At 29.7% G+C, this 127,608-nt stretch overlaps 3 protein-coding genes across 6 annotated transcripts; 1 reads left to right on the forward strand and 2 right to left on the reverse strand.

The window, feature by feature from the left end:
- Positions 1-496: 496 nt before the first annotated feature.
- brk (transcriptional repressor brinker) lies at positions 497-4,412 on the reverse strand. Its single transcript, XM_075371418.1, has one exon. It carries the CDS (start codon positions 3,941-3,943, stop codon positions 2,816-2,818), a length of 1,128 nt encoding a protein of 375 aa, XP_075227533.1. The 5' UTR covers positions 3,944-4,412; the 3' UTR covers positions 497-2,815.
- A 51,700-nt stretch (positions 4,413-56,112) lies between these two features.
- On the reverse strand, positions 56,113-84,300 carry LOC142328075 (facilitated trehalose transporter Tret1-like). Of its 3 annotated transcripts, none has more exons than XM_075371555.1 (3): positions 84,074-84,300; positions 62,401-62,521; positions 56,113-60,746 (listed from the first exon to the last, which is right to left on the reverse strand). In XM_075371555.1, the coding sequence occupies exons 2-3, from the start codon at positions 62,453-62,455 to the stop codon at positions 59,371-59,373; spliced, it is 1,431 nt and encodes a 476-aa protein (XP_075227670.1). In that variant the 5' UTR covers positions 62,456-62,521; positions 84,074-84,300; the 3' UTR covers positions 56,113-59,370. The 3 variants fall into 3 exon arrangements, with proteins under 3 accessions (XP_075227670.1, XP_075227668.1, XP_075227671.1); XM_075371553.1 differs by lacking the exon at positions 84,074-84,300 and adding an exon at positions 82,044-82,249; XM_075371556.1 differs by lacking the exon at positions 84,074-84,300 and adding an exon at positions 74,492-74,981.
- LOC142328076 (torsin-like protein) lies at positions 83,739-121,690 on the forward strand. 2 transcript variants are annotated; one of them, XM_075371558.1, is made up of 6 exons: positions 83,739-83,891; positions 100,508-100,770; positions 103,728-103,879; positions 108,940-109,085; positions 115,085-115,235; positions 116,618-121,690. In XM_075371558.1, the coding sequence occupies exons 1-6, from the start codon at positions 83,870-83,872 to the stop codon at positions 116,778-116,780; spliced, it is 897 nt and encodes a 298-aa protein (XP_075227673.1). In that variant the 5' UTR covers positions 83,739-83,869; the 3' UTR covers positions 116,781-121,690. The 2 variants fall into 2 exon arrangements, with proteins under 2 accessions (XP_075227673.1, XP_075227672.1); XM_075371557.1 differs by lacking the exon at positions 83,739-83,891 and adding an exon at positions 96,490-96,824 and having other exon boundaries at positions 116,618-121,689.
- The last annotated feature ends 5,918 nt before the right edge of the window (positions 121,691-127,608 follow it).

Below are 127,608 nucleotides of genomic sequence, written 5' to 3' on the forward strand. Positions count from 1 at the left end.
CATTTTTATTTATAAATGTTGGGTAGTTGAATTTAAAGAACAAGAAAATCTTATGGGTTTAGTTTATTAAACAAGCAAAAATTTGTTTAAATCAAAGTTATAAATATATATTCCACTTAAATTAGAACTATCAGTCAATTTGCTAATCAAGATGTACATATCATTTTATAAACAGCTTATTCAGTAATTAAAATAACCATTATTATTATTAAATTCGTAAGTACACTAAAAATAAAGTTAGTAGTAAATTAAAAAAAAAAGTATAATATTAAAAATGTCTACATGACATTTCATTATTTGATGTTAAATAATAAAAATTGAACTATAATTTTTTAAGAAAATTACATATAAATATTGTTTTTTTTTAATAAGAAAATAATAGAATAAACAGAACCACAGTATGAAACAGTACATAAATCACAATAGTTTAATGTTATAGCATATAACAAAAAAAACTTTTCCATTTCAGTAAAAATATCACTAAATATTAGAAAAATATATAATTTGGCACGAATAATGCTAAAAAGAATTTATGTTCTAATACTTGTGATAAAATATTAATTGACTCTTATAAATTATTTAATTAACTACAAGTTATCTACCTTTATTAACTATGTAGGCTACATGTGATTTTTTAGTATTTTTAAATACATAGGCTTATAAGGCAGATATATTAAATGAATTTAAAGCACTGTAATATAAAAATTAAGGCACTTCCTGCAGTTTTAATAAAAAAAACTTTTTAAGAATATTATTTTATTTAAATATTTTGTTAATTACTCTTTCATCAACTGTGTGAAAATTCAACACTAATAACAGTTTACATTAAATTGCAACTTTAATACATGAAAAAAGTCAATTTTTACATATGTGCAATTAGTTAATTCAATTTTTCTGTACTTTTTATTAGTAGGTCTACGTCAATTGTTCTCCTGTTGAAATCAATATATTTTTAAACTTTAATAGTTTAAAGTTTCAGTAATTTTTTTTAATAAGCTAATGATTTTACAATTTAAAAAATAATATGACAATGAGTTTTATTAGAAAAAAATCAAACAGTAACTGTTGTTATTTATGTAAATGAAATGTTTAAAAATGATGTTATATAGCATAAATAACAATAAAAATAATTGTAAAAAAATTAATTCTTCATCCAGAATCAAATTAAATTTTGAACTCTAAATGGTGGTATATATGTTAACAGAATTATGGCAACTATAAAAAATTTTAAGAGTAAAAATAATGAAATTATTACAATATAATTACAAGAAAAATTAATTTTACTAGATTCAAGCAAATTTAAAAACTGATTTTTGTTTTTAATAAATGGCATTTACTATTTTTACAGTTTACTAATTTGTGTTAGACCCAATGTACAAAGTAACCAAAGCGTTGGTTAAGTTTTATAATTAGTGAAATGTTCAAAAATTAATAAGAGCATAAAAGATTTTCATTCTATTAAAGATATTTGTTTAAAATATAAAACATTTTAACTATGTTTAGTTATCTGTGCTTCAAGGGGAAGTGCTGAAATTCTGTCATTGAACAAATATGGCCTCACTACACTTGAAGGGTTTAAATTATCAGGTAGTAAAATCAAATTCTTTACAAGTCTCATTTTAGTAAACCAGATATGAATTTAAAGTTACAAAAACATGCCCAACAATTAAAAATGATACTTCAAACAGCATTCTTTTATTTGTATAGATTAATGCAGTACAAATGCTGCATTCAGGTATGGTATGTCTTTGAAAAGAACACCTGAAACAAAAGTGTGCGAGGCCTACAACATTCTTTCCAATTAGTCATAAATATCATGGCCATTACTGTGTACAACAACTAAACGTAGTCTCAAGTGTAACCTTCCACAAAATAATAACTGAACAGCAATCTAACCTAACTAAACTCTAAAGCTCATATTGTTAGACAATATTGAAGTAAAATGTAAATTTAATCATTAGAATTGTTAACTGTTTGATAGCAAAAATTAAAGATGCAATTAAAAAATAGTAGATTATACAAAATCAATATTCAATTACGGAAAATTAGAAGAACAGTACTGTATAAAAATATTACTTTGAATTAATTTTACCACCTGAATTTTTAAATTTGATTAAAATGAATTTTGGTTGCTAGTTTTATTTATTTACTATTAGTAACAGTACGCCTCTAAAATGGAAGACAGAAAAAATTAATAAAATCTAGAAACATTTCTATTTTGTTATTCATTATCACTTAAAATACTAAAAATACACATTAAAAAATTCATGTGGTCATCAAATTACAAACTATAAAAATATAACTATTTCAAAAAACATGTACAACAATTTTTGTAAGAAATAACATCTTAATTAGGCACCCAAAATCACATAGACATTTTAAAGTTTCCGTTTTATTACTTTCCATTTATTTAATATTCTATTCAAAGAATGTTTTATGATAAGATACGTTTTACTAAGTAAATGACAAGTGTACATAACCATTTGTGCAAATTGCACATTAACATTCCACAATAGTAAAACAGACAAAAATTTTCATAAAATTATCAAAATAAAGAGCATTCAAAATTGTAAGTTATATGATACAAAACATTCAAAAAGTAATAACAAAGCAAGTAATTTATAATGAAGTTTATATCTCAATTAGGTTAGTATTGATTTTTCTCTATGTATAACAAAATACTGCATAACATTGCTTTTGTAAATCTGTTAAACAAATTTACAATTTAGCATTCTGAAAATTCTATTTAACACATATAACTAATAATTTTATATACCGCCTTTTTGAATACAATAATATTACATAATAAAACTTTTCATCTGTACAAACTATATACCTTTATTTCATTGGTTGAAGGTGGATGTAACAAGGTCTGATGCCTGAAACACTTTAAATCTTGCTCATGTTGGGGACGTTCCACTGCCGGTAGGTAAACAGGATGCGGGTAGGGCCATGGGGGCGGCGGCGAATCATACGTTGGCACAAAACACCACTGAGGACGATAATATAAATCCATAGAACAACACGTTGCCGTCGTCATTACTTCATGCACAACTGTACTTTGAAGAGGTGGTGGTGGTGGCGGTGTTTGAAGTGAAGGCGGCGGCGTGTAGTTGCAAGGCGGAGGCGGCGTGTAATTACAAACTGGAAGTGGCGGTGTATAATTTATAGTTGGAGGCGGCGGAGAGTTATCATTAAGTTTCCTTTTTTTACAGGATAAGTCAAGACATTCTCCTCTCAACAAGGGTTCTTGCTGTAACCATTTTTGAATCTGACGACGGTTAATTCCAAATTTCCGGGCTGTTGCTCTTTGATTTCCAGTACACGTTTGGTCATTATAAAAGGCGTCTAGAACTCCCAGTTTGAATTCCGTAGAGAAGAACCGTCTTTTACTTAAAGCAGCACAGGTGAAATCTAACGCTTGATCAGTCTGCCCGTACGTTGACGTCGAACTGCTGTTGTCATCATCAAAATCTTCCTCCGAGGATGAATTTCCATCTACATTAATTTCTACGTCGGATTCTTCACGAGGAGAACTGCTAGGCTCTGGAATTGGGGCCGGATCGGCCTGTACTAGGCAACCCGTGCGACAAGGCTCTTCGACGTCGCGCTGTCTGGGAGAGCTAAGGTTCAAGGCCGTCGACTCGCTAGCTGCTGTATCCTCCACGGTTGAACGTAAATGCGATTCCATTTGTAACCACTTTTGAATTTGTCTTCTGTGGATACCATATTTTCTGGCTGTTGCCCTCTGATTACCCTTACAGTCGGAATCGTGTCTGTACGAATCAAGAACTTGAAGTTTAAACTGAGGTGAGAATATTCGTCGAGATCCCATCACTTTTCCTTCCGATTTAATCGGTTTTTTACCGTCCACGGTAATTCTTTTTACTGAAGAGGGCGGCGAGGTGTCTTCCCCCCATTCTTGGTTCACACCGTGAGCCATACCACCATCAGATATGTTGCACAATTTAACACACAACACCACTGACTACACTATGTGAGATGCCGTTCTGGGTAGCTCTGTCCTACACTTCCCCTACTCACTCCCCACTACTGGCTGCTAGCGGGAAACATCACGCCACCGTAACAGACGAAATGGCGTCAAGCTGTCTCGTTAAAACCTACTGCCTACCCACAGTACAAGTTGTGCAGCTAACCGCGAACATTTCATACGTTTATCGTTATAAATCCTGTTCTACACTATCTCATTAAAATCAAAACAAGTGTTCGTGCACTTTTTGACCGCTGGGATTTCTTAGAAAGAAAACTCGTAGGTGGCAGTAGCAGCAAACGAGTTTTAGACGCGACGCTGTCACATTTCTACACGTTCACTTACAAAATGTATTTATATTTAACGGTATAACGATCTGACTGGAAATTTTTATCACTTAACACTAATATATAACTTTAGGTAGCAGTTCGTGATTTAATCGACATCCAATCGCGTTATAATCAGAGTTAAAATTCGTCTTTTCTGGCCTTGAAAATATGGCAACATCGTCGTCCGACATGTGCCAATGCAAGCCAGACAGGGTGACGCCAAGCCTGCCTCTTTCCCCACCACCATACCGTTGCCTCTGCCTTTTTCATGTTCACGCTTCTCTCCCCTCGCTCAACGTATCTTTCTCTTTATCATTCTAATTCTGTTTCTCTCTCTCATCTATCTTTCTCATATCCTCACATAGCCCCTCTTTATCTTCCACTCATTCTTTCTTTGTCAACCCCCACCATCTTTCTTTCTATCTCCTGTTTCAGTTGTTCCAGATGCCATGCTGTGTGTATGTTCTTAATGAAAGAACATCATACGTTGTCCACGGAGGTTTTTGACTCCCACGGAATTCCTTCATACTTTTAGTAATGCTCGCACGCACAATGTTCTAACAGTTATTAAATTCGCTGATTACTAGTTATTTAATAAAAAATCTAGTTCTCTCTATAAAATTTATTTTATTAACTCAATTCGTGGCATTTGCTTTCTCCTTTCTCGGCTCATTAAATTATTACGAAATATTTTTGCTATATTTGCCTACGCGCGTAATCGCACGCAAACAATGTCTAATACGATTCAGATTAATTCCATGTACTTGGGTAAACAGAAATGATCAAACGATAAAGTCATGAAATGCAAGTAAAATAATATGCTGCGCATAATTACTACGTACACACAAATACAAGTTTTATTATTTTGAAAAACTTATTTATTTCATTGTCTGTATGTGATGATTTGTAAAAACCTGATTTTTCCTCACTTTTGCACATGGATAAGTAAAATAATCGATCAAAAATATTAAATATCAATTTTATAATATTCTGATATATTTTTCTCTTCATCATTACATTATAGGACGTTTAATAAATTCTTTAGCGTTATTCACTGAAATATACGATGGGTTCCATCCGATTTCACGTCATGATTAAAAAGAAATCACTTTATAGGGAAAGAAAATTAATTAACTAAAGTTAATAAATGCGTTAAGAATCTTATCACGCATCGCTTCAATCAGTTAAAAAATTAAATTAGAATAACTCTTGTTTTATAAAATATCAGCAAACAACCTGTTTGTTTATACGAAAATTATAAAGGATTTTAAGAAACCTTCCCCATTTTTTCATACAGGTTCTTTGTTTGAATATGAATAATAAATTGGTATCCAAATTGTTAAGTATTTACTATTAACAATATGAAATGAGCGTATTTTCGCAGACAAAACTGCACTGTATCGGTTGATTAATGTTCTTATGATGTATAAAAAACTATTAGTTTTTGAGAGCTATCATACATAATACAATAACTGCTACCTCGAACTTAATACGGAACATTTTATTGCATTAAAAGTGTAAAATTTTATTGTATACAATGAAAAATGGTATTTAGAATTTTCTAATATAAATAAATTTTGACTGATACGAAATGATTAAAATCGATCTGATAAGACTAAAGAAATATAAGTCTTAAAATATGATTTTCATAGTTTTCAAATATTTTACGTAAATAATTTGTTCGTTCACAAACTGTGGTTTCCGTAATGTTCAGTAAAACGTTCACAAACTAGTTCGGATGAGAACCTGAAAGTGATTTAGGGATGATAAAATCGTATAAATTATTTTAAAAAATAAAATAAAAAATTTCAGGTACAGTTGTTGAATTACTACAGTATATATATATATTTTAATTTAAGTAAAAAAATCTGATATGGACACCACATTCCTTGTACGCCTATTAAATTACATACACATTTTTTGCTGCACTTCATTTAAACTTATTTCATTTGAAAGTTAGATACGATCCTCCAATCCTTTAATAAAATGGACAGTTACGCAATTGCATTGAGGTGGACACTACATTGCATTACACTTTTTTGTAGTGTCTGTATCAGCATTTTATATTAGTTTATATATTAATTTTGTTTCACGCTGCTCAAGTAGTTATGTGATGTAAGTGAGAACGTGTCGGATCCGTAACCAAACACATCGGTTCGAATCCGACTTCATGTACATATGTTTTTTTAACTTTTTTTTAAAATTTAAATATATTGATTTATTAATAATTATTAACCTCTGTAAAAAAATTTGAATTAAAATGAAAAGTACATAAAATTTTATTTCACTAATTACTTCTGATTTTTTTACTTCCTTTTACGAAGTAAAGAAAATATTATGATCGCGAAAAATATCGGATTTCAACGGAAATATCCATTTTGACCATCCCTTAATCCATTTTGACTAGTTTCGACGCGATGTCTGTACGTATGTGCGTATGTATCTAGCATAACTCAAAAACTATTAGCCGTAGGATGTTAAAATTTTTGACTTTGGACTGCTCTAACATAGTTGTACACCTCCCCTTTTGATTGCAATCGACTGGACCAAAAGTATCCAAAAAGCACAAAATCCAAAAAAATTGGATTTTGGACTTTTTATTAACTACAGTAATAAGCCCTCATTGAGAGTTTTTCAACGTTGTATCATAATAATTGGTATTTATTTTCATTGGTTCCAAAGTTATTGCCAAAAAAGAATTTTAATTAATAAAATATTTGGATCTTACAAGGGGAAGAAGGCACATCGGTTCGATCCGACTTCATATATATATATATATTTTTTTAACTTTTTTTTTTTTTAATATGAGTATAATCATTTATTAATAATTATTAAGGACCGCCTTTCGAGAGACAATTTTATGGACACCAATCACAGATAATAATAGAAGACGCCTGAACTCTCAACAAAATATTCCTGTAACATTTGTACTGTATTCGATGCCACCCAAATTCTGTAGCATTATAGCTTTGCATACACCCTTACATAGAACACGCATGGTTCTGAAATTAAGCCCCCCAATCAGGGTGAACTATTCTTCGAACACCGAAGAAAGCAGAACAAACCGTTTTGGCAGCATATTAAAAGTGCTTCTTGAATCGAAAATTCTCATCAAGAATAACATCTAGTTACTTTTCAGCGGGACATATTGACAGAAACTAAATAATAAATGTACAATTAATTATTTGTTTATTAGTTGCATATGCGATTTCGTTTGCAATTTCATCGTTTCAGAGTGATGCTTTTTTAAATGTAGTCGGAAGACAAATTTTATTTCAACCCCTAAAACGATTGTCGTGCGATTGTAAAGAAATCTAAATTTCATGGGAATTATTTTTGAGAACTGGATAGCCTGCCAAATAAAAAAAATATTTAAAAAAATCATATGCCCATTCATAAAAAAGGTTTTGTATAATGAACAAGCGCTTTAATTTTTATCCTTATGAAAGTTTTTTTAAAGTATAAAATAGCGAAAAAATGGTTTAAACCCATTATTTTCTTAGAAAAGTGCACAGGTTGAGATTTTAATCTGTTGGGCGATTAAAAAAAATTGTAAATTGTGTGTGGTTATAATTAATTTTATTCTTAAAAATCTTTTTCCATTGAATACAAAATAAAAAAAAGCTGACAAAAATTGTAATACTTTCCTGGTATTGGTTATTTATTTTTATATGGATGGAAACATAATGATACATGAAAAAAATTTACGTAAGACTTCTTTTTTGGGATGAGGGTAATTTATAATAAAATTGTACCGTAAAATTATCATTATAATATGTTTAAATAAATCAAAAAAAGTTTTAAAAACCGGTAATTGTTTAACCTTTTTCTGCTCACCACCTCCAAAATCACCTTTCAAAATTTTTTTCTACGTTTACTAAGTTAAATAGAAGAAATTAAAAAGAAATTCATTGAAAAATCTGCAACCAATAAAATTTTATCTAAGATTTCTTTTTTTGGGGTGGGGAATAATTATGATGAAATTTTAATGTAATATTATTATAAGTTTAAATTAAAAAAATTAATTCAAAAAACTGATATTTTTAAACTTTGATTGGCTCCCACAATATTTCCCTCAAAGTATTTATTTTTGGAGGTCATTTATACTATTAATATACCTAGGAAGACATAAAAAAAATTGTTAAAAGATATGCAATAAATCAATTTTTTTCGATTTTTGGGAAAGGAGGAATTTTGGGGGGAATATTAGAAAAAAAAAGAAAATTGGTAAGATGAGCATGTACTGAGCTTAATATAAAGTGGGGTTATGTTTGCAAAATTTTGACAAATTTGACCCCAAAAACTTTCTACCCCACCCTTGGAGATATTGAACCCAAATTTTATCAAAAAATTGCCCCATATATATATGAATCTGTATACAAAATTTCATTAAAATCGGTTTATCCAGACGAAAGTTATTAAGTATCAAACATACGTACTTACGAACTTAAGCCTTCCGCGATTTTTTTATTTTACGGTCCCTGGTTCATAAAACTTCGAAAAATGAAAAAAAAAACCAAACCCCATTTTTTAACTGATTTTCATACTTTCCTTCTTGTAGCATAGCTCTAGGGCTGTGATGCCAAGAAAGTAAAAAGGGAATAAACATTTTTCATCAAGAAAGGGATGACAATCCAGAAGAATATTTATAAAGATCTTTTAGATAAAAGTTGTTAAAAATTTTATGAACTTTATTCCACCATATTTTTTTATACAGGACTCAAATATGGTCTTTTACGTAGACCATATAATTTTTTGTTAAAAAAAGGATTGGAAAACTTACTACGTAATCATCAGAGAACTTTTACAGGAAAATAGAAAACAAATAACCTAAATCTGTTGTATTTGGTAAAGCGTAACCCGTAATTACATATTTAAATTACAAGGAAAATATTGTATTAAATGTGAAAACTTCCTTCTTTTACTTTCTTGACATCATAGCCCTAGAGCTATACTGCAAAAAGGAAAGTATGGTAATCAATCAAAAAATGGGGAATGGTTTTGACTTGGTGTTGGCGTATTTGACGCTTAGTAACTTTTGACTGGATAAACCGATTTTGTTGAAATTTTGTGCAGAGACTCGTGTATATGGGGCAATTTGTTGATAAAAGTTTGGTGTCACTATCTCCAAGGGGTGGAGTAGATAATTTCTTTTGGGGTAAATTTTCTTAATATTTTGCAAATATAACCCTACTTTATGTTAAGCTCAGTATATACGTACACATGCTTATCTTATCATTAAAACAAATTTGACCCCTTTCCCAAAAATCGAAAAATGTTATCTTCTTATTTAATGCATATTTGTTTACAGATTTTATTTTATGTCTTTCTAGGCATATTAGTATTGTATAAGACCCCAAAAAACTACTTTGGGGGTTGGAAGAGCCAATCAAAGTAAACATTTTAGATTTTTGAGTGTCAAAATTTTTTTGGTTTATTAAAATGTTTAATATTATTAAAAGTTTAAATAATAGACTTTTATTAATAATATTATAATAAAATTTCATCATAAATCACCCTCCACCCAAAAAAGAAATCTTAGATAACTTTTTATTAGTGGATTTTTTTGTTATTTTCTTCCATTTTTTTATTCTTCTTCTCCCCGGACCGGATCCTGCAGTTAAGTATTACACAGCCCAGGGGAGTGTCCTTTACTCTAACCGGCCTCCACGTCTCGGCCCGCCGGTCGGATCTTACTTTGCGCCCGCCTCAAACCTCCAGAGTAGGATCCACCAGACCCGGCTGTGCGATTCCTGGGTCCCCAATCCGAGAGCCGGGTCTTTATGCCAATGCCTCTAACGGGGACACCCCGAGTGGGGAATCCCCGCCGGGACTCGGTATTCTCGTTCGGGGGTGCGAGAGTCCCCGTGCCTCATCGTTACCGCCCACTTGTGAAAGCATGTGCGAACGGCATCTCCGCAGAGGGCTGTCCCTTATCCTCGAGCCCCCAGATCCTTCTTCTGAAGAACCCTCGCCATGAACCCTGCAATGTTATCAAAATTCTTGGGGCTTTCTTCCATTTACCATAGTAAATGTAAAAAATCAAAAATATTTCTTGGAAGATGATTTTGGAGGTGGTGGAGCAGAAAAAAATTAAAAATTAAAAAATTAATAATAGATTAAAAATCTTTTTAATCTATTAAACATATAATGATAACTTTGCAATAAAACTTCATCATAAATATCCCCACCTCAAAATAATAAAATTTAGGTAATCTTTTTCACGTATAATTATTTTTCCACCATATAAGAATAAAAATAACCAAAGTCAGGAAAGTATTAAATATTTCTTATCGGCCTTTTAGTTTTAAATCGGCCTAAAAATAGATTTATCGGTAAAACATAGTGTTTAATTTTATAAAATATACGGGTGTTTCATTTTAATCCTTCCAGATGATTTTCTCTGAACTACGCACAATACAAAAAAGTTACCAAAACAAAAGTTACTCGGACTGGAGGAGGAGATCTCATGGTGACCTTATATTTGACCTTGACTGTTATTTCAATGTTAACCCGATTTTTTTCGAATGGAATGATCTATCTTTGACCACACTAATGAAAAGAGTGGACAATTTTACATCCGAATATGTGGTCAACATATGCCGTTGGAACTTTTTGAAGGTCATACTGCTAACCATCAGAGATAGTAATGTTATGGGTGCTGAATTCTTTTCGCTGTCTTCGAAATCCAGCAAATTGTGTTAATCGTATACCGTAATGATTAACTCTTAAAACAATTAACAAGAAGTTGAAAAAAGTAAAACAATCATAAAAGGTCACGGCTAAATTGGAATATGTCGACGTAATTTCGCTCTTTCGATTGGCGCAATCGAAAAAGGTAATTCCGTTTGAAAACCCTCGATGACCTTGGATCGAAATCCAAAGGGGATCTCAAAGTCACGGTCAAGATCACCGTTGGATGTTCCTCCATTTATCTGTATAACTTTTGTAAAGTCATGTTTATGCTCTTTCCATATTTTTGCGAGATAAATGCCCTGGAACATGAATATTGCGTTATACGACCTTCAAACACATCTAACCCGTTTAATTCTGTCACTCGTGTAGCATTGTCTCTATTGGTTAGCCGTATCATTTTCAAAAACGTTCCAAGGTTATATGTGTGGCCATATATTTCGACGTAAAATTTTCCGCTCCTTTCATTGGTGGGGTTAAAAATAGGTCATCCCGTTTGAAAAAAGCATATTAACTTAGAAATAAGGTCAAGATCAAATCGGGATCAAGGTCGCCATAGGATGTCCCGCTTTAGTCCGAGTAACTTTTGTTTGTATTGTGTGTAGAGAATATCGCCTGCGGGGATCAAAATGAAACACCGATATACGTATGTATTAACCAAATGGTTGTCTACATTATTGGCAGGCCTCTTTCACGTTGTTTGTCTCCATTCTCTTTTACTCTTAATTAAACTTTTATGATCTTTTACTTTTAAATCTTCATTTCCTTTTAGACAATCCTTCTCCTCTCATGATATATTCCAGATAGTAAGCTTTACTATTCTGAGTTGTTCTGACTGCGCTTCTACTATTGTTAATTGTCCCATTATTTCTTAATTTTTACTTTGTCTAATCTTCTCTAATTTTCTCAATGCTCACATTTCAAATGTCTCTAATTTTTCTTTTTCTTGGGGCTCCATGTTTCATTAGTACACACATACTCGTTCACACACAAAGATAGATAGATAGATACAGAGAGAGAGATAGATACAGAGAGAGAGAGAGCGTGAGAGAGAGAGAGAGAGAGAGAGAGAGAGTGAGAGAGAGAGAGAGAAAAGAAATGAGGGAGAAAGGGGAGGGATAATATTAAATTTATTATACATTACAATAAATTTTACAAGCATCTGAAGGAAGTATCAACTTTTATCTAATGGTGAAGAAAATTTGAGTTATTACTGTTATTTCTAGCAAAATTATCCGTTAAGCATAGATTCATTATTATTGTCCTGCATAGGATTTACTTTTGAATAAATAATGGTTTCATTAAAAAACAGGAGCTAATGTAAGCGTTATTGTTAATGTAAAAGAACTTACTTTTACATATTTTGTTCTAATTTGTCATTAAAAATTAATAGTTTTACGTAATATCTTTGCCGATGTGTTTGTAATTTAAAAATTCATTTCATTATAACGGTAGAAAAACAAGGGTGATCATATTTTATTTCTCAGTTATTATTCTATTAACATATTCTCCAATTTAATTAAATTATAAAATTCCTTCTTCACAAAACAGAAGTTAAACAAAAAAAATTATACCTTTGTGGCTACTTTTTAACTTGTGTACGATTATTTTTTTATTTTATATTCGTTTGAAACGCGCAAAAAAATATAATATTCTTTAATTGCCTATTATTAATATTTTCCCAGTATCTTCATTCATTCATTCTTCATTCATTAGGCGATTTTCGAGCAGCAGTCTTCCAGTTATCGGTCATTGTTAGAATGATTACTTTTTATACAAAAAACTGGTATTATCGTTTTTAAAAATCAAATACGAAAATCGGAAATTATAGTAATTAGTCATTAATATTACACGGGACGTGAAGTGAAAATTGAAAAAAAAATTCTATAAAAAGTTAAAATTCATTAAATTCCTATAAAATTCTATAAATTCTGTATTTATCATTTCCATTAACAGACGAGAAATATTTTATCACTTTTATTTATAAATATTAATTCCGAGCATGACGTAATAACAATTTTTTTTTTATTTTTTATTTTGTAAACTTTCTTAACCAACTTATAAAAAAATTTTAGTTTTTTAATTTTTTTAAATAATCATACCTGAATGAAATATATATTAAGAAAAGGACGATTATTTGAGAACCTTTGGCGTATAATGACCTAAAATTTAGAACAACGAGAAAAAAATGAGTTATTAGACGATTAATGGATCTTATGTTTAGAATTCTTTTTATGTTTCATATAAATTTTACATTTTATGTAATCATATAATCAATCATACAGTTCAAAAAAGCTGGCAAAATATTGCATGACTTCTCGATTACACTGATAAACATAATTTTTGTTTTCTAACATGCGATACGTGATTTTAATCTGTTTTTTGATGCTGAAAACGAATATGAACTCAGAATCTTTCTATCCCCCACCATTTTTGAAATTTTTTTAATTTTAATTAAAGGATTTTTTTCATTTTCAACGTATAGTTAGCATTTTAAGTTCCTATATTGTATTTTGTTAGCTCATTTTTTATTGTTTAACTTTGTTAAAGTAATTTGTAAGTTATAAATAATCAATACTAGACAAAGATTTAAATCATATCATAGTCACATATTATGACATATCTAATACTGAAGAGTGAGCCTTCATGGACAAGATTAATCATGTCAGTGCAAGTCAAAACATGTAGCTGAAAACACAGCTGTGTTGTTTGTATTAAGCACTGGATTTAGGAACTAATTTTGTTCCGTCTTACTGCTGTCTTTAAATTAAGGAATTTTGAAAAAAAAACAATTCAAGAAACAGTATCACTTAGAGAAACATTAAATTATTTTTTGTCCATCAGTTCTATTAGTAATAAAAATTAAGAGTTGAAACAAAAAATCAGGATGTATATTTTTTAGAGGTGGGGACAGAATTTTAAGAAACGCTTTTCTTAAAAAAATATTATCATCTAAAGGTTAAGCTTAACAAATATTCTTAAGTAAATTTTCTATAAATTTAACACCTTTAATAAAGACTGAAATAAGAAAAATAAAATCTTCAAAAACCTTTTCTGCATTTTAGATCCATGGTCTATAATTTAAACAAAATTATAGATATTTCTGGTATCTTTATACAAAGTGTTCCACGAAGAAACTGAGAAAATTTAAGGATATGTTCTTCTGGCGAAAATAATGAAAATAGTACATATTTTCATTAAAATAATGAAAATTTGTTGGAAACAAATCATTTCCAGCCTAAGTTGGAAATGATTTGTTTTCGAGTTACGGCTAGCGAAAGTTTTCAGCTTTTCTAATAAAAAGAAGTCCTACTGTAATCATTGAGTCCCAAATTAAGGAATAAAATTGGTGGTTTCTTATGTAATTTGAGCTTGGAAAGTAGGATAAAATAAGTTCCAGAACTTAGTAGTTTTTAAGATATCCGACGTAAATCACAGAATTCTGTGTCGAAAAATAAGTTTTTTTTAGGTTTATGATAAAATAGGCTTTTAAATTACTAATAAATGAGGAAGATTTATTATTAACAAAACTTGTAGCGAATTTAATTATGAAAAAACTAATGTAAATAGAACAAAAAGTAAATAAAAACGTTTAAAAATCGCTTTTCTATTGAAGTTTAAAAAAAACTTGTGTTTCGACACAGAATTTTGTTTTACGTCGGATATCATAAAAACTATTTGAGTTACACTTCTGGAACCTGTTTTATCCTATTTCCCACCTCAAATTACATAAGAAACCACCAATTTTAAAACGTAATTTGTGGTCCCAAAAATGACAGTAGGGCTTCTTTTTATTAGAATAACTAAAATCCGGGCGAAATCTTTTGCTAGCTGTAACTCGAAAACAATGCGTTTCCAGACTTATGTTTATTGAATTTTTTTTCACCAGTAAAACATGTTCTGAAAGTTTCTCGTTTGTGGGACACCTGTATTTGAAGTATAAACTTTAATATAAAATTTTGAAAAATATTTAAACCGAAAGAACATTTGAGCAAAATAACGGGAAATATATATTTCAATTTTAAGAGGTGGGGGTTGATTTTTTGAAAGATTTTTTTTGTAAGTATTATTTATATATGCATTGTAGGCTACAAATTAGCTTTAATAAAGTTTTGTCAAAAACGTCCATAAAGAAAATCGAAATTGATTTTCTCGCGATAAATTCTCCCTCATTAACGAATTTTGAAAAAAAAATAGTTAATATGATCAATCTCCCATAAATAGAAATATTTAAGTCAAATTTGAAGAAAATCGGTTCGGTCAGTTCTGAGATATAAGACCAAATGTAATGCGACACACATACATATAAGTATACATATTTTTTGGTCTAGAATCCAGATGAACTAGTTGGACACTAAAACGTAAAGAATTACAAAAAAAACTTTATACTTCTACTTTTGACAACATCACCATACTTTCTCCTTTAATATAACTCTTCTAACTATTTTCGTCGAGAAGATGAAAATTACTAATGAATGAAATTAAATAAGTACACGGAAAAATTGTCGGAAAATTAATTAAATTAGTTCTACATGCTTTAACTTTATTATTAAATCAGATTTTAAGCTTGAGAAAATATATATAATGCGACCAGCGCATTCGTAATTACATGAAAATTTTACTATTTTATAAATTGTCTGCTATAAATTATGTATGATGAAATATTAAAAAATATTGTAAAATAAATTTTGTAATACTTAAGAAAGTATGATCAATTTTAAATGATTCATAATTTTAATACTGCAGCATTATTTTAAACAAAACCTAATATAGTTTAAATTATACACTTAAGTTATTTATGCAACTTTTATTTATTAAGTGTGTGGTTAATATAATACCTACTTACTCCGTAGTAGACAGTTTTATAACTCTTTTATGACCTTCGCGTAGATTTATGTTATCGAAAAAACAAATAAACATCTAAAATAAAAATTAAGTATAGTATTTAGTTACTTATTCACTGTTTGAAAATATTCTTATTGAACACGAGTTGCAAATACAAATTTTCCATTTGTTATAGTTATTTCAAAGTTAATTAGAAATATATCTTATCATTAAATAACCATGTTAAGAAACAATAATTAAATTTCTAAATAATGAACCATTTACCACAATACGGTAAAAATGTATATTATTCAATTTACATTCTGTTTAAATAGCTTTTTGCAGCAATTATTTTTCTTTAGTAACAAAATTTGTGTTGATAAGATACTGAATTTTGTGTTCCAGTTTTAAACATTTTTAATAAAAAAAATCTATTTAATTTTTTTAATTTCGCTCAAGTTTATGCAAGTTCTACATTATTTTTAAACAAAAAAGGGCATTGCTCGTATTTAGCCTCACTCTAATTAGATTCGAAAAATAATCATAAAATTTCTTGGTCTGAATACGTTTGCCAGTTTTTGATCTTCATTACAGTTGAACACGACGTTGTAAAAAATAGTATAATTAATACAAGTTAATTTTATTTAAGTATCAAATTACGTATATATGTTATTCCCGATTTATAACTTATTCTGATTGTATCAGGATTTCTTGCGTAATCTATTCAATTTATCAGGTATTAATAAAATTTTCTGTAGAATTTTAAAATATTTAATTATTATATTTTTTCATTTAAGTTTTATTACGTTAATTAATTTTTTAATACTTAATTCTGTAAAAATAAAATTTCATTTCTTATATTATTACTTTAATTTATTATTTAAAATAGGAATACAACAAATTTTATCTCCTAAAGCATAATAATCAATATTTATTAACAGTATATAAAGAATTAATTATTGTCTATCTGTTAAGAACCACCATCAAACAGTTTCAGGCGACCTGACAAAAGTCTTGCCTAAATGTACCATTATAATTTTTCAAGAATAACAAGGATCAAATGCCACGCTTCCTGTTAATTTCTTTACCATCCGAATGTATTGTTTGTTGCACATAAAAATGTCAAGTCCAAAGAACCGGCATGTATGTTCGCATAATTTCTGAATCATTTAATCTTGGGTTAAATTCCCGGAAAGATTTGTCGTTTTTTTCACGCATATCTTATCATCCGCATTAAAATATGTTAAAAATCATTACGAAAGCAATATTAAAGAGCAGTAATTAAAGAGAAATGTAAAAAAATCATTTTTTGCCAGCTTTTCTCTGAAATTAAACACTAAAATGAAATTTAAAAAACTAACTTCAAAAAATCGCTCTAAAATATGAAAAAAAAAACTTATGTTCTTATAATTTTTACATCTTGAAGGCATCAAATTAAAAAAGAAACACAACTACGAGCAATTTGTACGTTTAGATAATGTGTCATTAATGGTTAAAGGCGACAACTTGGTGCAAAACATTCCTGGAAATGGTTCAGCTATTCCCAGGAATAATAAGTATTCCACGCCAGGCTTACATTGGAAAATGAGGAGTGAAATGACTTCTTATTGCATTTTTCACTGAGCTGATTATATTTTCAAATATTTGCATGCCAAGCTTAATAAAGTGCAGGTGATATTTTTCCTAGCAAAATTGAGCATTGATATATTTTTTTTATCTTCTTTATTGAACCAAATAATTGTATTGTCGCATATCAGACTAATAAACCCATAGAAATACAGATGATAATTATTTCTGTTAGTGACATTTTTATTTTCTTCAATACAGAGACTGGTTTTAGGGTGAACAATTTCTGAGAAAGTTATTCAGATTGGTATCGCTTGTACTGCAGATGCTTTATATGCGTTCTTACCTGTATTAAAGATTGGCAGAGATAGTGTAAAACTAAAAATTATTATACCCCATTTAATAGTAAAACAACTTACAAACCCGTGACTTCAAAATTTGAAGAAAACAAATTGTTTTTTCCCCCTACATATTTTTTAAATATTTATTTTACATGTTTTAATTTTATTTTTATTTGAAAATACGTTTAATTAAGTATACAAAACATGCCTTCGATGTGAAAAATAAATCGTTCACAAGAAATGTTAAGACGAGAAACCTGCGTCACGGTAAAATAAAAGAAATTAATTTTTATTGAACATTTTATAATTAACTTTCTTGAATGTTTTTAGTGACAATACTATTGATTATCAGAATGTTATCAAATAGCGGTACCTTTTCGGAAATTTCACAGCCAGAAAGAATAGTTATAATTATTTGTATATATAAAACATTAATTAGACGAGGTTAGCGAGTTCCCACATCAGCTGATTTGGAAGTCAAGAGTTCCAGCGTTCAAGTCCTAGTAAAGGCAGTTACTTTTATACGGATATGAATACTAGATCGTGGATACCGGTGTTCTTTAGTGGTTGAGTTTCAATTAACCACATATCTCAGGAATGGTCGACTGAGACTGTAGAAGACTATACTTCATTTACACTTATACATATCATCCTCATTTATTCTCTGAAGTAATACCTGAACGTTAATTCCCGAAGGCTAAACAGGAAAAGAAAAGGTTATGTTAATATACGTACGACTTGTCAGTACACGGAATCGCACGTGTATTGTACGTGTTGATATGTATCAAGATATCCTAACCCAGATTTAGGTATAGGCAAACTAGGAATTTGCCCAGAGCGGCAGATTTGGGGGTGAGAAATATTTTTAGAAAAAAAATAACCTATAAATACAAATTAAATACAAATACAAAAAAAATTATAAAACATGAACGTGTCGTACATTTTCAACACGCTGCAGGTACTTAAGAAGTTAGGCGACCCTTCAATGTGTTAAATGGAAGCACATGGGGCGGAATGCATCAATCACCATAATGGCGGCCTCTGTGGTGCGAGTGGTAGCGTCTCAGCTTTTCATCCGGAGGTCTCGGGTTCGAATCCCAGTCAGGCATGTCATTTTCACACGCTAAAAAAATTTGTCATTTATCTCATCCTCTGAAGTAATACCTAACGGTGGTCCCGAAGGTTAAAACACAAAAAAATCACCGTAATAAATATCTTGAATTTTTTTGTAATATATATAATTTAAAAGAGATGCCTGAGATCTTTAATCATTGCAAGGACTTGGAACATTTTTTAACCGATGGAGGGTCATCTGATACAAATCTAATAGACCTTTTAGATGAGTTGTCATTTTGTGCATATTAATAGAAAAAACCATTTCCTCAAGGGAACAGTTAAAATTCATTTCATCATTTAATTTCGGACCGAATATTAATACTGCCCTTAGAATTATACTAAATTTGGCACTGTCCGTTACAAATGGTGAAAAACATTTTTCTAAACTAAAGATAATTAAAAACTATTTGAGATCGGTAGTGACTCAAGATAGGATTGGCTATACTGTAACTATCAAACATGAGGGTTATTTTTTAAAGAAATTTATATATAAGAAATATATAATATTTTTTATAAGAAATTTTTTAGAAAAAAAGTCAGGTGAAAATTTTTTAATATTCAATTAAAAAATTTTTATTATTATTATTAATTGTACATTTTTTAAAACCAATTTATTTTCTTTCTTATTTTTGTTATATATATAATTATGTATATTGTCTATTGTACTTATTTAAATGAAGATTTTAAATTTGTTTTGAATTTTTTGGTTTTTGTTTTTTATATATTTTTAAATAATGTTTTTACTTTTTAAAAATACCTACAAAAAATCGCTGTCGAAAGTTATGTTTCAAAATATGATGTAAAAGAGTGGCGAAAATAATTTTTGCCCAGGGTAGCGAAAAAGCTGGATCGGGGCCTGATCCCAACCAAACATAATCTACGCTAAACGTTAAATTTACAAGTTATAAATAACCAAATAATAAGCTAAAGTATAATGATTTGTGAAAAAAAAATTTGAAAAATTTTGACTGTGAAAGTTTGAAAAAATACTCAGACAGCAAACCATTATGCTACAATATCCAGTGTTAATATGCTGCAATAATAAACAATTTTAATGGAAAAAATGTCAAACTGTGTACTTATACATTGTAATTTTTCATCTAAAAAAATCCTCTACTTAAACTATTCGGAAAAATATAACAGCTATCACAGTAATTTTTTCGGCAAAATAAAATTTATTGGTCCATTTGATAAAGAACAACATGTGAACATAGATTAAGAAAAATTAATACAAATATATATTCGGGTGTAATTGAGATCTGCATTTTTTGAAAAAAAAATCTGAGAAAACTTTGTAAAACTGTCGATTCTTTCAGCTTTTAAATATTTTTTACCCGGCTTTGTGATACCCGGCTTTAACGAGCGTTTTATTCGTTTGTTTGTTCAATTGTAATTCCAGAACAGCTGCAATTAATTTCATGAAATAGGCGCACCAGACGTTTAGTTTCTAAAAAGCTGAATGACGCAATATTCAGCATTTTATATCACCTGATATCATCTATGAACATTAATTAAAATATTAACATAATCAAAAAATTAATTAAAATGACTGTACATAAAAATTTAAAGAAATTATATTTTCAGTTTATTATATATTTTGTATAACTATTAACATATGTAAACAAAATACACCACAAATTAATTTTTACTGCCGAATACGGTTAAAATAAATATATTTTCTTGGTATCATAAAAAACAATCAATAAAACACACTTTCAAAATATACAAAACATAAATAGTGATAAATATTCCTCAATCACAACATTTCAAATCACCTTTCTCTCTTTATCTGTTTAGCCTCCGGAACCACCGTTATTACTTCAGAGGATGATGTGTATGAATGTAATTGAAGAGTAGTCTTGAACAGTCTCAGGTCGACCATTGCTGAGATGTGTGGTTAATTAAAACCCAACCACCCAAGAACACCGCTTTCCACGATCTAGTATTCAAAATCCGTATAAAAGTAATTGCCTTTACTAGGATTTGAGCGTTAGAACTCTCGACTTCGAAAATCAGCTGATTTGCGATGAAGACTTCACCACTAAACCGGCCCGGTGGGGTATCTCAAATCATCTTTACTCACATGAAATATCTTTTTTTAATAGTACAGTCCAAAGATTACAATAAAAAGCCCACATCACCTGAATATCAAGTGAATTAAGTCTACACTACGAAATTCACCATGGCTATAACAGCATTCTCAACTTTTACAGAAAATAGAGAAAAAATAAAAATAAACATAAAACGTATTACACTTAAAAGATTTCAAATTAACTTAGATAAAAACACAGAAAATAATCACAATTTAAAAAAAATTGGACTTTTTTTTACACCTTTTACAACCTTCAACACAACAAACAAAGCAAAACAAAACATTACACGCAATAAGAAAACAAACCCTACGCCCTGGAATATATAAACTAAATTATTCCTAAAGCACAGAGTTCCATACCGATCAAACGGGACGGATTTTTAAAGATACAATGGACTCTTAATCCTTAAAAAAGTACATACAATCAATATTTTCCAATCATTTCATTGATTTAAGTCCATCTACGCTGATATTCTGAATTTACAGAAAAAAGAATCACATTTAAACAATTGAATTTTTTTAATGTTTTTTATAAATACAAAAACATATAACTACATACTAAATAGAGACAATTCAAATAACTCTCTTCTTTCGACCACAATCTATATATGTGTTTGCCTATCAATGGCGGCTCGCGTATGGGCACTGTGGAACTGCAGCACCCCATATTTTTACTTGATATTATCGATAACATTTAATATAATGAGTCCTTTTTTCTTGAATTCTTTCTTTATACTTGTACAATATATAATCAGTAGCCATCCTCCAGTTTATGAAAAAGATACAAAATCTTTTATGGAACTGTGCGCTTCACAGTTTCAGCGGCGTGGTGTTTGGCTGTTGTGCGTACGCGAGGCTGCGAGGGAGAGAGAGCACTGTCGCTCCCGCAGTGCCGACCCTGGCGTGCTGGTGGAAGGGATTTTTTTTTTACTCCGCGTGTGTTTGGAACGTTCCTTGTTCGTTCCCTTTTCTAGTTTAGTCGGTGGAAGGAATATGAAAGCGGTTTAGTTGTTTTTTCAGTAATGATCAGAAGATGATGGAAAGCAAGGGCTCTTTGATTGACAAATCTGTTCAAAAACACGCTGAAAGGGCAAAAGAGAAGGTAATTAGTAAAAACTAATCATGCATTTGTTTCTGTGTACATAGAAATTTAAATTAAGCACCGTTGGACTACAGTGTTTTTAAGTGAACATTTTTATTAAGTTATTATCTAATAATACTAAAAAATATTATCTGTATTGACATTTTATTATTTATTCGGTAACCCGAATACGGGTTTTAAGCACAATATACTTAAAAACCGTGCACTATATTCTTGAATGTGATAAAGTGTAGAATTAGATTATTATCCTGCTTCTAGCTATTCTATTTGATTCATTTTCTCGGTTCTTTTATTTTACAGAAAACTTTAATCATGGCCTTGAAAAAGCCCAGAAAAACATTTTCTGGAGTAGCATCCTCACTAATTTTAGCTACGAGCCGCCACTGCTGCTTATTTGAAAAAATAACCTTCCAGCAGCAGTGCCAATCAAATGATGCCAGTATAAAAACAGCAAAACCAGTCAATAAAAGAGATAAAGACGCCATTTTAAAGTAAGTTTATCTTTTGGTAAAACGAAATTTTGGTTAATTTCTCGTTGTAAATGTTTATATTTTAAAAATATAATTATTACAATATTGACAAAAATAATTAAAATTAATTTGAGGAACAAATGTGATTATACGTGAAGAGATTATAAAATGCAAAAGAAAAAATGACTAGATATTATAAAAGTAGAATAAATAAATATGTTTCAAATAATAATTTTGTAAAAATTTCTTTTAAAGATTTTCGTTGTATTATTTATTAATTCTTCTTATTGCTTTATAGTATGAATTAACAAGGGTTATAAATAATCAGTAAAATAAAAAAATATATATAAGGTAAAAACTAAAATATTAAGTGAATACAATAAAAAAAAAAATCATATATATATATATTTTTTTCTTTTTTTTCTTTTCGTAATAAAAATCTCTTCGCATCTTTCATAGTAAATATTATTTAATTTATTCTTTTGTAAAATAAAATAATACATTTCGATCGACAATATAAATTGTTCAAGTACGCGAATGTTTTTGTAAATCTATTTAACATTAAATTAAATCTTATTTATTCTTCAACTGATTTGAACATTGTGACGTAATAAAACATTTTCCAATAGTTCGTCAAACATTATCGAATGACTAAGAGCTTGAGTAATGCGTGCGTACACTCGCGTTCTGGGGTTAGAGTTGGTGTTGTCAATTCACTGTTTAAACAAACGCTGTAGCATAAACAACATGCGTATAGTCAGTCGCCTTCTGCTAGTGGAAGTGAGTTTATTTTTCGTTATGACAGGACTGTACCTTTCTGAATTCATATCGTTTACATGAAGTTAGAACTAAGAAAAAAAAATTACTTTTTTAATTTTAGAGAAATGTAATGGTAAATTGTGTACTTCTCCGTTGTCAAGAAAAACTTTTGTTTAATCTAGTAGTAGTAGTAGTACTGATGTTTTTAATTTTCTAGTTTTATTAATATTTGTTTTTGTAAATAACACAGTGACATAGTGAGTCACTGTACATGTGTTCGAACACGTCCGTATTGCGCGCTTCATATAAGTCCGTATCTAGCCGGTTATTAATCATCAGTTACAACTCGTCCAGCTTATTTTTGTTCTGTGTTTGTTACTTTTCTTTTCTTTTTCTGTTTAGCCTGCGGGAATTACCGTTCAAGTATTAAAAAGGATGAGTAAGGATGATATGTATGAGTGTAGATGAAATGTAGTCTTGTACAGTCTCAGTTCGACCGTTCCTGAGATATGTGGTTAATTGAAATTCACCCCACCAACAAACACCGGTATCCTCGATCTAATATTCAGATCCGTATAAAATAACTGTCTTTACTAGGACTTGAACGTTAGAACTCTCGACTTCCAAATCAGCTGATTTGGGAAGACGCGTTCACTACTAGATCAACCCGGTGGGTTTTGTTATTTTTTACTAGTGAAATTCAACTAAACGTTGAATTTAATTTGTAATTTAATTTTACAAAATGATGCTGGCTTGTTTTTTCCGGGAGTGCAACATTGTACACAATCCGTATAGATGTGAACCGGGGCACGACATGATTTTACGAATGGGTGCGCGGGACCGGTGGACATGTTACAAGGAGCGGTACATAAAATTTAAACCGTTACGCCGGAATACATTTCGGGCGGTTCTAAATGACCATTTCGGAAAATAGTATTCTTCATTTTTGAGCAAAGGCCAAGTTTTGTGAACACAAATTAGAATCGATCGCAGCACTTTTGTGGCCAGAAATAACCAGATGTGTGAGGTATGTGCTCACGATATCATTAACCACTTGGTGGTAATCGACGGACCCAATATGAGAGTTGAAGTTGACGATAGTACGTTCACACGATAAAAACATAATGTTGGCAGTATACTGCCGAGAAAATAAGGAATGGTTTTTGTCATGATACCAAACAGAAGACGCAATCTTTAATAACAAATTACACAAAAGTGGAATCGACAATTATTTCGGACGAATGGGGGTGGGCATAAGTTGGAGTTACAAACCTGCCGGGAAACTATGTCCACCAGTTAATCAATCGTAAAATTTTGTAGAGCACTAACGGGAGTCCTTACATAAACTAGAAAGTACATGAGAATTAGCGAAAAATCGTAACAAAAAGCGGTGTGGTACAGAGGCATGATAGATTCGCATCTTGGAGAGTTCGTGTGGCGTCACTCTCGTATAGATCGCCATTTATTTCAGAAAATTCTCGCCGACGTTGTCGCTTACTAGGCTTTTGAGTAAAAGGCAAATCAATATTTAAAATGATACAATAAGTAAAATAAGGTTCAACAAAAAATAATCATTTCAAACACCTTAACTCGCACATTAACAATAGCAAATTTTTTTTAAAGTTGATTAAAAAATAGTAATTTAATTCACAAAATTTTCAATAACATGCAGATCATTATTCTACGGGCCGTGATTTAAGGTTAACCGGTTGAAAACTGACATTGTTTGTTGATGCGTAACGGAAGAGTATCGTAAATTGGATTTTGTCACTCTTATTTACTGATTTGTGTATATTTATAACTGTAAAATGTATATTAAAGCCGATTTGATGGTCATTTCGGTGTTCAGATCTGGGGAACGTTGACTAAAACTCAAACATTGGAATACTTTAAATTTTCGAAGTTCTGCTGTTCATCAGCTACAAATGTACAAAATAATACATGTCGTAGAAAATAATACCCCAAATTAAATGTTACTGAAATTCAGCAAGAGATATCGATAAAGACTTCATGATCATTTAAATTATCGGGAAAAAATTATTTATTAGGATGTAATCCTACCATTAATTACTAACAGTCTAAAGCGAATATATTAGATTTTAAGTCCATATTTAGCAATTAATATAATTTTATTATAATTATTATCCCACACTTTCACAGCTTTTGCTTTTGCCGGTGACATTCCTTAAACTCGGAGTAATTTATACCAACGAGATTAGGTTTGCTATTGTTGACTAAGCGCCTTCCGGGCAACATGGCAGGTAACCCACCGGGTTGGTCTAGTGGTGAACGCGTCTTCCCAAATCAGCTGATTTGGAAGTCCAGAGTTCCAGCGTTCAAGTCCTAGTAAAGCCAGCTATTTTTACACGGACTTGAATACTAGATCGTGGATACCGGTGTTCTTTGGTGGTTGGGTTTCAATTAACCACACATCTCAGGTGTGATCGAACTGAGAATGTACAAGACTACACTTCATTCACACTCATACATATCATTCTCATTCATCCTCTGAAGTATTATCTAAACGGTAGTTACCGGAGGCTAAACAGGAAACAGAAAGGGCAACATGGCAGGTATCAATTATCACACTCCTTTGCATTAGCACGTGAGTCTTCCACTGGATCTTCAGTTTTTCAAGACTGTTGTGCAAAGTAGATGGTATTATTCCCTCCGCAGATATAATTATCGGAATTATATAAACTTCTTTTTGATTCCACATTTCTTTAATTTCAAAAGCAAGATCTGTATATTTCTGCAGCTCCTCATTGCTTTTTGTGTTGATGTTGTTATTTGATGGGATGGCTGCGTCTATTATGTAAGTTACTTTTTCCATTTTATCAACTACTATTATATCTGGCTTATTACAGTTGATGGGTTTTGCTGTTACAATTCCCTGGTTTCAGAAAATTTTTGTCCAAAAAGGAGGCTGGCTTATAAGTATAGTAGGAGGGCCCTTTTTGAAACTCTAACTTGTATCTATCGCAGAGTTCTATGTGTACAATTTTTGCCACGTTGTTGTGCCTCCTGGTGTACTCCGTCGGAGCTAGAATCGGACAGCCAGTGATTATATGGTCTATTGTGTCGCATACATAGCCTACATTTGTTTTTGATATTCTCTTTAAGAATAAATCTCTTAAAATTTCTTGTTGCTACTACTTGATCCTGTATGCTACATATAAACCCCTCCGTCTCAGAATATAACTTTCCTTGCACAAGCCAATTATTTGAAGCTGCTTTGTCGACTCCTTTCTGCTCTACACGGTGCCTATATCTCCCATGCAGCTCTTTTCTTCTCCAATCTAGAATTTTATCGGCATCGCTCTCTTTCTTGTGTTCTACGCTGTTAGTCCTGTTGGCTAGGCTTAATGTCGTATAGTTTTGGTCTGCCGCTACGATGGTTTGATAGAAGGGGTGTTGTCTGCTATGGAAGTAATCCCTTAAGTTTTCGTTCTGGCCGTAGCATAGATTTTAAATATCGAGTACTTCTCTTCCACCTTCCTTTCTCGGAAGCGTGATTCTTTCTTTTGAGGAGTGGATGTGGTGAGACTTCTTGGTAGAATATTTTTCTCGTGAGTCTGTTCAACTCGTCTAACTCTGCTTACTGTATTTTATTATCCCTAACGCATACGTGAGTACTGGTACTGTATATATGTTCACTGCCTTCACTTTATTTCCCCCATTAAGTTCCATTAATTAAAATTAATTTTTATCTCTTTTCATACGTTTTCTTAAGTTTTTCTTTAACGGTTTTGTGCTCCAATTTTATAGTCATCCTAGGTACTTATACATGTCCTCTTCTTTCATTGCTTATATGCTAACCTGGGCCTGCAGTTCGTAATTCTGCGCCTGGTGGAACTTTACCGTCACAATTGCATTTACTTATTCCTAGTTCCATTTTAATGTGTTCGCTGAACATTTCGACAAGTTTGAGTAGTTGCTGTAGCTGATGTTCAGTCCCTCCATAAATCTTTAAATCGTCCAGATAGAATAGGTGTGCCAGTTTTTAATCTGCTGCTCGCGATTTTATATTGTAGCCGTATCTTACCTCCTTTAGCATGCTTGAGAGCGGGTTGATAGCCATACAGAACCAAAGTGGGCTCAGGGCGTCCCCTTGAAATATTCCTCTACTTACATTTATGGGTCCTGTTTGTATTTTTCTTGTTCCACTGTTTGCGATTAGTATCGTGCTCCAAGCACTCATTGCATGCCTCAAGAAGCTGATCGTCTTTTCATCAACTTGATAGGTTTCTAAGATCTTCGTCATCATTATCATTGTTATTATTGTTATTTATTATTATATAAATTTGTTTGTATTGTGCATACATTTGAATAGATGTTGCTTAAATATATTTGTAAATTTGAGTGTATATTGCAAGTTATAAGATAACTAGCTTCTGTTCTGTATAAATTACAGTTTCTTTCTCTTACGTAACCATTAAGTTAAGCACTGTTGGATTTTTCATTATTCATTTTGTTCATGTTATTAATGTTATTCGTAACGTAAAATTGATAATTTGTAATTTTGTTTTTTTTAAAAAAAAGATCCCTCTGGTGGTTATAATAATTTTTTTCAAAATAACTCCTATAGAAAATGTTCTTAAATAAAAAATTAAACAGACGTATAGATAATTTAAAAATTCTTTCTGTTTCTTTGTCAACGCCATTACTTATTACTTTATTGCTATATAGTTATAATGAATAATAGACAAAAAATAAAAAATAGAACACACATTCTCGCATTCCAGACAACATTGTCTCAGATACGAGATAACAGTAACTGCAACATCGTTTCCTGCATCCTTTTCTAGTTTTTATCGAGGCTTAGGTTTCTCGCCTTTTCTTTTTTGATGCTTTTTTTGAACCAATTTCTTTTCATATGGAAAAGTTCTTTTGTTGCAAGCGATCATGTATTTTAATTAGAAATAAAACTAAAAAAGTTTAAATAATCTTAAAAAAATTTTAAACATCTCGAAAACTCACTCAAAAATATTACTGAATTTTGCTTCAAATTTAAAGTTTTTCAAGCCGGCGTTAGATTAAAGAATAATATACTTAAAAATAAAAACTATGCTACTATAAGTTTATCGTGGTGTTACGTATCTGCCGGGAAACTATGTCCACCAAACAATCATTCATAAAAGTTTGTAGATCCTCAAATGGTGTTTTTTGTAATATTGATGGTTGGACAGGTTTTATATTTTTAATTTACAATTACTCTAAATTGCTTTTTAATATGGGGCTGGCTACAAAAGGCATAATTTAATAAAAGAATTAAAATAATATTACAAGTAATATTTTCTCTTTTACATGCTAATGCGTATTTTGTAGTTAATTTATTACTAACTAAATATAAATAATCCAAGATTATTTGGTTTATTAATGAAAAATCACGAGTAAATTAACCAAAAAAAGAGGTTTTATTCAAATAAAAATAGCTGTTTTTTACTTCCTTGTACGAAGTAAAGGAAGTAAAAAAAATAAATTTCGGTTTTCAGATTTCAACGGAAATATCCATTTTGACCATCGTTGAATCTATTTTGACTAGTCTCGGCGTGACATCTGTACGTACGTATGTCTGTATCTCGTATAACTCAAAAACGATTAACCGTTGGATGTTGAATTTAGTAATACAATAATAAGGGACTTTACTCTATCCTAATATTTCAGGTAAGATAGTTGAATTAATAATTATATAAATACGAGTATTTGATGCTAATAAAAACTAATATTTTAGCAATTGTGTTACTGTCCACTTTTTTAAAGAATTGGAGGATCGTATCTTACTTTCAAATAAAATAAGATTAAATAGATTGCAGCAAAAAATGTGTATATGTAATTTAATAGGCGTACAAGGAAGTCATGTGGTTTCCACATCAGATATTTTGTTATTGTTAAGTTTATCTGATTTAAAGTAAGTAAAAATTAAAATTTTAAAGTACAATTTAAATCCTGTAAAATGCGTAATTAATTTAATCTTTAATAATTTACATTTTATAAAACTTCCATTTTTTATTCCTATTGAAAAAATTTGAAGTAATATACCTATATTTTTTTAAAATTCCATCTATTTGTGTCAAGGGAAAATTATCTACCAAATATTAACTTTGTATGACATTGAGAAATATCCTTTTTTGTGAGAATAAAGGACACAGGAACTTGGCAGTTTTTTAAATGTATAAATATAATTTCAATATACATTGTATGATAAAAAAATTTAGTTTTTTAACTTTAAAAAAATCCACAGTTGTGATATTTTATTTCGTAGTTAATTATTTTTTTATAATTTTTTTTTTATATTTGATTAAATATTTAGCATCAGTATAACGAGTGGAATATTGTAACTGTTACCAGAAAATAGTCAGTGATTTATTACTTATAGTCTACAAAAGCAAAGCGTTATTTCGTCATTTTTATATTACTTTCTTCTGCACAATTAATCCCCACATCGCCTGGGTGCGCAGAGGCTGTGGGCACTCCGCCCGTGTACTCGATGGCGGCCTTCGGTAAGTAGTGTGAAAGACTTGTGTGCTTGATGTGTGTGATGCGTGTTTGTTGATCTGTTGTGGTGTGATGTGTGTGATTCTTGTTTTTCTTGCTCAGTGCATGATTGGTGTGTGACTGTGTGTAAGGGCGTATCACCCCCCCTTCTTAATGAATTGCTTCTTTAAGATGTTCCAGGAAGGGTGGCGGGCAGGGGTGGAAGTTTAGGTTTAAGAATAATAAAAAAAAGAATATTTTTCCCCTTTTCTTCAGTTTTAGAAAATAAATTCAGTAATTAAAAAAATAATAAGAAATTGTAAAGAGATTGGAAAATAAAATTACATCACACTCAATCTTTTGAAGCGAGCAGTTAAGCGTTCAACTCATAGGTATAGATTTAACGTGACTAGTATATAATTGAAGCGAAAGCTTTTGTTACAGTATTATATTGGGTTAAAAAGATTAGATTTAAAAATAGAAATTATATTCTTATGTCATTTTATAATAGGAAATAAGATTTTATCGATCGTTTTCATAACTACATTCGAATGAGTAAAAATGCCGTTAGTAAACTAACCTGTTGTAACAGTTGTGAAGCCTATTTATAACAACAGGGTATAAATAACTGACATAGTTTATCGGTTCAAAACAGATTAGCAGTTTAATTGTTATATCTTGAAAGGAGGAAGAGTTATGAAAATTTCAACTGTAATCTTTAAATGATAGTTCGATTTTAACTATATTTGATTCATAGTAATATTGATTTTGTTAGGGAAATAAATATTTGATAATGTATAATAATAAACGAAACTGGATATTTTTATAGAATGGGAACAAACGGAAAAAAAAATACTCTTGGATGCCGAAACAGACCGGTTAACCTAACTCTTACTCTCGGAAGATAAATTAATAAAACCTAGTCTACTTTACTGTTATTTCCATCTCTTTTTATTCATATACAATTAATTTACAATTTACAAAATTATATATTAAGTTCAATAAAATGTCGTATACTTAGTTATAATTACACTGAAAACACATTTTTTGTTTCCTGTAATAACATTTAATGCATGAAGCTAATCTGTTTTTTGATACTGAAAAAGAATGTAAAGCCAGAGGTTTTCCATCGTTTTTGAAAAATTCCTAAATTAAAATTTTAAAGATAGTTGAACATAAATTACTTTGTGTGCTCAGTATATATTTTTAGCTCTATTAAATTAGTTCAAACAACTTAAGTCATTATATGAACTTATCAAAAATTTAAGCTGAACTTTCAGCCTCAAAATTGCAAGGTTGGAGTTTAGTTTAAAAAAATATAAAACTCTCGGACTATCAAAGCCGATAGAAGATTTTTCTCAATGCTTTTCTAAAGAAAATTACTTTGTTTACTGTAAAATACTGATGAGCCTATGTTACAATTACGGCGAGTTCATGAACCGAGTAGTAACGCTTTGCTTTTTCATTGATTCTTTCAAATATTGTTTAAAAGCAGTTCTGTTTTGCAATAATCGTAAACATTCTTCTGTAACGATCTGTTATAGAATTAATTCGAAAGAAACGTATGATATTATGAAACTGTTGTTGAAAAAGTAAATTATAAAAATACCGTATTTATTCGAGTATCCCCCGCCACCGAATAAGCCCCGCACCTCGATTTTCCGGACCGAAAATCTAAAAAAAAAATCGAGTATATAACGGTATTTTGAAGTGCAACAGATATGATAAAAAAAAATACGAAAATATTCAGAAAATAAAGCATTTAATTCGTTCATTTAAATTACAATATTAATATTACATTAATAATTAATTACCGTATCTACTAGTTTAGTTCAGATTCAGTAGGCCAGTAAAACGAAAAGAAAGTATTATGCTGAAAAGGATCATTTCAATACACTTTTTAATATGGGATTTTATTTTTAATTAATCACTGTTACTGTCAATGTCTGTAGAAGAGTTACCGGTAGTCTCCACGTCGCTCTGCCAAAGGTGGTCGTCTTCACTACCATCAAGTTCATTAGATATTCCGCATTTTTTAAAACTTTTCCTTACTAATTCCGTGGAAATACCTTCCCAAGCATCTTTTATCCAAACACAAATCTGGTTAAAATCTGGGCGTTTGATTCTTCCTGTAGGCGTGAGAAAGAAATTTTCATCGGCCATCCATTTACTGCACAGTTGTTTTAATGCAGATTTGAACGGTTTATTAATGCAAACATCTAGTGGTTGCAATAGAGATGTCAATCCGCCTGGAATTATTACTTGATCTATCATATCCTTTTTTAAAATGTCTTTCACTTTATCAGTCGTATGCCCCCGATAACTATCCATTACTAGCATACCGGTATTTTTTTTGTTAAGTAAATCTCCTGATCGCTTTTGCCATACACAGCTGATCCAATCTAAAATTAAGGTTTCGTTCATCCAGCCTGACTCCTGTGCTCTGATAATAACTCCATTTACCTGTACGGTAGGAAGAGTTTTTCTTTTAAAAGCAATGTACGGAGGTAATTTTGATCCATCAGAAGTAATGCAAAGCATAACACTACACCTTTATTTTTCATTACCACCAGTGCGAATCGTAACACTTTTTTCACCTTTTTTGTTTACGGTTTTGTCAAATGGCATTTCAAAATATACGGGGGTTTGATCAGCGTTTTCTATTTGAGAAGGCAAATAGCCTTTATCTTTTCAAAGATTTATTATGTATTTAAGAAAATGTAATATTTTTTGTTCATAAGCGTCTGGAATTCGTTGAGAAATGGTAGTCTTTAAAACCAAATTTACTGTTAAAAATTACAGTTAAAATTTAAAAAAAACTGGAAATTAGACTACTGTAAAATATAAAATAGATAAAAATTACTTAGATAATAATTCTGTTAGTAGTAACAGAAATACAATAAATTATATGAAAAATTATTATTTCAAAGTTGGCAATAAAATAACAGCTGATCAACAATCCGCAATATTGTATGTGCTTAAATCATTCTATATCGTTGTAAGGTACATTAAGCATATCGGGTACTGTGAACTGAGCTGTCATTGACGAAGGTTTTCTGTGAATTTTAGTTTGAACGTGATCGGTTTGCCATTGAAGCAATGCCGTACTTATTTACAACAAAGGAATTCGCTGATATGGTATTTATTTTGGATGTGTGTAACGGTAATGTTACAGCTGATGCAGTAGAATATGAAATACCTTTTTCAAATCGCAGGATTCCAGATCCCAAAACAATTGGCGTGACTTTTCGCAGTCTTCGGGAAACAAGTTTACTACCTAGTATTCGTATCAGCTACGAACGATCTGTCCAACACGACACTGTTATTCGTGAAATTATTATCGATGTAGTTTTACTCGTCAGTACACGATGTCTTTCTAAGCGGATCGGAGTTTTGAATTTGATAATTTGGACTACATTTAAAAAAAACAATTTTATCTTTATCATAAACAGCCAGTTTAACATCTACACCCAGGAGACGGTCTGCTTCGCTTGGAGTTTTGGAACTGGTGGAATATAAATCGACAACTCTAAAAGTATGTTTCGTTTACCGATTTCTCTCGAGATGGCATCAACAACTTATGCAGTGAGCATACATGGGCAGAAGTAAATCCTCATGAAACGGTGGAAAGCAATTTACAACACCGATTTAGTGTCAACGTATGGTGCGGCCTTCTTCCTAATTAGCTATTTGGACCGTTCATATGACTTGACCGCTTAAATGCTGAGGTCTACTTGCACTTTCTTCAAGAAGAATTACCGCAGCTGCTTGAAGATGTCTCTCTACCGCTGGGACGCAAAATATACATCCAGCACGATGGCGCACCTCCCAATTTCTCTTGTGCCGCTACCACTTCACCTAAATCATCATTTCCCTGAGAAAGGGATCGGTCATGGAGGTCTACATTCCTGGCCACCAAGATCACTTGATCTAACACCTTTACATTTTTGTGTCTGGGGATAGATAAAAAATATTGTATAGAAAACAAAAATACATTCTCGTAAGGAATTAATTGCCCACATTATGGATGCGGCTGAGCAACCTAGGAGAGCCCTGAAGTAAAAAACTCTGAACTAAAAAGAGCGATAAAAGCAGTACAGAAACGTGTCAGGAAATGTGTTGAAAATGGCGGGCTCATTTTTTAACTTTTATTATAAACTGGTACGTATGTACCAGTTTTATTATACTGGTATTATTATTTACTGGTATTATTAACTTTTATTATAAACTGGTACGTAACGTTTATTATAAACTGGCACTAAACCCTTTGGTTTAGTGCATTGTTTCTAAATAAAATTCGAAATTTTTAACTTTTTTTTTTAATTCTATTTATCTTTACATCATTTTGTTCAGAATTAAAGTCTCAAAGTTTTGTTTATAAGTTTAATGTGTTTTATTTAAAAAAGTTATTGTTCATTGAACATAAAAAAACAGGGGTTTTTACATCAATTTATTAGTTTTCACCCCAGATTTCTTAAAAGCTACTGCTCATATGGTTCTGGGACCTATTCTATTTGATTTTTCAGGTCAAAACTATAAGAAATCACTAATTCTTTCCCTTAATTAAGGTTCTAAAAATTTCAATACGATCTCATTTCACCGGGATAGCTGAAATCGGAGCGAAATCTCTAACTCTAATCCAAACTAATATTTCATTCGCAAACGAAACATTTTAGGATATATGTTTATATGAATTTTTCCATAATTTTCACGAGTAGAATAAGTTATGTATTTCTTCGGAGAACTTCGTGATACACTCCTTATGTAAGTCGACAAGACCACGTAAAATTAGACTACTTAACAATTTATTTAGGTATACCATTTGGCACGTGAGAATGAGGCTAACTGGCATAATATGTTCCGCACTTGCCTCGCGCCAAATGGATGCTACTTGTAAGATAAGGCGCCAGCATATTATTTTCTTGTAAAAGTTAATTCTTTATCAATCGTACTATCAAGAAACAGATAAACACTTTCTTTCGTATTTAATTATTTTAAATACCATATTTTATTTAATAATAAAATTACCATTTTTTTTTAAATTTTAATGAAAAAACAATTCTGACGGAAATAGTTATCAATTAAAAACTGGTTGATTACTGGAAAACTTTGGTCGTACATATTGCGGGAACGCAATGAGATATATATAGATATATATCTCATACATACATAGCAAATTATCAATGAAATGATTATAAAATATAATGTAATACAATGAAGGGCGCCCCACGCTTTTATTATTCGTGATAAAAATTTAAAGGAATTTTGTTAATAAATTCATTCAATATGCAATTATTATAATTAAATCCAAGTGAGAGTTGTAATAAATACATTTTCACATAAAAGTACATTCACTACCGTGAATAGAAAACAAATTTCTAGATCATCATCTTCATCTATCTATATATATAAAAATGTTAAATTCGTTTGTGTACGGCTTCAAAAACTCAAAATGTTCTGCACCGATTGAGCTCAAATTTTAGCACGATATATAACCCGCATCAAAGATTGTTTTCATCTAATTTTAATAAATCTATCTATCTATTTTTAATTTGTACATTTTTAATTTGGAAATGTAAACAAAGGAAAACTAATCAGATCAATGCAAGATGGTCGCTGTCAAACACAACGACCAAATTTCTTTGAATTATATTTAACAGCTAAAACATCTGTATTTTATTAAAAAAAAAAAAAAAACACAATAAAAAAAATTTTAGCACGATATATAACCCGCATCAAAGATTGTTTTCACCTATTTTTAATAAATCTATCTATCTATTTTAAATTTGTACAGTTTTTTTAATAAATAAGAGGCTAATAAATCAGATGGAAATGAAAACAAAGGAAAATCAGATCAATGCAAGATGGCCGCTGTCAAACACAACGACCAATCACAAAGAGCCCGTATGGCCGTTGCCAATGTAAACAAAATCACAACTGATTAAGTAACAAATTTCTTTGAATTATATTTAACAGCTAAAACATCTGTATTTTATTAAAAAAAAAAAAACAAAAAAAAAACACCAAAACAAAAAGAAAAGCCACCAAGAAGGATGACTTACAGTAAATAAATTAAAACACCCAACTTTCTTATAGCCCAGATAGACTTAAGACTATGCAAACAAAAAAAGTCGAAATAACCAAATACACAGAAAATAATATCCTTACATAATGACCAAAAAATCCTTTGTTAGGTTATTTTTTTTACATATATATGACCAAACAATAGTTTTTTGGTCATTTAGCGTTCTTTGCTATATAAAAGCAAAGAACAAAATTCACAAATAGTAACACTGAAACCACACAACTAAGTATTCGTTTTTTTTTGTTTTTTTCTAACCTCCGAAAGCACCGTTATGCATTGCTTCAGGTGATGATATGAATGATTTATAGCGTATGAAAATGCCATGCCTGACCGGGATTCCAACTCGGAACCACCGGATTAAAGTCCGAGACTTTACCACTCGCGCCACGGAGGCCGGCAAACGTATTCGTTAAGAGCTGAATAAAAACACGACTTACCAATATGGCGTTGTGTGTCAAACCAATTTTGTACGGACTATAATTACTTTTAATACGCGAAACCCTTTGCAATGATTGAACATTAACTTAAACCTCTTCAAAAATTATTCCTTTAGAACTAAGCCACATTTTGATATCATTGTTTTTCTATAAAACGGCTGGAATTCTTTTCGTTTAATGATAAGAAGCGTTGACGAAGACAATAACCGAATTCTCTTCCAAAGGACATAATACACCGCTAAACTATTTCTAAATAATTCAAATTCGTGTAATTTATTTACGAATCGCGTTTTTATCAAAATTTCACCTTTTTCTCAATTGACCTGCGGGGTTTTGTTTTCTTTGGCGACCGTAATTCATTAGTAGATTCATACTCGAGAATCACGTTGTACACTGAAGCAGCACAACTTCTACTTACGTTAGCAGTTTATTAACATCTGAAATCAACGCCGTTTGATTATTCTGTAATTTGTAAGCACTACTCTGCTTTTGTAAGCATTTAAAATGATGTGTTTTTTCGCACGACTTAAGGGCTTTTTTCGCAGCCCACAAATCTTTATATATAAAAAAATTAAGTTCGTTTGTGTACGGTTCAAAAACTCAAAATGTTCTACACCGATTGAGCTCAAATTTATCACGATGTATAACCCGCATCAAAGATTGTTTTTATCTATTTTTCGCATCAGTCACATACCCGCGACCGCGAGAAAACAGTTTTTTAACGGTCAGCTGTGTACCAGTGACCGCGCCATCTGCCGGAAGCGAGGGGAACACTCGTCATACTGGCTAACGACAACCGCAGTCACATGTGAAACAATACCTGTTCCCAAATACATTGTTTATTAACAAAAAAAAAAAAAAAAAAAAAGTATCCGCTTGCATCTGATTCAGATTATTATACAATCTGAATTAAATATTCACTTTAATCGAGGTACTTTTGTGTGATCGTGTTGTGATTGAGCTGCGCCTTTCACCAAGCTCTGAATTTATTAGAAACCGACCAACAGTGGGATATATGTATTAATGACGCGTGCAACACTGCACATCCAAACCAAATTCGGGCATTATTCGCAATTATATTGACCGCTTGCTTCCCTTCATCTCCCACAGAGTTATGGGAAAGATATCGATCGCATATGGCTGAGGATATTTTGCATAGAGTACGCCTAGAAAATACTAATATGACCATGGAATTTACAGAAGGCATTTACAACGAAGCATTGATAAATATTGAAGACAAGTGCTTAGCTATTGCAAATAAAGTTCTTAGTAAATTGGGAATGCCAGCACCCACCCGAGCTGCGATTGCTTCATTTGATGTGGATTTACGAGTGAACAGAGTTACAACATTGGTGATCTTCAGTCATATCTCCAATCAAACATTCCCAAATTAACGCGTGAAAGGCGCAGAAAGGCATTTATGATCGCATAATGCAAATGATAAATGACGGAGTTGGGGGGGACCTTCTTCTTGGATGCGCCAGGAGGAACTGGGAAAACATTCCTCATTAGATTGATTCTAGCAACGGTTCGATCAAAAAATGACAATTATTCTGTTGCGGAATATTAATCAGCCAAAACTCTGCAACGGCACGCGACTTGCAGTTAAGAAATTGATGAATAACGTAGTGGAAGCAACGATTTTAACGGGGCCTTTCAAAGGTGAAGATGTCCTCATTCCTCGAATACCCATAATCCCGACCGATACACCATTTTAATTTAAAAGATTGCAATTCCCAATTCGATTGGCATTTGCAATCACAATCAATAAAGCTCAAGGTCAATCTTTAGAATTGTGTGGTTTAGATTTAGATGCGGATTGCTTCTCACATGGGCAACTGTATGTTGCGTGTTCCCGAGTCGGCAAACCAGATAGCCTTTATATCTACGCAGACAGTGGAAAAACAAAAAATATTGTACATCCACAAGTATAGCAAAATTAAACTTCTATGAAACGTATGCTTTGTTTTATTTCTCATTTCTCATCCATGCAACCACAATGTGCCACAGCGAAGCGTGGCGGGTAGAGCTAGTTATCAATATAAAATGTTATTTTTTGAATTTAATCACTGTTTATTATAAAACATTTATTCTTGATTTAATATGAAAGTGAAATTATTTTTCTTTTTTTAGTGCATCTTTAAATACATTTGTAATGGAAAATTTTTCCAAACAATTTGTACTTATAATTCAATAATTTCCAAGTAGTGAATTTCGGTACTTTTTTGTATTTTTAATTCCTTGTACGAAGTAAAGGAAGTATTGTGATAGCGAAAAATTTCGGTTTTCAGATTTCAACGGAAATATCCATTTTGACACACCTAAATTTATTTTGGCTAGTTTCGGCGTGACGTATATATCTACGAACGTATGTGCGTATGTATCTCGCACAACTCAAAGATTAGCGGTAGAATCCTGAAATTTTGGGTTTGAGACTGTTGTAACATATAGTTGTTCACCTTCCCTTTTGATGCAATTGACTGGACCAAAAGTGTCTAAAAATGCCCAAAATCCAAAAAAATTTGGATTTTAGACTTTTCTTAACTGTAGTAATAAAGCCCTCATTGGGAGATTTCAACGATACATCATAAGTGGTACTTATTTTCATTGGTTCCAGGGTTATAGCCAAATAAAATCTTTTTTTTTAACTTTTTTTTTAAATTTAAATATATTTATTAATAATTATTAACCTCTGATTGTAAAAACATGTCTATATGTAATTTAATAAGTGTACAAGGAAGTCATGTGGTGTCCACATTCAATTTTTTAGTTAAATAAGTCTATTTAATTTATTTATTTTAAACGTCAAAGTTATCGATAAAGGTACAACTGTTAATTATTATTGCACGCGACAATTGAATCCCTTTCTTAATAAAAACTTGTACTGATGGAAATATTGATGTGTGGGAGTAATTACTGATAAATCTATCAATAGTTTATTTAACTGCTTCACTTTGCTCCAGAATAAAAAAAAAGTGTATTTTATTAAACACTATTAATTGATTATTGTTTTGTATATAAGTATCAATAATATTGTCACCTAATTTAAAAAATACAAATAATATTAGCGATGATGATCTTTTGCAATTTTTTTTTTTAGATATTTGCAATTTTACTGTATTTGTTTTTATGTTATACGATGTTTTTAATTATTTAAAACGTTTATTAGTAGAAAACCTTGCGATTCTGATAGACGAAAGAAAATTTTATAGTTAATTGAAATTAAAATATATAGCCTACAATAAAAGGTCATTCACTGCTCCAAGTTAGAATTGCGTTAATGATATTAATCAGGCAGTACCTTCCGATTCCCTTTAAAATGATTACCGTAACTAAATTCCATGAAGAAACCGTAGCGATCAAGTGAACTGATGAAGGAGGAAATGGATGGCAATAAACACTTCCGAAATCGAATTATCCCAGCTTTTCAACAAAATTTCTAAATCAAAATTTTTAAAGGAATATGTGTATTTTTTGATCATCTGAATTTTATTAGTGCCAACATCGTATTTGAATTTACAAAAATTGGGAAAGAGTTTACAGTTAGAGAAACTTTAACAGTTTAATTGTAATTGTTCTACTTCGTGTTTCAATCTTAGATTAGATTTATGTTTACTGAAAAAGAACTATAAATCTAATGATTTAATAATGTATATATATATATATATATATATATATATATATATATATATATATATATATGTGTGTGTGTGTGTGTGTGTGCGTATTTAAAACTTTAAGAACAGGTTATTCAGAAAAACAAAAAAATAGAAACTTCAGAAATCAGATAAATAAAAAAATAGCTACTTTTAATGTAGTAAAATTAACATAAAATAATAAGGAACTAATTAGGGCCCAATGAAACACTAGAAAAGTATTTGTTTTGGCATTTAATTTAAGAACGTGAATAATTTCGAGTACCAGATAAGGGTGTTTTATTCTATTAATTATTGAAGGGTAAAAAAATAGTTTTTTTGTGAATAACTCAAAAACTATACATCTTAGGTAATCCACGTATTTTTAATTTCCCGTCTACTGCTATAGCAGAGCTATTATCTATACAAGGGAAAGTATTGTAATCGGTCCAATTTGGACATATATGGCTTTCTCGGAATTCGACGTTTCGTCACCTAAGGAACCCAAAAATCCGGATGGAAATTTTCCGGATGTTCGTATGTACGCGCGCGCGCGTGTGTGTTCGGTGTCGCACTATAAATCACCTTATATCTTCAGAACTACTCGACCGATTTTCATCAAACTTGGTCAGATTACTTCTATATATATGGGTCATTAATACCATTCAATTTTCAACTTAAAAGGTCAAGTAGGTCAGGCTGTACAGCTAGATCACCCCCACTATCTCGAGATTTCGCCTAATTAAGGTTCTATTTTTCTCAGGCACATTTGTTAACAATTAAAAAATAGTAATATTCCCAAAAAGCTTTGCAAAATCGCACCCTCACCCCAAAAAATACTCTAACTAAACTACTGGCAAGCGAGTATACTGCGTCATTAGTACCTTCTCTCACCACAAGCAGCGCTTGTGTAGCACTGACGTACAGCTGCTGTAGTCGACTGCTATGTTGTAACGTCACAGGTGAGCGGTAGAATTAAATAAATGAATAATATTTAAAGGGTAAAACTGTATTTAAAGTAGCCGCTAGTACTGTCACATCCGCGCCAATGAAATACGGTATGCGCGCGCGCGCTTTAGTTAGAATCATTAAATTAAATAAATAAAAAATATTATATTTAAATAAAATTATAAATATTTTAAATTGTATGTGTAAGCCATGCATCAGAAAAAAGCCGCGTGACGGGAAATTCCTACAACTGTTGTCAGTTTTTTTTTCAAAATTACTACTTAAGAGGCAATATTTCTTTCTTTCCTTTTCATTCCTTTTATGCAGTTACGCGTCGAGTTGGATAATACTTCATAAGGCTATAGCTAGATTAAATTTCATCAAAGAGAATCTCTTTAGGAAAGGTTTTATCAGAAATTTGATCTAATTTTAAAAAAAATTACGTAAGTTATTTCTGACACTATGCTTTTTCTTCAGTTCTAAAATTACATTAAAAAATCATTTTGATCGTAATTCCTTGTTAAAAGTTATTTTTACTGTACTAGTAAATTCGTTTGCTTTCTTAGACCTTAACTAACCGTTTAGTATACTTCATTAAACATTTCTGTTAAAAGTCAATAATACTACAACTTTAAAAAAAAACAAAAAAAACACAGTAGATGAAAAAGATTACTTCACAAGATATTTGGGTTTGATGAATAACAGTACTGTACCTTTCCGGTTGACCCAATTTCCATATTTTTTAAGCCTTTAAATTCCTTTAAAATAGTTAAGTTTTATCTTTTAAAATTTATTTTTTAAAAATAATAACAATTAATTAATTATAAATTTAAAATAACAAACCCGATTTAAAAAAGTTGACAACACAGCTGTTGGACTTTCCCATCACGCGGCTAAAAAAACCCGCGTTTCGGGAAAGTCCTATAACTCTGAGTTGTTTATGATGCACGGTTTACAAACACATACACATCCAACTTAATTTAAAACATTCATCATTTTATTTAAATATTAATATTTTTTCGTTTATTTAATTCATTAATTCTAACTAAAGCGGGCGCGCATACCGTATTTAATTCGCACGGGTGTGGCGGTACTAGCGGGGACGGTCGGTACTAAATAAATTTATGTAATTTCGCAACTTACTTAGAACAAATTTCGCTTGTACGGTTTTCAGACATGTATAGCCGCGAGGCTTAACGCACCAGGTTACGAGTCAACTGGGAGATCGAGTTCGAGATCCATCCAGACCCAGTTACTTCTTTACACTTTAAATATTATTAATTTATTTATTTCTACTACTCACCTGTGACGTCACAACATAGTAGACGTAGTAGTAAACATAGAGTAGTTTAGAGTGTCTTTTTGGAGTGACGGTATGATTTTGCAAAAACGTGAAATATTGTTATTTTTTATTCGTTAACAAATGTGACTAAGAAAAATATGACCTTAATTAGGTGAAATCTCGAGATACTGAGGGTGACCTTGCTCTACAACCTCACCCCTTAAACCTTTTAAGTAGAAAATTTAATGGAATCAATGCTCCATATTTAGAAGTAATCTGACCAAGTTTGGTTAAAATCGGTCCAGCAGTCCTGGAAATAAAAGGTGATTTAGAGACTAACACCGAACACACGTATATACGAACATTAACATCTGGAAAATTTCCATCCGAATTTTTGGGTTCCTTAGGTGTGAAAACATCATGATCCGGTGAAAACCGCATATGTCCAAATTGGATCGATTACAATACTTTCCCTTCTAGATCTGTAGCTCTGATATAGCGCTTTCTAGACGGGAAAGTAATAATAATAAAAAAATATAATAACTATTCAATTCTTCTTTAAATTTTTATTTTTCATTATTTTCTGAGTTGGTTTTAGAATAAAAAACCTACCTGTAATTTATTAGCCTTTCACTTTGTGTCGAATTAAAAAAAGTATTTTTATTAAATCAAAGTCGTAAATCAGATTTCGAAGTCGAGAGTTCTCTGGTTCAAATCCTAATAAAGACAGTTGTTTTATTCGGATTTGAATAATAGATCGTGGGTACAGGTATTCTTTGGTGGTTAGGTTTCAATAAACCACACGTGTCAGGACTGGTCGGCCTCTCTGTATTTTTCTGTTTAGCCTCCGGAACTACCGTAAGGTATTACTTCAGCGAATGAATGAGGATGATACGCGTGGGTGTGAATGAGATGTAGTCTTTTACAGTCTCAGGTCAACCACTCCTGAGAAGTATGGTTAATTGAAACCCAACCACCTAAGAACACCGGTATCCACGATCTAGTATTCAAATCCGTATAAAAGTAACAGCCTTTACTCGGATTTGAACGACTTCGAAATCAGCTGAAGTAGAATTGGTTGGCCTGAGTTTGTCAAGACCACAAGTTTACCGGTACAATTTACATTACACCAATAATGATTTTAATTGTTTTGCTAATGATTTTAATTGTTAACCAGATTATAAACAGAAATATTAAATAAACAAAAAAGTAAACATTTGAAGAAAAAATAAAGAAAAATATTTTTATTTTATAACAATTTTTTTTACAGAAATGGTTTTTCAGAGTAATATTTGACAATTTTTTATCCCTCTTCTTTCTCGCTAGTACATTTTACATTTCTTATTGGATTTTTTAATAAATTTTTCCATTATTCTTTTTTTACTTCCTTGTACGAAATAAAGGAAGAATTATGATCGGGAAAAATTTCGGTTTTCAGATTTCAACGGAAATATCTATTTTGACCATCCCTGAATCCATTTTGGCTATTTTGACTTTCGGCGTAAAGTCTGTATGTTATGCGCGATACGTACGTACGTACATACATACATACGTACGTATCTCGCATAACTCAAAAAAGATTAGCCGCAGGATTTCGAAATTTTGAATTTAGGACTTTTGTAACATCTAGTTATGCACCTCCCCTTTTGATTGCAATCGACTGAACCAAAAGTGGGGAAAAAAGTCCGAAATCCAAAAAAATGTGTATTTTGGACTTTTTCTTAACTGCAATAATAAGCCCTCATTAAGAGCTTTCAGCGATATTATCATAAGTGATACTTATTTTCATTGGTTCTAGAGTTATAGCCAAATAAAATTTTAATTAATGAAATATTTGAGTGTTACAAGGCATATCGGTTGGAATCGGACTTAAATTTCCTTTTTTTTACTTTTTTTAATTTAAATGGATTGATTTATTAATATTTATTAACCTCTGATTGTAAAAAAAAAGGTTTTACGATAAATAATAATTCAATAATAATAAAAAATATCATAAGTTATTAATGAAATAAAATTTTGTTCTCTTTAAAAAAGTATGTATATGTAATAGGCGTACAAGTAAATCATCTGGTGTTCACATCAGATTTGGTGAACATCTGATTATTCGTTTTTGTTTTCATTTTGTTGATGGTTACATCATAATAATTTAAAAAACATAGTATTACATAGATATAAGACATATATTTATTTAAAGAATAATAAAGGGACTTTTACTCTATCCTAATATTTCAGGTAAGATTGTTGAATTAGTAATTGTACAAATATATTAAGTTAATAACTAATATTTTAGTAATTGTGTAACTGTCCACTTCATTAAAATATTGGGGGATCGTATCTCACTTTCAAATGAAATAAATTTAAATGAAGTGCAGCAAAAAAATGTGTATATGCAATTTAATAGGCGCATAAGGAAGTCATATGGTGTCCACAACAGATTTTTTGTTTTGGAACTTCGTAGAAAACCCTCCTTTCTGAAAATTCATTTATTTTTTTTCTTGATTAATTTCCGATTTTATAAGTCTGATATTCTAACTTTATTTAAGTCTTTCTTAACTTTATCGCAATATATGTTTTTAATTTTTATTTTCAGATTAAAAAGGAGGATTTTCTTGGGATTTTGCTATCATTCATCCTTAAAATATGGCCCATGAAATCAATTTTATATAATCTTTTAACTTATTTTACATAAATTTTTAATATTAAAATGTGGGTAGAATTATAAAAAAATTACCAGAATTAAAACAAAAGAGGAAATTTTCATAAAAGTAAGAAAAGAATGTAAATAAAAAATAATGTGAATATTAGTTATCAAACGCAAATAAAAAGGCACTCTGGAATGAGGAAATATACATTATTTTTTAATTTATCAAAGATTTAAATTTATTTCAATAATTTTCTTGAATTTTAAAAGTACCTTAGTATACTATCATCAAACTGTTATGTAATTACACTAAAGTGATCCATTATTAATAAAAAGTGAGACCAAAAAAAAATTCTATAGAAAATAAATATTAAAAAATTATCAAAATTGGTCAGTTTGATAAGAAGTGAGGGGGGCTTATTGGATATATGACCACCACTTTTAGCTCGTTCGTTATTTTCCCGACCGTTTCGGTTTGCTTTATTTTATATTTTTTATGTTTTAATAGCATTGAATTAATTTTTTTTTAAATTCTTTTGTGGTGACAGAAGTACAGGGTGGCGATCGATAAGTTGACAAATTTATAAAGTCGATTATAAATAAAAGTTTTTTACCTGGTGTTTCATATTGTGCATGCGTAATACAGGTATTAAGCATTCTTTTTTGAAATACCGGTAGATGACGCCTAATTTTTGTATTCGCTTCTGATTTCGCAACATCAGTTATTGTTGAACTATGGCCGATCACGAACGTTGGTCTAATTCACACCTCGCTTGTGTTAACCGCGCATAAGTTTTGGTTTTTTATGTTAAATCAAAAAGTGTTACAGAGATTCATTAACAATTTCGAGTTCATTTTAACATTCGATTGGCTCCAGTAATAAACACCATTATCCGTTTATACCGTAAATTTGAGGAAGAAAGCAGCTTAAAAGAAGAGAAACGACCTAAAGCAGCTTCCGTTTGTTCTCCGGAAAATATCGAAGCGCTTCAAGTTGCCATGCAAAGTAGTCGAGGAAAGTCTACACGGTGAGCTTCACGAGAAATGGGAATATCTCGTCGTACAGTATAAAGAATGTTACACAGTGATCTCAAGTTGTTTCCTTACAAATCCTGCATAAGATTGGCCTAAGAACGAGGGGGGTGGTGGTGTGACGACCGGAACATCATTAGGCGGGTGTCTTCCCCTTCGAGGTTGGGATATCCTGCATAAGATGTCCGGACGAGGCCTACAGCGAAGGCAAACGCTGAGTTAATAAATCACCGATGTAAATGTCTACCGAGGCATTTACATTGGTTGGATCCCAACGAGACCAGGCTTATTACTAAGCCCATCAGGACTTGGAATGGGGGGGGGGGGAGGAGGTGGTGTGGCGACCGGAATCGTCAAAAGGCGAGTGTCTTCCTCTACGGGGGTTGGGATGTTCTGCATAAGTCTCCGATTAAACCACTAATGGCTAGAGGAACGGAGGGGTTGGTGTGTAGCAACCAGACATGTCACATGGCGGGTGTTCTCTCCCACGGGAGGGAATTGAGATGTCCTATGTAAGTGCCCTGGCTTATTACTGTGAGATGGAAAAAGTTGGTGGGCAAAAGACGACTCCCGATAAACCCATCAGGGCTATGACTTGTGGGGGGAGGGCGACCGGAGTTGTCACAAGGAGGGTGTGTTTCCCTACTGGGTTGTTGGGGTGTCCTGTATAAGTTAACACAACCTAACAAGCAAAAAAAAAATTGGATTTTTCATCAGTTGGTCGGACGGGAAAGATGATATTCTTTCGAGAAAGATGATATTCTAAACCAAGTGTTCAACACTTGGTTTTCGGACGAAGCCTATTTTCAAATCGGTGGACTATTAACAAACAAAATGTCCGCTTCTGGGTGACAGCAGTATTACAAATCGTGCATGAAAAACAACAAACTTTGCCTAAAGTAACTGTTTGGGTAGGTTTATCCAGTCACGGGTTGATAGGGTCAAGGCTTTTTGACGATACAGTTAATTCTCAACGCTATTTGGATACATTAAGAAATGATTTTTTACCTGAACTGCTTGCGACTGAGTTGCCTATTATTACGCAATGGTTTATGCAAGATGGTGCAAACCCTCACTCCCTTAATGTTGTGTTTGATTTTTTATATTCATTTTTTGATAGTCGCGTAATTTCAAATCGCTGTCTGGGCCGCCAAAATGGAGGTTTCTTTTGGCTACGTTTGAACCCAAATTTAAATACTAGTGACTTTTTAATACTGATATTTAAAAGAGAAACTTTTACCATTTAAGACCTGCAAATATTATGGAATTGCGTGCGCGAATAATTCAGTTGTGTGAAGAGATTCAAGAGGACTTGTTTCGCAGTCATCAGAAACGTACACACTCACCTTGAAGGAGTTGTTAGGCGTAACAACAGCCATATTGAATGTGTTTTGCAGTACAAGAACGTTCCACACACTCTGTATTTGATATGTAAAGTCTTAATCATATTAAATTTAAAAATAAATACGTAATCCAAAATTCAAATGTCAAGTTATTGTGCGCCACAATCTTGGAAAGATTTAATTTTATAAGTTCTACAGGAGATCTAAATTTGAGATAATTTCTACTAAGAAATTATTTAAGTTTGGTATGATTTCAAACTAAATTGGTTTTCTTTAATAAATTAACTTTTTTGTCCATTTTCTTAATAATTCTCAAATACTTTCATTTTAATTTACTGGCGTATATCCTTTTTAATGTAGCTAATCTAGCTATATTAAAAGTGCAGTGATTATGTCAAAATTGGGATATCGGCTTTTTTCAAATCTTTGCGTTTTAGGGTCCAACTAGTTCATCTAGATCAAAAAAACATATGTATGGACGTAGGTATGTATGTCGCATTGCTTCTGGCCTTATATCTCAGAATTGACCGAACTGATTTTCTTAAAATGTGGTTCAAATATTTGCTTATATGTGAGACAAATGATCATTATTCATTTTTTTTCAGAATTCGTCAAAGAGATGGGGATATTGTAAAAAATCAATCGCAATTTCAATGCATATATAAGTAACCCAGAAAAATATTTTTCAAAAAATTAACCCTCCCCATCTCTTAAAATTGGAATATATGTTTTTTTTGTTCTTTTGCTCTATTTCCCTTCGGTTTAAATATTTTTCAAACACGTTTTGAGAGTTTATACTTCATATGTAAGTTTATGAAGAAATGTCTACAATTTTGTTTAAATTATAGACCCCTGGGCTAAAATGCAGAAATGTTTTTTGAAAATTTTCTTTTTCTTATTTTACCAAGTGTTAGATTTAGAGAAAATTAACTTAAGCAAATCTGTTAAACTTAATCTATATAAGAATACGTAAAAAAATATGTTTCGTAAAATTTATTCCCCATTTCTAAAAGTGTCTCAAAAGTCGTTTGACCGAGAAATACAATATTTCAAAAGCTGAAAACAATATTTATGCTATTAATCAACAATAAATTTTTTATACATAGTAAAATTTATTATACATTTAGCTTTTACTTTCACTGTTTTCAAATACGATCCACAGTACTGCGACAATATCCAACTCAGCAGATCTTTTACGAATAGATTTCTCGGTCAAGCGATTTTTGGAACACCTTATGTATTTTTTTCTCTCTAACTATTTAACATTTTTTAAATATTTTTCTTCCATCACTTAAAGGGTTATTAAAATTAAAGTAGTTTTGGAACCTATATTTTATTGATGCTTAAATCTTGTTTTGGTAACCATGACTTGATCGGCGTAGTCGGAAATGTTATTAATATTTTTAAATAATTTTTTTTTATTTACTAAGAGTACATATTATGCTAATCCTGTATATTCACCACTTCCTTCAATATATGAAGGTAAATTTTCAGCCTAATAGGATACTGAAAAATTACCGGATACGTAATTACCCGCTTCCCTCTTGAATCTATCACTAACTCATACCATTTGTACTTCTAATCTTTTTTACAAGATCAGTAATAATTTTATTTAATATTAAAAATAATATTAATGTAGCATTTATCGATATAGTTGCCTAGTTTTTCATTTTACGTCAGTTCTTTAAATAACTTTAATAATTCATATATTTTCTATGAATATAGTTCCAGTAAAATATTACGTACAATTATGATAAGAAAAATCTTTACTTATAGTAGTGCACAAAGTATTAAAATACTTAATGCATTGAGTAGATAACAAAACTTAACTAAATGGAAACAAACAAATTAAATGGAAACTTATTTTCATTAATTCAACAGTCTACAAAAAAAAAATATTCATATATAAATAAACTTAGGCCTTTAGCGTTTATATGCTAAATTATTATATTCTGTATTCTTTGCGATAACTTGTCGCAAAACAGATACGTTACCGCCCTATTCAGTTTTGTATTACCACCTGTGGGTTTTTACATATAAGTTAAGTCTGGATAACCTTGAAATGTCTTTGTAATTAGTTACGCTATTTATAATAATGTTGTGTAACCTTTCAGTTGTTTTTTTTTTATTGTTGATATTTCATTATTATAACATATTATTTTTAATACAATAAAAAAAGATGTATTCAACATTTTTCATTAATTCGTAATCAAATAATAAATAGAATTATTTAAAATTTTTAAATCGTATAATGTTTTACACGACAATAAGAAGAAAAAACTAAACCGTAGAGGTTATAATTATCAGTTCTGAATATGCCAACAAGCTTTTTCTTAGAAATGAGTTACACATTGTACTGTATTTCTCTAAAACATTATGGCGAGATGCCATTCGACGTCTTTCTATCCATCCATTCTTTGTTACTTCTTCTTCTCCCATAGCAACCCATATTAACTCCTCCAATTTGGCATGTCTATTGTGGGAGGGCAAATGTCAAACGGGACGGAAATAGATTCAGTAAATTGATTGGTTGTGCCGATTGTAATTGTAATTTTAATTATAATTTATGCTGGTTTGTGTTTGTGTGTGTGTGTGTGTGTGTGTGTGTGTGTGTGTGTGTGTGTATTTTATATTAATATGAACTATTAATTATGTTTATTACTTTAATTTAGGCCTATATTGTGAAGAAAAAATGTATTGTTTCAAAAAAATGATTCGTGCACTTTTTAGGAACATATTTTCAGTATCGCTGATAAATACGCTCTCCTTTCAAATATTATAATCATCCACCTTAATGATTAATTTAATTTTATGATTGTTTTTAACGGACAAAAGGAGGAATTTTTCAATTCGATCCGTATTTATATCAAATTACTAATTGATAAAATGCTCCGATTTCGGTGACTTTTAATTTTTTTAAAAGAAGTTGCATAAGTGGTTTATATAGTAAACCACTGCAGTAACTTTTCTTACTACGGTATGTGTCTATATAGTAAGTTTTCTTCAGATAACTCAAGAGAGGTATTTTTTAAACAATAAATTAAAAGGCTTAACTTATAGGTTTGTATTCTTAATTACTAATTTCTTTAACTGATAAATTAAAAAATTATAGAACGGTCGTGTTTGCGGTAAATATCATACAACCAACATGGAGATATTTTGAATTTTTTGGTGTTTCAGGAAGTTAATTTTTTTTTTTATTTGAAAATATTTTTGTTAACATTATTACTTAATAATGGATTTCTACAGCGTATTGATTGATCACATTGATGCCATTTTTACATCGAATAATTTTTGTTCCAAATTTCAAGAAAATTCGTTGGAAAAAAAATTGTATTGAGGACATGACATTACTAAAAAAGTAAACCCGAAATCACGGAGGAAGATTATATTTCTGTCGTTTGGCTGGATTCCTTTTTATTTTTATGTCTTTTTGTTATCTTGTTTTTGGCTTTTTTCATGCGGGTTGCGTAGATTTGAAAGTATACTTTAATTTCAAATAAAAAACCGATTTAAAAAATACTTCTTCAAGCCTTCTTTAAATTTCGATTTCATGAAGACTGCACCAAAAGAAAAGTAATTCTACATTCCCACGCACAAGTTGAAGCTTGCTTTCTATTCAAAAAAAGAATCTCCATACAAATTGAGATATAATACTTAAACAACAGATAAATATTAAAAATTAAAAAACACGACTGCCAAAAAAAAACATTGTTCTTTCATTTTGGATAATTAAAGAACGTGCGAGTGACAATTCTGTATATAGTATAATTTATTTAACATATATATATATATATAGAGAGAGAGAGAGAGAGAGAGCCCATGATACTTCCGATAACTTAAGGATTCCAACGCGGGTTCGTACATTTAAATCGGTTCAGCCGTTGAGCTGCTACGCTGGAACAAACGTACATACACCCTGAGTACATTATTCTCCATTTGGGCAGCCGTGTCAAAAAGAATAAGTTAATCAATCATACATAAGTCGTTAGTAATTTTTTGTGAACTCAAAAAGTTAAAATTTTAATGGAAATTGAATAGTATTTGTTATTTTTAGTAAGTTTTTAAAAGTAGTTTTATTAATTATTTTTTTAAATACGGTTTCAAAGAAAAAATTATTTTTTTACTAAACACTAAACAGAAAATAATTACTTATTTATTCGAACATTTTATATTTAACATCAGTTTTTAGTTTACAAAAAAAGAAACTTAGAAATTCTGCCAAACCCCTGAGGAAAAAATGGGGAAACTTGATATAAAATGGGAAAAACAAAAACGTCTTCTTTTGAGTTATATTTTTAAATCTAAAATGTGTAGTTTTTAAAATTATATCGACTTCGTACGGGAATATTTCGTTTCGAAAAGAAACATACATGAAAACAGAAGAAAAGTAAATTTTTATTAAAAAAATTAAATAAATAATTTTTACTATTTTTGGGTGTTTGTAAAACATCGACGAGTCCTGCTCAAAAATTTCAAAAAGTATTTTTGACAAGTTGTTGAGAATTAAATTAATTCTTATTTTTTTCTGTTAAGTTTTGATAGAATACAAAATAAACACAAAAAATGAAGAAATTATGACAAATGACAAATAATCATGAACTCTGATGGTTTATTCATTAGTAGAATTTTATTTATTTATTTTTAGTGGTCTTAAGAATAAAAAATATATAAAAACTAATGTCCATTTACATGAACTAGGCAATATAACTATTTAAGATATTATGCTACTTAGATTTACAAAAAGGAACTTAATTTTACTTCCATTGTCATTTTTAATAAATTAACTAACTGTTTTGACCAATTTATTTTAAATTAATTAATATATATAAATTTTTTTACATACTCATATAACATACACAAGTAATACTCACTGATATATTTAATTAATCCTTAATAATTAACTTATTTTGTACAGATTTTATCTTTCCATTCAGATTTTGCTTAAAATTATGCCATATTCTTATTGGTTTTGTATATTTTTTACTATTTTAAAATTATTTTTATATTTTGTGTTGCTGTTGTGATCAGGGTTTTTCTACTGCTGCCCTTGATCCTTCCAAGCAATTGCTGGGATAGTTCATTTTTTATGCATGAAGTAGCAGATCTACCCATTCTTGATGTGATCTATATAATATGTAAAATTATTTGTCACTCTGGATAAAATACGTATTTATAGTTATTTATTTAAATATATTTCATTATAATGCAGAGATTATTTTTCATCATCTTAAATCATTTGTAACAAAATTTCAGTTTCTTTTTTTACTAGTAATAGGTAAATAATAACAATTAAACATTTATTTTTAGTTATATATTGTGTTGTTTCAAAACGTTCCATTGATAGTTCAGGTCTTTTACTATTTCAATCGAAGTAGATACTAACTGAACTTTGATGATCAAGGTATACTGATAATACAGTGATTAATTCTAAATGAAAGTAAACAATTTTGATGATTATAATTAAAAATATTACTGTTGAAAGAAAATTATTTACTAAAATTTTGGAGATGATTTGTAAAACTGCTTATTAGATTTATTTAAATGAAACACTTTCACAACAATATCAGACGCAGTAAAACCTACAACAGAAATTTTTAGTTCACACCAAGGTACAAAATCAACTACCCCTGGTATCTGATTACTTGTCATTACCAACTTGCTATCAATATTTTCATTGAATGAAAAAAAACATTTTAAGAAATTTTGTTTAGACTTACCATTACTAAATGATTAAAAAAAAATCAGATTTTTTTAATCATAAGGCACACACACACACACACACACACACACACACACACACACACACACACACACACACACACACACACACACACAGAGAGAGAGAGAGAGAGAGAGAGAGAGAGAGAGAGAGAGAGAGAGAGAGAGAGAGAGAGAGAGAGAGAGAGAGAGAGAGAGAGAGAGAGAGAGACAGAGAGAGAGAATATTCTATTTGTAAGGCACTCAACTTTTATTTTTAATCTTGTGAGTAATATTATCTGGATCTGAATTAAACTTGAAATATTTAAAAAATATAATTTAATGTTTGTTATCCCTGCAGCCATTACTGATCTAGACAATCCTATCACAAAAAATTGTAAGGATTCTTATTTCTCATTTGAGATAAATTTTTCATTTGCGCTTTCTATAAATATATAGAATTAATTATATCATGGCAACCACTTACACCTGCTGCTGAATGGTGGAATCAGAGAGATGATACTTTACATCAATGAATTTGGTAATTCATTAAAAAATAAACCTTTTTTTAAAATGTTATGTTTTTTAAAATTGAATTATGTTATAAATAAATGTATAAATCTTTTATTGTTATCAATATATAGTGATACATCATCTATATCGTGTCAGGAATAGGTATGCAACTCCATATATAAAAAAAAGAGACTACCCGAGTATTTGCTTGGATACTTCAAGGGAAACCATGGTAAAACCTTGACCAGAACACCATCATAGAATAAATAGTTAATTATAAGATAAAAGATAGGTGTTTTATAGTCCTTATTAAGTATTTAGGATAAGCACACATGAAATAATGTTAAGATAAATACATTAAGATACTAAATACAAAAAATAACTATAAGTAATTCACAATTCAGAAAGGCTATGAAAACTATTTGAGCACATATTTATGGATATGTTGAGCAAATGCAGAAATTTTTTTTTAGTTAGTATTATTTAAAACCCCATAGACAGTATAATATTGTTTCTGTAAAAAAAAATCTTTAAATTTTATTTTAAATAAATTCATAGGAAGGTTTTTAAGTTGTTCAGTAATTTATATGATCATTTTTTTTTGTATCTATGTAGAATATCATTATCAGTGTTGGGGTGAATTAAGGATTTATTCTATGAGGTGATCAACAAGTAGGGGGGCGTAGCTTTAAATATATAAAAAGTATGCATAAAATATTCCACAACAATACAGAATCAATATATTTTTGAGATATACAAATACATAAAATCATACAAGAATGATATACAAAATCAACATACATTGTTGAGATCAAATATAGTTTTTTTGAGCATTTCCTAATTACATGTCTTCCTAAGTAAAAAAAAAAAAAAAAAACCACCAACATTAACTAAGCTGATGCTAGAAATGAAATCAGTAGTTAGTCATTTAAAATATCCATAAACAAGTAACTGAAGTGTTATGCCATGAATTTTTTCAAGAATCATTGAATATCATGACAAAACATAATAAAGCATGAAAACGATAAAAAATGATTAAATCTCACTTTCAAATAAGATGGAAATTATTTTTCTAGATGTTATTGAGTCCAGATCCTCTTTTTTGGAATTACTAGAATCTTCAGTTATCCATGAACAATAACTTGAAAATTATTTATATATAACAATTTTAAAATCATTATTAGAAAATAATTTTTTTTGTTATAAAAAATAAATAGCTTTATACAGTTTTGACTGCTGATTATCACAGATCATCAGAATTACAAGTATAGTTATAATTTTTATTAGATTTTTAAAAATTAAATTGGTATGATGATTCAGTAATAAAAAAATAATTTATTATTTTTCATAAAATCTCCGCTGCTAATAAAAAACGATGCTTATAAACAATTATTCTTCTTTTACTTAAATAATACCTTAACCCTTTTAAAAAAAAGTTATACCATACAGCAATACAACACCCAAATGAACAAAGACCTTTAGAAGTTACTTAGTTTTTGGCCCACTTCTTGTAACTCATTAGTGAACATTATCTAGAATGACACTGCCAATTACATAGATAATAAATAAATATGTGATAAATGTGTATTATGATTTTGTTTTGTTTGTATACTTATTTTTCTAGGGATTAGGAGAAATTGACCAGTTACCACTCTTGACCACTACCTACTAAAAGGAATGTGGCTTGCAAAAAATGCCATACATAATCAGGATTAAAACCTAAATATTCAATCTATGATATGCTTATTTACTTAATAATCAAGTTGTTTTTTTATCAGATTTAATGAATTATTGTCATTACATTATTAAAGTGTATTATTTTGTGCTGTGTAAAATTTTTAGTCACAGTTAATGTTTTTGTTGAAAGATCCTAGGTACTGGGTCATAATCCTTTTTTAAGAAGAATGCAAATAACAGCACTCCTACCAGTAAACCATTGAAGAACTACAGATCTCCAAAAGACCTCCAAAAGATGCTTTGGAAAAATTATTTATTTTTGTGTAATTTAAAAATGAATCATTTTTTGATTTTACTCTTTATTATTTCCTTGTACAAAGTGCAAGAAAGTATTGTAATTGCAAAAAATTTCAGTCTTCAGATTTCAAAGGAAATATCCATTTTGACCATCCCTGAATCCATTTTGACTAGTTTCAGTGTGACATCTATATGTACGTATGTATCTCGCCCAACTAAAAAACAATTAGCCGTAAAATGTTGAAATTTTGGATTTAGGACTGCTGTAACATCTAGCTGTGCACCTCCTCTTTTGATTGCAATTGACTGGACCAAAATTGTTCAAAAAAGCCCAAAATCCAAAAAAATTGGATTTTGGACTTTTTCTTAACTGCAGTAATAAGCCCTCATTAAGAGCTTTTCAACAATATATCATAAGTGGTAATTATTTTCATTGGGTTATAGCCTAATAAAATGTTCATGAAATATTTGGATCTTACAAGGGGAAGGCACATTGGTTTGAAAGCAACTTCATTTCCTATCTTTTTTTAATTTAAATTATTGATTTATTAATAATTATTAATCTCTGATTGTAAAAAAAATTACAATAAATAATTATTCAATAATAACAATAAAAAAAGTATGAAAAAAATCTAATAAAAAATATATGTAATTTAATAGCATGCAAGGAATATGGTATCCACATCAGATTTTTTTTGTATTATATATGGAAACAAGTACTACAAAAAATAAAAATAATATTTTTCCTTTTTTGTTAGCAAAGAACATTTAAAATTGCATTGTATGAAATAAAAACAAAATATCTTTTTACATTTTGTGATGTTAATTTTTTATTAATACAGAATATTTCTATTATATATAAATAGATTTAACATTTTTTTCGTAAATTTAGTTTATCATTACTGGTGTATGACTGTTTTATTGTACATTCTTAAATATATAAATATATATAAACTTCATACATTTTAACTAAATCTCATACAGTATAACTTAAAAAGATATTTTCTTTTTCGAGTTATTTGATATCACATTTACTTAACATGCTATATAATGTCTTAATGCTTGCTTTCTATTAGTAATTGCAGTGTTTGCATTAAATAGTACTTATTGGCTTTTGATTGAATTATATGATTTTGACACAAAATGGTTTTATCAAATAAAAAAAAAGGTTTGTTAATTTTGTCAATAAAATATTTATATAAAAATAGAGTACTCCACTTACCAACAATTATGATTACTGATTATCCAAGTGCTTTTGGATTATTTCTCCATCATCAGGGATTACTGATTAATTATGAATTTTATGAATTATGAATTTTATGCATAACAGTTGTAAACATCTTATTGATGAGACATTTTTCTTTTAACGTTGACTTATTTTAACTACTGACAATCAACTGTTATAATAATTTTAAATTTTATTTTCATTTTAATTCCTATTTATAAAAATTTATATGCACAACTAGTATAAAATTCATAATTAATCAATAATCCCTGATGATGGAGGAATAATCTGAAAGCACTTGGTTAGTCAATACTTACAATTGTTGGTAAGTAGATACTCTATTTTTATATAAATTGTATAATACCAACGTTGCCAGTTGTTAAGAAAATTGAAAATTGAACATAAACAATAAATATTTTTAAAAAGCAGATGGTATAGAATTCTCAAAAATTTTGAAACTGGGGATTATAATTTTACTATAATACAGCTTGTATAAGATAGGAAAGGCATACTGCACGAATCCATTGAAGAATGATTCGTTTTTTCATAGATGTTCTTTATACAAGTTTTTTTTTTTAATATACTTATGTCTTAGCCCTGTTTAAAGACTGTACAGTAAACCTAAATATAATTTGTAGGTTGGTTGGAAATAAGCAACATTACTGTTTTAACAAAAATGTAACAATTTATTATCAATTCATTTATATGCAGGTATAAAAACTGCAAGTCTTACTTTAATAAAAAATAAAATCATCTTTAGTGGAAGAATTATTTTAAAGAATTGCTTAATTCTCTGTATCAGAGAGAGAGAAAAATATTATTATTTAAAGTTTAGAAAGCTCAATTGATCTACAGGATGGGAATGGATTATTGGATTGGCGATCCAATATATGGCGATAGCCATTGATTTTAGTATGATTATGAGAGGTAGAGTAAATCATTAACAACTTGAAAGATAGCACCCATGAAAAATGGAGTCCATGCAGAAGTCTGAGTCTATGAGGGATGGAATTAAGTAATAAGCATCTCTCTGACTATGGAGCTATAAGGTTGAGTTTTTTACCAGAGGGTGGAAAGGAAGTTATCATATACAAAACTTTACATAGATACCTTCAATTGAATTCTGCATTCAGTTTTATCAAAATTAATTCAGAAATAATTAAAACTACATAGTCTGTGAATAATAAGAGAATATCAGGTGGGCTTTTTAAGATACTTCATTGTGAATCAAATAGTTGAATAGGTGGCTGAAAGGATAATGAGTATTACAAATTTTCAAATCCCATTTTTTTTACACAAACTGGTTTATTTTAACAGCTCTATCTGTTGACATGATTGTCTAATTCACTACTAATTAGATGTAGTAAAAAGTAATTCACAACTGATTTTTTAAAAGATGTGGACTTTTAAAAGACTCTAAACATCTTTCAATCTTATCTCTTCTCTTTCAGTCAGAACTCTTTTTCTTTCAATCTGAACTTGTAGTGTGCATTTGAGGAATTTATTTCAAGCAGATTAAAAAACTTTAAAAATCACTTTGGTTAAAATTGATTCCAGATGATCCTAAAATATAAGTTAGAAACAGCAATAATGCTTTAAAGCCATGGATTTATTATTGCATATTTCCAAACAATATGATTATAATGAAATTTCATAATTGTTCTCAAACTTTTTTTACAAAGTGTAAAAGGATTTCTTTATTATGTTACAATACCTAACATGTGAAGATCTTCAATCTTTTATGAGGCTTGCTTCAATTTTCAGTTTTTCAGATTTTTAAAGATTAGAAATAGAAGTATAAGTTTTTAAAAGTATTTTCAAGTTTTACAATTTTAAACCTAATATGTTTTTAATTTCATGGGCAGATTTTTTTCTCATTTGACCTTAGAAGTTAAAATTGAATTATTTTTTTGTGAAGGAAAGATGCATGGTGGAATAGGACAGAATTTTTGAAAGAGTGGTGCAAGGGTTGGTGTAATTGGAGATCCTTTATAGATTTCATGTACAGAGCATAGGACAATGATAAGTTGCAATTATTTCTGTTCATCTCTTCCTTTTCATGATTGAATAATATAATTGTTTGTATTATTTTACCTATTTAATGAAGTAATTAATTATTTATGAAGTATATTTTAGAAACACTTCAGAACAAATTCATGGAATCACCCCCAACAATTAGATACAGATTCGTTAACAAATATGAGATTAACTGATTCCTTATATATTTTTAAAATCTAGCTATTTTATATTAATAGATATAGAAAGAACTGCATTATTTGTAAATTATGTATAACCATTTCATTTTAAAAAGGGTATATGCTTTGTTAACTTTATTTTTTATCTTTACACTTTTATATTTAAACAGTCTTAAGTATTATTTTATTTTTTCAAGTGCTATAGTTTCTTTACATTTCAGTCTCATTACGTTCCATTTAATTATAATAATGTATATAATTGTCCTTATAAATTTTATAAAATCTTATTTAATTCTTTGCATTTTCTAACTATTTGTGCTAGGAAATTTATAATATTTACAAACATTAGGTTACAGTTGTTCTAATATTAAATTCTATTATAAAAATTAACTTTATATTAGTACCTACTGATGTTAACATTGTTATGAGTTTTATTAATCTACTTGTACATTCTCAACTTTTAAAGAAATCATGATCGTCTGTTCACAATCATTTTTTCTAACGATTTACAAAATTGATTTATAATACTTAGTCTATTTTGCAATTCTACATATAAATGTAATCACAGAAATAATTGTTTGAGTTCAAGCAAATTTTTTCCTATACTCTTGTGATTTCAAGATTTTTTGTTTTATCTTTGTTAGATTTTTTATGAAAAAACTCATTTATTTCAAGAAATGTTTTTCCTTTTGTTTCTGGTACATATACATAAGTTATAATAGCTCCTAACAGACAATTTGCTGAAAATATAAAAAAGTTTGCATACACATCAATTAAATCAATAATAATCTGATAAAACCGGAGAGAAAGAAATGAAATAATAACTAAATTATATGCTGTTAAGATATTCCCTATTGCACGCAAATGAGTTGGAAATAATTCAGATTGCAATGTTTGAGTTACTGGTCCAAGACCAATTCCAAAAAACATTGTAAACATATTAAGTGCTAATGCTGGAAACCATCTTATTGAATGTGTATCAATGATAATACTTCCAGTCGCTTTACACCAGTAAATAAATCCTAATGCAAAATTGCAGATACCTGTACCGATGCAGGAAAGCAATAATAATGGACGTCTCCCAAAGTAATCAATACTTAAGGTTGCAATACATATCGTAATAAGTGTTATACTACTATATACCATCATTATTACTTTTGGTGACACTTTTTCCCAATCGGCTTTTCGTAAAATTTCATTAATATATGCAGAATAAGTTATTGTACCACTTAATAATCTGATCGTAGATAATACTTGTACTGTTAATATTATTCTAAAATCAGTTTTTGATAAATTAATCAGATCTGATAGTTTTGTTTTATTACTCGTATCTTTGGTTACACTGTCTTTAATGTTCTGCATTTCTGTGGCAATATCTGTTATGGTACTTTTACCACGTAACAACATCAAACTTTTATTTGCATCTTCTTCTCGCTTTTTTATTACAAAGTATGTAGGTGTTTCAGGTTGTATTAAAAAGAAAAATATAAAAACTGCTGTTGTTAAACAAAGATTGACAATAACACTATTTTTATAAGATAAATAAGAACCTATAACATATTGATATAAGAAACCTGTATACCACATTGTTTGTAAAAGTGATGTTATACCACCGCGTACATTTACTGCTGCAATTTCTCCTAAATAAATTGGAACAATTGTAAATAGAACTCCAACACTAAAACCATGTAGAAGTCTGACAACATATAAAGAGTATACATCTCTTGTCATTAGAATCAATACCCATCCAGCGATCATCGGTGGTCCTGCAATTAGAATTCCTGGTTTTCGACCACAAAGATTAGCTATAAACCCTGCCAGAGGCGGAGAAAACAGCGAACCGAGTTCAATTAAGGATATCATCCATGAAAGTTGTGTTGAGTCCATCGGTATTATTGCATCCGGTCCAGTAAGAAGAGGTAAGACTGGACTTACCCATGCAAAACATGCTCCACTTACCATCACAGTTAGTCCAACTGTGAACATAGAAACATCTACTGTAAAACATGAGTTATTGAAATTTTCTTTCCTCTATTTTTATAGTAACACCAGTTGTTAGGTGTTAATTACTTGTTAAATAGGGTAGGACATACTTGTTTTTTTATAGAATTGCTATGGTATTATTTCAATTTGGTGATTTGAGAAAAATTCTTTACTATTATAGCATCTGTTATTGTATTTCATCAATATTAACATCTTATGTAATTATATTTCAGAATGTTAATCTTTGATTGTTCCATTGAGATATAGTAGAACATTCTTGGATTGTAACAGGCATAACAGGGTATACCTGTGGTGGTAGGGGGGTTTTGTCTTTTTTCAACCTTTGGATGGTTAATAGATTTACTAGACAATTCCAGTGAGAAAGTTATCATCCTGCTCATATTTTAACAAAAAAGTGCCTGACCCGTCAGCTACTAGAAGGAATAAGCATGGTGCCACAGGTAAAGCTAGAGCAGCAACTAATACTATTCCTACAATTCTTGTCTGAAAAAGAATTGATGAATGATATGGAGAGATGAGTCCAGTTTGGACACATCCTTCCATATCTGTCACTTACCATATCATTTGTAAATACAAGGAACACTTGCAGCATAACACACAACATTAGACTACAATTCTCATAGAAACAGGGCTACAAAGATGTAACAAATAAACACTTGCAAGTGGAACAAGAAAACTTTAATTTAGTGCCTAAAATGCATCTACTGAACACAACATGAAATTATTGTTATTTTACAGAAGAGATATAAAAATATCTCATTATACAGTATTTGAACCACATCTTCATATATTGAATCCATTGCTTTCCAAATTAGATTTATTACAAAGGAAGTATTTTTATTTTGAAAGTTTTTTCTATTTCTTGATTCTCATCAATCTTTCATATAAGAATAATACTTTATTGATGCTTTAGTCAATTTTAATTAAAGAATTTGAAAGCAAGACAAAAAAATATGAACAATTTCAGTAAAATTATTAAATTAAGTTGCTTAATCATTAAATAAAGATGATGACTATGTTAACGAACAGAGGAGGTACTAATTATATTACATATGTATGTATTACATGTTGTGTTTACAATACCTCATACTAAAGTATACATCACACATTTCATAATACATAATACATCATTCATATTGTTTGATTAGATACATATTTATATGTTATTTAACAATAAATAAACATATCAGGAACAGATTTTTCAAGCAAGTAGTTTTTACAAGGTAGTGAACTGAACAACTCATAGCAACCTTTTGGAACTAGGCACTAGTTAGTCAAGGTATAAATATTTTTACATGAATGTAAAATATAAATTGTGAATACTTTAACAATGATTAGAAACATGTATTTTTTCTTTATGGTTAGTCTTAAGAAGATATTGTAATTTTAATATTAATCTTAAGATTCATAAATATTTCTTATATTTAAAAATAAGTGATTTTTTCTCTTGGTTTCATTATATACTATAATCAAATATGCATAAAACATCTACTTGAATATACATCTGCTTGTCATTTAGATACGTAATGAAATGTATCTAAATACGTGACGTAAAATTATATAAAATTAATTATAACGGCTTTGTTTAAAATTAAAATTGTTAAAATTAAATTAATAACGACTTACCTGAAAATGCAGAAATGTATTGATTTTGTAAACAACTAAATATATTTATTAACATTCTATTATTTTGTTAATGTTATTTTCCTTTAAATAAATACAGGTTTGTTATTTTATCTTTTACTATCTGTAAATGAAAAATAGAAAATATGTTAGAAAAAAATACATTTCAGTAAGTAAATGAATTAACTGTTAATTTTCATATTTCTAAATCCATTAATTTATCCAAGATTAATTGCACTATCTGTTACTTAACATTTTCATTCCAGGTTAATTTTTCATCATCTCACTGAATTTATTGTTGGTGCGATTACAAAATTTTTACCATATTTATATGTAGATTACTTTTTTTAATACACAAAAAAGCTTATGACATGCTAGGAGATAGGGTTTTAAGTGTTTGGCATGTCAGAGCAGATATAGAGATTGATTCAGGAGGAAAGGGAAATAATTTAGGAATTGATTCTAGAGCTTAAAATTAGGAAAATATTCATGCAAACATATGTCAAAAAACACTTTGTTATCGAGTTATGGCTAGCGAAACATTTTGCCCAGATTTCAGTTCCCCCAATTTAATGAGGTCATACTGAAAATTTTAAGGCGTTATATAAGAGATAAACTTGATGGATTCTTATGTTTTTTAACTATAAAAATCAAATAAAACAAGTCTCAGAACTAAGGAGTGTAAGCAGGCTTTGTAATGTAAATAATGCAAGTTAAGGCTAACAGGTGTTTCATAACACATAACCTCATCTGGCGTGTTGCGGTTGAGCATGATGTGGGTTTCCTGGCTGTTGTGGAGCCTAACAGAAGAAGGGTGGCTACGCACTCGTGGGTTGTTGATCGATCCGGGGATGCTGCAATAACGAATGTTTCGAGCCAGTATGCTATCTCCTGGGTATCAAGAGCTGATGGATATGTATCGGTGGATCTTACCGATTGCACTTTTATATCTGGTTATGCTTCACCTAATTCCAGTGATTAACGGTATCAAGCTTTTCTTGGTGATCTGGAGGATTGTATCCGACGTGCAAAAAGCCCAGTTATATTATCCGGTGATTTTAACAAGAGGATACGTTCTGGCAGCATTGTTCTCACACTTGGGCTTGTTATTCATAATGAGTGCTTTTTACCTACTTATGTTGGTATGGGGCGTGGGTCAGTTGTGCAACCTCCGAGCAGATAGCACCTAGGATTCAAGACTGGAAGCTTTTTTCTGATGAAATCGCAAGTGACCATCTAGCGATTATTTTCGAGTTCAAACTGAATTGCCTGGACGTATGGTGTGTCCTCAGCATTGGAAACCGAATGAACTCCAGGCCGCCCGTGTTGTCGATAGGACTGCTGCAAAGTTTCGAACGAACAACCCAATTACACCTGAAAGCCTATCGGAAGCTGTTATTGAAGAATGTCGACGTGGTGGGACGCTAAATGGTTCTTGTAGACAACAAGTATATTGGTGGTCCAGTGACATTGCCGAGAAACGGACCGCTGCGTTTGCGTCCAGGAGGAGATTACAGAGGGCTAATAGACGTACTGGCCGGATAGTCGAGCAACTCCTTCAGGATTACCGGCATGCAAGAGCTGCTTTAAATGCGGCCATAAAGGAGGCCAAAGCGAAGGCCTGGCTAAAGCTGCTGGCTGTCCTCGACGTTAATCCGTGGGGTGGGGCATATAAAATTGTTATGAGCAGGTTTGGGAAACCCATTGCACCACTAAGTATAGATGTCGTTCTCCGTACAATATCCGAGCTTTTTCCAGTCGTTGAGTCGCCTTGGAGACAAGATTCGTGTGGTCCGTACTCACCGATTCACCATCGTTGAGATACGAGGAGCCGCTTCGCGGCTACATCCAGATTAGAACCCGGACCCGGACATGGTCCTGGGGTCCATTATTAAGACGCTTGTCTCAAGGCATCCTTGGATAGTCCTTGACGCGTTAAACTGTGCGCTACAAGCTTGCTGTTTCCCTGCACAATGGAAAGAGATGCTGCTGGTCTTAATCCCTAAGAAAGCTGTAACGGAAGATGGTAGCGTTGCCTATCGTCCTATTTCACTGTTAAACACTTGCTGCTCGCTGCTCTAATGGGTTGCTAATAGTAATTGCTTACTAATATAAAGATCCAACCGGCAGCTCGACCTGTCATGCCGGACATACTGCCAATAGGTGGGAAGGGCTGTTAGAATAGAAAGGACACCCCTTACGCTGTTCTATGCTTAATTGCGGGTCCGGCGTAGGGGAGTAAGGAAAAAAAGATCTCAGAACTGTATCACCCGTAGTTTTCATAATATCCAACGTAAAACAGAAAAATTCGGTGACGAAAAACACGTTTTTCAGATATAAGTACAATAACTTTGTTAAATAGTTAAAAAAGTGAAATTCCGTTTTGAATTCCTTGTGTTTTGAAAAATGCCGCGTGACGAGTGAAGAATATGCAGATATGATTTTTGTGTACTGCTTTAATTACCATTTAATTCCGTTCTACTATTTTTGGACGAAGCTACTTTTTCCCCTAAAGGGATAAACTATACCGGGATTCACATTGATGGTCTGAAGAAAACCCATATGCTATAGATGAATAAAATTTCCAGCAACTATTTTCAGTGAACGTTTGGTACCGGTTTGGTTTCGTTTGTTGCAACAAACGAAACCTTTCTCACTACAACAACGTGCCACGAGGAGAAAACTATCTGACATTTTTAAACAATGAATTTCTTACAATGCTTAAAAATTTATCATTGGCGTAACGAATTGAAATGTCTACTATCTGCTTGTTAGAGCACCAATACATTTCTCAAATGAAGTAAGGCAATTCTTAGATGAAAGATTTACTGGTAAATATATTGGACGTAGAGTGCCAGTAAATAGGCCACTTAGAACACCGGACCTTACATCCTTATATTACTGTTTATGGGGATGCAAGATAAACAAAGTAGACACAGGCAATGAACTGATTGCTTGCATTCTCAATGCTGGTGCCTTCATCAAGGGACGCGAGAAGGTATAATCATTAGGTTAGTTAAAATGTAAGGAAGTTGAAAAGTACATCGAAGTCGGTGATTGAATTTTCGAACATTTATTGTAAATTAATACAGTATAAATCACAGTGAGTATTTTTTAAAGTAAATTAAAAGTATTTTAATTTTTCATAGGTCTAAATTACTAAAAACTACTGTTTTTAATTTTTTTTAATTCTTAACATTTTTTGGTTAAGTTTTGTTCTGTTCTATTCTGTTTTTAATAATATTGTTATAAACTCTCTACAAGTTCTGGTAAAAAATTTACGCATTTATTTGTCATTTAACAAAGTTATTCTACTTCAAACCTAAAAAAAATTCGGTGTTTTTCGTCACCGAATTTTTCTAGCTACGGGAGAGATAGTTCTAGGAACAGTTCGTTCTTCAAAAAACATTAAAAATCATCAAGTTTATCCATTATGTAACGCCTTAAAGATTCCAGTATGAACTCAGTTCACTGGGGAACTAAAATCCAGGTGAAATTTTTCGCAAGCAGTAACTCGATTACAAAGCGTTTTCGGACATATGTTTGTCTGAACGTTATTCGTTATTTCAAGCTCTATAATCAGTCCCAAAATTATTTCCCTTTCCTCCTGAATCACAAAAAAGCTAAGCATGCTACTAAGTGTGTAATTCAGTTATGTTTTTTCTATTTACTCGTAAATAAGTAAAATTGAAAAATAACATTTTACAAAAAAATGCACGAAAAATCAATAACAATTATTACATTCTTACAACTTTCAACACAAGTACATTCAAAATTTCAAGAAGGATTTAGTAATTTAAAAATTTCTTTTATGAGTATTTATTATAAAAAAAAAAAATAATAAATAAAGTAATCAATAAATAAAGTAATCAATAAAAATATGTTAAACTCAGAATTATATATAATTTAGTTTATTATATGAGTGTGTCTGTGTGTGCATATTTTTTCATTATTTGTTTGTATGTATATGTTGAGTACCGCACACAAAAACTACCACAATCGATTCACAAATACAGGTGGCTAAAGTAACCTGAATTAAGATGCAAAAGTAACATAGTAATCATCAAGAATAACAAGAATCTCATGTCAGGTTTATTAATCCTACTGGATAATCTGGGTTGAATATATACTGCTGTACATTAGAATGCCAACTCACAGTATACTCACCAAAATGAAGATGCTCAAGCCCTACAAATGACACCACTTTGGCAAACTGTTTACTCAAGAACTGTCTGTTAAGTGAACTTCATTTGTTGCAGATAAAACAACTATATTTGGTTCACTTGTACTAGAAATACTTTACATGTATTATATTTAACAAAAGACATAATATGAACTGGGACTGGAAGTGCAAAGCAGTAAATTAATGTACCCCTTCCTCTTGAGAAACATATGCTTTCAGACATAGTTGATATGAAAATTTTGAAAATATGTAATAGTAATTATAATAAACAGAATTATTTATTAATTATTTATTAATTATTATAAACAGAATTATAATTCTGTACTCTTGAATAAATATACAATAAAAATAATATTATAAATTAACAAATAAGGTTTGAAAAGAATGATCAGCCGGTGAGAAATTATTAGTTTAATCACTTACCATTTTTATTTTTAAACAAGTTGTAATTTTTGTAAATATAAAATTTTTTTTTAATTTTTGTTTAAAAATAAATAAAAAATTGTAATCTTACTTTGTGTAAGTTATCTTTCAATGGGGAATATTAGATCCTTTTTATTTAAATTGATTTTTGAAAGTTTTAATTATTCATGTATAACTTTTAAACAAGCATATTAATATGAGACTTCAGCTAAAATATTCCAGATTAGGGTCATTAAGTTGTTGAAAATAATGTACTGGAAAATAATAATTTCTGTGATTCATTAATGAAATATTTTTACAAGAAAAAGATGTACTACAAATTAGGACACATGACAAAAAAAAAAATGAAGAATATTTTCAGCAGTGTTCATTTGATGCTCCACCAATGATGCTCATTTAATGCCTTCTATGTTGTCAAGGCATTTATTTATAATTACTGATTAATTATTAACTGATTAATGATACTGATTAATAATTGGCCTACAAACAATTAAAAGATTTTATTAAACAATACCTTAACATTCTTTAGAATTATTAACACAATATTTATATTTTTTTATTTAAACAGTGATTTTTTAAAACTGATATTGTAAAAATCTGATTCTAAGGGTAAGGTAAGGTCAGACTCATAATCTACGATGATTAAAGTAAATATAAGTTTTCATATTGATGTTTTTGTGAATATTTTTTTTTGTTTTCTGTACAGCTAGGAAAAAGCTCTGCCAGCTGCTGCCAGGCTCGCTTTGATGTCAGTGCGGGGTTCTCACCCACTAAAAAACCTCCCCCTCTAGTGACCCAGGGGCTGGAATCAGTCCTTATGGCATGTACTCAGTCCCCGCGTGATCACTCGGACTCTATTCTATCCGATTCAAAATTACCCTGTGGCGTCCCCTGGGGGCAATTGTTGGACAGCAACTCCGAGGAGCCCCTGTGTCTCCATGGTTCCTCTCTGCCCAACTTCTGACATCTCCAATAAGCTCGTATGTCCATCTTCCCTTGGGTGTCATTTGCCACCTTCCGTTCCACTCCGTGTACAGCTCATTGTGAGTATATTAAATTCATTTTTAAAATATGATATTTGTAACAAAAATATTTTCGTATGACTGCAACACATTTTGTTAGACAGATTTAAAATTTGTTTAAATGATTGATTTTGCTTGTTTACTCCAACTAGTCACTCCAGTTTGGGGAATACTGATGAGGAATTTTATTTTTCTCTTTGTTTAAGTAACTTTACTTACTTTGTGGTTGTTTAAAGATTCAAAATTTGTTTCTGAAAAAAATAATTTATTTTCAAAATTTTTCAAATGTTTTAATCTTAAAAAATCAATAGGAACAAAAATCAGATAATATTTAAGTATTTATGGCATTTAAAACATTTTCATGGTGGTGAGTATTTTAGAATTTAATTACATTTTTATTAAATTAAAAAACTGAATTGAAAACACTGTGAAATAGAGTTCATTGTCTTTAAATAAATGACATTATTTGGATTGCAATACTATAAGATGAGAATGAAAACACAACAGTAAACACAGAATTACTCTACTATATTTATACTTATCTTTGGACACACTATTGTATAATTCAAGGTAATTGTTATTAATACAGTTTATGGTAGTAATTAATATATCTCTGTCATATAGAATGTATATCTTAAACATGCAGTGTTTAAATGTTTATATGTATATTAAAGAACAAATCTAAAGTATATACATCTTAGATTGCTCATCTTTGAGAGGTGGATATCATCCATTAAGTATGTGCAGTTGGATCTCATGAAAGAGAAATTCAACATTCTCTGAATAGTACAATATATACTTTAATACTTAAAGAAATAATCCCCTTGTTCTTTATCTCATACTCTTAATTTTTAATAAGTATTTTGTAAAGTACCGGTATTATATTATGCAAGTAAAATTTAATTACATCACCTAGCAATTAAATGATTATACGAATAACACAAGTGTTTTGTTATTATTATTTCAGATATAATTATACAGACTTAATGAGAAAGATGAGGTGAATGAATTTATAGATGAAGTATTGCCTCACTAGAAATCAAATCTAAGTTAGCTGTTCAATCCAGTATGCTAATGAGCATACCAGCTGACTAACCAATGACTGGTGTGGCTCAAGTGCTGAAAAATATAAAACTATATGGATGATGTTGAATGAAAATATCATTTAAGTTATTTTAATGTAGTTTAATTTTTTTATTATTGAAATTGTTTGCAACTTATTTTAATTTTTATATTTTTTTCTATATTCTTGCCCATATTGACTGCTAGAAGGAAAAATCTCAACTTTTGGAAATTACAACTGTACCAAATCATATAAAAGATGTTTATTACAAAAAATACTTTAAAATGTTTGCAGTTGTCTTTATGACCATCCTCATTGGGGAAGATGACTGAAAATATCTTTAAATAAGTCTTTTAAAAAAAATTTACTAAGAAGCAACTTGGTTTGGTGTTTCATTACAAAAGTTTAAATTTGAAATTAACTTTTATCATATTTTTTTTAATGAACATTCTATGAATAAATTACACTACTTACATAAACAACAATTCAAAGAAAACAATTTGTAAATTTAAAATATCTGAGTATGATATAACTTTCAGAATAATTAACAAAACAACTGTGCAAATCATGAATGACCCCTGGAATATATAAGCTGAACCATTCTAACTATTCAGTGTTCTGTGTTGATAAATAAAACATAATTTACATAACTTCAATGAAACAATGACAATTTTAAAGGCCTTCAATATATGATCGATATTTCCTGTACATCTCTTGGATGGGAATCACAATTCCATGGAATAATGACAGTCTTGATATGCGACACATATGCTAAGAAAGGACCACGACTTAAAATGTTTAAACATTTGAAGAAGGAGAAACAGTGAATTAAATGAACACTCACTACTTTTAAACTACATTCCACACATTTTGGTCATATTCTAAATACACGTTTACCTAACTCAAAAACTAACAGTAGTAATATCAGCTGAAACCAGGGAAAGAACAGGAGATGATGGCAAGAAGTATTGAAAGCTAATGGCATTCATTTAAAAAACTGCATATTTAGAAATTAATTTGAGCTTATGACTTAAACATATTATGATTATATTTAATTAACTTTTTTTAGATTTTATAAAATATATTCATTTGTCCAAATCCATTCAAAACTTTAATTCCTTACGTTGGGGTTTTTGCATCAAAACAATTTTTTACATAAGGGCTTTCTTAAATACATAAAGAAGTATTTTTAAATGTAATTGAAATGGGTTCAGGCATAGTTGAAAAAGTATTTTTCTCATTTTAAAGTAAACATAATTCATTATTGTTACTAATAAAATTGTTTATTCCTTTGCAATAAAAAATAATTTTTAAATAATAGAGTTACTTTTAAAAAACATTAAGAAGTTTAAAAAAAATTTTTTAACTTAGCAGAATTAACATACTCTTTTATAATAACTTAAATACAGACAATTCCTGAGGAAACATTGCTTTAAAAACAAAGTTTATGTTATAAAAATAATAACTTTTCATTTATTTATCATATTACACAGTTTTTTAATTATCTTTTTTTTTGTAAATATAACTGTTTAATTGAAGGTGTGTCTTATCTTTAAGGTAAAATTGAAAGGACATTTATGTATTTGTGTAATTGTATTATTTATTATCTATGATTGCAAATGTTTCTAATTGAGGTTCTTTCCCAACATCATTTATTTATTTATGTTACAAATAATAAGGAAATAATTAATATTTTAATTTTTTTATCTTATCTATTAAATTTATAAGAATGAAAAAGAAATGATTTAATTTAACAATATCATGTGTTTTCAAGGGTGGAACCTCCAGAGGTCATTGTTGGGTATGTGCTGATCTGAAAACTAAAATGGGTATTTTCCTCATGCAATGTTTATAAACACATTAGTTTTCTGCAGATATTCAAACAGTTTTTATTAAATTCATACAATTTATTAGGAAACCTAATCATAATTCAATCAACAACATAAAATATATTAACTATTTATAAGAGCTATTCTTTGTAGGCCTTCCATGGGTCTAAGTAACATAAATTTGTCCTGTATTTGGTGTGCTGATTGCTCTCTGGTATTATATGTTTCAATTGTGCCGTTTTATTAAAGTAAAATTGATTTTATAAAGATGTTAAGTGATTTCTCAAGGTTGTTCAGTCCTTGAACAACTGAACAATTAACTGAGTTCTCATCTCAGACTTGTACAAAATGTAGGCAACACTGTGTTAGGTATGATTTAGTAAGGACCACATTATTTTGAAATAAGAATAAACAATTAATACTCATTACTAACGGCTGTAATTTGGGTTTTCAATTTAATATGACTGTAGCTCAATTCATCAAAATAAACACAAAATTCTAAGTTTTTTTTTATAAAACAAGAAACATTTCCTACTATATATAATAGTTTATCTTTTAATTATTTTATTATTGAAATAGCCTTAATAATTAATTTTGTTTTGTTTATTTATTTTGCAATCTTTTACTAAGTGTTATTAATTTTTTGCTCTCTTGCTTTTTTCTTTTTCTAAAAAATACTTATTACAGATATTTTTGTAAGTAATGTTTTTACGTAATAAAATTTAATAGGGTAAATATTCTAAGGATATTTACCCAGTTACAGAATTCACTCAATAATGCAATTAAGTTCATATATGTATATACTAGTTGATCCGGCAATTCTTCGCCATTGATAGATTTGAGTATATATGGATTAAATGAACACAAAAGAAATTTTGATAAAACATTATAAAAACTGAACGTTATGGAACTTCGCAAAATTTAACCTTTCCCTTTTCCCATCTTCCCTTTATCCCTATTTCTCTTTTCCATTTTTCGCAAAAAATATTTCTTTTCACATAACTAATATATATTCTGAATGTGAGCCAAATCGAACCATAAATACAATTTTCCGAAATATCTCGATCCCAGCTCCACCTAGCGGATCCAGACTAAACCTTCGCGGACGGGCGCACAGCAACTCACCCGGTTTAGGAAGGCATAAGAGACATACAGACAGAAAAAAATTCATTTTTATATATATATATATATATATATATATATATATATATATATATAGATATGACAAGTTTATTATCACATGTCACATTACTTATTGAAATCCTTAAATTCAAGAAAAATCTCATAGATTTGGTTAATTACAATTTTATTTATTTTTTTTTGAGTTTCAGTGTATTCTTTATGTTTAAATTCACTAATTAAATGAAGTACACATTTGTTTTATTGACACCTACAAACTTGCAGATTTATTCACTACATTATTATCCTGAGATAATTTTTTTAAATAAAAAAATTTCTAATAATTTCTTATTCACCAATTTTTTATTATTTTTTTTTGGAAAATAGTAGATTTAGATATAATAAATAATATAAAAGGCTTTTGAAAATGTTATTCTCCTACGAAAAATATTTTATTTTTTTAAAAATTAATGTCAACAGACATTCATTTCTAAATTAGTTCAGTACAAAAAAAATTAAATCATTCATTATTTTAAAAATTCTTCATAAAAAAAACATGTTTGTTAATCAGCTTGTTAATGAGCTATAGCAAGATAAAAAATTTCATTATTTAGAAGAGCATATGTTTTATATGATTTGGACAATGATGTTTCATGTCTACGCGCGCGCTTGTGTTTACATGTACACGTACGTGTCGGTATAATAATAATGTGAGTATAAACAGTCAAAATATAAAACAAAATAAAGTGACAGTGAGAGGATTATTAATATATAGGATGTCTATCCAGAAAGTAATGATAATAAAAAAATTGTCTCCTTTCGGGATTAGCCATCACAGATCATCAAAGCTAGGATCTTAGGCACACAAAAGGCCCATTCTCAGTACTGTTTTGGGCTTCACTGTATTACTTCTTTGCATAAAGTAAAGAAAGTATTGTGATCACGAAAAATTTCGGTTTCCAGATTTCAACGGAAATATTCATTTTCACCATCCCTGAATCCATTTTGATTAATTTCGGTGTGACGTCTGTGCGTACGTATGGATCTCGCATAACTCAAAAACTATTAGCCGCAGTATGTTGAAATTTTGGATTTAGGATTGTTGTCTCATCTAGTTGTCCACCTCCCCTTTTGATTGCAATCGACTGAACTAAAAGTGTCCACAAAATTCAAAAATGTCTGGATTTTTGCTTTTAGCTTTTCAACGATATATCACTAGTGGTATTTATCTTCATTGGTTCTAGAGTTATACCCAAATAAAAGTTTAATTAATGAAATATTTGGGTCTTACAAGGGAAGACACATCGGTTCGAATCAGACTTCATCTCCTTTCTTTTTTTTTTTAATTTAAATATATTGATTTATTAATAATTATTATCCCGTGATTGTAAAAACAATTTACAATAAATAATTATTCAATCAATAATAATAATAACAATAAAAAAAATGCGAAAAAATCAGTAGTACTTTTAAAAATATGTATACGCAATTTAATAGACATTATTGCATATGTATATATTTGGTGAAACATCTGATTATTTAATATTAATTGAAAATTATAATTTAGAATCGTACTATTTTTGGTTTTCTAGTTTAATCTCTGTTTAATTTTATTTAATTATTCTGGAATTTCTGCTTAATTTCATCCACATTAAAATTAACTACAGAATGACTTAAAAATATACCCTTACAAAACCAACATATACACCGAGTCATACATGACCGATCTTTAATAAATTGCCAAAAATTCTTGTCTTTTAGTTCATTACTCCTCTGATATTGTCGGACAATGTTCTCCCTAAGTCGGAATAATGAGTTGATAATTATTTCGTTTATTTGTTTCCAATCATTTAATCGTTCTTTGGTTTGGTATAATTCATCTGATCTTAATTTGTGTACACGTTCTCCAGTTTTCAAATTTTCTCTCTCTTTATATTCATCATCCTCTCTTAATCTTTTTATTTTTTCCTTGGTTTTAACGTTTTCTTCCTCTTTATATTTATTATCTTTTCTTAATCTTTTTATTCTTCCTTTGTTTGCAACATTTTCTTCCTTTTTATAATTTTTTTTTTTTTAATTTAAAAGTATTGATTTATTAATATATTGAGGTATAAATACCTATGATTGTAAAAAAAAAATTACAATAAATAATAATTCAATAATAACAATAAAAAAATGAAAAAATCAAAAGTTATTAGTGAAATAACATTTTATGTATTTTTAAAAATGTGTACATGTAATTTAATAGCGTACAAGGAAGTCATGTGCTGTCCCCATCAGATTTTTTATACTAATGTTTATTCCAATCAATAAAAAAATTCACATCATACATTTTTAAATTATTTTTAGTCTTGTATAAAAAAATAAATAAATTCATAACCGAATAAAACAATAGACAAATATTTAGCTAACTTATTTTTAAATACTTAAAACAAAAAAAATATATAATTATTACCTTGAAATGTAGGTATTTCTTATTTTTCTGTGTTTCTAATAGCTCGACAATCCGTTTTTCAGTAGAACTTTTACACTTAACGGTATAATGTATTTCATTATGAATTTTGTAACTAGCACTAGCATAATACAAGTAACAAAAGTAAAAAATTACAAAGTTACCGAATATATAGCACTTCACTCGTCACTGCATGTTTTCGTCTTTTTCTGACGATTCTGATGAACTCTCGCTTCCCAAATTGATGATGACACGTTCAATTCGTTGTTCTAGAGGTTCTTGCAGCTTGCGATGCTCATCTTCGTTTTTTTAACTTGTTCGCAACATTTTATCCAGTCCTCGACTGAGAATTCTGCGAACTTTTTATGACAAATTTCCGTTGTTGCAGCTGTCGTAAATTGTACATTTTCGGCTACGAACCCGGTCTTCACTCGTGCCCATGTCAACCTGATGGGATTCAAATCGGGATGACATGGGAGTAGGCGTATATCAGGGAACCCGCCTTCTTTCAATATCTTATCTACCTTATATGTTTTCAGATGATCTTTATTTTTTTTAATTGTCTCATAAAACTGAACTTTTGTCAAATTTTCATGGACTGGTAAGCTGTTATTCCAGCCAGTCAATGATTGATTTTTTTTTTTGATGCTGAATTCGGTGCTCGGCTTTCTTCAGCATTGTGATAAGAAGCATTATCTAAAATAACGACACTATTTACGGGCAAATTAGGCATTAATTTTTCTCTTATCCACTATAAAAACATGTTGCAGTTCATCTGAGAATGATAATCACCTGAGGAAGATTTGGCTTTCAATACTATCAAGCAGTTGGGAATGAATCCCATTTCACCACCGGCGTGGATAATTATTATTCTTTCTCCTTTTGAAATTGGCACAGCAAAATACTCAGGCGCATTTGAATGTTGCCAACATTTCTGTTGACAATGAAAACTTAATATATAGGTCTCATCGACGTAGACGATTGGTCTTCTTTCAACTCGATATTCTTCAACTTTATTCAAATACACAAACCGTTTGTACCGAATATAATGTTTTTTCAATAAAAATTGGTCTGTTATTTCTGATTCTCTTCCGTTTGAAGTCCATGATTAACAAAAGTGTCCGTAAGCTACTCTTTTGCCCATTAAATATCAGTTTTTAGTTTTGCAGTAAGTTTCCTTATAAAAGGCAGGCAGCCCTCGGTGAAGTAAAATTTTAACAATTTACGTCGTATAACATTTCGTTCAAAACTGTCCGGGTTTGTCACTTCCTTTTTGGGTTTTATTTCTTTTCGAGGAGAACTGGATTTTTTCCGAAGATATTTCACTAGTAATTCGATAAACTGTTCTTTTTGAGACTTCTGTGGCACACAATATATTATACAACTTTTTCGGGGTCACTAACAAACATTCCAGCTGCAGCTTTTTCTGTCATGTAATTAAAAACGTTGTGTATAATTTCTTTCCCTTGGCGGTGAATGTCTTTTCCACGCAAGTTATACATAATATGCAAAGTAATAAAATCAATCCACTACCATAAGAAAAGAGCCGACAAGAATTTACTTAATTTAACGCGAATAAATTACTTTAAAAATTTCACTTAAAGATTACTTTCAGGAATTGAAACTCAAAGAACGCTATAATCAGACAGTAACCTAACTCTTCGGATACACACAATTAACTGGACAAGTTTTAATACATATCAAGTCTCTGATGGTTGGTACTAGACTGACCAACCACATTAGAAAAATTCATTAAATAAGAGTAACAAAAAAAAGTTAGAATTTATTTAAAGAGATTTAGATTTTAAAGAGAAACCTGAGTCTTAACATAACTGCCCGCCAAAAATCATATGATTCATGTTATTTGTTGTAATAATTTAATTTATAATAAAAAATAATATATATATAATATGCAACTGGAAATACAGTATAAATTAGAACGGAATCATTTACAAAACCAAGTTAGTCTCTGAATGAATCAGAAATGGTTTGTATAAATAGAGATTGAGTGTTGCATTTGAATGTTTAGAATGACACATTGTTCGGTTATTACTTGCACAAACTTGAATAAAGAAATTTTTCTTATGTATGACTCATTGCCTAGGCTAGCGTACGGTTGTTCGCCACTCCCAGAACAAAAGACGAGAGCGCAGCATAAACGGTAGACATTAATCTTGTTCTTGTTCGGGTTGGATATTATATACAGTTATAAAATTATAAATAATTATACTTTGGTTTAAACACTAATCAGTAACAGCCGATCAGTCTGCATAATATTTCATAACATATCTATTTCAGTATCTAATAAAGAAATAAAGTATTAATTTAATAATATATAAACTCAGGATTAAGCAAGTAACTAATAAATATAAGACGTGAATTTTTTATTGATTGAAATAACCAATAGTCGTACCATATGTATACTGTTTTTAATCGAATAGTACTATAAACCCGTGCTCGTTAGACAGCAAGATATACAGCTATGCTGTTCATCAGATATGTGCCAATTCGGCTTAGACAAGCTATAATTAGTTATTGAGTAGACAGCCAACACCCTTCACTGCTTACTTTATCGGTGTATTGCTTTACTTTTATTTGGGTGTACTTCAGAAGTACACTACACTGTCTAATGATGGTTGAGCAAAAATACACATATGAAAAATCTAATTACCTTCACCATATATTTTACATTAGGTTAATGAACATGTATTATATGTGTAATGTAAAATAATTATGAAAATGGTATTTTTAGATCCCAAGGAGAGCAGCTTGCTTTGAAAATTGATTTTGAAGGTAAATTTACCTTCTAATGACGGTCTTTTCATAGAACGTTGTACCCTTTCAAATATCCCAGCTTGATTGTGGCAACAAGGGTTGACACCGCTTTTCTTTATTATCAACAGATCTTAAATATACTAAGTCTTTCTTCTAAACCCTTCCTAAAAATAAAGATCAAAAGAACGAGCTGGCCGTAATATGACCTTCTCTCTAATCATCTTTCACTGTATTTAATGTTCAGCAACTCCATCACATGCAACATTAATTGTAATAATCTCCATTAAGTATAACTCATAACTATTTTCTAATGTGCAGAGATACATTTTCCAAGAGATATGGAAGAAAATTTGATAGGAAATCTTTATATTCATTACCAATTAGTCAATCAGATAGAAGCATGAGGACCTACGAGACAGTCACTTATAATTCCATTTGTACATTAACTTTCAATTTTATGCTGTTGACCATTTTGTAGCTTTCCCATTTGGCCCATTGATGTCAATTGTGGGAATTAAATAATATGCCTTCTTGCTAAAAACTGCTTCATCAGTGAAAATAAATGATATTATTATAAAGTCAGATTTGCAGTTTGCAGGATGTAGAACAGGTAAAACTGAACTTGAACTGTGACGACAGCAGATGTAAGATGTTCCACACATTGTAAAAGTTAAGGCTAGAATAATTGCTAATGGAATATTCTTCATATAGTCATATAATTCTTCAGATAACTAACTTCTAACATTATCTTAAACCCAGACATTATCTTGATTGACACATTCTAAGATATTTTCTTCTACTTGAGGTGTTTGAATTGCTTTCTGCCTTCCTTGAAGATCAGCAGTAAATTTACCTTAAAAAGTCAGAATGAATTAGCAAGACACAAAAATGGGCAGTCTGATTATGTCGGCTTGGTATCAGTGAAAAACAATATTATTCATTTGTATCAAACTAGACATTATTTTGGGTTATGCAGTCTAGCAGTAATAGTAAACCTATGGCTTACCAACAAAGAATTGTATTATACTTAAGTTTCTATTTTTAATAAATTATCTAATAATCTAAAAGATATTTTGAACAAATTATTAAAAATTCAATTTAAAAAGATTACTCTGTTATTGAGTTTTTAAATAACAAATTATAAAAATCTGAATTCTCTAAATACTTGTGTATTTAAACATGTACTGAAATATTCAACAATTAACGCTTTTAAACTCTTTATTTTAATATTTACCAATTTTATTTATTTTAATTTTTTAATTATTTTAAGTGGCATTGCAACTTATATTTTTAAATATATCAGTATAGTTTATAATTATTTATCTTTTTAAATTATATTATTTGTGTTTTACAATGTACTATTGTGATCGATTTCCCTTGATTCTTTCAGGCAAGTACTGGATCAGTTCCTTTATGCTATCCTTGGAACAAAGAACTTATCATATATGTAATGATTATAATGTATTATGTTATAATCTGAATAAAAGTACATTTAATTTTTAAAAAAAAGTTAATTAGTTGTAAGGGAGAAGTTATTTTTAGCAGTTGTATTTCTGTGCTCCAAGAAAAATTTACAAAAAAGCAATAAGAAACTAGGTGAGAATAAAAAATTAACTTTTAGTAAATAAATTAGGTAATATTACAAATAATACAAATAATTTTGACAAAAATTATTATCTGATTTTTTTCTTCTTTATTATTTGAATACTGTATCGTTGATTTAAACCTTAACGTAATGAAAAATACTGTAAATAAATTCCCGGTAACTCCAACCTGCAAAGTTTAAGAAATAAGTTATGCAAACTCCCTTCAAAGGATGATGATTAGTTAATTCCATGATACCGATGCTCTGGACATCTAGAAATGTTAAAATTTATTTTTTTTATTTTCCCAAATATAGCGAAAAACAACTGTAAGAAATCAAATGTAAATTTTAGAAATGTTGAACTTTTAAAAACAATTCAATATACAGTCATAAATCGAAATAACCAAAGAAGTAATTTTCTGAAAAGGAGTAAAAATGGCTAATTTTTTTGAAGAAATACTAAAAATTAAGGGCTATCAAAAAATTAAGAATTTTACATTTTAAATTGAATAGGTAACTTGCGAGATGGATTTAAATTTAAAATAAATTTTAACAATATTTTTAAAGATTAAAAAAAATATTTTTTGTTAACACAGACGTTTGGATTGGTTTGAAGGTCTATCGATGTAGAAAATATAGATGCAAAAAACTCCCATTATTTCCTTTTTTGAAGCAAGATGTAGTTAAAAAAATAGTAGTCTGTCTAAAAAATTTGATGAAAATCGATCGACGGGATTCAGAGTTATGAGTATGACCACATACAGGCCAACATATGCGAGTACGTACGTACAAACGTCCGTCTGACAAGAATACATTATTTTGGCTGGGAGTATAGCTATAAAAAAAGTTTTTGCACATTATTTGCAATAAATTTAATTCTATTATTTTTTTTGGTAAAATTTTTTTTAGTTCTTATAAGGCACAAAATTTAAAAGAGGGAAATTTTTTTAGACCTTTTTTTTTTTACTGATCTATACACTCCCGTTATAGCTACAGCCGGGAAAGTAAAATAAACAAATTTTAACATTTTTAGACGTCCAGAGCACCGAAAAAATGGAATTATCCCTTGAAGGGACTCTGCATAACTTATTTCTTAAACTTTCCAAATTGGAGTTACCGGGAATTTATTTACGATATTTTTTTAATCATATTATGTTGATTATGTTAAGGTTTAAATCAACTATGTAGTATTCAAATAATGAAGAAGGAGAAAAAGAACAGAAAATAATTTTTGTCGAAATTATTTGTATTATTTTCGTGGCTCGTAATAGTACCAAATACTTCAAGTTAATTTTTTATAGCTCACCAAATTTCTTATTGATTTTAACGAATTAATAAATTTTTCTTGGCGCACAGAAATCCGACTGCTAAAAATAAAGGTTGTACGCCCTTCTCCCTTACAACTAAATTAACCTGTTTTTTTGTTTTAAATTAAATGAACCTTTACTCAGATTATAACATAATACATTATAATCATCACATAAGTGATATGTTCGTTGTCCCACAGAAACGTATAGGAACTGCTCCAATACTTGTCTGGAAGAATCAAGAGAAATCGATCACAAAAAAAAAATTGCGCGTTATAAAATACAAATAATATAATTTAAAGAGATAAATAATTATAAACTATACTGATATATTTAAATAATAATTTTAAAAATTAATAGAGTTACAACATCACATAAGATAATTAAAAAAATTAAAATAAATTATATTGGTAAACATTAAAATAAAGAGTTTAAAAGCGTTAATTGTTGAATATTTCAGTACGTGTTTAAGAACACATAAAACAAGTATTTAGAAAATTCAGATTTTTATAATTTGCTATTTAAAAACTCAATAACAAGGTAACTTTTTTAATTAAATTTTTAATAAATTGGTCAGAATATCTTTTAGATCGTTAGTTAATTTATTAAAAATAGTATATAATACTATTAAGTATATAATACGGATAAGAATATAATACGGTTCTTCGTTGGTAAGCCGTAGGCTTACTATTACTACTACATTGCATAACGCAAAATAATGTCTGGTTTGATACAAATGAATATACGGATATTCATTAACCGTGGCATTGATACCAAACCTATATATGATCATACTGCCCATTTTTGTGTCTTGCTAATTCATTCTAATTTTTTAAATTAGCTTTAATATGTAGTATTATATTTTAGATGGTGATACACATAAGTATAACCAAACATTTAATAATGGTGTCAAGTTTAGACATTGACTAAGTAGTTTCAAAATGAAATGGTACGGTTTAATCTCGTTACTAACGAAGATTAATTTGTTAATCTCACGAAAATTAATCATTTATCGAAAATTTGTCGTTAATCTCACGAAATATCATTTATCGGATTATTATCCATAAAATTAACGATGGTACGTCTACCTTAGAAGCATATTATAACTATTTTATCTTTATTTAAATTTTAATATCTAAAATCTACTATATGAAAGATTTGTTTGAACAGTTATCGGAGAATTTTCTACTCTATTTAAGAAGTTATCTTCTTATATAACTCCAGCTATATTACTTTCGAAGAGAGTAACGATGAATACTATGATTGATTAGAAAAATCGTTTATCCATACTCAGAAAAAAGGATGAACGGACTTTAAACTATTCTTCTATTTCTTTATTTATTAAGTAATTATAGAATAAAAGCTTTTTTTTTTAAATAACTGTTACTTTTAATTTACGCTTAAGAACTCAAATTTGACAAAAGTTTTCTTTAAAGATTGTTTCTGCTCTTATTTGTTGTATATGCTGTTTAATATATATATTTGTCTTGATAATCAATTATTATTTATTTTGATGAGATTAAATTGCTATAATTTAACGATGCACAGCCTGCAGACATACTGATCTTTCCTAATATTCCTCATAGTTATACACTAACCAGTTATTCACTAAAGAAAAATCTCTGGGAATTATCTTACAAAAAGAAAAGTGTAACAGAATAATCAAAGAATATTATGTTAAATAAAAATAAAAATAAATTAAACAGAATTATAAATCCTAGACGATGGCATTAATACGTACAATAGAGCCATTAAAATGACCCTTTTGAAAGATATGTGGTTCTATGTCAGCAGAAAAATTTAACGCATGTCACTATCACTGATGAAAAATAATATAGTTTTTCTGTACTAATTATATTAAAATACCATAATAAAAACGTTCACTTACAAAGCAATAACCGAAGGCATTACGTCACATATTAAAAGCTACGTCCAAAGTATATTTTAATTTGAACTACAGTTAATTTAATACAGTTAATAAATAATAATCGAAAACTATTTTATTCTGCTCCTGTACACTGATTAATTCGACAGTTCGTGCTTAAGGAAACTACAGAAACCAATTGCTGCAGACAACTGGTGTGAATAAAATATTTTACACCTATACTATCATTCATATCGTACAGTACACAAACATAAAAAAAAACCAGCATACGCACCTTATGTAATATATTAATTTTTTCTTAGTTACTTAAAACATTTATATCACGTTAGAGATTACAAAATGTTAAATGTAATTTTAAGTCTTTTACTATTATCAGTAAACTGATAGGCCATAATATTTGTAAAACCTGTAGTCATTAATTGGAGTGTGATGATACTAAAATGATATAAAAAGCATTTGTTGAACATGAGGTGATTTAATAACTCTCTTTTTGCAAAATAATATTACTGTTTTAACAGTTGATCTTAATAAGTGTCCCAAACCTAATGCACGTGTTCCACGAAATTATGAAAATTTATTCGTGTTTTAGGACTGATCGTTATTGTTATTATTTGTAAATAACAAATGAAAGATAATTTATTATGACGCTTTTGATAATGAAATATTAAATTGTAACAGGAAAAACAGTATACAAAAAAAAATATTTCTTGAGTTAACAATTTTAATATGCTGTAAATTTAAATATTTTTTAGTCTATTAATTTTATTTTAAGGTAAAAATTATAAAAAAAGAATTTTATCCGAGCGCTAAGATGCCGCTTTAGCTTGATTAAGAACGAGGCATCTCAAACTCAGATATTTTTTTTAACGTTTACCTTTTTACTTTCTTGTACGAAGTAAAGGAAGTACTGTGATCGCGAAAAATTCGGTTTTTAGATTTCAACGGAAATATCCATTTTTACCTTCCCTAAATCCATTTTGACTAGTTTCGGCGTGACGTCTGTACGTACGTACGTTTCTCGCATAACTCAAAAAAAGATTAGCCGTAGAATGTTGAAATTTTGGATTTAGGACTGTTGTAACATCTAGTTATGCACCTCCCCTTTTGGCTGCAATCGACTGAACTAAAAGTGTCCAAAAAAGCCCAGAAGTCAAACAAATTTGATTTTGGACTTTTTCTTAACTGCGGTAATAAGCTCTCATTGAGAGCTTTTCAACGATATACTGTAAGTGGTACTTATTTTCATCGGTTCCAGAGTTATAGTCAAATGAAACTTTAATTAATTAAATATTTGGATCTTACAAAATGTTAATAATAATATCAATAATAATGCCCAAAATATTTTTAAAACGGAACATTACAGTCACTAAATATAAACTTAGAGTATTACTTGTATTATTTATATGAATGTAATATTCAATCGAGTGTTTATGATACTTGTTTTTAGTTGATATTCCGCGTATCTGATAGAAGTCCTGTTTTTAATAAAGTTCTATAATAAAAAACTATTCTTTTTCAAAAAACGTAACCGGCTCTCAAATTCAGTAGGTGATGTTATTTATTAAGTAAAGATCATTTTTTTGACCTTCAAAACGGGTATAGATGTTTTTTTTTGTTTTTTATTATTCTTTTAAGGATTAATTAATTATTTATACATTTTTACTCCTCTGTATATAAGATAGCAATTATTGTGAGTGTATTTTAATAATATTAATCTTTTTGTAAATGAATAATTCACCACATAAGTTTTGAAGTTTGTGGATGGAAATATAGAATGAAAATTTTGTGATTGGAATTCAAACTCAGGACCTTCTGGATGAAAGGCCAAGATGATACCACTCCACCACACAGGTTGGTAATGCTTATGTTAATAATAATAATAATAATAATAATAATATTTTTTTCTTTACAGTTAAATTTATAATCATTATTCTTAGTTTTACTAAATTTACTGGTAATATATTAAAAGTTTTCTTTAAAATAATAATTTATAGATTATAAATAGACATATTATTAATGTAGATTGTATTTACCTTCAAGTTTTCTTTTACAGAAATTATAGATTCTGATATAAACAGATAACTGATACTAAAATCATTACTTCTTTAAATTAATTTTGTTGTTAATACAGAAAGAAAAAAGTACATATGCTATATATCAATACTGATCACTCACTCACTTTAATATACCAGTTCTTTAAGTTCCATATGATATGAGTTCGTATCGAGAAATTTTATGACAAGAAATAATACATGTACAACTGTTTAATAAAAGACAATCGTTTAACCTCTTAAAGTGGTTAATGCATACTGTTCATTTATTTTAAAGTTACATTTAAATCAAACTTTTTTTTTATCTGTCCTTCATTTACTTTATAATTTTTGCTGTTATACGTATATTCTATCTCTATGAGCTATTATATTTAAGTATAGCATTATTTTTAAATATAATAAACTATTTTTCACAATGTTATTATTACAAATGATGAATTATTTAAAAAAAAAAGTAAATAACAAATGTTATTATCATTGAGTATTTTATAAACATTATTTATCTACAAAATGGTGGAATTTATTGTTTATTTCATGGTTAAAACAAAAAAATATCAATCATGTTAAACGTAATATTATGTCTTGAAAATTAGTTTGATTTAAATATGAAATATTAGATTATCATATAATTTTTAAAAAAATGTGTCTGCTTTAATTACATTACAAACTTTTATCATAAAAATCAGTGGTAATGATATTTTATAATCATCTCTTTTATATTCTTAGAAATGTTTTTTATATTTTTTTTATTAAAATACTAGAAGAAAAGTACCTTAGCTATCAAAATTTTAATAAAATCCAGTGTGACGTAACTTAATTTTAAAATAATTGAAATCTTTTTTCATTTCATATATTATTCATGTATTTTTGAATAAGAGAAAAATACATTTAAAAATTTTGAAAATTTTAAACATTTATTTCGGCTGACTTAAAAGTAAAAGTATATACAGTATCACATTTTGTTAATTCATCTATTGTCCACCCACAATTTTTTTTTTATTTATGTTTCACAATTAAGTAGTGTTAAATATGAAAATTGATATAAAATTTTTATTGGGTTCATTTGGATTAAAGATACATATTACAACATATACACAACATATCATATTGTACATGCTATTCCTTGTGAATGGTGCATGAACTGAATTTTATAACGTACAGGAGTTCCCATCCACAAGTTCATAAACCATCTATCTGGATGCAGATACTTTCAAATTCTTCTGATAAGTTAACATAATGTTAATATTAGGCCTGTAGTTATAATTTTATGTTATTGTAAGACATGCATTAGTTGCAGCTAGGTTATACCTTTTATTTTGTATATTTTTTGAATTTCGGTAACCTGATTATTTGATAATGTGATTGGAAAAATGAGATTTAAAAAATAAATAAATTACAATTTATCTAATAAAGCGTAATTTTAATACAATCTTATCCATAAATTATTTATTTATACTTTCTCCCTTAATTAAAGGTTTTTGTCTGATTACATTTATCCTTTTTTTTTTAATGATGAGAAATTGATTTTTGTTGCTTGAAAAAATGCCAAGCCTGACTGGGATTAAAAACCAGAGCCCGATGAATGTAAGAGACACAACCACTCTACATAGAAAGTGGTTATAATAACAATAATTATGCCCTGAACTAGATACACGGGTGATGGCATAATTTTAGAGTATGAAGCAGTTCCGTGGATGGAAAAGAAGAGGAAAAAGGGTTGGCCAAACCCCGAAATTAACTGTCGAATATAAACGAGTCGATTCTTCAACGGAACATCAGTGGATGTTTGTCAAACATCCTTGTGCTCCAACGCTTATTACATACATATTGTGGACCCAATTTGTATATGTGTGGAAGAAACATATGCATCGAGATGTAAATTTCAGCATAAGAAGATATAATATTTATCCACGAGATCAACTGCAAAATATAGGAGTTAGGGATGGAGTAGCCATATTAGCATAGAGCTATCACCAAAGCGGTTTAAACAAAAACAAATGTGTAAGTGGTAGCAATCAGAATAAAGCGTTCGCTGCAGATCACTATCTGCAGCATATACTTGCCTAATTTTGATTGGAAGGAAGATTACATAACATGACTAATTACTCAGATTCCCCCATCCATACTATTAATGGGTGACTTTATTGCACACAATCCTATTTGGAGAGTCGGATCAAATTGATCCCCCGCGAAGAGAGTTGGAAAAGTTCCTTATGAATTATAATTTTCTTATATTAAACAACGGCTCAGGAACTTATTTTAATGACAGAGATTGATCGACGGCCTGTATAGATTTATAATTTATAAGTGCATTGATAACACTGAAGTACGCTTTAGAAGCTTTAGATCTCTATGGAAGTGGCCACTTTCCGGTGCATTCACTGATGTCTCAACGAAAATATATCTCATCCCCAAAAGAAGGTTTGTTTGATAAGGCAGATTGGACGAGTTTCACTGCTGATACAAAACTCCTTGAAATAACTGGAATTATCGAAAATGGTGTTGACGATATAACTAATGTTATATTTGACTCGGCATCAAGGTATACTCCACAATATCCGGGAAACTCAAGAAGTCATCCCTTCCGTGGTGGAATGATGAAATTAGTGAAGCGATAAAAGGAAGAAAAAACGTTTAATGCTTTCAAGAAACATCCAACATCGGAAAATTTAATTGCCTGTAAAAAAACACAGGGTGTATGAAAAAGACTTATGATAGATTAAAAAAAACCATTCTGGGAACAATACATGTCATCTATTAGCAGAAATTCGTCTGCATCCTCGCCGTAGGATCTCAGTTGATATACACATATGCTCTCTTACACACAAGCTGTTTAAAACAATAAACTCACTGTGTAATTTTTGTATAGTTCATAGCGTAATAATTGACGCATATCTTAGAATAAAATAATCTAATCTAAATAACATAATTATCATCTTTGTAATAATAATTTTCAAGATTTATTTTTGTACTGACCTAAAATAATTGTAGAATTAAATATTTTTGTATAGTTTTGGTTATACTTTAATAATTATAATACCACTGTAGGATTACAAAAAATATACACAATCATTTTTTTCATGTCGTGAATAACAAATCAACGTCCTGGAAAGCAGTTACGATAAGAGAACATTAATCAATCTTTATTTCTTATAAGTCTATTCTAAAAGTAATTCGAATAAAATAAGAAGTATAAATAACTTATAAATTGGTAAATTACTGACCTTACCAAAGCAAAGCAAGCTATGAATTCTACTGATGTACAAATGGCACTGTATATTAAAAAAGTAAACATACTTCTAACTTGACCACAAAATTTCGTAAAATATACAAATTTAATTTATTTTACGACCTAAAAATAAAAAAAGTAAGTTACTCTGAAACTTGTTGGGTTCACTGTCTTCATCGTCACGGAGATTTATAATAAAATGATTCATTATTTCTTCTCGCAGCCCTTCTTTGACGAAATCGTCTTCCTGAAGTTTTTCAGCATGACTAACGCACATAACCCAGTCGTCAGTGGTTACACGTTCAATGGCATCATTTAGCAACACTTTAACGTCTTTTATTTTAAAATTATTGTTTCAATCAGCAAGATCTCTCTTAAGAGAGGGAGGTTCAATTCCGAGCCACTTAAGAATACAGAATACTCGAGCTATAGGGTCGTCAACATAATATGACGTTTAGCCCGGAGAAGACCACGATGATGCTCCTGAAAGCATCCTCAAAGGCCGTTTGGAAGTGAGGCGGCGAGTCCACGTATCGATGTCAGGCCAACGTATTAGATATATCAGGTTCAAAAGTACCTCGGGGTTCTTGATGAGAAATTGCAGTTTAAGAAGCACCTTCTATACAAGGCGGGGAAGGCCTGTAATGCCTTCTTCGGAATTCAACCCCAATCCTCATTGGGGGTCTTCATTTTATGACTATGAGTATCTTGTATAAGGGCGTCTGCGAGGCAATTATGCTATAAGCGGCGCCTCTTTGGGTGGATAGGCTAAAATATAAAAGTTAACTGGTCATATTATTAACGGCTCAACGCCTAATATTGTTAACGGTAATGGGTGGTTACTGCAGTATTTAACGGGAGACAGTCTTGTTGATTGCAGGCGTGAAACCGGTAGACTTGATTGCGTCTGAGAAGTAGCAACAGTATGTTGCTAAGAAGTCCGGTGAATTGACGTCGGATAAAGTTCGAGAAATTGAACAACATGGCAATGTCTTATGGCAGGCTAGATGGGATGAGACAGGTGGGCCGTTATACGCATGATCTCTCTGCAAATGTTGTTGGTTTGTGGGACGCCTCTTGGGTGCACCCTAATAAATATGTGATGCAATTTCTTTCCGGTTCATGGTGCTTTTAGGGACAGACTGCAGAAATTCGGCCTGGTAGATTGTGGGATGTGTCTTCAGTGTGGACAATTGGACATCTACCATGTCCTTTATGAATGCTTCAAGTACAAGTTAATGCGTACAGAGACCAGCGGTCAGCTTAATCTTATCGGGTCGGCGTTGGATCTCCGTGTAAACTGGAGGAGCCGGGCCGAATGGGCAATAGTGGAGAGTTTTATAGTGTACTTAGCAAAGGAAAGGATTGCTGAGGGGATCTAAGGCTCTGCTTGGATTTCTCTTTTATTCTATTTTTGCTGATGTTTTGTTTTATAAATTATGTTTTTGTTCTTTGTTTTGTTTCAATGTTACTGTTTCGTTATTGTTCCGCGTAATATTTTTATGTTTCTTGTTGCGTATTGAACTCACTTTTACCGTCTACGGGTAGGTAGTTCAATTCCTTTGTTTAGTTAGGTATTTTCAGTCTTGCTTAAGACTTGGTGAGATGTGTTTTGTTTTGAGTTCATTAAATAGTAGTACACCGATGGGAATATCACTCGTGTGGCATTCGCATCGGTGGCATTCTAGCCGAGGCAGACTGGAATATTTCAAAAGCCGAGGTTTTGAAGATGAACTCCAGTAAAACCCATAAGGGCTCGGAACAAAGCGAGTGGTTGAGGGTGTCTACGGGTCCCTACGGGGTCAGGATGTCTATGTGCGAGGGCCCGGCAAGGGAACAGCGGACGCTATTCTTAGAGTAATGTATTTGGCTTCGACTACTGTGTGCAGGTATGTACTAGGCGTCTTTTTGGACATATCCAGGGCCTTCAATAACTTGTGGTAGCCCTCTGCCTCGTTTCAGTTGCATCAACGTGGCTGTACGCAAAATGAGATTGAGACTCTTTCGAGCAATTTCAGTGACAGAACCGTCGTCCTTCGTCACGGCGGCTCGATGTAGGAAAGATCCTGTCAATGTTGTCAGGTTGTCCACAAGGCAGTGTTTTAGGTCCACTCGTCTGGGTCGTTGAGTTCGACTCTCTAATGCGGTAGCGGATGCTCAATGGCTGCCGTATCGTGACTTATGCCGTCAAAAGGTTGCTGCTGATCGAGGGTAACTCGCGTGCTGAGGTAGAGCTGAGAGCGACACAGGCATGCAAGGTACTAAGGTTGTGGAGTCTTCAGCATAGATGGTCTTCAGTGCGGAGAAAACCACTATGATGTTTCTTAAAGGTCGTCTAGCCGCGACCCGTCACTTGCGGGTTGTGATGAACGGTTCCGATTAGGTATGTTACCGTTCACAAATATCTGGATGTCATCCTTGATGAGAGGCTTCAATTCAGGAAGCACCTTCAGTTTGTCGCAAGGAAGGCTATTGATGCCTTCTTTAGTGTTCGTAGAGTCATCCATCCTGATTGGGGGTTGAATTATCGTACCATTCATATTCTTTATAAAGATATCTGCGAGACCATAATGTTGCACGGTGAGCCTGTCTGGGCTCATCGCTTACAATTCCAATGTTATAGGAACATTTATTGCAAGCCCAGCATCTTCTATTGTTAGCTGTTGTCGGAGGCTACAGAATTGTCTCGAGAGAGGCAGTCTCTGTGATCGCCGGCATAAAACCCATTGACATTTTAGCTACAAAACATAGCAGGCGGTATGTTTCTAAGAAGGAAGGCCTTCTTACTTCTGGGCGTATGCGAGAAATCGAAGACCAAGGTTTTGACTCTTGGCAAGTTGGGTGGAACGATTCTTCTACTAGTCGATACACGTATGGTATATTTCTAAATGCTAGGGGGCTGCGAGCAATTAGGTGGGCCTCCCCCAATCGGTACACAATTCAATTCGTTTCAGGACATGGTGCTTTTAGGAATAGCTTGGCTAGGTTTGATTTGACTGATTCGGGCTTGTGCCTGGACTGTAGGATCGATGACACTGCGACCATGTTCTTTATGTTTGTTCCCGGTACGAGACTGAACGTATCAGAGTCGTTAGGGAGCTCGAGAGAGTAAATTCCTTTCTTGATCTGCGAGTCAACTGGAAGACTCGTAGGGAATAGACTATCGTGGCTGGCTTCCAACGTTTCCTCCCTGAGCAGAACGACTGAAGGGGTATAAGCAGAGTAGCACTCCGGCTGGCTAGGGAACGCCTGGACAGTTTTGGCCGGAGGTAGGCGTGTTGGCATCGAGCCACGATTAGTAAAGTAATGGTGATTATTGTTGAAATGTTAGCTGTCGGCGGAACGACGACTGCACTGCCGAGAGTATGGGTAACCATGCAGCAGTGAGGTGTAGCGGCATCTCGACGATGATAGTAAGTGAAAGTAAATGTCACCCGGGACTGTGCAATGGAGCTGAATGGTTGTAGGAGGTCCATCTCTTCCTAGTAGACCAGACCAGAGTCTATCAATGAAACCAACAGTTCATACCCCTAAGGGGACTACGAATAAATTTTGTTGTTGCGAACAACAGTTTTGGTGGTATATTATGCCTCATATATTATGAGACATTTACGCACAAATTGGCTCTGTAAGTGTAAAACTAGGCTTCTGCGAACTCTGTTAGCTAGTTCAGAGGACAATGATGTAGGACATTAAAGATGTCCGGATGTTGCCTGCAGTGAAGGCAAAAGGTGAGTTTATTAATCACTGATGTAAATGTCTACCAAGGCATTTACATCGGTGGCGTCCCTACGAGGCCTGGCTTATTACTATTAGATGTAAAAAGTTAGAGAGCAAAAGACGACTCCCATTAAAACCCATCAGGGCTAGGAACGGCAGGTGGGTGTGGCAACTGGAAGCATCACAAGGCAGGGTGTCTTCCCCTATGGGGTTGGGATATCTATGTGTTTGACAAACTTTTGTAAAAAAAAAGGGCATGACATTCTCAGACTATCTCCATACCATCTGAATATAAATCCTAATGGGATGGTTTGGTCAGAAGTTAAAGGACATGTAGAAATTCATAATGTAATTTTTGATATCAAAGATGTTCAAAGGCTATTTAAAAATAAAGTGGCCGACATGAATGAATATGTGAGTTAAGAACACATTATTGACAATGCTATGGTTTCATTTATTATTTCTTTACAAGATGATAATAAAAGTGGCAGTGGTGATTACAATGATGATTCTGATGACAGTAACCTCAGAAATTCTAATATGTTTTGCAAAGTGGATGGCATTCACCCAATATAATTAAAGTAGTTTTATTTTATTCTAACATTTAAAAATAATTACTTTCTGCTGTAATCTCTGATTCCATTATTTACTGAATTTAATTGCTATCTCGCATTAACTTTTAAATATCTGTTTGAAAATAAAATAGAACACCAGCACTCGTTTTTATCTCCATGTATACATTTTATGTTTAGGCCTGCTATTATACAATTCCCAGCTTCACACAAGCACTTCTGTAATTCTTCTCACATTTACCATTTTGAAATATGCATAATAACATATTTTTTCATAAAATATTGTTGAATATTAATTAATTATTTTTCAGTTTTTTTTTTTTGTCTTCAGTCATTTGACTGGTTTGATGCAGCTCTCCAAGATTCCCTATCTAGTGCTAGTCGTTTCATTTCAGTATAACGTCTACATCCTACATCCCTAACAATTTGTTTTACATATTCCAAACGTGGCCTGCCTACATGATTTTTTCCTTCTACCTGTCCTTCCAATATTAAAGCGACTATTCCAGGATGCCTTAGTATGTGGCCTATAAGTCTGTCTCTTCTTTTAACTATATTTTTCTAAATGCTTCTTTCTTCATCTATTTGCCGCAATACCTCTTCATTTGTCACTTTATCCACCCATCTGATTTTTAACATTCTCCTATAGCACCACATTTCAAAAGCTTCTAATCTTTTCTTCTCAGATACTCCGATTGTCCAAGTTTCACTTCCATATAAAGCGACACTCCAAACATACACTTTCAAAAATCTTCTCCTGACATTTAAATTAATTTTTGATGTAAACAAATTATATTTCTTACTGAAGGCTCGTTTAGCTTGTGCTATTCAGCATTTTATATCGCTCGTGCTTCGTCCATCTTTAGTAATTCTACTTCCCAAATAACAAAATTCTTCTACCTCCATAATCTTTTCTCCTCCTATTTTCACATTCAGGGGTCCATCTTTGTTATTTCTACTACATTTCATTACTTTTGTTTTGTTCTTGTTTATTTTCATGCGTAGTAGTTCTTGCGTAGGACTTCATCTATGCCGTTCATTGTTTCTTCTAAATCCTTTTTACTCTCGGCTAGAATTACTATATCATCAGCAAATCGTAGCATCTTTATCTTTTCACCTTGTACTGTTACTCCGAATCTAAATTGTTCTTTAACATCATTAACTGCTAGTTCCATGTAAAGATTAAAAAGTAACTGAGACAGGGAACAGCCTTGTTGGACTCCCTTTCTTATTACGGCTTCTTTCTTATGTTCTTCAATTGTTACTGTTGCTGTTTGGTTCCTGTACATGTTAGCAATTGTTCTTCTATCTCTGTATTTGAACCCTAATTTTTTTAAAATGCTGAACATTTCATTCCAGTCTACGTTATCGAATGCCTTTTTTAGGTCTATAAACGCCAAGTATGTTGGTTTGTTTTTCTTTAATCTTCCTTCTACTATTAATCTGAGGCCTAAAATTGCTTCCCTTGTCCCTATACTTTTCCTGAAACCAAATTGGTCTTCTTCTAACACTTCTTCCACTCTCCTCTCAATTCTTCTGTATAGAATTCTAGTTAAGATTTTTGATGCATGACTAGTTAAACTAATTGCTCTGTATTCATCACATTTATCTGCCCCTGCTTTCTTTGGTATCATGACTATAACACTTTTTTTGAAGTCTGATGGAAATATTACACACCAGTTTGTATAATCTATCAATCGCTTTCTCACCTGCACTGCGCAGTAATTCTACAGCTATTCCGTCTATTCCAGGGGCCTTTCTGCCAATTAAATCTTTTAATGCTCTCTTAAATTGAGATCTCAGTATTGTTTCTCCCATTTCATCCTCCTCAACTTCCTCTATAACACCATTTTCTAATTCATTTCCTCCGTATAACTCTTCAATATATTCCACCCATCTATCGACTTTACCTTTCGTATTATATATTGGTGTACCATCTTTGTTTAACACATTATTAGATTTTAATTTATGTACCCCAAAATTTTCCTTAACTTTCCTGTATGCTCCGTCTATTTTAGCAATGTTCATTTCTCTTTCCACTTCTGAACACTTTTCTTTAATCCACTCTTCTTTCACCAGTTTGCACTTCCTGTTTATAGCATTTAGTTTCTTCATCACTAGCATTCTTATATTTTCTACGTTCATCCATCAGCTGCAATATATAGTCTGAAACCCAAGGTTTTCTACCAGTTCTCTTTATTCCGCCCAGTTTGCTTCTGCTGATCTAAGAATTTCCTTTTTAACATTCTCCCATTCTTCTTCTACATTTTCTACCTTATCTTTTTTACTCAGACCTCTTGCGATGTCCTCCTCAAAAATCTTCTTTACCTCCTCTTCCTCAAGCTTCTCTAAATTCCACCGATTCATCTGACACCTTTTCTTCAGGTTTTTAAACCCCAATCTACATTTCATTATCACCAAATTATGGTCGCTATCAATGTCTGCTCCAGGGTAAGTTTTGCAGTCAACGAGTTGATTTCTAAATCTTTGCTTAACCATGATATAATCTATCTGATACCTTGCAGTATCGCCTGGCTTTTTCCAAGTGTATATTCTTCTATTATGATTTTTAAAATGGGTGTTGGCAATTACTGAATTATACTTCGTGCAAAACTCTTATAAGTCGGTCCCCTCTTTCATTCCTTTTGCCCAGCCCGTATTCACCCACTATATTTCCTTCCTTGCCTTTTCCAATGCTTGCATTCCAATCTCCAACTATTATTAAATTTTTGTCTTCTTTTACGTGTTTAATTGCTTCATCAATCTCTTCGTATACACACTCTACCTCATCATCATCATGGGCGCTTGTAGGCATATAAATGTTAACAATCGTTGTTGGTTTAGGTTTTGATTTTATCCTTATTACAATGATTCTAATTTGAATTTTTCAGTGAGCCAATTAAATTAAATTTGAGATAACTTTTATAAATTATTATTTCTGATTATTCCCCTTAAGGAGAGTGTGAACTTGAGCCAATCATGGCTTTACTTCCTTCTCTTTTCTTCCCAAAAACCTCTTCATTCGTTCACTATGTTTCTTGCTCCTTTCCTCCATCCATCTTCTTCATATCGTTTCTCTCTTTTGTTCTAGTTCAATTTCTTATTTCTAATTTCATTTCTAAATTTCCTTCTGTCCTTGAGTTCTTCTTCTGAGATGTTCAGTCGATTCAGGTCGTCTTGTGTTTCTTTCATCCAAATGGGCTTTAATTTGTTTACATTGACGATGTAAAAAATTTTCTTAGCGAGTGTCTTTCTTATACAGGATCGGTGAAGATAGTTTCACTTATCCTGCATAAGTGTCCATAGAATTTAGACGTCTTTTACTAAACTTGTTGGTGATGGTATCTGTGTTTTCATATAATTCCTTTGTGGGTCATTTGATCCAGGTTTTATCTCTGAGGACCGCATCGTGGATTTTCCATTCTTGTACCCATTTCTATCAAGAAAGAGTAAGAGTATAGTACCCATACAACTTTGTACATACATTCTAGTTTAACTTGTATCTTTTCTAATTTAATTTCAAATTGACCATTTCAATGATGTTTTAATACGTGGCCAACAGCCTTGTTTGCATGCTTAAAAAATTATGCCAGAAGTTTCCTTCTTTTCCTACTCATCTTAAGATCATTTTGTATTATATCAATCAATCTAATATTAATCAAACTATATAACCCTGTATTTCAAAGGCATCTTTTCTTTTCCTTTGTATTTTCTCTTGTCCATGTTTCATGGTTGTAGAAGATGCTATAAAACATAATTTTTTAAGAATTTTTTACTTATATCTACATTTGATAGGAGAAGACTTATTTTTCCATGAAAGCTCTCCTTCTTATGCCAGTTTCATCCAGAATGATGACAATCCTTCTGATGTCAATATTATTTCATCCCTTCTTTATATCTTTATTCTCTAAACAGCAAAATTCTGTAACTTTATATGTATTATGTTCACCTACCTCAACATTTAATTCCTCATGATTCTCCTTTCTCCTGAATATCATTATTATTTGTTTTACTATTATTTATTTTCAACTTGAGTTTTTCTTCTAACTCCTTTTATTTTATGCCAAAATGATCATATCATCAATAAATCTAACATTTGTATTTTTTCTCCTGACATTACCCATATCTCAAATTTGTCTTTCAGTTCATATGTCTGCATCTTTTAACAAGATGAAAAGCAATCCAATGACCACATTCTTCCCCCTCTTTCTGAACGGGAGCATGCCTTTTTTATATTCTAACAATTGCTACCTGATTCTTTTGTAATTATATCTCTTTTCTCCATATATTAAAAAAAGTCCTCATAAAATTTTATTCTACTCCATATTAGTAAATGTCTTCTTCAGATCTACAAACACCATGTAGAGTGTCCCAAAATTTTTCTAATTTTCTACATGCTACATCTATGTTTTTAAGTCATACTTTTCTCAAAACCAGCATTCTTAGCAATGCAGTTTACATGTATACTGTTACTTTCATGTGTTTCATTGAACATCGGCAATTTAGATTATAACTATTTTTTATGTTTTTTTATTTTAATTTGATTCTGACTTCAAAAAGTAGAAATTTGAATAATATTGTTTGATTTTTAGAATTTTTTAAGTACGATTTTTAAAACGTTTTAAATTTTTTTATATTATATTTTTTAGTTTTACTTTCAAAAAAATTCACTGAAATGATTATCATGAACTGTCATCCCAGAAGAATATAATAATGAGAATGAAAATTAAAATTTTAATAAACTTTGTTTATTATTTCAAAGCCGAGATTCGTAGAAGGTACGATAAATATCGATCTCATATATCTGTTGAGATTCTCTATTACTCTTTCATCTATCGATATTGATTACCGATTTAGTTTGAACATATCGTGAAGTATAATCACTAGTTACTGTGTCAGTTTCTAACCTTAAAATGTATTTATGGTAAAGAGTATGCTTTTAAATAAAAATGCGGCTATTTGCCTAACTATGTTTTGTTTTTTATTAGAGATATAAGTGTTTTTATTTGTGTACGTGAAATATGGTACTATCAATTAGCATTTATAATTAGAATGATGGAGAATCTTTCGCGATGGATATTATTTTATTTTATTTTGTTTTTAAAACTGGTTTCATCAAATTTATTTTCTATAGATAATGGGCTTAAGAATCTGTATAAAATTTTAGATATTGAACGGTGCGATAATGTCTGGTTACAAAACAATTTAACAGGTATACAGTCGGAAACGCCATGAAAACTTATTTTTTATTTTGCATTACACTACTTCTTTGTCTTCTTGGTTTTTAGTGATAATTAATTTTAGAAAGCCAGAAGTGTGTTGCAATATGTATGAAATTTGTAGCATATAAAAAATGGCAAGCCTGATTATGATTTAATCCTCCAACTTTCTAGATTGGCAATAAATAAAAACCACTGTGTTTTGCTAATAGTATTTCTACTATGTGACATTACCGCAGTAAGATATTGAATAGTTTGAAAGACGCCAATATAAGTGATAAATTTTTATTAATAATGTTAGCTGGTTTCACTCCCAAGACTTGTTTTATATTCTATGCTATGGCATATGAATATTTTAAGCTCCATACTTTGAAATCTTAGTGACAAAACCTAAAGTAGATGAAGTGATGCTATTTGTAAACATATAGGTACAATGTAGATATGTAAATATATTATTGATACCTAGAATCTGCATTTGTATGGATAAGGATGTATAAAAATGTGATATAAAATATTTTATTAGGTACTAATTCATTAATTACTAACTATTAAAAAACTGTTCAAAAACAAAAACTAGACAAAAAATTCAAAATGTATTAATGTACATAATTCAACTGATTATGTTATAAATAAATATATTTTGTAGAACTAATGACACTAGGATTGCTGTTTTGCACTCTGGTTTCAGCTGAAATTATTGTTGGTGGGATTTTTTATTATTATATAAAAAATATATATAATTGTGAGAATATGATCAAAGATTATATTATGAATGAATTATATATTCTTTTTATATTGAAGAGACACAGAAATGCTATAATTTAGCTTGAAACAAAGACACAATTAACACATTAAATCCTATCGTAACATTTCCCTACCAACTCATAGAAAGAGATCATAAATACTAGTCTTATATAGTTGTACACATAAATGCAGGTAGATATACCCCCGTGATAAAAACACACTCCAATAAAAATAACATTTAATTTTAAAACATTTTGAAATATGTAAAGATGTGACACTTAAAAGAAAAAAATCTGCCATTGAAATAAAAATTATTTAAATAAAAATTTAATATGTTTAAACAAAATTTTTAAGGGATTAAAACAATTTTTTTTTTTGTTTTAAATAAGACATTTTTTAATATTTTCAAATAGCAACCATATTTTATCTAACTGTATACCATTTTTCAGTTTTATACATAGAGCCTAATTACTCTTTTAATATTTATCTACTCAATTTGAAATGGAAACCAACGTTTTTCTGTATTAATTTGTTTACATTTTATGTCACTATCATTTTGTAGAAAAAAAAGTTGCCTGAAAATAAAAAACATTTTATTTTTAAATAATGGTTTTGTCTTTCACCATGATGGAAGAATGTCTTATGTTTTTGTTTCAATTTAAAAATATCTTGTAAAAGTACTTAGACAAGAAAAAAAAACAAGTGAAATGACTCCTCATTTTAAACTAGAGACTTTCAAGCATAGTACCCAACCCCCATGTGGCCAGTTTAGAACACAAAAATCTACAAAAAGTTTAATCAAAAAGTTAATTAAAATCACTCTAATTGATGATTAGACCTATAGAAATCATATAGTTTAATCAAAGCTGTTACAGAATGTGAAGCTGTAACAGATGTGTGCTCTCGGCCATCTTGTGGCAATTCATAATAAATTTTTTAAATTAATAGCAAAGAATTTAAAATTAACTTTTAATTGAAAATGAATGTTAACTTTTCTTGGGAAAGGAATTTTTGATAATTAATTTCTTCAGATTTCTATTACTGCTCAGTAGTTATTTCTAAATTATCAAACAAATTTTATATATTTTTTTACCATTTATTTATCAGAATGAGAAAGAAAAAACTAAAACAACGAATGATATAAATATCAAAGAAAAAGATATCTATTGTTAAAGTAACAGCATACTCTTCAACTTATTTTAAAATCCAAATTTTATCGTGTAGTTAAATATAAGACTTTATCAAACCCAGTTTTTATGAAGGAGTAAGACTTTTGTTTTATATATTGCTCATGGATTTTGATAAATTAATTTTATGATGCATATTTATCTAATATATTATTTAAATCAATAAAATTCTTTATTCAGTATCTGTTCGATGTCTAGGTAGTGATTTTTTGTTTTAATTAATTGAATCAGCAGAAATAATTTCCTAAAATCTATTGAAAGTTTAACTGTACAGATTTAGCCTTGTGTAAGGCTAAATTCAAGTGAAGATATCAAATTGGTTAATTAGGTGGAGAAAAAGCATTCTAAAAACCTGCTGGAGCTAAAGAAACATTAATAAGTTAACGATAAAATAATAATTTTATTAATTATGCTGTATAATTAGTTTCAAATATTAAATTTGTTAACAAACAGTCATGTTCTTCAGCAGCCATATAGCTTTCGAAGCATATATTTCAAATCAATTTCAATTGATAAGACCTGTGATGAGTCCATGGACATTTAAGATGGAGGGTAGTGGGAGGGCTGATTTTTGTCCAAAAGGATACTATGATACCATTTATTGGATCCTAACTAGACTGTGGAATTAATTTAACAGTAATAAAAAAATGAATCTCAGAGGTAATAAATATGCGTTCAGCAATCATTTAAAACCTGTAAGTTTTTTTGAGAACACTATATAGAGAAAAAAGAAGGATGTGAATGTTCACAAAATCTTTTAGGCTGATGTGTGTAGAACCTGACTTGATATCTTGAAAATCTTATATAACACAAATAAATAAAAATAAAATATGTCCAACTGCAGGCATACCTGATCATGTGTATTGTATGTCATCCAGTTGCTAGGTGAAACTTGGAAGATCTAGAAATAATTTATTGGAGTATAGTTGCAACAGTAACAATTTTTTTATGAAGTCAGCAGTCTTTTGACTAGTTTGGTGCTATTTCTATTCCTTTCTGTTCTATGCTAATAATTTTATTTCAACACATTTATTACACCCTATTTTCTGTTGTGTTTCATATATTTCAATCTTTTGTAAATCTAAAGTTTATCTAATTTAGTTTCAGTTCTCTAAACTGAAATTAATTTTGAAGGCCAGAATGTGCTTTCTTTCTGCTCATTTGTAATCCTTTTAATTAATGTATAGAAAACTTAATTTGAACATAGCACGACAGCTGTCTGTATCAGTGGAACAATCAAAAAAATATAGTGGCAGCCAAGATTTTACAACTGTTAAAGAGAGTACTTTTTGGATCCCTGAACAATCTGCATGAAGATTGTTCACTTATTATGTATTATTCACTTTTGTTATATATAATTATTAAAAATAATTTAGTTTACTTAATGGACCAGGAAATATGTAATTTTTTTGTGGCTAAAACCAATAAAAAAACCTTTGATCTGTATAAAAAAAGACTCTGTGGTCATGTTTTGTATTTTATGATATTTCACATACAATGGATAATATTATTTTTCTGAAAATTTGTCTCTTGTATGGATAAACTATGGAATTTGTTCTCTTCTGGGTATCATCTGCATGGATATCTTTTTTCTGTTCTCTTTCATTTGGCTTGTAATTTTCTATTTTTTTGAAGTTCTATAAATTCTTAAAACTTGCTTTAAAAAAAAAGTAAAATTTTATGAAATGTGTATTTTACTTTGAGTGATACGTTGAGTTTTTTATTATTATTTTTATTTATTTCAGCTCTGCAAGAGAATCTAGAAAATGATTTATTTGGGCAGCCTTTAGTAAAAAATGTAGTTTTGGCAGCTCTTAAAGGTCACTTTGAAACTACTTCTTCTACACCTCTCACTCTAAGCTTTCATGGTTCAACAGGTGTTGGTAAAACTTATGTTGCTGAATTTATTGTTAGAAGTTTATATAAAAGAGGTTTTGAAAGTAAATTTGTACGTACTTACGTTGGTAGTATGCATTTTCCCTTAATAAAGGAAATTGAAAAATATGAGGTAAATTATTGTTAAAAATTGTTTTATAATTTTTTTTTGTTTTAAAATTTTACTAATTTAATTATTTTCTTATTATTAATAATTTATTCAGAGAATTAGACAGATTTAAAAGTTTAAGCCTTGAACTATTTGGAAATTGATTAAGATCAAAATAAGATCTCAAAATATTCTGCATTTCTTATTTATTTTTTTTAACTGTAATTACTTATGGAAATATTTTTAATATAATTCATTTGTTTAATTTTACCTTACTTCAGTGATAAAAGTAGTTCTGTATATATGATAAAAAGGACTGTGTTACAGTCATCAGAACTAATTTGGCAATACGCTAAGAGAATAGAACAGAATAACAGTGTGCTTTAGATAAAGACCTTTCATCAGTGGAGTCACTACAAACAACTCTCGCATTGAATTAGTAAAATGGTGTGATTTTGTATTAGTGTTTGGCTATATTATAATCATGAAGTTTGAAAAACATGCATTTCAGATCAGATTATTTACAGTTTATCTTCTTTTCTATTAGCATTTCTGTAGATAAACTGTGCTGACAGTTTGTTTGTGGTATTACTTTTTTATTATAGAACCGCATTATATGTGAACAGCAATATGATATTTAGTTTTATTTATGAATTAAAAGTTGAACTGATGTACAATATAAGACTTAACATAAAGGTTCTATTACAAACATATACAGTAATATTTTATAACAATATAATGAATGAAATATTAATTTATTCTTATGAATATTTGTTGTATAAATGTAGAAAATTTAAGCTAACCCCAAAATTTCAAAAGCTGCTGGTGTAGTTAGAATTTGAGAAGTGTTTTCACTGTATTTTTTTTATAATTCTTAAGAGAAAGTTAAACAAAAATAAATCAATCACATTTTAGCCATTACAAAATAATTTATATGCAATTCCAAAAAGCTGTTTTTTCTTTCTCAAATTTTATACCAATTTCTTTTATACTGAAATAGTATACTCTACTCTGGAGTGATTTACTAAACTCCAAAATACTACTAATGCCTGACTCTAAGACTATTTTGTCAAAAAGGAGTGAAAAAAGTAGCTTTTTGCAAGTTAGGTGTCGACTATTTATATTAACAGAGTGTGCAAGGAATTTGTATTATAGCTATATAGTAAAACCAGAAAAGAAAAGAAAACCTTACTGGATGTCACTGAATTTAAAAAATTAATTGAAAAACATAGCTCTTGAAAAAAACAACAAAATTGACAGAAAAGAATGCAGCCTTGTTCTTTTGTATTATTACTTTTTTGGGCTGCATTTAAAAAACAATTGTAGGAATTATGAAAAATTATGCATAAAAAGTAAAATATTTTTCATTTTTCTTGGTTAAGTGATTGTGATATCCAGCTTGTGTCTAAGAATATCTAAGAACAGAGTTTTATTTTGCTCTAAGTATTTCTTTTTAATGATCAGCATGGTAGCAATTTAAAAACAGAAATTGCTTACTGTAATTGTTTTTTTCAGTTATTAATAGCAGTAGAACAATCTTTTTGAACAATTTTATTTATTTTAACAACACTACTACAATCTACATAGTTTTATGATTTCAGTAAACAATGGGGGTGGAAAAATGTTTATGAAAAAAGAAGAATTTCCATTAAAACTACTGGATATCTTGGTCATTTGTTAGAAAAGAATAGAACCATTTACAGCCCTCCACATTGAAATAATTATAGACAATTCTAGACAATGATGTGAGTCATAGAACACAATAAATCAAGTGGTTGATAAGATATAACTGTTTAAAGATAATTTCTTTCTTTTGTGACATTCTTAATGTGTTCTTTCCTGTTTAGTTAAATATTGTATATATGTTAAATATTAACAATATGTTAAATATTGTATATACAATATGTTATATCCAATATGTAATATATATATGTATCCATATACATATACATATCCAATATGTTAAATATTGTATATACAACATAATTGCAGTTAATAGAATTGAAATTTCTATTATTCAGTGATGTCTTCTGCTTTTTCCAGCATTTTCCTGATTTAGATATATAGTATCCTGGCATGTGACATCCCTTAAATGATTTTTGAAATCTTTTTAAAGGAAACAGTGAAGTTCTTTTTATCAAAAACTCTAAGTCTGATGTAGATTTAGCGAGTGACTATAGTAAACAATATTTAATAATTGATTGCATCAAACTATACTAGTTTAATTGTGTTATTAAACATATGGTAAATATTGTGTATTATATCATAAATGCCATTTAGCTAACTTTCATCTTGGTGTGGTAGAATCTTTTATATCTGGGAAGGTTTGGGTTTGAATCCTGGTCATGCTATGCATTTCTCATACATATAAAAGTCATCTCTCTCATCATCTTAAAAAGGCTAAAGAAAACAAAATAGGGTGACAGCCCAAATTTGGCATCAGTTTGTTGTTGCAGGTTTGAATAAATAATTGACAGCTGGTCACCTAAAAGCTAAGCTTATATCAATCATTACATACCTTGTTGTTATTCAGTTAAAACCACATGATGAGTCATGATAATATCAAACTTGTATAGCTGAGCAGTTATAGCAAGGTGCCTGCAGAGAGGAGATATACAGCTGTAAGTAGAGGAAAAATTGCCTTGCTAGAATGGCTCTGCTGTATTCATTCAAAATTTTATTTCACATTTACTGATTTTATACTTCTTTGCATATCATTGAAAAATTATATGTGTTGGAACTTTTTCAGCAAGAGTAAATTCAGGTCGTGATCAAGTAAACTTTTTTATTTATTTTTTTTTTTAATATCAATTATAGCTGTTCACTTAATAATAATAATAAATAAGACTGAATATGGTCTGAGGACTGAAAGATGTCTCAAATAGTGATCATTATTCATTTTTTGATTAGGTAAATATTGAATTACATAACAGTGAACTTTTATTGAGGTTGGTATTATCTTTATTTTATATGTTTTTTAGAATGATATTACCGAAACTATTACAAGTATGACACGGGCATGTCCACAATCATTGTTCATATTTGATGAAGTTCATAAACTTCAAACAGGATTACTTAATAAGATTTCTTCACTTATTAAAGATTCAAGAATTAGTAAGGAAAATAAATTAAGGTAAGAATAAAATAGTAATTCTTGATTTAGTTCCATATTTTTTACTGATGATAAATCTTAGTAGGTATGTTATCGGAAGAGTACTTACAATTGGTAAAAGTCATACTTTACTTACTGTAAATAAGTATTTGAAATTTCATCTTTTGATAAGAGTATACAGGTTGAATTTAGGTCCTCATTTTAAAATGTAGAATGCATAGTGCCAAAGGCAAGTGTTCTCTGTCTTTGCTTTTCTTATTGTTTATTAATGACCTGCCTCAAAAGCTTGAGGCATTTATTATAACCTGTTTACCTGCAACACAACTGTATTTATACCTGGAGGTAATTGTTAAAAAGTATTTGAAAATTCTATGATAGCTAAAAAATTTACGCACTGGATAAATTTTAGCTGTCTAACTTTAAAAATAGATAAAACTGTTATATTGTACTAAACAGTTAAATATTGCTGATCACATGTGTAGGAATTCCATTAATGATAATAGTATTTTTATTGCCCATAAGTGAAATTTCAGGGTATTTTATTAGATGACATGTTCTTATGGGATGATCAATTTAATTTCTTTTGTAGTAAAGTAAAACTTCTATTTTGCTTTCAAGCGCCATCATAAAACAATATGCTTGTCATATTTATTAAATATTTATTTTGCTAACATATATTCCCGTCTAAAGTATAATGTCTTCTCTTAGGCTCCCTCAGAAAGTCAGAATGAATTTTTAAAGTACAAAAATGGTTGACAGATCATTATTTGCTGTGCATAAGTATGAATTGTATAGACCAGTGATTGTCAACCTTTTTAGCACCACAACCCTCAAAAGTAAAAATTATATTAAAAAAATATATTATGACTGTTTCCCAAACCCCACCTACCACAACTCAATGAAACCTTGTAAAGTTATTTAGCTGTGTTGATAGCAACGAGTATGAACATGCACGTTGAAGAATACAAACATGAGCAATTTACAGGTTCCAACTTGATGTGTACATGCTCCTTGTAATTGGTATGCTTGCATAATATTCGCTGTGAGAGTGTCATGTTCAAAAATGCATATGATACTTTTTTTATTTAGGCTTTTAAAAGTACAGTTTCATTGAAAATAATAATAATTTAGGTTTTGATTTTTTAGTGTGTGGTCAAATGTGTAACTGTTTTTTTTCTTTTAATTAAATTTTTATGCAAAATTGTTAAATTTTGTGAAGAAATGAAGTGAGCCATCTACATCCTGTGAATCGTTTGGTAAAAAGACAAGATTGTACAATGACAGTTATTTAAATTATGATTTTACTTCATTTTTTTCATTTCAAAGCCACAGTGCATTGTTTACTTTCAAGTCCTCTCTGATGAAAGCATGAAACTATTAAAATTAATTCGACACTTGGAAATTAAACATCCAAATCTGGCAATCCCTTTCAGAAGGAAATATGTAGTGATGGTGCAAAGGCTAAAATAGTAAAGAACTGTGAATTTCTGCAAAAAATTAAAAGATTGTCTTGTACCAAGGGTGGAATGGACACACTGCTGCCTTCACAGACATGCTCTTCCCAAAAAATATGCCAGAAAATCTCAAATGAATTCTTTTTAAAGCTGTAAAAATGATTAATTTTATTAAAAGTCGACCGTCACAGAATTGGCTGTTTCCTAAACTATGCAATGAAATGGGCAACAAAAAAAAACATCTTTTCCATGCAGAAGTCAGATGGTTATCGCAAGGAAAAATGTTAACCCGATTATTGGAATTGCGAAATGAATTAATAATATTTTTCCAGGACAGCAATTATCAATGTTTTTACAGAATGATAAGTATATGTTGCTGTTGGCTTACTTAGCTGATGTATTTTTGCATTTAAATAACTTAAATGTGAATTTACAAGGATGTGATAAAAATTTATTATTGACAGACAAAGTTCATGCTTTTATTAAGAAGCTTGATATCTGGTTTATTTGCCTTCAAAGCAAAACTTTTGTTATGATTCTGCTCACTTCTGATTATATTGAGAAAAATTTGGATGACCACCACAGTTGGGGTAGCATGATGATACATTTGCATGAGCTAAAAATTCAGTTGGCGAAGTATTTCCTAGAAGATAAAAATTATTTCTTGAAGAGATGGGTACTGAATCCATTTAGTGAAAACATTATTGCTGCTACCAAATTGCCAGTTGAGATTCACAAGTAGCTCATCAAAATGTCTGCTGATAAAACGTTAGAGCTACAATTCACATCTGAAGATTTAGATACATTTTGGCTTACTCGTCGAAGTGAATATGGAAATTTAGTAATAGTAACATTGAAAATATTAATCTCTTTCAGAAGGAATATAATAATCCCTTTAATGTTAATTCCTTTTAGAAATGTCTTAGCTCTGTGAAAAGGGGTTTTCATCTATGGTTCTGCAAAAAACTAAATACAGGAATCATCTTTTATCACTTGAAAACAATTTGCTTTTGTGTGTTTCTAACATAGATTCATATATGGAGAACCTTTTAAATGAAAATCTAATGCAACCATCTCATTAATTTATTTCTTTACATGTGCACTTATAAATGTTAGTAAAATGTTTATAATAAATTATTTTTTTTGTCATAAAATTTCATTATTGTTTACTTGTAAAGTGGTAGGCAAATTTTGTGATCCCCAGGTTGAAAAACGATGGTGTAAACCAATATTTAGAAAATTAAATATTTTTAAATTATCCTTAAGTTTTTATTTATGAATATGTTGTTTTTGTTAAAAAAAAATCCACCACCTACCAAACTAGACAACAAAATTGTTTTCATAAAACTCAACATAGTATTACAACTTACAAGTAAGGGTCATAATTTGTTTCTGTTGCCATACGTAATAAATTACTGAACCATTTGAAAAATCTTCCCACCATTTATTAAAATACAATTAAAAGATATTCTTTTGTGAACAATGTTACTTTGTCAATAAATTTTTAAATAATAAAATTTAAAAGAAATAAACGCTAATATTTCTGCATCCCATTTAATTTATTCATAAATATGTGCTTAAAATAATTTTCAATAGTGCCATCTGAATTGTGAATTATTTCGTAGTAATTTTTTATGTTTAATGTATTTATCTTAACATTATTTCATGTATTTATAATAAAATAACTAATATTTTACTTACTGATTTTTTGTCTTTAATTGTTGTCTTGAGATTTATAATTTATATTATAATGATGTGATTAATAATGTATTATTATCTATTAATCAGAATGAAATATTTGTTTATTTATTTAATAAAAATAAAAGGAGTAGACTCTATTTTTTTCTGTACAGTAAAAATCTATTTATTAATACTACTAATGATAATTGTACTGTAATGCACTGATAATAAATGTTTAAAAAAATCTGTTTTAATTATTTAATTTGTTTAAATTACTTAACTTCTTACTTAAATGTCAAATATAATTATTGTCATTTTTAAAATAAAAACAACCTTTTTTGTTACTTTATTATTGATAAATATTTATTTTGAAAAGAAAATAGATAATGTAAAAAAAAGCTGGCTACCCGAGGGCTTACCTTATCACATTACTTAGGTGTCAAATGTAGTAGAACATAGAAAAGTATGCACCTAACGTAAAAAATTATTCTACTGTTAGAGTGAAATCTTTATATATGAGATCCTGATAATCATATCTCCTCACTTTCTTGATCAATTGTAACCAAAATTAATGGGATCAAACAACCCATATTCAAAAGTCATCATACAAAATTTCATAAGTCAAGCAAAATGATAACTGATGAAAAAAGCAAAAACATTGGCTTATTATCTTCCATTTTAGAATGAAGCCAGCCAAATACATAAGCAAAGTGACATACTAATGTAATAAAATCATTTAATTAGTACAAGAATGTGAATTTGAATCCAGAAATGACAAAAAAGAAAAAAGTTTTTTTGCCCCACGGCCCTTTACAGGGTTTGAAAAAGATAAAACAATTAATTGTTTTTACATAATTAATATGTAATATTTATGCATATGTAACTTATACAAATCCTTCCAGAATTTTTCAGTTCTAAAATTGTGGTTTTTGTTTAGAGGGAGTCATGAATGCCAAAAACTGCAGAAACTCTGACATGAAAAATTTTACCCAATTAGTCGTAATTTCACTTTCACAGTATAACTACTATATAGTTGGAAAAGTTAATAGTTATTTCTTTAATAGTTGCTTCTTTTTCATTACAATCTCTCTGTCTACACATGTGCATGTCAAGTGGAGAATCGTCATTGAATTATATTAAATGCAGTTTTGTACATACTTATTTATAAAGATAAAAAATAGTTTATTATTATTTTTAAGCGTATTGATTAGATACTATTTTCAGCTTGATTAACTTGTAAGTTCTGTCAATGAAACACTGCGTTGTTTTATAACAGATGGAGTGTGTTAATTTGTTGCTTTACTTTTTCTGTTCCAGTCGTTTTTAAGACTATAACATATGTAAAGCACCTGTTGTATTAGTTAATTTCTCTAAAGTTGATGTCCATTATACTGAGTCTCTGTGATGAAGAGAGTGAAACTGTTAACTATAGTGTTGTCTGTCACCTCCAGCCTCACTTATTTTAGGCAACAGAGCATTCAGCTTAATCAAGAATGCAATGAGAAACCTTTCAATCTTCAGTTTCATTAGTTAGGCTGGCTTGAGATGCTTGTTATTTTTAATAATGCTATCTCCATTTTTAGGAGTAACTTGTAACAATTTTAGATCTCTTATCCTTGCTACAGATATGGCAATTAACTTGAAGACTAAAGATAAACAACTTTTTCTGAAAGTGAAATTTCACATAAAAATGGGTAAATAGATATATTTAATTGGTATATTTAGTCTTTTTTGTGAAAAATGTTAAAAAAACTCAGAACTTATAAAAACGTATAAAAAAATATGTTATGATGCTTGACTGTTTTTAATTTAATACATTTCTTTCACAAAACTTTTGTAGCTATGTGTTTGATATGTACATTTCTTATAATACTGTATACTGAATTTTTATGAATGGTGTTGAGTGTATGTTTGTGTTACAGTATAAAGAAAAACCTTTTGTTTCAGTAAAGCTATCTTCATATTTATTTCAAATACTGGTGCTGAAGTTATTTCTAAGAAAACATTAGAGTACATTAATATTGGGACTGATCGTAATCAATTCAAGCTTAGTGATTTTGAAACAGATATAAAGGATGTGGCATTTAGTGAAGGTAATTTTTTTTAATTGATATTTTTAAACAAAATATCTGTTCCGTTATTATTTTATTTTTCTGTATAAAGCATATTATAGAGAAATTAGGAGAAGTTTAATTGTATGTATTATGGCTAGTCTGGTGCTTTGACCCATGCAAGGCCATAAATTTAGGAGGCTCCTTCTGTGATCAGCCAGCATCTACAACTGGCTGTTCACCTTTGTGTTAAATCTGATTCAAGCGTTTGTTATTAAAGGAATATAATATCGCCAGTGGAGACCAAGATGCTTGATTCATGCGTCCTTTGGGAAGGCATGTTGGAGCTTGATTTACCTTAGAATTCTAGAGGGTAATTGGCTACCCTCCAATGGGATTACATGGAACATGTCACTCAGACTGATGATATTCACCTTACAAAGAACATCTATTATTATTGACTGATCAAAGTATAAACAATTGAGTACCTATTGTGTAGGACAGTGACACTTAGAAGGGCCAAGGCCCTAAGTTTGTAGTAGAAACTATTAAGTTGGTATAAAAATAAATGTTATAAATTAGGTCAATTTCAGATTGTTGTTACATGATGTAACAAGTGAAACTGTTTCATATTTTTCTTGAATAAAATAAGATGATTGAATGTATCTGAAAAAAAAATGGTAGCTTCATTTTTTCACTACGTGCAATTTAGAGAAGTTTGTCTACTTTTTATTGATTTTACATGATTGTCAAAAGAAATCAACTGATAAATCTCATTGTGTAATTTTCATTGAAATGTTTGTCTTCTTACAATAAGTTGTTTGACAATGTAAATTTCATATTTTCAGCATAATTATGAGATATGAATAAAGGTTAAATTGATATTGAAATAAAAATTTAATGTTGTTTAATGCATATTTAAATATAATAGTCAATGCATGTATGTTATGTACTTCTAACCTGTTTTCTTATATATTATCTCTATATTATAGGAATAAGAAGAATTCTCAGATGACATCTAATTTATTTAAGAAAGATTTCATGTGTAATTTGTTCTGAATGTTGCTAATTAATTATTTTAAAATTTAAAAAAAAGTAAAAAAAAACTTTTCTCACATTTGGTGTTTTCCCTTGAACATGTCTTAATTATCTTATTTCAGTATAAGAAGTTTTACTGTATTAAATTTTTTAATACATAGGAGTAGGAGGCTGGCTTTACTCAGCCACTAGTGTATGCTTTTATACGATCCCTGAATAGAAAAAAAGTCAAGACAGGTTAGACATCTCATTGCACCCTATTAAACAACCAGCTGCCTCAGTGTCTACTAGAGAGTTTAGAATCCTGCCACATATTGATACAGCACACAGCAGTTGTTATAATTCTCATGGTAACTATCCAAGGTAGAAGGAATGAAAGATGAGAAAAATTGGAGAATAAGGGAAGTGGATGATGAAGTAGAGGAATGTGAATAATAAGCGTAGATCAAAAATGTCATCCTCAAAACTATTGCATACACTTAATTAATGGTGGCTGTTGTTACTTTCTCCTAGCAGAGGTTGTCAAACTTGTGGAGCTCAATTTAAACTAGTTTGCTGACAGTGTTTTTAGTTTCCTATTTGCTATGCATGTCTCTCTGTGGTTGCATATGTGTGAGTAGGGAAGTTTTAAAATATAGTAATTATGTTGTTACTAACTGTGAATTTAGCAGCAGTGATACATTTATTTGTTTTAAAAATATGTTTTATGAAATTCATTAGCTATTAGTTGCTGTGTACAATACTAATACAATAATTAAAAATGTTGTGAAATGTCTTGGAAAGTTTGAATGAATGTGCGTAAAAAGAGTGTTCCTGGCAATCCTTGATTAAAACCAACTAGAAGTTTATTGATGATCAACTTCATAAAACCACAAAGAACTATAATTTCTGTTTAGGAACTGGTGTATCTAGAAATCTTAAAAGAAAACTGATCTTTCACAGTCTGTGTATACTATGTACTCATGGAAGATTTATTCACTGTTTTAAAGGTTTCCATATTTTGAGCGCACATGGAAAGACGTGGTCTCAATCACTCAAAGGCAACAAACACACAATGAACAACAAGAAAAAACCAGAGACACCTTCTCATTTCAAGGTCCTCAATCTTGTGAAAGCAAACTTTTATGATACAGGGATTGCCAGTGATGGCAGAAAACATTACTAAGTGCACAGAATACAAACTCTTAACATATAGTTGTATTTATATGCGTGTATGGTTTTTTCTAAATGCACTTTGTATTAATAAAATTATTGAACCATAAAATCAAAATTGTAATATGTAAAATATAATTCTCCTTAAGAAATCATGAAATGATGCCTTAGTGTGAGACATCAATCAAATTTTATTATTTAATAATTTGTACGTATTAGTAAGCTCCTGTGTAGTGTGCTGTATTGTACTGTCTTGTTTATTGTGTTTGTTATGTCTTGTTTATAATAAATCACATGATTTATTGATTTTTTAGTTATTTAAATTCTAATAAAGTAGTAAAGTTTTGATTTATTACTTTTAACTACATTATTCTTCTGTTTGTTCACAAAATAAATATAAAAAATTAGTATTAGATAAATTTTTTTAACAGTAACTTATATTACTAATCATCAGTTTGTTAGTTTATTTAATTATTATAACTATATTATTCATAAAGGTTAAACAGTATAATTGTAGAATGATATTCATTTTGTTTCTAATTTAAAAAAACTAAATACAGTTTAATTTTAGCCTGTGGTAATGAAACAATTAGGCTTTTAAAATAAACATCTGCTTCACATTCAGTGTAAAAATTTACCTTCTGACTGATAGTTAAAGCTTATTGTATTTAAATTAAAAAAAAGTATCTGAAAATCTTTTTTTAAATCTCACTGAAGAAGCAAATTACAGTATTTCATAAATTTAGTAAAATATATAATATATATTGAGAGAAAAATTATAATATTGTCCTTCAGACTTCTTAAACATCTGTTCTTGTTTTATTGATCACTAGCAAACCTAAGTACTTTATTTTAATGCAGTAGTGGCCATTAACTATGGCCACACACATAGAAGTAGTAAATATTATTCCCCAATAAAATTTATTCAACATAATAGATTGAAAATTAAATTTTGATTACGGTTTTTGTAGATTAAATATCATTTGGAAATTGTTTGATGGGGGTTTGCTTTGCATTAATATTTCATGTTAAGAGCTAGAATATACTTCAGTCATGTTTTATAATTAACTTCCGATGCAAGTTTTATCAAAATTGTTTTGTAATAAGCAACAAATTTAATGAAATAGTGAAAAATGAAAACTAGAAATAGTTCAAAGTGAAATACAAATGAGTTAGTTTATATCAGGTTTTTTTTTAAAGCTAATACATGAAAAGTTCCTTATTGGTGGTCATACGTATGCAAAAGTTTAATTTCATTCATAATTTATTAATTTTCTCAGTTATTAGTTTTATACTAATTGCAAGAACAATTAGATTTTGTTATTTGTAAGGCCCTGGAGAAGCCACAGACAGCCACTGAGAAACCTTGATATTACTGAATTCAACTAGAGTATTGGTTAGAATAAAAAAATATTTAAACTCTTATTAATTGAAGGCCGTAAATTTTAACTAATTTCTCTTGGGTTGGAAGAAGGTTTCTGATCTCTCTGATGTGATTGATGTCTTTATGTGGCCTTAAAAAATTATGTAATTTGAAAGCAAAGTGTAAATATAACATTTTTTTTTTTTGTTGATAAAGGGTTTAATAGCACTTGGTTGGACATTGGAGCTCAACCTTTAATTATAATAAAGTTTTTATTGGCCCTCAGAAACATAACACTTACAAAGAAACCAATTTAATATTACTCCTATAGTTTAGTTTTATATTTAAGGAAGCTAGATTTTTTGGGGAGTAAAGGACTAAACTTTGTGCATATCATTATTTTTTAAACTTTTTTCATAAGTAGAACACATTTATAAAATGAAATTCTGCAGTATTTAAAATCATGGTAATGATGAGGGACATAAAATCATTTTCTTAATTTTGCTGTGAAGGTAAAACACATTTTGATAAAAGTTTAGATATTACAATATTTCAATTTTTTTATTGAAGGGGGATTTTTTAATAGATATGAAACCTTAGGGGACTAAAAAGATACTCAAAAGTGCTATGTAGCATTACTCAACTTTGTACTGATTACCAGTAATCAGTCTGGATTATGTCAGGAAATTTATAATTTGTAACCTTTTATGAGTTTAACCATCAAGACAATGCCACCAAGACTTTGATTAGGTGCAGTCCTTTTCTATTTGATTATCTGTTACCCAACTCTCAGCCTTTCCCTATTCATCCTTTTTCTTTGGATAAATAATGTGGGAATTATGTAAGCTGCTGTTCTTACTGTCCGTTTATGACATCTTTTAATAAACACTAGAGCTGCTTGCCGGTTCTTTATTGAAGCTCAGTAGGATAGCAGCTCTGCCTGTAGAATTGCAAACATTCATTTTCCAGGGGGTATTTATAATATCCATGGAAAAACTCAAAATGTGCTTGTTAGTTAAAGCCAGGCTCCTAATCCTCAAAATTTAAATCTAGGCAAGATATTGTCTAGCGCTACTGCACCCTTATTGGAAATTGCTTATTTCATTTCCATTCTAGTTTTCAAAATTGAAGAAACCTACAGCAGCATGCAAATTAATCCAAACACAGGGAATTTGTTGTTTATTTCTGTATTGTGGCTCTACTGCTTGATCCCAGCCATTCTTTAAGTTGTAATATGAAGTTATCCCTAATTTAGCAATTTTCATATTATAAATAGTGTTTTGTAAAAGTTTATTTCATTTTTATTAAAAAATGATTTTTTCTTATTTTTTGTTCTGTGTGTCTTGTATATATAATAATGAACCTAACTCCAACAAAGCATTCAAAAATTGTTTCTCTTTCTGAACATACCTGTATGACTCAATAACAAATAGCTTCTGAGTTTGGAGAAGGGACAGTGAATGCTATTTTAAAATAATTTGAGGAAACTGGTTCTATTTCACCTCAAAGGAAAGGCAAATGTATCCGTAAAAGAAAAACTACTCCAACACAGATAGGGTTATTAGTGAGAAAAAGTAAACTTGATCCAAAATTATCTGCTGTGGACTTAAATCAAAAAATTAACAGCCGTTGTAACAAATTTACATGTAACAACTGTTAGATGCTGATTTCTTGCAACTGGACAGAAAGCTTATCGGCCAGCTAAAAAGCAGTTTTTGTATAAAAACATTTTATGGGCCAAAGCACTTGCTAACTGGACCAAAAGACTTAACGACTGGAAAAATGTTATATTTTCTGACATCACATTTTTATGTTCTGGGCAAAGGGTCCCATATGTAGAAAAGCATCAAATGAAAAAACATCACAGGATCATATCCAACAATCATTTAAACATCCCTTAAAAAAATGTTTTGGGGTTGTTTCACATTTGAAGGCTATCCAGTATTGATGAATATATCGAGATTCTGAGGAAAGGGTTGTGACACAACTTAAAAAAAATTCCCACAAGGCAACAGAGTGTTCCAACAAGATTTGGTCCCGTGCCATATTGCCAAAAAAAGTGGTAAAGTTTTTGAAGAATGAAACATTAATGTGCTCCCATGACCAAGCAACTCCCCATTTTAAACCCAGTTGAAAATCTTTGGACAATACTCAAAAAAACAACTGTAAAAAATGAATTTTACCACTATAATCTACCTCATTAAAGCAATAATATCAGTATGGTTTCATGATGAAAAAATAAAAAATGTACATTAGATGAATCAATACCAAAGTGTTACGTGAAGTGATTAAGAATAAAGGAGGATATATTAATTACTTGATATTTCCAAATTGTACAGGTATGATTTTTTTTTTATTAAGTTGCTTTTTGTTAAATAACATCTGTGTTTGGATTAATTTGCATGTTACTGTATATATTGAATGATTTCTGAATGTTATTGATTTGTGGCTTTGCATTCAAATCATTAAATTAATTTAATTGCTTCAGGTGGATTGAAAGATAGTGATCTGATAAAATATTCTCTAGTGGACCACTTTGTACCATTTTTACCATTAGAACATAAACATGTAGTTAAATGTATTGAAGCTGAACTTCACAGAATTAAGAAGGAATTTCTAGCTTCACAAAAGTTAATAAAGTAAGTAGATTAAAATTTAGAGATTAATCTGTACTTATACTTTTTTTTAAATATAGGTTTTATTTTAAATATTACATATTATATATTTTCATACTGTTTGTTAGAATCCAATACAGGATATTTAAAATAATTGCATACCAGTTACATCAAATTAAATTAAGAATTAGATTAAAAAATTATTAAAAATAGTTTATATGTTGAAATTAGAGATTTGTAACTTACTTAAGGGTTATGGAGTAAAAAAATCTAATTTTGAAAATATTGAACTTAAAAACTGTAAAAACATTTTATTTGTGTGAATTGTTCATCCAAAGTTGGATGTAGAAATTAAAAAGTCATAATTCTTAAATTATATGCACTGAGCTAGAGAATCTTACCATTACAATTTATTTATTTAATTATGTCATCACAGATTTCCTTCTGTGATGACATAATTTAGTAACTCTTCCAGTATAATTCTGTAATGTCGAGTTTTTATTGAATAAAAGGAGAAATTTCATAATTCTACCAGTAACTTGTTTTTATGTGTATTTATTTCTGCACTTTATTTTACTAGGTTGACAGATTTTGTTGATTTTTTTAAAAATTCTGTACAAGAAATGCATTTACTGATCCTGTTGCAATTTCTGTTTTTTAAATTATCTACACAAAGGATTTTTTAACAAAAAATTAGTGTACATAGACAGTTAGAAGTTTTTATTATTTTTATCATTATTTAATATTGGATTATTATTACATATTGACACTTTAGTCTGATGCTCTTTACAGCAGTTTTGCATTAAAATTCAATTCAGAAAACTTATAAAAAAATATTATGTAATTCCTTATTTCAGAAAAAAATACTATAAAAGTGAATAATAATACTTTTTCATATCCTTTTTAAATGTTTATTTTTACGCCAACTTCAAAAAACAAAATTTAAAGAATTGAATAAGTATTACTTGAGCAAAAGTTTTCAAAGCTAAAATACTCTTCATACTCAGTACTGTTATGGAACTCTTAATTGTATTTTCTTTTTTTTTACTGAAATTCTCTCTTTAAGCTTATATATTTGGTGACATTTGATGCAGTTTTGAACGATTTAATTGAGAGGTTATTCAAAATGATAACCAAAAAAATGAGGTTATCCAAAATTTTAATTTTTTAACTTGTCTTATGAAGTGACAGATAATTGTAATAAATCATTTCATACTGTAATGTAATCATTAATTAAAATTGGTGCATTTATCTAGAGCTATACTAATAAAAACATACATGTCATCTAAGCATGTTATCTTCTTCTTAATGTAGTTTGTTGACACTAATTTTAATCAATCATTAATAATTTGTAAATAATGAATGAATTGTATTGAAAACATATCTATATGATTGGTTTGTTTCAGAGATGTAATTAAAGAAGCAATTACATTTGGGCCAGAGCCTGATAATAAATTTTCACAAGTCGGTTGTAAAAGAGTACCACAAAAATTAAACCTTTTAATTTATGATGCAGAATCAAGTGATTATCAATATAACATGAAATCTTTTAGTCATGAAGATCTATAAAATGCACTAAAAGCTGAAAATGAGATTTTGACGTGGTATAACAGTTGATTAACTATTAAATTAGATTATTATAATTCATACTAAATGTACAGTAGTTTTATTTTTATACTGGAATAATCTGTAACATAATAATTATATAGAAGATATTCTGTTGAACTTCAGTTACATTTACTGTATTCAGTTACTAGTTATTGAAATATTACCTGTAAAGGCAGCTGAACCAATGAATTTCCTCAATTATTTTTCTTTAATTAAAATTCAGCATCACACAATATTAAATCACCAAAGAAGTATAAATATAATTCAAATGTTATTAATAGAATTGATCTTAAAAAAAACAGTTTTTTTACACCTGCCTTTCTTCCTGAGAAAGTCATCTGAGATAATGGATTTTGAATTTTGTTTTTTTAAAATTACCTTGTTTAGTACTTTTTTCTATAAAACTGTTTGCATGTTATATTGGCATCAAATTGGATTAAAAAAAAAAAAGTATTTTATTTTCATTGTTTTTAAATAATTTACCAGTAACTTATGTCACTATTTTATTTCAGTTGAAATAAAATTTGTACTGAAATTTGTACAAATAATTAAGTTAACTATTTTATAAGGATTTTGGTTTTTTGTTGGTCATTGTTCACTTCTGCAGATAGACCTAATCTATATTTCACTTTGCATCTAATTGTAAAACATATTTATCTGAGGTTACCTACAACTCTAAAACTTAAATCTAGTAAAATATACTTTTGAACTGGATGCAAGGTGATATATTCATTAACTTATTAATTAGTTTACCAGTAAATATTGCCTGCATAGAATAACTCTTAAACACTAAATGTAATCAAATTAATGGGAAAACAGCTACTTTTTCATGTCAATTTATTAACGTCTTGTTATAAACAAAAGGTTAGTTTATATAACATTGATTTTTATTGTTAAATGTTAATCAAAGTTGGTAAGCGTTTAAATTGATTTCAAATTTACATTTGTGTCAACTTTAAGTAGGAAAATATTCAAAGTTGTAAAAAAGTAGATATAATAATAAACAATTTAGACCATTCATTCTAAATTGCTTGTATTATAATAGACATATTTTCATATTAGAAAGTACACTTTGTCTACAATTAGAAAAATGATTCTCAGTTTTCAGCCTCTCTGAATAATAGAGTCCTCTGTTATTAATATTAGGAAATATTCAGAGGTAAAGTAATTGATTGTATCTTAATCATAGTCAAATATTAAAAAATAAGAAGAAAAATAATAGTTTTTTACCCAAAGTATTTTTGTGTCAGTGTTACATTAAACGATTTTGTGTCAAATTCATCCATATATTTCAGCTGTGATATATATTTTGATAAAAAATTTAAGGACAGAAATGTCTGAATCAATTCCCACAGTTACATGATATTGCAACTCCTCATCTAATTGTGTAAAATGTCAAAAAAACAGAAAATTTGTTGCTAAATTAAATAAGTGCTAAGGCACTTATTTTGAATAACTGGAAATTGGTACCTTTGAACTTTTCCTTTTAACAAATATATGCTTATATTAATTACTTATCCCCAATATTGCATTTGTAAATTACTAGTATATTATTTGCATTCCCTTCTCAGTGGTTGATGCTATATTGTATTCTCAGCAATGTGTTAATGTTTACTAACATTTTATTAATGAATTTAATATTATTCACGTAAAAAGATATTATTTTAATGCCAATTAATTGATTTGACAGCTCCAATTAATTTAACTATTGCTGAATTATTTGTTATTTCTTGTTCTGCAATCATAGATGTTAATATAGTTAATCATAAATGACTTAAATATAAATCGGAATTTAATTTTAATTTAGTTTTTGGTGAAAACAATTTCCCAGCAAGCATTTTTTTTTTTAATGTAAAATTGTTCTTACTATTCTGAATGAGTTATGCATAATACTGTACTTACTCATATGATTTACATTTTTTAAACTATTTTCATTAAGAAAAGTCCAAAGTGCATAAATTATGTGAAGAATTTTATATGGGTTTTACAAAGATTCTCTTCAAAATTAATAACTAATTAAATGTACATAATTTTTTTTTTCAAAAAAATGTTTACACCTTAAAATTTTGATATATTTAAATTTTAAAAATAATTTTGATTTCATTTTAAGAATTATTGTTTTTAATAATTTTAATTCAGTCAACATCATGGCATGTGAGTTCCTTAAATTAACTAAAATTTCAGATTAATTTCATTCCTTACAATTGAATTTTTACTTTCTAAAAAATTTAATGATAGAAACTCAACAAACAGTATCACCATTACTGGAAGGTTTATCTTCCACGTCTATTTAAAATTTGTTCTCTGTTAGCTGACACTTATCAATCTTGGTTCTATCAAATACATTTGAGATACAAGTCTTTTTCTGACTTCTTTTGTTTATTGTTGTATTCATGGTATTTTGAAAAAATCACTTTCAGTTAACATCGCCAGTTTATGATAGGTTTCATTAGATCAATTTATTCATATGATCCTCCCTTGGTATTCTTTGACAAAGAAATTTATTCATTTTAGTGAAAGGTTATTTAATTTAATAAATGATGTAAGCTACCCTGTAGTTTCTTCAAAATTTATGATGAAAATATTTGAAGTTCTGGTTATCATTAAAATTTACCAAATAAACACTTTTTAGTTATGTCATTAGCTTTGCATCACAATAGTTATAGTCTTAAATACAGATTAAAACTTTTTTTCTATCTCAGGATGTTTTCCATCTTTTAGCCTCATAAAATTTGTTTTTCATTAATGGCACTAAGGAGAGCATTCTTTTGATTTCATGGATAATGGATATGGCTCTTCCTTGATATTCTCTTCCATCATTAGATTTGGGATCCTCTTCTGCTAATTTATGTTTCAGGAATTTGCAGATTATTGTACTTAGACTTACTTGATCCATTTTTTTCAATAATTTAACCACTTATACCTGATGCAGCCACTGATAAGGATTAGAGTAATGTGACATATTTTAAAACATTGTTGGCCTGTTTTTTTTTGGAACAATAGACAACAGAACAGAACTAGACTTCACTTCTGTTAATAGGGAAAACCAGCCATTAAAATTTTGTTTACCTGAGAAAGTATGTACAATTTAAATTACATGCTTTATACACAATAGTCTACATTGATATTTATTAAAAATCTATAAAAAAATATAGGGTATGTAAGTTGAGTAAACACAAAATTATGAAAGATCAACCTGAATTTAGTAACATTGTTTTATTTCAGTTATGTGTAATGCTGTATTTTTAGAATTTTTTTACTATTTACATAATCTAATATGAAAATTGTTTTACTGGAATTAATTTATTATGGATTTTGTTTAATCTAAGTTAAAAATATTAATTATAAGTAGTTTAGTATTCTAGTCAATGAAATAAATTTGTTCTGCTTTTTTAAATTATTGAAAAATATTTTTTTTTGTGTAGAACTGATTAATTGTAACTTAAGTTCTATGTAAAAAAAAAATTATTAACTTTTTTTAACAGTAATTTACTTCTTCAGATTTTATTTAATATGCACTCTTTATTTTAATTTGTTATTACAATTATTAAAAAAAAAATATTAATAAATATATAATGATTTTTTTAATTTTATAAACCTGTGTAAACGTATTATGTTAAGAAATTTACTCTGCTATTGTTCACAATGATCAGTGGTAAAAATTATAAAAAGATACTATTTCTTAATGGCAAACCAAATCAAATTCACTTAAAGCTAACAGTTTTTAAAATTTATATCTGACCTTTCTGTAATTTTTGCTGCCATCTTCAGTGTTATTGGTATTTTTATTTTTGCACTTTCTTTATTGTTGTGAATTGTAATATTTCTTTTTTTTATGGAACATTTGAAAATTATTACTTATTGAAAAAAAAAACATGTTTATTGGTTTCTGTTAGTAATGTTGATTGCTTACAAGTCATCCCATTTCTTGTAAAGGTTATATAGACTAGCATTGCTAAAATGTTTAATTGTTTTTAATAATATAGCAATAAGGTAATTTTGAAGGAAAGGAAAAAATGTAATATCAGTTTTACAAAAAATCAATACTTACAACAGATGGTCAGAAAATATTCTTGTTCTGTTTAATTCAAACTTTAAAGTACTTATAAATATAAAAATATCATAAAGTAAAGCTAATTTTTATGTGCTTAAAAAAATACTTTTATATAAGCTAACTTAGTATTTAATCTGTTTAAATTATCCATTAATTAATTCAGTTTTCCTTTGGTCCCTTGAATTTTTATTAAACAGAATGTAAAAAACTCCTGATTATTTGAAGTTGACTAGAACAAAGTGCAGAGTATGTTCAAAAATAATATTTTAATGAAGGGTTTCTTCCATGGCATAGTTATCTATTGTGATAGTAATTTGTTCAAAAACAATCATAAGTATAAGCAATACACTTATTACCTGACCAATAGTATGTATTAGTAACCAAGTGACCTGACCAATGTCACAAATTAGTGACCAATGTAATGTATTAGATACATTTGGCCAATTTTATAACCTTTCTAGAATGAAGCTTCTAATCATAATGCCTACACGTGCCACATAGATTTGGAAAATTTCTAACTTAAATATTGTCATTTAATGTAGCAACTGATATAAAATATACTCTTCAATATTCTGTAGTCATTCACACGTTTAAAATACCCTTTGTTCATTTATTTGGAAATAAAACATTAAATTTTCATGTTTTGTTAATTCCTTCAAGAGTTTGTAAGGATGCACTATGAGAAGAGTTAATTGGTTGATTGTTTGTAAATTAATAAAGTTGAATTGTTATGTCTAACTACGTAGTAATGTGTTTGGAAATGAATTAATTTTTTCCCACTCAAAGCACTTTGCTTTTTTCTGTTTACTATGCATATGTAAGCAGAAGTTAATTTAATGAATGCAATTTTTATTTTTCATAGAATATAATGGTATGTAATTATACTATTGTTACTATTAAGATATTAATCTTACCACTAACGATTTAAGAAAAATTTTTTTTTAAAAGTAACAATTAAAGCAAGCATATAAATTAAAAGAATTATAAAAATAGCTTTATATAAATCTAAAATGTAATGCTATAGAAAAAATTGTTTCTTACTGAAACATCAATTTGTTATGCTCAATAAAGGTTAAGTAATAATTTAACACATAAATTAATCTATTCTGATCAGTTCATAATAATAAATTATTTAAATCATGTCATTATAAGGTAAATTATATACTACGTAAAAACAAATAAGATAAAATATAGATGTGATTAAAGTTAATAATTATTTAAATACACGCATGAAATAATTTTAAGGTAATTAAGTATATTAAATATAAAAAAATTACTAAAAAATAATTTACAGTTCAGAAGCTGCTATTGAAAATTATTTTAAGCCCATATTTGTATTTATACTGAACAGAATGCAGATAAATGTTTCTTTTTAATTAGTATTATTTAAAAATCCCTTAACAGAGTAATACTATTTCCATAAAAGAAAAATTTTAACTGTGTTTTAAATAAATCTGTGGTAAGATTTTTCAAATGGTTCAGCGTTTCATTAAAAGTGGCAGTGGAAGCATAATAAACCCTTTTCTCATAAGCTGTGTTGTGTTGAATTATTCAAAAATAGTTTCATTGCTTGGTAAAAGTTATTATTTTTTTTTTAAGTATAAGAGACAACTTTTTTTGGAAAACTGCACATTTATAAATACAAACACAAGGATAAGTAACATATTTCATTTTCTATATATCGCTTTAAAATTTATACTTGTAGGTGTTAGATAATAATCTGACTGGCCATTTTCTTACCTTAAAAATTCATTCTGACTTTTTGAGTCAGAGGCCCTAAGGGATGTCATTATACTTTCAGTGGTAATATATGCAAACAGAATAAATATTTAATATTGATGACACGCTGAGTGTTTTAAGATACTTCAAAGCGAAACATTATGATTTGATTTTAATTTCTTTTACAACAAAATCAAATCATAATCATCATATGAGAATTTGTCAAGTCATAGAACATCCAGAAATTTTACTTTATGGGTAATAAAAATATGATCATTATTATCAATGTTATGTCTACCTAAGAAGCACAATACAAGTTTATCCATATTTAAAGCTTTTTGGTTATAATTCATCCAACATAATTTTTAACTGGTATTGTAGAACTTGTTAAATAATTATCTTTAGATATAGGTGCAATTGTGTCATCTGCAAAGAGGGTTACAATGAGCGACTCAAAATTTTAAGATAGGTCATAAATAAATAATAAGAAACAATTAAGAATGGATTCTGTAACTTGAAGCAAGGACCTAAAAATAAAAATACTTATCTCTCCACTTTTTAACTTCCCAATTTATGTTTAAATATTTGATGAACCCTGATGTGGCAACCGTTATTTACACTCTTTTCAAATAAAATCTGTAATGCAATAAGCTACAAATCCCATTCTAGATTTAGTTATGACAATAACATAAACCAGTGACAAGGGAAACAATAGATATCGTCCAAACTGCAGTAGTGTTTCACACTATGCGCATGCTCTGCTGAGCATGCACATACATGACCTTGACTCAAATAATTTTGTTTACTTTTATGCACAGTTTGTCTACATCAAGTCTAGACTAAAGATGAATAGACTTTATGTTAAATTCCTTTAATTTATGAAAATCTTCCATAATTTAATTTATAAGATCTTCCATTTAATCAAAAGCCTTTTATTGTAATTGAACAGGTAAGATTAAGAAGGGAAAGGTTCCACATAAATGAACTTTTGGAAACTGAAAAAACTCCATAGTAGCCAAACTAAAAGTCAGATGATAACTAACTTAGCCCACCAGGCTGGTTTAGTGGTTAACTCATCATTGCAAATCAGGTGATTTCAAAGTCGAGAGTTCTAAGGTTCAAATCCTAGTAAAGGCAGTTACTTTTATACAAATTGGAATACTAGATCGTGGATACCGATGTTCTTTGGTGTTTGGGTTTCAATTAACCACACGTCTTAGGAACGGTTGACCTGAGACTGTAGAAGACTATACTTCATTTACATTCATACACATCATCCTCTGAAGTGATTACCTTACGGTGGTTCTGGAGGCTAAACAGAAAAAAAGATGCTAACTAACTTGCTATTATAACGTTTTAAATTAAAAGTCACAACCAGGACCGCCTGACTTAGAAATGCTGCGCCAGACTCTATGATGAGACTGGGTGGGGATGTGGGATTTGTCCCCGGCTCCCGCGTGGACCAGAATGAGGATACGTTCCCCTTGTTAGGTGACCTAAATTGGTTGACTTATTTGGGTACAGGTCTGAATTTCTAGGTTAAAACATAATTTTGACGTAAAAACATTTTGATCGTAGCACTGATTTAACTTTAAACTCGTTCGTTTTCTGAGGCATTCACAGTCACGAATGATGCTGTCAAATCTGGATTTGGCGCTTCCGTTTTCGGTTAGTTAGTTTGAGGAAATCATGTTAGGTTGGATATAAAGATGTTCGTTTGAGGCTTACATGAAGGTGAAATTTTACTAATTCAAATGTCTGCCTAGGCATTTACATTGGTGGCATCCTGACCCGAGGCCTGGTTGATACCTGTGGGATGTAATCAGTTAGAGGGTCTAAAGACGAACTCCGGTAAAACCCCTCAGGGCTCGGAATGGAAGGGGTGGTGTGGCAATCAGTAACGTCACAAGGTGGGTGTCTTCCCCATACGGGGTTGGGATGAGATGTGAACATCAAATACTTGTACGTAATTATTTTAAAAGGCTGTTTAGTGTGAATGCTCACACAAGTCAGTTAGAAAAATGTTGGCCACCAGTCTTTGAAGTTCAAAATTAGTTCATTCAATACTGTTTTTATATCAACAGAAGCTTTCTTGGTTTTTTTCATTGCTAATCATGCTTGGTATTTGGGAGGGTAATCAATCCTACTGTGGCAGTGAATCACTTGTTCAATCACACAAAGTTTCGGGCACAGGGGAGAAACTATAATCTCTAATAGGAAAAAAACATCGCACCTCATTAAATCGCTTGGTGATGGTAAGGGACATGACAAATTTAACCCAAGTGTGACTCTTGGTTTGCCGGGGCATGAGTCACTGAAAATGTAGTTTTGACTTCAGATCAACACTGTTATTAATATAGTCATTCAATAAAGTACACATCTCATTTGCTCCTTTTTTGCCATTCCTTCACGGTAGGTGTACACTGTGGCTTCTTTATTTCCTAAACTATGAACACAGAACACATAATGCCATTGTTTTCTGAGGTAAAACATCTCTAGAATGAACGGACATGCACGGCAAAGGAAGAGTTTGCGTAAAGTCAAAGCAGATTCCATGAACATCATTCTTATTACCACATAGTTCTGTTACTTCTTTGACTTTTTTGTACAACTTACGTGTCCTCTGTTTATGGACCATCAGTTCAGCTACAGCAGTTCGTTTTGCATTGTCATTTAAACTAGAGAATTTCATTTTTATATTTAATTCTTCACATATCTACTTGAGGCTTATTGAATTGGTACCCACAACTTTCCTTGTAATAAGTTATAAAATGCGTCTAGCCGCCAGCCTCTAGGTGTGTGACAGGTGTTGAAGAATAATAAGTTTTTTTTTGGGAAAGACTAAATATGTTCATTCACCTTTATTAAAACATCGTCAGAAAGTTTTTGGTAGTTACCACATTTTCCCCTCATGTCCATAAGTTGCCCTTTGCTAATAAAACATTTCATTAGATATTGAATGTAAGCTCATAAAAGCCATCTGGCAAACTTCTGCGGTTGAATTGAATCTTTCATTGTAAAATAACTGAATGATTAAGTGAACTGTTTTGAATCAGGCCAGGTACACCAATGCCGTTCAACAGCGTGTCAGTCTATTAGGTAAGAATCCTGTTCATTTTTGGGTCTACCAGTATAAAGAGACTTACTTATTTGAACGTTTTGTTCACTAGTAAAGCCAACAGTACACATTTTTCTACATTCACACTTAGGCCCAGTTTTCTTTTGCTCGACTAACCTGCAACAAATTCTTTTTCATTGCAACTTGCTGTTTTCATCATTTCAGTAATATTTTCACAGTCTCTTCTTTTTTTAACAGGACTTTCTTCAGAGATTTTTTAACACACTTGTATTGCAACAATCAGCAATAAAAAAACAACTAATTTAATGATCACAAACAAGTTTACTTCTAAACTTACTTAAGTTTACTTCTTCTTCTGTCAAAATTTCAATAACTTACCAGAACATTATAATTACAAGAATTTTTCCCTTTTTCATCCCAAAAGATGCATTTTAATTTGACAAACAAAATGGCTATTTCAGCTCATTTAGCCAAATAAGTGGAATCTTTCCCTTCTTAAACTCACCCGTTCAATTGTTCATGTTGCATCAGGTGAAGAACCATGAACAGTTGGTTGTTCATGCATCTTAACTCTACCCACTGTTCAGATATATATTATATCACTTCTAATATTTCTCAATACCTCAGAGTTAGTGTTGAGTAGCCAACGCTTTTACTTTTATTTCTTTTAAAAGTAATTTTTGCATTTTGGTATATGAAATTTTAACATTTCAAAAATTAATTAAGTAAACTTGAAACCACGATCGACACAAATACAGTGATTTAATGTTATCAAACTTTTAAGTGCCTCAAATATTTTTATGTTGAAATTTTAACAGTATAATTTATAGGCACAGTAATGAGAAACAGTTTCTAATGTTATTTTAAATAAATATTTTTTTCCCCAGATTTTTTCTTTAATTTTTTGAATGTTATACTTAACAATTTTTCAACTTTTTTAATTTTATAATTTTTTATGTAATCAACACCATAAAAGGGATTAGAACTCTTTATAAAACTATATGATAATTTACTTTGTCACAGTTAATGTCACTAATTTCATTCAAGAAAGAAATTAGTTCAGCTTTTTAATATTTTCTAAGTTGAGTAGTAGAGCAGTAATGGTAATGTGTGACTTTTAGTTACAACAATTACTTCATAATTAAATACATCTTTATTTATGTTAGAAAAACTTTAATACAAAAACCTAAATAATTAATAGTTGTTAATAGATTGTTTTATCCCATTTAAAAATACTTGCCAATTTTGTGATAATGGTTCGGCTTTTACATTAATTATCAACAGCATTAATAATTTAATTATTTTCTTGTAATTAATTAATTTGTTATAAATTGCAAAGATCAACTTTATTGATCCAATATTCTTCAAGATATACTGTTTTTCCATCTACTGTGACAAGATTTTCATTTCAATTTAATTTTCATAAAACTTAAAGATTGTATTGGATTTGGGTTATCTATGAATTCAACTACTGCAAAACTTATTTTTATAAATAAATCATTAACTTAATAACTATAATTAATTAAATGGGATAGTGATATCATCAAATATGTGCGTGCTACCTGAAACTCTGAAAAATACTTTCACTCGATTTTACAGTGCGTTTTATTACTATGCCACTTTTTTCATACTTTACTTTAAAAATTTTAATTTAATTTTATAAATTACTCACCACACCACACTGCAAAAATTTATCACTTCAATCTTTAAAAGTATGATAATTTTTTTCATGATTTAGTTGTGATAGTAATTCATTTACCCAAGCAACCAAAATTAAAAAAATTGCAGAACATTTTAAATAGATTATAAAATTATTAATTTTTTTATAACCTACTGAAAAATTTAATGCACAGTATAAAATAGAACCTTGTAGTGAACACAATTCACTGACTTTTACCAGAATGATTGTGCAACAAAATTATTTAATTTTAATAATG

Source organism: Lycorma delicatula, chromosome 7 (assembly GCF_047948215.1).
Source record: "Lycorma delicatula isolate Av1 chromosome 7, ASM4794821v1, whole genome shotgun sequence".
NCBI classification, from domain to species: Eukaryota; Metazoa; Arthropoda; class Insecta; order Hemiptera; family Fulgoridae; genus Lycorma; species Lycorma delicatula.

What these genes read in the sequence shown, in the direction of transcription:
- LOC142328075 (XM_075371555.1), bottom strand. Translation starts at nt 62,455, where the DNA reads ATGTTAATAAATATATTTAGTTGTTTACAAAATCAATACATTTCTGCA. An exon ending in ATACATTTCTGCATTTTCAG is followed by an intron (nt 60,747 to 62,400) that starts GTAAGTCGTTAT and finishes CTATGTTCACAG; the next exon opens with TTGGACTAACTGTGATGGTA.
- LOC142328076 (XM_075371557.1), top strand. Translation starts at nt 96,665, where the DNA reads ATGATGGAGAATCTTTCGCGATGGATATTATTTTATTTTATTTTGTTT. An exon ending in GTTACAAAACAATTTAACAG is followed by an intron (nt 96,825 to 100,507) that starts GTATACAGTCGG and finishes TATTTATTTCAG; the next exon opens with CTCTGCAAGAGAATCTAGAA. An exon ending in AGTAAGGAAAATAAATTAAG is followed by an intron (nt 103,880 to 108,939) that starts GTAAGAATAAAA and finishes CTTTTGTTTCAG; the next exon opens with TAAAGCTATCTTCATATTTA.
- brk (XM_075371418.1), bottom strand. Translation starts at nt 3,943, where the DNA reads ATGGCTCACGGTGTGAACCAAGAATGGGGGGAAGACACCTCGCCGCCC.